Source organism: Camellia sinensis, chromosome 1, assembly GCF_055761805.1.
Source record: "Camellia sinensis isolate YWXY chromosome 1, ASM5576180v1, whole genome shotgun sequence".
Lineage (NCBI taxonomy): Eukaryota > Viridiplantae > Streptophyta > Magnoliopsida > Ericales > Theaceae > Camellia > Camellia sinensis.
The window spans coordinates 126,899,955-127,019,690 of NC_138961.1; the positions used below are offsets into that span (position 1 = coordinate 126,899,955).

Genomic DNA, 119,736 nt, shown 5'->3' on the forward strand with positions numbered 1-119,736 from the left:
GAGGTATTGACACAAGGTCTCATAAGTAACATGGAGATACGTATAGGATCACAAAAATATTCATATGTATATAAGAAAATAATATTTTAGTGTTACAAATTTTTATTACAAAACAAGGTTCCATCATTAGTACAATTCCGATAGAAAATGAAAATATGGATGGACTTATAACAAAGCAACTTCTAACTTTGTCTATGACAGCCAAAAATCTTCGAATGGCTCCGGTACCTCATTGGCTACGAAGGTTTATTTAACACCTGGTATGAAACGCTTTGAGTTTTTAATGCCTAATAAACACACACACACACACACACACACACACACACACACACACACCCGTCCCTTTTTTTCCAGTCCAATACATTTACAAAAATACAGCTAAATAATTAAACATGATGAACAAATAAGCAAGTAATTAATTAGAGAGTCATAAGGTTAGATGTTAGAATCTAGAAATCCCCGAAAGAGATTTCATCATCCAAACCACAAGAATTGGATTCGGATTATTCGGTATGCCCCATTTTTATTGCTTTGCAGACCTTACCTTGGATGCCTAGAACGTTTATGTACTGCATAGCACCAAACGAGGACCTTAAAAGTGACAGTAAAAATATGGGCTTTGCCCATAAACCTCCTCCAACCTTATCCATCATAAATATCTAGGGTCCGAATACAACCGATTCATTCAAGTGTTCTGACACAATTGCTTGTGCAAGACTTTACTTCAAATAGGGAACAGGTATCACCAACCGATTCAATGCAAACACAATATTTCCTCATAATACAATTCAAGTGATTGAAATCCAATTACCACCCCAACTAAGTATAGCAATTTCGATTTTCCCTCTATTGGTTATTGTATTCTAGACTCGGTTTCGTAGATGTTTGTTGTTGTATAGGTTTCATTTCCATCCTTTAATTCTTTGTATTTGAGTTTTGGGATGTGTTGGGCAGGTTTATAACAGGTTGAGTGTGTTGTGAAACAAATGGTTGCTGCCCAGTTTTTGGTGTCTTCACTCGAGCGAGGCTTTTGTCGCTCGAGCGAGATCTGTGTTTTAGTCACTTTGCTTGAGCCAGGGTTCCTTCGCTCGAGCGTGCGTCTGCGTCTAGTTTGAACCTGAAGGTTGTGTTTCGTGGTTCGAGCGAGCTTTCCTTCGCTCGAGCAAGCGAGCTATATGTTTTGGGTTTCTTTGCTCGAGCGAGCATTCTTGCGCTCGAGCGTGCTTCTGGGTTGCAGACCTGAAGCTTCGTGTTTTTGGCTCGAGCGAGGTTTCTTTGTGTCTGGTCGCTCGAGCGACCACTCCTTCGTTCGAGCGAGGCTCGAATATATCAGTTCGCAGCAGCAACTTCTTCTTCACCTTTTCTTCATCTCTTTAACTCAAACCCTAGAACGGCTGCTCCCTCTCTTTCTACATATCTTCTCTCTACAAATCCATCTAGTTCTAGGAGTCTTCTACCCTAGCCTCTTTGTAAGAAGTGTAGAGCTTGGTGTGGGCTACGTTTTGATCTGAAAATCTTTGGATTTGGAGCATCTTGAGTTTCTTCATCTTCTCCTTTGGGTCTCTTTTCTTGAGGTAGGGATACCCTACTCTTTCTTATGGGTTTTGACATAAATTTTAGCCATTTTGATTAATTGGTGAATTATGGTAATTTTGGAATAAAAGTGGGGTTGTGTTGAAATTATAAAAAGGGAGATTTTGTGTTTTAAAGCTCCATATGCATATAAGGCCTTCGGAATGGGGGTTTGTGAGTCGAATTGGTGGGATTTGGTCTTAGGATTAATATTTGAAAAGGGGGGGAAAATGCCATAGTTACATTGAATAATTAATTTGAGAAAGGGTGAATATCAGTTGAAAATCATGAAATTGGGAAATTATGGGATTGAATGGTGTAGTTGGATTAGTTAATCACCCACCTATGAAAATGTTGATATTTTATCTGTTTGATAAATTTATTATCTGTTTAGCGATAACTGCTTTGGGCTATCGGTGGAGGATAGTCTTGATTGTTGTAGACACTGTATATTGATTAGGAAAAACTAAAACTAATCATCTGGAATATGTCATTGACTATGACGGTTAGAATAATACATCGAATACGTGTATTGATTGATCATTGTATATGATAAGTGTTTAAATACATTGTATATGTATATTGTTCGGGAGGAGATAGGGGATGTACTCCATGGTTTTAGAGGAGATAGGGGATGTACTCTCAAACCTGTTTGGAAGGAGATAGGGGATGGACTCCATTGATAACTAAGTTGGCCGGAGTGTGCAGGGTGAAAATCCCGAAATCCCAATTGCGTTTGCATAACGTAGATAATTGAAGTATTGAAGTGCTTTAATATAAGTTGTAGTCTCATTTAAATTGTTTGGCTAGATAATGAGCCATGTTTATGATTTTAATTGGATAAGTAAAGGAAAGTGGACTGAAACACGGATGTATTTGTCATGAAATTGAGAAGTGTTGCAAGTTGGTTTACAAGTGTTACTTATTTTTCGAATGCTAATGTTTTAGTTATTTCTCATATTTGGTTTAGTATATCTCTACTGGGCTTTGGCTCACCCTTTATGGGACATCATTTTTAGGTACATATGCTATGCCACCTCCAAGGACGTAGCTTAGGAGGCTTAGAGGCCGAAAGATCTTTTGTTGTTATCTTTTTGTATTACATGTAAATCAAGCCAAGGGCTTATTTTGTATAAAGAGTTAGAACTCTTCTTTTGTTGAACCCAAGTGTTGACTTGGAAAGTTGTAAGCCCGTAGGGCATTTACTGTTGTTGTCAACATGGAATACTTTTGTACTTAATACTCTGATAAATGGAAGTATGCTTTTTTCTCTTATGTCTATGGATGTCATGAATGTGGGGTTTATATGTATTATTTTGAGGGCATTACACTAAGTTTCCCATTGTGTTAAATATTTTAAGTTAAGGTTAGAACAATTTATCAAAACAATAATTTTCATACAAGCATGAGCATCATCAACGTACCATTTCAAGGAAATGTAGCCACAACATATGTAATTGCCATACTAAAACTCAAACAAGTGATTAGAAGCACATTCATGAAATTAATTAAATGAAATCACCAACAAATATAAATTTTTAGATTAGATACACTTTAAAGATCACAATCTAAGAGACATTTCTAGATTTTCCCTAAACTTGGCCTTGCCATGCATTGTAGATAATTTTATCTAATTTTTAGAACATTTTTTTCAGAAGTGGCATAACTTTGCTAGATTTTTAGATATTTAAGAAATACACCAATGCTGTCCAGATTTGCCGACCATTACGAAAATCGAATTTTCTCTCAAACCACTCACTCTTTTTCAACAATTTTTTTTTTCCCATGAAAGCTAACGCTTAAAGGAAAGTTTTGACATAAAAATGAGATTAAGGAGATTTTTTTGCATTTTTCTAAATTTTTTGCAAGTGGGATATAAAATTGGGTTCTTTGAGCATAAAGCTTGAAATAAAAGAAAAAGTAAGAAAAGAGAGTAACCATGAGTAATTTTTTCACTTCCATTGTGATGAAAACATGCTAAATAATATATATATAGAATTTTAGACTCAAGGTGTTCCTTTGGAAATTATGTGAGATAGGTATAGAAAAAGATAATTTTGCATTGAATAAGAGGAAACATGAGTAAGGGTGGGATAAGGTTCAACTTTTTCATTTTTAACATAAGAACACCATGTATACACATCACAAAATAATTTTTTAAACATCTAATTCCATGTATTTAGAAGAGAAAATAAAAGAATGGATTGTGTTATGGCTTACTTGAAACTTTGTGAAGAGTTGCACAAAATTTTCTCTCTTTTTCCTTCTCCACCTCCAAGGCTCACTCTCTTCCTCTCCACTCTCTCTTTCAGCCAAATGTGTGTGTGAGTGTATAAGATGTGTAAAACGTGAACGGTTGTGGTGTTTTTATAGGAAAAAAATATGGTGCGAATTGTCTAAAATGCCCTTGCTTCAATTTGAATATTTACAACTCTACCAATGTCAAAAACTTTTCCATGATTTAAGCAATTTGTTTCAATTTGTATCATTTTTCAAAAACTTTTCCATTATCCAAAGAAATTTGCCCCAATTTGTACCATTAGTCAAAAACTTGTCCATTAATCAAATTTTTTTCATAAATCATGCTTTGATGTTTGCAAAAGTATACCAAATATAGTATCCTAGAATTTGCCGGCTATGTGCTTGTGATTTGAGGGAATCTTTCAATCCATTTTAGTGTATAAATTCATATATATATGTATGTATGTATGTATGTATGTATGTAGGTATTTTGTGTACTAATTATTTGTTAAGAAAATGTGCAAATATATATATATATATATAATGGCACTAACTTGGGGTCAATTTGCGACTCAAGTAAAATGTGAGGGTTAAGGCCTTAATTTATAAATTGAAACATTTATTTAAGTGTATTATTTAATTGAATTAGGATTTGGGAATTCAATTTAGTTAAAGTTTCTTCGTTTCTAATTAAACGGCGAATTGTAATGAGAATCAGGAACCCAAGGTTTTGAACGGTAAATCTATAATTAGGGCATTAATTAATTATTATTAGAGCTTTGGAAATAATCCCTAAGTTCCTGGGTTCGATTAAGGTTTGCGAATTTTTTATTGGCGCACACTTTTTGACGCTAGAGTTAAAATTTAAATCAAGTAAGGAGTTGAGGGTCTTCATGGAAATAATTCAAAAGTAAGGGTCTTCAAAAGAAATTACAAAAGGTCAGGGGCCTCACAAGGGGGTAAAAGGTAGGAATAAATAGGAATACTCGAAATTATTTTTTGTTGTTGGGCAATATCATGTGGTGCTCTAACTTGGTATTGATTAGTTAAAACAATAAGTTTTAATATTTTTTTTTGTTAGGTTTTGAAGAATAAATTAACAAATGTCAAATGATAAATGATATAGACTTATATTCCAAGACCATCAGCTAATCACTCCCTATAATTTATTCTTTACAAGTTGATTAGCTAAAACTGACACAAGGACAAATCAAAGAGTGATTATTTTATAACCTTAAAGAATTATTCCATATCATTTATCAGTTGACACTATCAAGTTATTTCTCAAAAACTCAGTTGGTTCTAATTTTTGGACTTAAATTTTCAAGCATTGAGTTCTTTTATTTTTCGTATTATTTGTTCTTGGTTAATTTTTTTAATATTGTAAGAGAAGTTTTTTACTTTTTAGATGCACCTCTGCTAAATGTACTTAAAAAATAAAATATTTGTAAAAAAATATTTAAAAATAAATACAAAAAATACAAAAATATACTGATTTTTTGTATTTTTTTATTTTTGGTATTGGGCGAATTTTTTAAAGATTTTTTTTCTTAAATATTATACTTTTTAAGTATATTTATATCAACTGTATTTACAAACCTAAAAAATTCATTTAAAATATTAAAACAATTTAGTGAAAATAAAAAAAAAATACATGAAAAAAAAATAATTTTCAAAAAATAAGATACAATCAAACAAGGTATGGTTTCACTACTTTAGCCAATAAATATCATGTTGAAGCAACCATATAAAATTGTCCCATTGACTAAAAAAAAAAAAAAAAATCTCAAATCAAGGGGTACATGTAATGCCCCAAAATAAATAGACACTCAATATCATTATATTATCAATAAAAATTGTGGAAGCTTACCATTAACATGCATTTATTTATCTTTCCATTTTACAATAGGGATTTCGAGACATGATTAACATGAAATAAGATATGTTTCATACAAGTGAATGCCTTGAAGGTTACAAATTTCCAAGGTCTTGTTCGATTACAACAAATGAATCACAACTCAATACAAAAAAACTCGTGGCTTAAATTACAACAAAATAAACAAAGAAAACAATAAATACAAGCCTTAAGCTCCAAGATACTCCCAAGATATCGCCTTGGTGGAGACACACCCAGTCCACCTGAAAATGGTTTCCCTCATAAGGTGAGCATAAAGCCTCGTAGAAATAAACTTAATAACATGTATGATGCTTAACAATGTCATAAGGTGTATGCATATGAGATGCCATGGTAAAACATGGATTTTTTTTCTTTGAAACAATGCGATGCTTAATTTCCAAAACATTTTCCCCAGTATGTTTTTTCAAAATGATAAAATTAGTAAATAAAACGAATAAATCTCCAGGGCTAGTGATCATAATAAAAAGCTATACATTTATCTATGCCATTTCTCTGGGATTATCCAGATGTAATCGGCACCTACCGTGCGAGTTTCTGATCTTACATCAAGGACACATAGGCCAAATTAATTCCCACACCCCCTTACAGTTGCATCATTTTATTTGCCCTTTCCAATAACACAATACGTGTGTTTCAAAACAATAATACGTTTTCCAAACATAAAATCTCCAATTTACAAATCCATGATATGCTCAATGCGATGTATGATTTGTAAACATTTCCAGTCCCTAATTTACATGCAATTTCTACAGCAATCAACACAATCCTCCACTGGTTGCCAAAACAATTATCTCTAATGCCATTATTAAAAGATAACAATAACAACAACAATATCCAAAATGTTATCAAAACCGGAATCCCAATGATTTATACAAAGTCTCCACGATTCCCAAAAACACATGCACACTCCTTACGAGTCTTGTGAATCTCAACTGAAAATAAACAATTTTCCCAAAACATCCAATTAATTCTTTTTAACAATTACCCCCTTTTTTTCGAAAAGAGTAATCCAAACTCAGTGATTTCCAACGCCCAAAAACGTTTAACAACCAAACTTCTTTTCTCAAAAACCCCACAACAAACCCAATTCCATACCACTTTCCAAAACATCGACCATCCTAGTTTTGTCAAACTTTGGGGATTTCTTTTCAAAATACAATTTTCTACGAAATCTCATTACAGAATGACTACTAGCTTATCAATTTTAAACCACAGCTAAAAACAAAGCTCTTTTCCCCAAATTAATGCATTTATAACCAAAAGCTAACTTTTCACAAACCCTTAACTATCAAAAATATCAAATAATGAAGCTAAGACGCATGCACATCGATAAGGAAATCCTTACCTCAATTCCAGAAGATGAGAAAAGCCTAAAAGCCCCAAAATCAACAACGACGAAAACAAGATCTGACCATATTAAAATAAAGCCCTCTACCTCTTCTACACTAAAGTCTAAGGCACTAAGAGTGAGAGATGATTAAAAAGAGATGAAATCAAGATTTGAAGCTCAAAGAACCCAAAAATGGCGAAACAATAGAGAGAGAGAGAGAGAGAGAGAGAGAAGAGATGAGGCTGAAAACATATGTTTTCAGACACAGCACACGCTTATATAGAAAATAGGTTGCAGGCGCGAACATCAGGTCGCAGGTGTAATTCCCCCATTCGCGGCCGCGGTTAGCCCTACCGCGTGTGACACCCCAAAATCTACACTAAGGGTTATAGTCAAGGGAAAGTCACTAATGAGTCCTATGGTCAATGACCAAGTAAGATCCCAGATCGTTGGAGGTGTCAAATTAGCCTCCCTTCTAAGTCCAGCTTTCTTAGGTAGCACGCTACCCTTTTGACATATTTTAAAAGGCATTGATGCAAGGTCTCATAAGCAATGTCAGGAACTATATTGGTTTTTAAAATGAGAGTCATATAATAATAAGAGAATAGATACAAAATATCCTTAGTTACAAAAATTAGTTCCATCAATATTACATCCAAAAATAAAATTTCAGATGGACTTTACAAAACAACAAAAAAACATTTTAGCTTCTCTAGAACAACCAAAAGTATTTGAAAGTTTCTGGTTCGTCGTTTTCTGCTGCAAGATCCTCTTCGGTACCTAGCATGATATGCCATGAGCTTTGAATGCCCAGTAAACGCACACACACCCCGTCCATTTTTCCCAATCTAAAACACAATAATAATGACAACAATAGGGGAAAGGAACATGATATTCAAGTAAATAACAAAGGTTACAAGGTTAGTTATTAGTAATCTAGAAATTCCCCAAAGAGATTTCATTTTCCCAATCACAAGAATTGGCGGATTACTCAGTATGCCCCATCTTTTGTTACTTTATAGACTTTACCCCAGATGCCTACTGTAGCCCGACCTTTTCGCGCCCACTTTCGGAAATCGAAATAAGCCCTACAGTTCAGACTCCCGCGGTTCTGAGTCTGATTCGACAAGTGCAATGTGAAATAGATAATCACCAAAGAGTCCAAATCCGACAAATCTTTTGGAAAATTGATTTTGAATCAAATTGCCAAAAATGGACTGCTTTGCTAGATACAGAGTCGCCATCTAAATATTTATTTTGGGAAAATTTAGGAAACCCATGACTCGTGTCAAAGGCCATGTGTCCGTCATCACCAAGATTGTCCTGGCTTGGGAAGTTAAGTACGAGAGGGGAAGGTCATGAATACATTCAAGTACCCCCACTCGCCCGATCAAAGATCGGCCCCTACCAATCATAATATGAATCTTATCAACATTATACGCCCTTGTTCTGGCTTATTAAGCTAGCATTTACTATGTGATGTGCACATACACAAGTATAGACTAACTTGCAAGAATTAGAACATTTCGAATCATGTTCGTTTTGAAAATTGTTTCGAATATATATCACTTGAAAAAGTGATCGCATATGAACATTTACTCAAATTTTTCAAATTCAAACAAATAGCCTTCATCTACAAGCATTCAAGCAGTTTTAGCAATTAAGCAATTTAGCCTCATGGCAAGCGTGCTAGACATGACAACAATCATACTCATGCGATATGCTAAAGCAAGTAAAGGCTCACCTACTACTCCAAGCCAAATAAAACATGAGTTAGAAAAAAAGTGCATGATTCCTAACTATGCAATATGACTAATGCAACACATGCGATATGCAACTAATAGGCTCGGCTACTAAACATGGCATATGAAGCAATTAAATAGCATGCGGTCTAAGCACGTACTCAAAGAAGTATTTAAACTAACAATGCGGTTAGAATGATGAATCGAGCCTCGGTGCATACAATACAAATGGATGCAAACATGAATGCTAATTGAAACGTGATGTCCCTAAACTAACCATCATAAGTAGTTAAATAAAAGGGAGAAAGACGTGGGGTTAGAAGACATACACATTATTACAACATTGTGCCCTCGCACAGGAGGGTTCGAATGAACTAAGCTAATTAAAGCTAAGCTAATTATTACAAAAACAAATGAAAAAATAGCTAAACTACTTAACTAATTATTACAAACCGAAGTAATTAATTAACTATTCTAGCTAATTAAATTACAACACTAAATCGAATAACTAGTTAACTAACTAATTAATTACAACATTTTACAAAATTAAGTAGCTACAACTAAGTAATTACAACAAATATTTACACTAAATATTTAAACTAAACAAGCTCAGTATACAAGGAATGCTCATGCACATGCTCGGTTTCCACTCGAAAAGTCACTGTTTTGCTTCTGAAGAGCCTCTGTTGCACAATAGAACACACGCACTATTGCCCACTTCCAGAATAATTCTGCTCTGCTTTAGGAACACATTGCAAAATTTTGCATCAGTGGCTAGCCGGCCAGTGATGAGGACTGCCGGCCACCAGTGATAGCTGGTCGGCCATGGAAAGTGGCCTGCCGGCCACTGCTGCCCAGTTCATCTTGCTGCAATAGAGAGAAAATAGAGTACATATAAGGTATTTTCAAGGGTTTGTTTGCACAACTCACCCATCCTTTTCATGAGCAAATCAAAGGAGTAGTGAACTTGGTTCACAAGCCATCAATAGATGCAATTTTATTGCATGATGACTTGTGAATCAAAGTGTGCAATTTCAATAAATGCAACAAAATAAGACTCTAAAACCACCTCCCTATCATGGATGATCAGGGGAAGTGGTGACCTTGGAGCCTTGAATCATTTCATCACTAATAAGTATGAAATGGTTCAAGTTTCCATGTGTTCAATTAATGTCCAATTGAACACAACCGAATTATTATCTTGCTCATTTTAATTCCAAGTTTTTGTTACTCAATTTTAGTTACCTTTCCATCTTTTAATCCAATTAAGTCCAAGGGTGAAATTAAGTCCTCTAATGGAAAGAGGGCCCAAACCAAAAGTTGTTGTAGGCATGTGAGAGACATCATATCGTTGGTAATGAACCCCCTAAGGAATTAAACTATTAAGCATGACACCTCAATTTCATGCTTTAAGCAAACAAGTTGTTTGAACCACTTTCAAAGCAAAATAAAAGCCAAGAAAGGAGGGAGGTTGCAGAGATGATTAAGTGCTGAAAATGAGTGAGAGAAGCATAAATGAATGCTATCAACTCAAACAAGGTGGTGTCTAAGGCCTAGAACACCAAACTCATGAGGACTATTACACTACAAGCATGCAAAATAAAGCTCAAATGGAACCAACAGCCCAAAATAGTGCTAAAGTAATCTAAAATAAGTCTTAAAATATGCTGGAATTAAGACCAAAAAAGGCTACAGAAATATGCTAAAACATGGCACAAACTAGGCTAGTAAATAAGACATAAGGAGGGGAAGATAACCCCTCCAAATTTGAACTTCAAAACATGATTTTGACCAAGGAAAAAGCTCTGAAAATCAGTGTTTAAAAGCTTGAAAAAAGATAGTAAAAGGATAGGAAACACAAAGACAAAGGCCTTCAAAACAAGGTACAAAGAAAGGCTATCAACCCTTCAACCCTTAATTGCCTTAAACCCATGATTCAGCCCAAAAAAAAAAAAAAAAAAAAAACACAGAGTTTTGACAGCCCAAAACAATGGAAAAATAGTAGATAAAGCAAGCAAATAGGTAAAGCCTTATACCTCTTGAAGAGAAGAAGCAATTCCAAGCAACAAGACCTAGTAAACACACTCTCTAGAGCTCAAACCGAGCTCAAACCAAGCTCAAAAGTATCTCAGCTCAAAGATGAGAAGATTTGGTTAAGGGTGTATAGGCAAAGGTTAAGGAATTGTAGGCAAAAGTGTAGAGAATTGCTAGAGAGAGAGGAAAAAATTTTAGTTCAAAATTTTCTTACCTTGAAAGCAAGAAGAGAGGTCCTCTATATATAGAAAACATGAAATTTCCTTAAGGAGATCCAGCCCTACATGTAGGGATAGATGCATGCATCTGTGCAAACAGTTGGCACAACTGGCATAAAATATTTGTAAAATACACTGGTGGCTGGTCGGTTATCACTGGTGGCCGTAAAGCCACATTAGTAGCCGACAGCCCAAAAGGGGTGGCCGGCAGGCCACCAGAGGCTACAGGCTGGAAAAGCTAGGCTTGGTCCAAAATTGGGATAACAAAAGTACAGGGTTTGAGAGGCACAAAGTTATGGTGTTCCGCTGAGGACTTCGAGCATTTGGCGAGCAAATAAACTCATCATCAAGTGTGCATGCAATGGCATCAAAGTTGTAAAGGTCGTCAAAAATAGGGTGTCTACACCAACCAACGGTTACATATCGCATAGCACTAACCGAGGACCTCAAAATAGATGGTAAAATAAGGGTCTTGCCCATTCCCTCCTCACACCAAAACTACCTATGGTCTGAATACAACCGCTCCGTTCAAGGGTTCTGAAACAACCACTTGCGCAAGACTTTAGCTTTAAAAAGGGAACACGTCCTGCTAACCAATTCAGTTTGAACATAACTTTATCTCATAACAATACTCATGTGATCGAAACCCCATTAGTCAGGTCATTAAGTTTTTCGTTTAGATTAATGTTTTAAGTTAGTTAGCACAAGCAAATTACAAAAGAATAAATTTGCATAAGTATGAGCATCATCGAAGGACCAAAATAAAATGTATATGACCATAATACATGCAATATCATACCAAGACATGATCATATACTAATAAGCATATTCATGAAGACAAGAGCATAAAACACCAATGCAAAATTAAATTTCTAGATTCAGTACTATTTAAAGATTAAAGTTAAAAGGACCATTTCAGATTTTTCCTGAGCCTGGCCTTCCTATGGTTCATAGAGAATTTCATCTATTTTTTAGAATATCTTTCGGAAATGGAATACCTTCTCTAGATTTTTGGTTATTTAAGAAACACTATAGTGTTGTCCAGATTCGTCGACCATTACGAAAATCGGATTTTCTTTCAAACCGCTTACTCTTTTTGAATGAAACCAATTTTCCATGAAAGTTGACTCTTTAAGGAATTTTTTGACATGAAACTGAGGTCCATGAGATTTTTCTACATTTTTCTAGAATTTTTGAAGCTGTAAAACTGGTTTTTCATGCATAATACTCAAAATAAGAAGATTGGTGAGAAAAGAGGCCAACTAAGGGAAATTTTTCACTTCTTTTGTGATGAAAACATACTAAATAATGTATCAATAACTCATATTTTTAGAAAGATGGTGTGCCTTTGGAAATAATGTGAGATATGGGAAGAAAAAGGGAGTTTTGTATGTATTAAGATGAAATATGAATGGAAGAAGGATCAAAGCCCAATTCATTAACTTTGAACACATGAACACTATTACAAAACATCTGAAAATATGATTTTAAATCTCTAATAACATGTATTTGAAAAGGGAAATAGAAGGAGAGATGGTGGTGTTGATTACTTGAGATTTGGTTGGTTAGCTAGCAAGACCTTCTCTTTCTCTCATTTCCTCCACCAAGCTCACTCTCTTGCCATCTCTTCCTCTCAGCCGAATAGGGTGTTTGTGTGTGTGTTCTTGTGTGAAAAATGCTAAGAGAGGGGTTTTATTTGTACTAAAATTGGTGCAAAAGGTCCAAAGTGCCCATTAGTTGGAACTAGATTGGATATTTTGAATCTACTTTGATCTTAATGGAATAGTGGATTATTAGAGGCCTTAATTATGCAATTAATCATGATCTAGTTGGACTTTGATTAGGATGGAACTTGAGGTGGAAACAAAGTTCTTTGTTTTGGGGGTACTAGCAAACTTTTCCATGAATTCATGGATTATGTTTGAAAAAGTTATATATATTTATTTTCCCTAGGGTAGCCGGCCATGTGGGGGTGGATTTGAGGGGATTATTTTATTTTTTTTCTTGTGTACAATTGATGGAAATTTCAAAATATAGTGTATCAAATAGGTTTAAAGGTACAAGTATGTATATATATATATATTATAGTACTAGTTGGGGGTCAATTAGTAATTTAATAAAAATCTGAGGGCTTTGGGTTTAATTTATGAATTGGAACATTTATTTAAGTGTAGAATTAAACTAAATTAGGGTTAGAGAATCTAATTCGATTTAGATTTCTTGTTTCGAATAAAAAGACTATCAATCAATGAACGTGATGAAAACCGAAAAAACCTAGGGTTTTAAGTGGTAATTCCATATTTAGGGAGTCAATTAATCAGTGTTAGGATATTAGAAATGATTCCTAAGTTACCAAAATCGATTAGGGTTTGCGAGTTTTCGTTTCTAGGGCTAAAGTTGAAATCATTTAGGAAATCAAGGGTCTTTATTACAATATTTCAAAAATAAGGGACTTTTAAGAAAATAAAATTTTCAAGGGCCTCACATTGCGAGCGTGACTGCACAGGCCGAGGCCTGCACCGCAGCCCCCTCGCAGGCCATGCACCTTCCTTCCATCCATCCGACCTGAGGACGCATTCTACTAGCGGCCTGGTCGTGGCCCATCGCAAGCACGGCCATCCAGCACCACCAATCGCGAGTGCAACCAATAAGGTCGCCGGCGTAACCTGCTTGACCCAACAACACTAGGCTGTTGCCCAGTAGCTAGCCTGAAACACTTCCAAGGTCCACACCAACCATACAAAACCAAAAACACCAGAAACAACGTGTCCTAACCAAAAACTAAAACGAATAGGGTTTTTCTAACTTGGAACACTACAATCTCCCCCACTTAAAAAATTTCATCCTCAAAATTGGACAACACCGAAACAATCAACAACACATCCACAACCTCAACAGCAACCACAATAGCTACAACACCACAAACCACCCAACCACAATCACCTTTTCCTCAATAATACCACGACAAAATAAAATGAAACTCGAGCTACAACCATGCAATGAAACTCATCAAAATCACTATGACGCTAACTTGTAATAAGGTATAGATAAAATTTCAAGTAAGGAAATTCAAACACACATTGCACCCGGTTATTCTGAACTCAAAATTCTCCAAACACACACTACTCAGACAGTCCCCATACAACTAACTTCCCATAATTACCTTAACCCAATTATGCACTCTTATGTGTGACCTACCATAAGACGCTTATTCACATTAACTCAACTACGCCACTCAAAAACATTGGAAAACACACACACGTAACAAGAGAATAAAATTTCACTCCGCACCCACTGTGAATTCAGGTCACGTCTTTTATTGGTTAAACAAAATTTGTTACAATAGGTTCACCGTAAAACCCTGAAATAGAAAACAATGAAGAACCATATTTTGTTTTTAAAGAAAATAAATAAAATAAGAAAACCCTTAATAAGATTTTGTTTTGTTTGTTTTGTTTGCCACAAAGAACGACACCACTGTTATGCCTTGACCCAAACCATACCATCTACAAGACAACTCACAAGACCAACCTCAGGCAACCCACCTACACATATCAAAACCCCTTTTTTACTTTCGATGTAATTACCAAAAATTAAACTTTCATTTTGAGATCACTAAATTTCCAATAACAAAAATTTTTTATTTTCCACCTCCAATTTGATAACTCTCCCAACCGTCACCTAACCAATGATATAACCATTACAAAAGAAAGAGTATCACCACCCTGGAACTAAATATTAGGAGGAAAAATCAGCTACAACGATAAGAAATCAAACGGCACAAGAAACCAAATTACACTACTAGACCTAGAAAACCTAACCCCGCACCGTTACTATCCCATTCCCAACTACATGCCATCAAACCTTCATCTACAAAACGAGCTACTATGACCACCCCCTATCCTAGAAAATAACAACAAACCCAAAACCCCTATAACATCTTGAACGACCATCACAAGACATATAAAAAGACCAAGAAACAACCGAAGACGACTGTAGACACCCCATTTTGACTGCCTGCAAGACTTAGGCACTTAGTTCGATACACTCAATGATGAAAGTTGAATTGTGTGCTTTGAATTCACAACGATTCGGATTCAGTCAGGCTCTCGAAATAACCTCAAATCGTTAGCATTTACCTTGTTTGAATCTCTGAGTCTCATTTTTTGACCTTTTGCCATCCTGAGCGGGGAGGGCATGCATGCCTAGTCGCGCCTCAGTGAAGTCCGGCCGTGGCTATGAATGGCCGGCCGGGCCTTGGTGGCGAGAAACATTGTACTGGGCGGGAGCCCGCCAGCTGTCCATTTTTGAAGATATTTATCACCTTTTGAGCTTAAATTCTATAAAAACGAGGTCCAGCCTCTCTTTTGCGGGTTAGAAAAAATTCTAGAAAGCTTATATACACCTTGAGAGCTCTTCCTTCCTCTTTTTTCCATGGCAAGCAACCTTTGAGTTAACCTACCTCGTTTGTGTCATCTCCATACACCATACACAACCTTGTCTCACCATCTTAGAGCCATGGTTGATCTTTGAGAAGCCTAATTCAAGCGTGAGGGTGTGTTGATTCTTTGTTTGGATCACAAGCAAGAGCTAACTTCTTTGAGAGGTATAAGCTTGTTCTTCCCTCTTGCTTTCAACTCTTTCATTTGCTGTCTAGCTCTTATCATTTTGTGTTGTTTTGATCCTATTTTAAGGGTTTAAGTTTGGGTTTGGAGAGCTATCAAAAGAGTAGAGAGAGTTTGCTCTTTCTGCATCTTTACCTATAGCTCAAACCCTTACTTTTCCACTCTTTTCCTTTGTTCTCTACGCTGATTTTCAGAGTTAAAAAAAGGGCTAAAATCATGTTTTTGGAGTTTCAAAAATGAAGGGGTTAGCCACCTCTCATTGTTCTTGTTTCCTAGCCTTGTTTCCTCTTTTGTTGATTAGCTTCTTTTAGGCTCCTTTTGTGGGCTTTAAACCTTTTTTTTTTTTAAGTGAGCTTTAAGCCTTTGTTTTTCATTTATTAAGAGTTGTTTTAGGGTTGTCCTAGCCTTTTAAATTGGTTCAAGCTTTGGTTAGTTCCATTGTTGTCTCATGAATTAGCATACATAACTTGTTGCATGTTCCAAACTTTCTTTTACTTACTTTTCATGTTAAGAGTCTCACTCTAACAAATCATCTAACTATTTATCTCTTTCATTCTTGAGAATGATTTCAACCGATTGAGGTTGCTCAAAACATGTAAGAGAGACTTCTACTTAATGGCTTAATCTTTTCGGAGATTCATTGTCAACGGTATAGTCTTTCTCTCATGTTTCAGAAGAAACTCTCGCTTGACGTTACTTCTTGTTTAGCGGACTTTAACGTGACCATGGACAAATGGACTAAGAATGGAAATGACTAAAAGAATTAATTTAAAAGCAACCAACAAACTTAAAAAAAATGAATCATCTTGTTTAGGCTTGGCCGGACGTTATGCCAAGTTAATTGAGTCAAGAACTATCATTTGCTAATTCATGGTTTTGATGATTCTTGAAGCGTCTCTACCACCCTTTTTGAGTTCATTCCATGACAAGAGTGAGGGGTGGTCATATCCATTACATTTCATTGATCTTTGTCCAAAGTTGTATCCGAAATCATTAAGCAATCAATTTGCTCATTGATGGCTTTGGAAGCAATTCTAACCTTCTCTCGAGGCTTTCCCATGATAGAGAAGGAAGAAAGAGACAAACAGAGCTTGAACAACTCTGTTTGCACTGTTTTCAATTCAGAACACAAAACTAAGTTTTGCACAAAACTGAGGTACGACCGGCTTTCTCCATGCCCGACCGGGCTTCATTGCCCTCAAAGTTTGGTCAGCAGTGTATTTTTGCAGAAAATAGAGGGAAATGGCTGAGGTGACATAAGGCAAGCTTGGGATAGACAAAGTTGTTCTTGAGCACCGTGCATGTGCATGCATGCAATTTTGCGCATCCTCGCTTATATTATGATTATTGTAATTAATTAATTTAATATTATTTATTGTAATTAATCTTATCATTAACGTGTTGTAATTATTATTGTCCCTTTTATAATTGCTTGTAGTTACTTAGCTTAGAGAGTTAGTTTATTTATTTCGGTTATCCTTGTTGTAATAATCTTGGTTATCCGTTGTAATAGCATAGATAGCCTAATTAGCTAGTTAATAAGCTTAGCCTTTTCCATTCATTTGGCTTTGTAATAATTAGTCTAATTCGGACTTTCAGACTCTGATTCAGACCCTCCTACGTGAGGGCACAAATGTTGTAATAATGTGTATGTCTTCTAACCTCATGTCTTTCTCTCTTTTATTTACCTGCTTATGTTAGTTAGATTAGAGCATCACGTTTTGTTCGCATCCCTCATGCCTTGCATCCATTTATATTGCATGCACCGAGGCTCGGTTTATTATTCAAACTGGCATTGCCATTTAAATAATTCTTTGAATACGTGCTTAGACCGCATGTTAGAAAATTGATTCACATGTCATAAATTAGTAGCCGAGCCTATTAGTTGCATATTGCATGTATTACATTAGTCATAGTGCATTGATTAGGGATATGCATATTTTCTAATTAGCTTGTTGTTGTTTGGCTTGGAGTACTAGGTGAGCCTTTACCTCGTTTTAGCATATCGCATGAGTGTCTGTGTTGCTATGTCTAACATGCTTGCCATGAGGCTAAGTGCTTAAATGATTAAATGCTTGAATGCCTATGGATGAAGGTTAATTGCTTGAATTAGGATAGTTTGATTAATGTCCATTTTAAGCCCACCTTTTCAAGTGGCATATTCACAAATCCTTTTTGTTCAAAAACAAACATTGAAATCAAATGTTCCAACTTTTGCAAAGTTAGTCTATACTTGTGTGCAACACATAATAATGTAATATTAGTCTAATAATCAAAACAAGAGCATATAATATAAATAAGAATCACAACATGATTAGTAGAGACTGATCTTTGATTGGGTGAGTAGGGTGCTCAATTCATGACCTTCCCCTATTGTACTTAAGTTCCTGAGCCTAGACACTTTGGTGATGACGGACTAATAGCCTTTGGCACGAGTCTCGGGTTTCCTAAATTTTTCAAAAATATTTAGGTGGACACTTTGTAATCTAGCAAAACTGTTCATTTTTGGCATTTGATTCAAACTTTGATTTTTCAAAAAGAATTGCCGGATTTGGACTCCTTTTGTGTTTTCACTATTTCACATTGCACTTGTGAAATCAGATTCAGCACCACAAGTGGAGTCCAAACTGTAGGGCTATTTGTCTCCCGAAAGGAGCACGAAAAGTCGAGCTTCAATGACCTTATCCTGATTCGCGAGAATACAAGAAAGACAAAGCGCTACGCCACTTACCGAATTCTTACCCAAATATCGGTCATTTCATTGACCCCCTCCCAGTTAGCAACATACTTGAAACTCTAATCATCCATTACCTCCATTCACTGCCTTCCCTCATAGAAACTTCACCTCGCGAGTCCAAAACTCACACTTCTTAAACTTAACTACTCACGAAGAATGCTAAACGACTAAAATGCTACCAAACCATTCACATCTGCCTTTATAAAGGAAGGATAACCCAATATAGCTGACAAAGGCAACCGTAACAATCTAAAACTCATGAAAGTCCCCTGCCAACTCAGGACAAAAGGTCACCCCAACACTTAATTGCGTTCTAAAATCCCTCGAAAATTGTTCTTGAATTCTTCTGCCACCTCATCACTATCTAACTCAAAACACATCGACCAGACAAACTATACCCTTACTACCTATCTATCATACCACCCATGTCTAACTAAATAAGCAACCAACACCCTGGGTCCATAACCCTTATTGCATAGACACTGAAACACTCCTATTCCAAGGCCAAAAGCTGCGAGATGAACCCTATTCTCAGTACATGAAACATACAAAAAACCATACCAACACACTCTTGTATACTACCAACCCAAAACAAAAGGGGAATCTATAATTAAGAGCAACCACCACAAAATGAAACTAACTACCCTCAGTAGACTAGGAATAATCTTCCATAAAAGAAACTTAAGTCACCTTCATGCTGACCGCTCTTAACTTCCTAAACACCAACACCGTCAATTCCTAATATTCCAAAATCCCTAAAGGTGTACTAAGGACATCGATTCATCTAGCCCATTTCTTGGTATGAAACCACATCACTTCACCAACACTTACTCATAACCTCTAATACATCACCCCATTCAACTACTCTTTCCACTTAACACCAACACAACCATACCCCAATACCAATCACCCCTATATGGGGGGGGGGGGTTCCACACTTTTTACTCACTCTTTGAGTCCAAAATGGACTTCTCTAGACCAAAACCCACAACTTTCACTCACAAAACAAGACACCATGCGTCATACCCAACGCAACCACATACCGAACACATCCCCATACCGAAGACCGATAAAGTCCATGATAGACTCGCTATCCACTCCAATCTGATACGCACAACTACCACTATAACAACAAGTTATTGGTTGAACCAATAGGGACTTTGGCAGAAGGTACCACCAGACACCACCACTTTCCTCACCACAAACACAACCCTTACTCTCCCTCAAGGAGCCTCCATTTCGATAACCCAAAACTCGCACCACTGACATAAAACCCCAATTGCCAATCCCCACCAAATTGAACATACTAATTTGTATAACTCCACCTTCATAATATTCCAACTAGCCATAATGATCCTCATAGTACCTATCTCCCACAACCAACTCCATTGTCTAATCATTCCAAAATCAATTACAACCAAACCCAAATTATTTAACCCAACAAACAATTCCTAATTCAAAATGAGGCTCACTCCAAACAAAAACACAAGGGTACATACCCATAAATATCATAAATTTTCTTCTACTTCCTAAACCACTTACCATGTTAAGAAAATTTAATAGTCATTACATACCCCAATTCATGAAGGTAAACAAACAAATAAACATATATATACAAAATCAAATAATCATGATGTCTTAACATCTCACAACACTTTGGTTACCAAAATAACAACATAACGATTACAAACAACAATCCACCGGTTACAAAACAAAATAACCCAAAACACAACTACGCCACTGGTCACTACTACCACCATTGTCCCTCACTGGACCACTAAACTTGGTTACTCCTGAACCCCGAGATACCCTAAGAGCTTACACACCAAGGACAAAACTACTGATGTGTCCCAACTGGCCATACTAGAAATAACCTCGAAATTCCCCACTTTAGGATTGAAATTGCAACTCTCCCAAGGCCCTCGAAGTCCAACCTATGCGGTTTAGATAAAAGAATCAGAGTGTCCTTGCCCGGACTATTAAGGCTAAGTTTGACTAGATTTTAGAACATCCAAAAGAGTCCCACGCTGGACACAAAACACCAAGTATGGCCCGACTGGTTATACACATAGCAAATAGGCAATCTTCTATTGTGCAACCAATTCAAAGTCTGAAAAGATAAGGACCCTGGCGACTGCTCCCCCTATAAGCACCTAGCCGCCTTAAATCCCAGTTGACTAAATGATTCTAGTGGTACAAGTGTTGGTTTAGTCAGCAACCTCGCTTTCTTCTTTTAACTCCTACTAGGTCTACCACAACCCAAACTACAGGAGTTGCCAAAATGACCTCCTCCCCACTCTGTCCCAAAGCTAAAATCATGGCTTTTATATGAGTCGCTGTTTCTCCAAGTGCACTATCACATCTATGCCCAGACCCGACTACCTTCTCTGAATAACATCACAACCCCTCTCTTACCATCCAAGCTTCTCTCAACTCTAAAAAATGAAACTCCTTGGTTTCTACCAATTCAGGAGCACACCACGACGAACTAGTAACCCACGCCTCAAACTATGCCAAAGGGGTAGTACCCCGGCACAACTCCACAAATTGTTTCCTCTACTCTTCTCGTGTGGAAGGAAGAAAATCACCACAACCCCACCTAAACCTCCTAAGCAAGACAACGCAACAAACTAAGCACAAAATAAACATGTTCATAACGGAGTCTTATAATTACAATAACAACAAATACAATAGTATTTCATTCCACGAAAGCACTTAATCACATAATCACATACAAATTATAGATATAATTTGTTCCATGAAGCCCTAAGAATTCTTATTAGAACAAACATTGATCAAGTGCCCTTCTAGTTAGACCTCCAAGCATTCAGTAGACACAAAGAACATCTTAAGAATCCAATTCCATACCCACTTAACCATGTAAACATGTTGTCATTTAGCATACCAAGCATACCACATCTCTATTAGGTGAGACAAACCCATTGTGGTAATAACCACTTTCCCACGTACCCAAATATTCAAATCCGGTAAGCTCTAATACCAAGTGTATTGCCCCAAAATAAATAGACACACAACATCATTATATTATCAATAAAAATTTTGAAAACTTACTATTAACATGCGTTTATTTATCTTTCCATTTTACAACAGGGATTCTGAGACATGATTAACATGAAATAAGATTTGTTTCATACAAGTTAATGCCTTAAAGACTACAAATTTCCAAGGCCTTGCCCGATTACAACAAATGAGTCACAACTCAATATAAAGAAGCCCATAGCTTAAATTACAACAAAATAAACAAAGAAAACAATAAATATAAGCCTCAAGCTCTAAGATCCTCCCAAGTCATCGCCTTGGTGGAGGCACATGAGTCCACCTAAAAAAGGTTTCCTTCGTAGGGTGAGCATAAAGCCCAACATAAATAACCTTAATGACATGTATGATGCATAACAATGCATAAGGTGTATGCATATGAGATGCCATGGTAAAACATGCATTTTTCTCTTTGAAACAATTGGATGCAAAATTTCCAAAACATTTTTCCCAGTATTCTTTTTAAAATGATAAAATTGGTAAATAAAACAAATAAATCTCTAGGGCTAGTGATCATAATAGAAAGCTATACAAGCTATTTATACCATTTCTCCAGGATTATTCGGATGTAATCGGCACCTACCGCGCAGGTTTTTAGTCTTACACCAAGGACACATAGGTTAAATTAATTCCCACACCCTCTTACAATTTTATCATTTTATTTACCATTTCTAATAACACAATACATGTGTTTCAAAACAATAATACGTTTTCCAAACATAAAATCTCTAGTTTATAAATCCATGATATGCTTAATGTGATGTATGATTTGTAAACATTTCCAATCCCTAATCCACATGCAATTTGTACAACAATCAACACAACCCTCCATCGGTTGTCAAAACAATTATCTCTAATGCCATTATTAAAAGATAACAATAACGATAACAACAACAATATCCAAAATGATATCAAAATCGAAATCCCAATGATTTATACAAAATCTCTACGATTCCTAAAAACACATGCACACTCCTTACGAGTCTTGTGAATCTCAACCGAAAATATAAAATTTTCCTAAAACATCCAATTAATTCTTTTTAACAATTACCCTTTTTTTTTCTTCCCAAAAAGAGTAATCCATACTCGGTGATTTCCAAAACCCAAAAAACGTTTAACACCCAAACTTCTTTTCTCAAAAACCCCACAACACACCCAATTCCACACCACTTTCCAAAACATCAGCCATCCTAGTTTTGTCAAACTTTGGAGATTTCTTTTCAAAACACAATTTTCTACAAAATCTCATTACACAATGATTACTAGCTTACCAATTTTAAACCACAACTGAAAAGAAAGCTCTTTGCCCCAAATTAATGCATTTATACAATATAACCAAAAGCTAACTTTTCACAGACCCTTAACTATATAAAAAAAAAAAATAGCAAATAACGAAGCTACGTAGCATGCAGATTGATAAGGAAATCCCTACCTCAACTCTAGAAGAGGAGAAAGCCCAAAAGTCCCAAAATTGGCAGTGATGAAAGCACGATTTGACCAGATTAAAATGAAGCCCTCTACCTCATCTACACTAAAGTCTAAGGCACTTAGGGTGAGGGATGATCAAAAAGAGATGAAATCAAGGTTTGAATTTCAAAGAATCCAAAAATTGTGAAACAGTAGAGAGAGAGAGAGAGAAAAAAAAGAGAGAGAATGGATGAGGCTAAAAACAAATATTTTTGAACACAACACCCACTTACATGGAAAATAGGCTGTGGGCGCGAACATTAGGCCCTATTTGCTGCACGACTTGCCTGACCCAGCAATATTAGGCTGCTGCCCAGCAGCCAGCCCGAAGCACTCCCAAGGTCCATACCCACCAGAAAAAACCAAAAATACCAGACAACAACGTGTCCCTACTAGAAACTAAAATAAATAGGGTTTTTCTAACTCGGGCCACTATAGTTCAAGTACAAATAAGAGGATTCAAAGAAAAAGTTAGGGTTCAATTGAAAACTATTACTCACCTCAATACATAAAAAAAAAAGAAAAAAAAAGAGGTAAACTATAAATACATTTTTTAATTTTGTTTAAAATGTGAATCGTTTTCTATAGTTGTGGAAATTATATTTTGTTTCTTGAACTTTCTAACTTTTTAATTAATAAATTTTTTATTAATAAATTATTAAATTAATTAACAGGTTTTAATGATGTCAAAATATATTTTAATTAATAATTTAAATAATTTTATTATTATATAAAAGAGCAATTAAGAATTTTATTTTTGTAATTAATTTTATTAAAAAAAGTTTTGACAATAAAATATTGAGTAAATTACAAATACACCCCTTGAGGTTTGATTAAAATACAGATTAATCTTTGTGATTTGAAAAATTACAAATACCCCCTTATTAGAATTTTTCATTTAACAGAATTAATTGAAAAAATAAAATTCATAATTGTTCTCTTATACAATAATAAAATTACTTAAATTATTAATTAAAATATACTTTTAACATCATTAAAAACTATTAATTAACTTAATAATTTATTAACAAAATGGGTAATTTGTTATGAAATTAGAAACCTCAAGAGTGAAATGTAATTTTCAAAATTATAGGGGGTAATTTGTATTTTAATAAAATCTCAAGAGGTATATTTGTAATATATCCTAAAATATTTCTAATTTTTTAAATTACATGAATAATTTATATTTTATTTTATTTTATTTTTTAATCCCAAATAAAATCCTATATATCTAATATTTTCAATGCTCCGAGGGTTTACCTTTTTTTTTTTTTTTTTTTAAACATGCTCGTGGGGTTTACTTGAACCCCTCATTACAACGCAGCGTCGCCCGTGCTGGAGAGTGACCAAAAAAGCAACGAGAGGAGAGTGACAGCAGGGCCGTGACCGGCGAGCTAGGAGAGCCCGGTGAGTTGTCTCCCTCTCCCTACTTTCTGTCCTTATTTGTTTATAGCATTTTTAAGGATAAACCTACTCATGATGAGTGGCTGGCTGGAACAACCCCCAAACACTTTTGAAAAATCCCTAATTTCTATAATTTCTTTGCCCTTATTTAATTGGTTTTAAGTTTTGGTTTATGTGTTTGTTAGACCGAATTTATTTTCCTTAATTCTTTGCTAATTTTTGTTCCTTAATTTCTGTAAACATATTCTTTGAAAGAATCTAAAGCTAATGTAACTTTGTTTCAATCTGTCTGTATATATATATATATATTTTACATATTTTTGTGGGTTAAATTTCTGTGAATTTTTGTGAGTTGAATTTATGTGGATTCTGAATTTTTGTTGGTTCAATTTTTATTTCCTATTGTAACTTTATATTTTGTTGTTGTAGTTGTTGTTTATTTATTTTCAGTATAAATTGGATTTGACTATAATGCAACAAGACTAGATTTTTGTCTTTTGAATTATTGTAATGATATTCGCTAATAGCTAATAGCTAATAGTTGAGTGGGTCTTGGTGTGATTAACTGTTTCCTGAAAGAGTCGAAATGATTTTATCCATTTAAATTGTGATGCTTATCTTCTTTAAATTCTCCATAGATACATTACCAGACTCTATAGCTGCTTCATGTTGTGGTAAATTAATTTGTGTTCCATTTAGTTACTGTCTGAAACGAATTCAACTTTGAATTTTTATTGTATTGTTTTTGTGCCAGTTTCTAATCTTTCTCATATTCATCTGGTGGTGGAACATTAATAATATTATAATGTACTACTGATCTTATATACTATACAATTGTAGTGTGGTCCCAAATAACTCCAAATGGCTATTCTTAAATTCTCATTATGTTGAAGTTCTCCTATTTGGTGCCCTCTTTGATTGTCTTTCATGTTTCCTTTTTACCCGTTTTCTATTTTTTTTTTGGGATTAAATGCAGGGGAAATTTGAAACTCATTTTATCTTATTTTTACCTTCATTGAACTGAACTCCTTTTCCCTATTCATTTCCCAAGTTCCCATCTTATTCCTCTTCCACTTTGCAGGATAAGGATTGTATCCAACTATTATCCTTTTTTTTTTTTTTATGAAATTTGAATTGGATATTTATGGTATAAGAATTAGAGATGAAATGGGACTTTTGCATGATATAAAAAGACCCTCACACCCATTAAAAACTTGAAAAACTCCCCCACTCTGACACTCCACTCTGACACTCCTCTCTTTCCATCTCCATATTCCGAAGTCCCACTGAAGAACAAAAGCAGATACCTTTGTAACTCATGGACATCATGGTTGATTCATATGTTTGTCACCACCAACGTTGCTATGTTTCCACAATTTTACGCCAACAATTGTCCCCTTAATGTTTGCTTTTGTTATGTTTTCATTGTGATTATTTATGTGCTGGAATTGTTTTGGTGCAAAAATTGGGATCATGGTGTGTGTATTTATTGACTTTTTTTGGTTGATTAGATGTTTGAAGTGAGAATTTTATACGTTGTTTCTTTCATAGTTTAATATTGGCCTCTTTTATTAATTTTTTTCCCCCCTCTTTTGAAATTTTGTGAGCTGTGTTGAAATTTTTGTTCTTAGAGTGTGCTATATGTTGTTGTTCAAATATTTTATTGAATGACTTTTTTTGGGCAATTCTGTTAAAAATTCAATCATATTGTGACACTGATCTATCATCTATCAATTTATGCTTATTTCTTTACCTATCAAAAAATATATGTTTGTTTGATTCTTTTTGTTTTCAATAATTGTGATTGAAATATATGGCATAAATACATGTCATGAATGTGTTCTATTCCATGTTGATCTAGCATTGTTGGTTATTTTTTTTAAAGCTATTCTATAATTTTGTTTGTGGGTATTGTTCATGATATTTTAGAAGACAGTTAATTTGGGGATTACTCAATTGTATAATGATTTAACAAAAATAGTTAATAAAATTAAACTAAGGAAAGAATATGCTTTTCTTAAAATTTCTTCAATCTCTTAACAAAATGTAGCTGTTCTTAAGACCTCGATTAATTCGACTAAAATTTTAATTAAAAAATTGTCATTATCTTTATAATTAGTCAAGTAAATGTAATTTTACACCATAGGGTTATCTCTAAAAATTTAAAGATGTGATGAATATTGTACAATATGAAAATAGGCCGTAGGCTTTGGAGTAAATTTTGAAGAGTTTTTTTTGAATAAATTTGGGTAAGAGAGGATATGGAATAATGAATTGAATTTTATTGACTTTTAGAGATAGAGAGATCATGGTAAAACTGAGTCTCTGATGGGTTTGATCCATTATTTTATGGTGCCAATTTTGACTATAACATAACATGCTTTAGAAAATTGGGAAACTAATTTCACTTGTGTAAAGTTAAGCATTTTTTTTAAAAAAATATTTCAAAAGTAAAATGTGTAGATCAAATGTTTTATTTTAAGCGTGATTTATACCATATTAAGTTTAAATCTACATTATACAATTCATTTTCTGAGTATTTTGTAAAGTAATTTTGAAGATATTTTTTGGGTAACTTTTCTGCACTTTGATCTTGGTTTTGACTCTAAAAGCTTTCATCTTTGCCTGAGGTTAAAATTTTTGGTTACATTATGTCATTATTAGAAGAATTAGGAGTCTATTTTATTAGAATTGGATATTCAAGCTTTTTTCCCAATTAATTATTATTATTATTATTATTATTATTTCCATAAAAGATATGTAACTCAGCAGTAAAAACTTAAATATCACACATAGATGGAGACTTTGCCATACAAAACATTTTCCCTGTTTCTTTGCAGAGTTGAAGGGGTGAAATTGAATTAGTAGTAAAAGTAAAGCCCACAAATTTGTTTCAAAAATTGCTATGGGATTAAGAGTCTTACGAGACTATAAAACTCTTTCAAAGAGGGGATTACCAATATCATGAGGATTTGGGTTTGCTAATCCCTTAGCAAACCCAAAACCTGTCCGCAGCCCGGGCCTAGATCCTAGGCCTAGGCATCTATTTTGAGGCCTGGCTTGTGAGCTTGGCCCACCAGGCCCAACCTGAGCTCAAGCCCGCGGCTCGACCCATTAGGCTCGATATTGTTTTTCCCCCTGTTGGCTTGGAGAATTTTTGGAATGAGAATGGAGATAGGAAAATATTATTCTTACATATAATTTTTATACAAATTTCTTCACTAGAATGACCTAGTAGTAGCATTTTTGTGATTAAATATCATTTTAAGGGTCATTTTATTTTAATGTCATTCTATATAAAATAATCACTCAATTAGTTTATAGGAAGTAATTTTTTACAAGAAAAGTATACAATTTACAATAATATTAACTAGATCGTTAGAGGAAAAATATATTGGGTAAATTACACTTCGCCCTTTAGCTTTCACCTGAATTTCATTTTGGTCCCTCGCCTATTTATTGTAACAACTAATTCTTTAGACTTGAACATGAGTTTCATGTAGTCCCTTTGTTACGTCACCATTTTAAATTTGAGTGAAAGTTGAAAAATGAAAGACCAAAATAGGATTTAAGTGAAAGTTAGAGGTTTTTTTTTTTTACTCAAACAAACACCCCCCCCCCCCTTCCTTAAATGCCCTTAGATGTGCTCACGTTTCTTGACATGAGCACTTCCCCCCCCCCTCCTTATATGCCCTTAGATGTGCTCACGTTTCTTGACATGAGCGCTTTTTGTCAATTTGTTAATAGTAGAGACAGGAGGAATACTTTGAAATTATTTTGTAGTTATTCCACTTCAATGGTTTTTGGCCATTACAGTTACTCTTAAAATTTTCTCTTGTGATCATGATTTAGTTTTGTTGTGATCATGATTTTACTTTATCAAACTTCAAGTCAGATAACTTAAAATTTAGTTTTATTATTTTTTGACAAAGCATTTGACTCAATATTGATAGAATAATTTTTGAGACGTGTAAACAAAACAAATAATTTTGGCAGGGCTAATGCTTTTCCATGGAATTGCTCTGATACACACTGTTTGTAACACTTGAGCTGATCCAAAGCTACAGTCGTGTTTTGGCAGAGAAAAATCAACTCCCTCCTACTGCAACTAACAATTCCCTATCTCAGTTGCTGATCGAAGCTGATACTATGCTCTTGCTCTTAGAGTAGTAACATTGACTATATGGCTAAAGACAAAAGAGAAAATGAAGTTATGAAGGTCAAAATTGTTCTCATATTTAATAATACCAACAATGCGATACCCATATGGGATGAATTTGACAACACTGATTGCATTGTTGCAAGCATGTGCCCAACACAAGAACCTCAGGAAAGGAAAAGAAATCCATGCCTACATTCTCATCAGTGGCTACCTAAGCTCCCCGCTATCAACAACTAGCCTTATCAACATGTACTCCAAGTGTAATAGCATCACCGATGCCTTAACGATTTTTGATACGTCAACCCATCACCAAAACCAAAACCCGTTTGCTTATAATGCGATTGTAGCTGGGCTCATCGCCAATGACATGCCGAGACCTGCATTGGAATCTTACTGGAGAATGCGGTTGGCAGGTATTAGGCCAGACAAGTTTACGTTTCCATGTGTAATTAAGGCATGCTCAGATGTTAAGGAGATTTTAGAAGGTAGGAAGGTTCATGGATTGCTGTTTAAATTTGGGTTGGAGCTGGATATCTTTGTTGGAAGTGCCTTGGTTCATTCTTATTTGAAGTTTGGCTTCACGGATGAGGCACATCAACTGTTTGAGGAATTGCCCATCAGAGATGTTGTGCTATGGAATGCAATGATTAATGGGTTTGCACAAATTGGGCAGCTTGGCAGGGCACTGGAGGCTTGTAAGAAGATGGTTGAAGAAGGGGTTGTTCTGAGTAATTTTACAGTTACTGGGATCTTATCAATTTTTTCTATGATGGGGGACCTTAATAATGGGAGGGCAATTCATGGTTTTGCAATGAAAATGGGTTATGATTCTGGTATTGCAGTTTTAAATGCACTGATTGATTTGTATGGAAAATGCAAATGGGTTGAGGACGCATTGAAGATTTTTGAGATGATGCCAGAGAAGGATATATTTTCATGGAACTCTATATTATGTGTTCAAGAACAGTTTGGTGATCATGGTGGAACTTTGAGGTTTTTCGATAGGATGTTACGAGCTGGGGTTAAACCTGATTTGGTCACAGTCACTACTGTCCTACCGGCTTGCACTCATTTGGCAGCGTTGATGCATGGTAGGGAGATTCATGGTTACATGATTATCAATGAATTGGAGAAAGATGGTGATGATAAAGATGATGATGTGTATGTTAAAAATGCCGTTATGGATATGTATGTAAAATGCGGGAGTATGAGGGAAGCTCGTTTGGTTTTTGATATGATGAACTACAAAGATGTGGCATCATGGAATATCATGATTATGGGGTATGGCATGCATGGGTTTGGAGGTGAGGCGCTAGATATGTTTTATGGCATGTGTGAGGCACAATTGAGGCCTGATGAGGTGACTTTTGTTGGAGTTTTGTCAGCATGCAGCCATGTAGGCCTCGTAAGCCAAGGCCAAGAGTTTCTTGTGCAGATGCAGTCGCAATATGGGGTGGTTCCAACCATTGAACACTACACCTGCGTGATTGACATGCTTGGTAGGGCTGGGCAGCTCGAGGAGGCTTATGAACTGGTGTCGGCTATGCCAATTGAGGCCAATCCAGTGGTATGGAGGTCTTTCCTAGCAGCATGTCGGCTCCATGGGAATGCAACTTTGGCTGAGGTTGCTGCACAGCAGGTGTGTGAGCTTGAACCAGAACACTCTGGAAGTTATGTATTAATGTCAAACATTTATGGTGCAGTTGGTCGATATGAGGAGGTATCAGAAGTGAGATATACAATGAAGCAACAAAATGTGAAAAAGGCGCCAGGGTGTAGTTGGATTGAACTCAGTGATGGAGTCCACATTTTTGTTACTGGTGACCGGACACATCCTGAAGACTACTTGATTTATGCTAGATTAAATTCATTAACTACTCGCATGTATGAGCATGGATCCTAACCACGTTCTAACGCATTATAACGCTCCTGTTGCTTGCTTCCTAACATTTTTCTGCTTGCTGTCTAACGTTTTACAGAGACAAATGGAACCGCTTGGTTGTCTACTAGAAGAATTCTACTCCTACCTCACCGAATAACCTAGGCATCCTCCTAGAATTTTCCAATATCGGTGCTTCCTATCTATTTTTTCGAAGTCAATTTCACGTGCTACAAGTTTAAAACACTGCAAATTTCATCACGATGGCTGCAGTGTGAATTGTCTTCTATGCCATGTGCTTCTGCAACAAGCATTAGATTTCTCACAATATATATATATATATATATATATATATGTCTTTGCTATTAAAATCTTACGATTCGCAATTCGATTCATAATTTGATTTGTAATTTTTGTAAAATCAATATGAATCAATAAGTGAATCTATTTTAGAATTGAATCTTTAATGAGCATGATTCGATTCACTTTTTACGATTCATACAATTCTTGAAATTATTGTGTCTGATGTATTTTCGACTATTTTTTCTCCATTTTTTCTTTGAAAATAATATAATATAACTTCTAATAGCATTTAGTACCAAAATAACAAATATATATATACATGATTTGTTATTATTTTAGTCGTCATGGAGTTTTTAATAAGATCCAATCAGATTTAAGCAGACTTAACATGTTTTTAACATTTCTTTTCATTTTTTTCCTTTTAAAAAAATCATAATACATTTTCTAAAGATGTTTAAAATTAAAGTAACCTACACTATGAATTATCTATTGCTATTTTATTAAATTAAATATAGTTTAATATTACATGGGTGATGTTAGTTGTCCCTTTTAAACTATTTTGAGCTTTAAAAATAAAATATCCTAAATAATTTTTTCTTATTATTTGGTCATTGTTATTTGAAAAAATATGTATGCTTATTGTTTAAATATTAATATTGTTGTTAAATTATTGTTACTTTAGAAATTGAAAGTTGGTCTTTGTTTACTGTATTTATTAAAAATTGTTGACAAGAAATATCTAAAAAAAGGAAAAGGTAAGTTGATGATCTTACCTAGAAAATTTTGTTAACTTCTTACCTATTAAACTATGCAATCATCATTCAAAAAAACATTTTTATTAATTTAAATCTAAATATTTTATGTTCAGAAAAATACATTTAACATCTAAATGTGTAAATATATTTTTCTAAGTAATTTTAAAAAAGTGACCGAATATTTACGATTTACAATTCAAATCCCGAGTTGACACCTATGATATATATATATATATATCTCTTCTTGGTTGAATTGGTATTACACTGTGCAGTAGTGATTTAAACTCCCTCAAATTTCAACCCCCACCACCCCACACACACGTGGTGGATGGTGATTGGAGGAGGAGAAGAAAAAGAAAAAGAAAAAGTGACCAATCAAAAAAGAAAGGGGGTCAAAAGGGGTGGGGGAAAAGGGGTCCCAATCTTTATTCTTACACTGTGCTACTGTCGGCATAGTTGCTCCTGTAACGCTGTTCAAGCCAACGTTCTGGTTCCACCGCTGCAAATCCTGGTAATTATATCCCTATTTTCATATTTATGGTCTGTTGCACAATATCAAACTATGTTATTTGCATGCATGTATTTATGTTTAGTAGATGCATAGTAAGTGTTTGTCAATATGTCTCAATAAAAAAAAAGTTTAACAACATGATTTGGATAATTGGATTTGGCTAATTTGCTTGTCCACCTGCTCTCAGTACCCAAAAGACACTTTCCCCTTTTGTTTTTTTGGGTTGGTTTGGGTTGTTAAAAGATTATCCAAAATCGAGAAAGCAAGAATATTCAGATAGAGGCTTCCTGTTTTAAGTAGTGTATAGGACAGAATATGAACAAGGTGATATCCGACACTGATATGACTAGAACAAACCGACAAAAACCAAGGTAAATGAACATTTCTTAATAATATATATTGGAAAATATTTCTTCCATATTCATTTTTGTACACAAAATTTCCCAGCATATGAAAGTAATAGATCAGACTGTGCTTAATGACATAAACAAATTATTCTTACCAAATCAGATTTCCATGGACTCGAATATCAATGGAACAGATGAAAAGAAATTAAGAAAACTATAAATAGGCTTAACTTTGTTAAGTTATAAGAATACTAGATATTGAATGTAGAGTGATAGTCTTTATAGAAGTAAAATCCTTAATAGAATCTATCATTACATTGACAAATTTGAAATAACTACATGAATATCCTAATTATTTCTCTGTTCGAACCTCCATACACGATCAATCTATTACAATTTATCAAGTTTAACCACAAACCAATTTCAAAAACAACAATTCAAATGGAGCTTTGTGATTTCAGAGCAAACCAACATGTGTGTATATACATTAACCCACAAAAGCAAACTAAAAACCCATCATACCATCAATATAAAGATCAAATTTAACAAAGCACAGAATGAAAAAAGAGCTTACAAACCACCATTTTCAAAACAAGTCTATCAAAACCAAGCACTTAAATATCATCATAACAGATAACCTTTCACACAGACATATTTGCTAGCTGTTAAATATGAGAAATATGTATTTTGATTTTGTTCTAAAAGCACACATGTGCTGCACTAGTGGTAAAAATGTTATTTCCCAGACCGAAGGTCTTGGCTGTAAATCTCATTCACCTCACTATATGATTTTATGTTTTAAATAAGCTATAGTATAGTATAGATAGATAGATTAAAAGTTCATAATTAAAAAATAGAACCCAAAATCACATCTGACTACCATACTGATCAAGTTCCTTGTCATTGTTCTTGCTTAACTGAGGAAAGGGGAGGACATCTTGAGAGACTCAAATTCTCAAACACACCCCCTCTTTTTTTTTTTTTTTTTTTTTTGGTTCTCTGTTTTTGTTTTAGAAAATGACTTTGTAAAATGATGTCTCCATTCTAAGATATCAAAATATTAGTTGGTAAGATTTTCTTCCTTGACAACAATGCTTTTATTTCTTTGTTTCATTAATTGAAATTGGTATTGGGATCATTCTGTTTTAAAGTCACTGCTATGATTGTTGGATTGGCATAAAAATCACTCACATAGAAGTTAGCTAAAGTTGTTATTATTAAAAGATGAATTTGAATTGACAAATATATCCAAACTATTCTTTTGAATATAATGTCTATTTAAATTTTATAGTATCCTTAGCTAGGAAGCACGGGTGTGGGTACGGGTATGGGCACCATACGGGTACATCGATATGGCATATTCAAAAAAAAAAAAGCTACGGGTACGGCTGGGGTACATTAATTTTTTTTTTTAAATTTATAGCTAAACATCCAATATACAAATCAAAGTTTAATATCATAATTAAAAAATCAAAAAATAAATCATTTAACAATACTTGCAGTTACACCTATACTTCCTCATGAACTCATATTCCTATAACCATTATTAATAAAAGAAGTTGTGAATTCTTTCACTTCATTCACTTCTGTAATTTTCAAATAGCAATTTAAAAGCATCAATACTATGATGAAAGCAATTAATTTTTTTTTTTATCTTTTATTTTATATAATTCTAAATGTCTACTACAATACAAGACTACAACAGTAAGAAGAAAGGGCACAAAGTGGGTGATTTGATTTTACATTGCCTAATTTTTTTGAATAAGGTTGTAGCTTGCATCAAATTTCAGTTGCTTTGTGGGAAAAAAATGTAAAATATATATATATATATATGTACATGAAACAAATTGGAAATATGAAAGAAAATCTAAAAAATGAATGAGAAGAAGAAAGAGTAAGAAGAATCTAAAGAAAAAAGAATCGAAGAAAGAGGAAGAATCTAAAAGAATCGAAGAAACAAAAATCTGGAGTGAAAAAAACTCACCAATGAAGAAGAAAGAGGAAGAAGAATCAAAGAAGAAGAAGAGGAACTCGCAGATGGAGAGTAGATTCACTGTCAACTAGCAGTGTCGTCTTCGATGGAGGGTAGATTTTGTTGAGTTTGATACTCTGGTGGACCAAGAAATACAACCTTTATTGATAACACTCTAGTACACAAAACATTTGTACACAATCACTCACTAGTACACTCCACTTATCCACTCACACATGCATTTAAGCACTCACACTTTGTGTCTTCCTCACACAAGACCTTGAGACATTTCACACTAGATAGTACTTGACCACTCACTTTGGACTCATTCTTCTTTCACTCAATTGTCCAATTGTCCAATTTCTTAGTACATGCACTCATCTCATATTTATACTAGTTGAAGAACTTTCTAGAATACACTCATACTTTTCTTACACTCTAGAACAATCTAGATTACTCTAGTATATATTAGAGCTTTCTATTATTGTCTAAAATATTCTAGAATTTTTCAGAACTTTCTAGATTTCTCTAGTTTTCTCCAAATTTCTTTAATGTTCCGGAACCTTCTAGGATATTCTGGAATCTTCTGTATTTTTCTAGGTCTTTCCAGTACCTTCTAGATCTTTCCGGAGTATTCTAGATTCATGTGGAAACTTCTAGAATATTCTAGAAAGTGAGGAGAGTTAGTGATGACTCTCAACACTCCCCCTTAGCACTAACTCTCATTCTAGATTATGTAACCATGCCACATTGTTTTAGAAACTCTTCGTGAGTATTTCTGCACCCTGGTCCTCTACCTCGATAAACTTTGTCTCCATCTGTTCCAATATTTTCTTCTCTCTTTTGAAATGATTTATTCTTCCATGGAACATCACGTCCTTGGCCGAATATACAATCTCGATCCTTGGGCTTAAGTACTAAATGCCAGGTTCGACTCTATCTTTGTCACGCCCCAAGCTCCGTGACAATGCTGCACACTCATTTAAGTGAGCATGCAAGGCTAAGAGTCCAATCACATAACCCACAATGTAAAATACTCAAATTAAATCCTTAATTATCATAATGCTAAATCCCATAAAAATAAATGATTCTTATCATATGAAATTGTCCATCAAGTCAACTAATATAATCCACTAACAAAATAATAATCCAAATACTTAAATCATAGTCCTACTATCGGCACTCCCATAAGTAAAAATCCCGCGCAACTCTACTTCTCAGAATCTAGAAAAAATAAAATAAAATAAGAGTAAGCTAGACAGCCCAGTAAATAACCAACCATCACTGCTAGCTGGATCAAGTATACAAAAAAGAAATAGTGGATAACCAATAAATATATTTGCGCTACCATTCAATAAATGAACAATTATTTTGTAAGATGGTTTCGTAGCTGAAAATAAACAGTGTAGCAATACATTTTAATTGAAAAGACAATGAGGTAATTCGATGAAATTTCGTTGTTCAAAATTGATGGTTCGATATTCAAATGGTTCAATGATGCAATTCACAAAACCCAAGTTTTGGTGACTACGGTCACTAGCCCGTGACAAGGCCCAAAACCACACATAGGCCGGTGGTAAAGCCCCGAAAGAAACTAGTTTCTGTGCCAATAAATAACCCCCATTGGCTAGGGTCCAAATCATAGTCAGACTAGAGTGATGTTCTGCATTCAAACAATACACAACTTTTAAATAAAATATTCGATATTTTCAGAATAAACATTTGGTACAATTTTCAGAATAGTTTCACCAAATATTCAAATAATTTTCATAATAATATTCGATGTTGTTTTATACTTGACCCATATTTTATTTTAAAAGAACATGAAGGCTATAAATAAATATTTATGATTTTAAACGATTCGATAGGAATAAAAATGAACCAACAGTGATAGAGGGTTACTTACACCAAATGCTTAGAAACAATATTCCAACACCAACTCCAAACACCCAGCTCCACCACTTTAATCACACAAACCTAATAAACAAAACCTAATAAACAAAACCTCAAATAAATTAATATTTTTACGAGTTACATACACCCACAAAAGCCTCACTATATTAGATTAATGTATTGCTTTAATATCCAAGTGATCAAACCATTCAACCCAACTTTATAGCCAAACACACCCTTACCCATGATACAAAACTTGATGCAATACCTTCCTCTTTCATTATCTTCCTCTAATTGTTAAATTTTGTTGTTTCCTGAAATGTTATTGACTCCTTTATATCATCCATCTTAGCAAAGGTTGCATCAGCACACCTTGGATTGTGTTGACATTGCCTTGCAAATATTGATTGTTGTAGCTTTATCACTTCTTCAACTTCTTCTTCTTCTGTTTGCTCCTCCAACTTCTCTGGTAGGTGAGCTTCTGGATCTTTAAATGTTGAAGACTGAGACTCAATTGCAAGAATCGACTCATCTGTGATAGAGTGTGCCTCCATGTCCTTGGTAACTGCATTGCACTGCTCATGTACGCCTTCATCGAAGTCTAGCCCCTCTTCTGAATCTGCTTGAGTAGCCACAAACATTGTAGGAGATGCTTCAAAATCCCATTCTTCTTCAAATTCTGGTTGTTTTTCTAAGTAACGTGGTTCCAAGGTCTTGAACATTGCACATGAAGCTTGGAAATCTCATTCTTCTTCACTGTTGTCTTGGTGACTTTTAAATGTCACCAATTACCTTCTTCTTGCCTTCTCTTTGAACGACAATCTTTTGCGTAATGACCTCTCTTTCCACATTTGTAGCACTCTATGTTATGTTGCCAGGGTGCTGAGGATCGTCGATCATGGTTGTTACTGCCAGATTAAGCTCCCCCTATTTGAGAGCTCCCATCCTGCTGCTGTGATTTGGCGTGTTCTTCATTTTCTTTGGCCTTGTAGAGTTAGGCCGTCTTGGTCCACCATGTCTTGGTCCACCCCTTCTATCATTATTACTGAAGAGTGCCTCCTTTCTTCAATGAGACCCCAACCATTTGTTTGCATAGGCTTTCTTGATTGGCCAATAAATTCTTCAACTCTATAAGAGATGGTTGAATTGGCCAACCCCTTATAGCTGTGATGAATGCATTATACTCGGACCTTAACCCATGTATAATGATCCTCCTCTTTCTTTCCTCATTAATATTTTCTTTAGAATCTAGATCTGAAATTTCATGGCATCGATCCTTAATTTTTGTGAAATATTCACTTATGTACTTATTTCCTTGAGTGGTAGACATTAACTCATTTTCTAGAAATTGGAGCTAGGCATCATTTGTTTTTGAAAACAATAATGCAAAGGTGTCCCATGCTGCCTTGGGTGTGTCATCATTCCTGATACGCCCGAGCAACTCATCCTCTATGGTTGTCTTAAGCACATACATTGCCTTTCCGGCCTTGATCTTCCATTTGCGGAGTGCCTCGGCATTTTCCGTGAAAGGTGGTGCAGTCTCATTTCCATTAACAACCTCCCACAAATCCTGCCCTTCAAGGTAGGACTTGATACGACTCTGCCAACTCTGGTAGTTGTTGTTGTTGAGTCTTGTGACTCCACTCGTTGTGTTCACAAGATCTACCATCGTGACTTGGTGTGATCCTCCTGCACTTTCACCAAGTAAGTGTGGTCACTAATCCACAAGCTCCACGGTCTTAAGTTGTGCACGATCAACTCAAGAAAATGGTCCTTGACCGCCTTGCTCTGATACCAAATTGTTGGGTTAGAACACAACGGCTATACAAAAGTGAATCTTTATTTAGATGCAAAGATACACTCAAGTATACAAGAAGACTCTCAAGGACACCTCACATTTGGAATCACTCACACTCAAGCACTTGACTCCACTTTTGATTGTTGTGTCTTATATCTTCGAAATGAGGTCACTTCTCTTTATATAGTCATCCACTTCCTCAATGGATGGCTAGGATCATTTTGATCCAAGGGCTATTATTAACCCTCTAGAATATTCTAGCATATACTCATACTTTCCTATATTCTAGAACTCTCTAAACTATTCTAGTATATAATAGTACTTTCTAAAATACATTTTTTTTTCTTTTTTCTTTTTTTTTTCTTTTTGTGAGTTTGACACACTGGTGGACCCAGAAACACAACCTTTATTGATAACACTCTAGTACACAAAACACTTGTATACAATCACTCACTAGTACACTCCATTTATCCACTCACACATACATTCAAGCACTCACACTTTGTGTCTTTCTCACACAAGACCTTGAGACACTTTACACTAGATAGTGCTTGACCACTCACTTTGGACTCACTCTTCTTTCACTCAATTGTCCAATTGTCCAATTTCTTAGTACATGCACTCATCTCATTTTTATACTAGTTGAAGAACTTTCTAGAATACACTCATACTTTTCTTACACTCTAGAACAATCTAGATTACTCTAGTATATATTAGAGCTTTCTATTATTGTCTAAAATATTCTAGAACTTTCCGGAACTTTTCGGAACTTTCTAAATTTCTCTAGTTTTCTCCAAACTTCTTTAATGTTCCGGAACCTTCTAGGATATTCTGGAATCTTCTAGATTTCTCTAGGTCTTTCCAGTACCTTCTAGATCTTTCCGAAGTATTCTAGATTCATGTGGAAACTTCTAGAATATTCTAGAGAGAAGATTCTAGAGAGTGAGGAGAGTTAGTGATGACTCTCAACAGATTCAACCACTCTATTCTTCAAATGGAAGTCGACTTCACTAGTTCTTCGAATGGTTTGGGGTTTTAACTCAAAATGATAGAAATAATCCGTTCTATGTTTTTCATTATTACTAAACACCCCTATATTTATTTAATTTTTCAAAATGGGCAAAAATTAATTGCTCCGGTGCCCCTAAAATATTATGAAAATTTTGTTGACCCCGACGTACCCAACCGCATGCCCATGGTGTACCCACAACGTACCGGTTGTATAAAACATACTTGGTATGTTGTTGCCGTACCCGATACATGTGCAGTCGTACCGGTACGCGTACCTGTACCCAGTACTTGTACAACAACATTTTTGAAGTACCTGTGCTTCATAGACCCTTAGTGGATAGTGTAGTGATAGGGAACTGAATAGTTTTATTTTTATTTTATTATTATTATGATTTTTCCGCGAAATTTTGAACTTTGCCCCTAGTGTAGTTATTGTTATTAAGAGATGAATTCAAATTTATAAATATATAGGTGTAAGTTTAACTTGATGCTTTTAATAGGTGATCGTTTTTGTTCCTTCAGTTTTTGGAGATGCATGCCATTTTGCATTTTCTTTGTATTAATATTATCTTTTAAATTTGTTGAAATTCCATGGGGGGTGTAGCTACTAGCTACTAAGATCATGCAATCAATTATGTCTTTATAAATGTAACTGGTTTATGTCAACTCATGTATTGACTATGGATAATTTTTTTTTCATTTTATATCATGGCAGATTCTTAGAGCAAATATTCATTATTTTCTTGCGTTGTATTTCTGCACCAGATATGCTACATTTGCAGGAAGAGATCATCATGAATTGAGCTTTGGTGATGACCTATTAAGCAGCCCTTTCGAATAACTCTGACGAAGGAATTTTCCGAGTAATGTACTTGCAATTCTTCCTCTTAAAAAAGAAATCATTTGAGCTGAAGTACATAGGGTGGCCAAATTTCCTGAACACGAGTAGTCTCGACTTTCCAGAATTGTGGCTCTAATTTCAATAACTTGTTCAACTCAAATGTGCTACTTCTTCTTGTTACAAAACATAATACCGTTCTTAGTTGAGACTGTTATAAACACGTATAAATGGATGAGTTAAAACAAAAAAAAGAAAGGACTTTGCTGTTTGTAGTTGGCACTGCCACCGTTCAGAGGTGGTTGGTTGTTGCATGTGCTTTTATTTCTCATGCATTACTAATTTCTTTTGTGCATTGTTGAATACTGATTTGTCTTGTGCTTACCTTGCCTTGTTCCTTCTTTTTCTTTATTATTCTTAGATCTTGCATGAAATTTGTAGGCAAGACTTGAAAACCACAATGTGTTTTATGGACATATCTATTTAATTTCCAAAGCTTGTGCTGTGTGTAATGTGTTTTATGTACACATTACACACAGCACAATTTGGACAGATTGACACGAGAATTTTGTCTTTTATGCATATAGGTCTTCTAAATAAGCATTGTAATTGCGACATGACCCCCACACGGTAATAAGCATTGCAACTGCGACACAATCCCTATGTACGTAGCGAGTGCGGATCTAGGATCCAACTAGTAAGTATAAAATTGTTCAATTATTTAAGCACTCCAGTTCATACTTCTTGTCCCCGCAGTTTTCTGGATTGCCTTTCAATCTAGAGGGGTGGGTGATATTATGAATATTTTCACATGAAGAATAATAAGATTGGTCACAGTGGTAGTGACTTCTTAGCATGGCCATTTGCAAAAAACAGGACAAGAACAAGGGCTGTCTACCTCGCCAAGAGAAGCATCCCCCCCCCCCTCCGGAAAACATGGAGTGACTCATAGCGAGAGAGAAAAAGAGAGATTCCACTTATGAGTATACATTGGGGAAATTCTATAATACACCCCTCTTTTTCAGGTGTGTACCATATAAAGATGGTTGTGATCTTTGGATATGATTTATTGTGTTATTGGTTATGACTTGGTTATAACTCATTGTCGTGTTAGTTATGACCTAATTATGATATTTTGTGATTTTTATTTTTGTTATGACCGGAAAGATTTTTAGTTATACTTCCAAGTAGTGTTTTGTTATGACTCGTAGTTATGATTTGGTTATGACATTATGACCTATTATGGTTATTATTTTGGTTATGACCAAATCAGATTTGGTTATGCGATGTTTGATTATGACCTATCGTATTTTTTTTAGTTATGTGACTTGAAAGTAATTTAGTTATGATATTTGTGGTATTATTAGTTGTATATGATATACCTTAAGTGATTTAATTACGACATTTGTGTATGTCTATGCCCGAGTAAACATAGGACACAACGTTATCATCATATGCTGATTTTGGATTTGCAGTAGTATGTTACATTGTTGGGTTAATAAGGGATAAGAATTGTTCACTTAATATATTTGTGACTTTTTATTGATTGGTGACATTATGTAAGGTAATGTTATTGTTATATTATTTCTTTCCATAGTTGATGGAGCTAGCAAGATGTTATTGTGAGGTCTAATTTGGGAACATGCTATTTTAGTAACTTTTTGACTTTTTGGTTAAAATATAAGGTAAAAAAAAAATTTATATGTTTGGAATGACTTTTTGGGTTTTTACGAAAAGATGTGCAAAAAATAGAGAGAAAATGGAATCTTTGACTTTTTGGTATAGGTTATAGTCTTTTCGGCTTTTTTAGTAATTTTTTAACTTTTAGACTAAAACTATTACTTTCCAAACGAGACCTAAGTTATGTGTAGGGATAGCAATGGGACGCCCTGCCCTTACCAATATCATATTGGGGCGGGATAAATCAAGGAGGTGATGACAGCGGGGTGGGATGGAAGTGGGTTAATTTCATAACTTTAATAATGAAAATATTAATAAAAATTAAAAATAACATAATATATTACGGATAATAATTTATAATTAATGAGTATTAAATGATATGCAATGATAGATAAATAAGTAAAAATAAATGTTAAGTGTGATATTTTTGTATTTTAATATTGTTATATTGAAAAACATTAAATTATATAAACATTGTATAAATATAATTGGGGTGGAGAGCAAAACTCATCCCCATCCCATTTTGTCATCAAGGCAAGGAAAATCTACAGGAGGGGAGAGAAAGTTATCATCCCTTGTAATGCTCATGTAGAAAAGAAGATTTCTAATTCGAATTTAAATTTGGGCAACTTAAAAAAATTACAAACTTTGTTAGCAGGGGAGTATTGAAGTTGTCCAAATTGATATTGGAATTGGAATTGGAATTGGAGTTCTTCTCTTTGTTGTGATTGAAATTGGATTGCGGCAAATGAAATTTAATACAACACTGATACCACATCATCAGTGACACATGATAATACTTTGACAAGCCCAAGGAAGGTGTAGATTGTTTCCGCTGACTTACTTTTACTTGTGACTTTTACACCTCCCAGCAACAGAAGTTCATAGTGGCCACACTCGAGCACAAGGCTTACAATTTCTTTTGCCTTCTATCAAACTTAGAAAATGATTTTCTCAATTCATTTGTATATGAATTCCTATTAACACAGCAACAACAAATTCATTCTTAACTGAAAATGTCTTATTGAATATTGATTCCATTCCACAATCACCAGGTCACAAAGAGCCAAGCCTCCAAGATACTTATCCTAGGATTCATGGATTTGGAGAAGCCAAGTTCCTCGCTAATACTGATTAAACTTGTGTTGAACTTTATGATCATCTTTTGTGCCTATCCACAAAACAAATAACTTCATATATTTCTCAATATATATATATATATATATATTTCTGGGGGATGATGAATTTGAATAGAGATTTAGAAAGGGAAAGAAAAAGTAAGATAAATATGAATGAAATATAAGTTAAATTTTTTTTCTCAATTGTCCTCACTTTTTTCTTTTCTTTTTCAAATTATTGTCCAAATTCATTATTCAAACATAACTTTAATAATCAAGAAAGAAAATCTCTATCTTCAGAAGCATTGAAAATGAAGAAAAACATAAAATAAAAAAAAAAAACTACAAATGACAATTCAAAATTTTCACTAACACTCCCTTTATTTAGGCAAAAAACATTTTTTGCACTAAAATTTTATCAATACCACTACATTTCTGCCACTACCACCACCGTCATTGCCGTTACTGCCACCATCTCTACCACCACCCATTGGCGGACACAGGTTGTAGTGGGCGATGGCCATCGGCCCCCAAACGTTTGAAAAATTACACTTTCACCATGCAATTTAGAATTTTTATAAAAGAAGTTTGCATTTTGGCCACTTCAAAATATATATAATTTTACTCTAACCCCTCCAAAATCTAAATAATTTTACTTTTGCTATCCTAAATTTTGAAATTTTTTGTTATTTTCATGCAATTTTTAGTAATTATAAAATAAATTAGTATTTTAGTCACTCTAAACCTTTGAAAAATCTCATTACTTTCATGTCATTTTGAGTTTTTGTAAAATAAATTGATATTTTGATTTCAAAAATCTGTATAATCTCATTTCAATTCCTCTAAAATCTAAATAATTTTCCTTTAGCCCCCCATTTGCACAATTTATGTGTTTACCACTGCTGCCACCACCTCCACCCCATCACTACTACTACCACCGTTGCCACTACCACACCACTACTCCCGCCGCCGCCACCACCATCGCCACCGCCACCAGCTCAACACCTCCACCTCCACATCCACCCCATGGTCGCCACCACTAATACCACCACTAATGCAACTATTAGTACATTAGTTTAAAGAACGTAACCAAACATAGGAAAACGTTTTCTATAGAAAATATTTTTTGCAAAAAAATTTTTTGTATTAAATGTTTTCGAAACAGAGCGTAAAAGATAATAGTCAATAAATAGCTGGACAAATACCATCCTAGTCCCAAAACTGAGGATCCTAAAGGTATTCAAACAAAGGCTATAAATGAAGTACCAGTAAGGCTCTTGAAAATTTTGATATTTCAATCATTAGATATATGTTAGCTGTATATTATTATAAATATATCTTATCTATTTGTATTGTATCTCTCTCTATCTTTATCTCCTTCTAGTCTTATCTCTATCTTTTTTTGTACCTATCTAGGTTTTCTTTCTGTCTATATATACAGGCTTCTCCTATTGTATTATTTATTCAATTCAATATAGAGTTTCTCTTTTCTTTTCTCTCTCTACTTTCATAACATGGTATCAGAGCCTAGGGTTCTCTCCTAGCCTCAATTTTTTTTTTCTTTTTTGGTTCTGTCCTCGATTGGCTTCTGCTGGCTTCTGCATATTTAGTCCATCCTTGTTTCCATGGTTCCGGGCTACCTCCGTTCCTTCCATCAACCTTCAATTTGGACACTTTCAGGAACGTTATCAGACCACTGCCTCTCCTGCCAAAGCAATTTGGGATTTCTTAAAGGAACGTTATCAGACCACTAGACATGCTCATCAGTATCAACTGTTGTAGACTCTTCATCACATGCGCCAAGCACCCGGTCAGTCTCTCAATGACTTTCTATTCCAGATGTCGTCTGTTTGGGATCAACTCGCTCTTTCTGAACCTCTATGGGCTCATTCTGATGATGCACAACTTTTTATTACTTATCAAAATCATCAGCGACTATTACAGTTTCTTATAGCTCTTCATAGCACTTTTGAGCCTGTACGTGCTTCCTTGCTCCATCGTTTTCCCTTGCCCACTTTAGAGCAAGCCATTACTAAACTCCTCTCAGAGAAGACTCGTTTTAGGAGTCTCAAATCTCAAGACATGGATTTTGTTCTTGCTACACCACCTTCTCAGAGTTCCTTATCTTCACAGCCAATCATATGCAGTTATTGTTGTAATTGAGGCCTGCCAGCCAATCGTTCTCTTGTTCACTGCTAGGTTCGCGAATGCTTGACTTGTCACAAGACTGCTCCAGGCTATCTCCAAAGCAATTGTCCTCGAGCTCCCTCCACTATTTCATCTAAGAAAAGGGTTTCTCGTTCTGGGTCTCAGTCTAAATCTGGTCACGGTTCTCGTTCTGCTGCTGTTGCCTCTGAGGGTTCTTCTGCTCCTTCCTTCTCTATGGATGATGTTGAGTCCATTATCCACTAGGTGCTCCACAAATTTGTTACTCCTCCCTCTACTGCCCTTTTCGTAACCTCAGGTAACTCTTCATGGTATTTTGATTGTTGTAATTGAGGCTTGCCAGCAAATCGTTCTCTTGTTCACTATTAGGTTCGCGAATGCTTGACTTGTCACAAGACTGCTCCAGGCTATCTCCAAAGCAATTGTCCTCGAGCTCCCTCCACTATTTCATCTAAGAAAGGGGTTTCTCGTTCTGGGTCTCAGTCTAAATCTGGTCACGGTTCTCGTTCTGCTGCTGTTGCCTCTGAGGGTTCTTCTGCTCCTTCCTTCTCTATGGATGATGTTGAGTCCATTATCCACTAGGTGCTCCACAAATTTGGTACTCCTCCCTCTACTGCTCTTTCCGTAACCTGAGGTAACTCTTCATGGTATTTTGATTCCGCTTGCTATAATCACATGACTTTTGACTCCACTCTATTTTTTTCTTTGTCATCATCCTCTTCTGCTCCCACTATACATACTGCTGATGGTTCTCATATGCCTGTTAGTTATATGGGCCAAATCTCTACTTCCACTGTGTCTTTTCTGATGCTTACCATATTCCTTCTCTTAAAATGAACCTTATCTCTGTTGGTTAGTTGTGTGAACTTGGTCTAACTATTACCTTCTCTGCTAACGGTTGTTTGGTGCAGGACCCTCAGACGAGACAAATCCTTGGGATAGGCCGTAAGCATGGACGTCTATTCGAGCTTATACATCTTCGCAGTCCGCGCAAATCCTCTATTGTTGCTCCTGCTGCATCTACTATGCCTTCTTTTCAACTTTGGCATTATCGCTTAGGACATGTCTCTTTTAGTTGTTTGAAAATTTTAATTTCTAGTGGTCAGTTAGGTTGTGTCTGTCTTAAAGATGTCGATTGCTTATCTTGTCAAATTGCTAAACAACCTGCATTACCTTTTAATAAAAGTAATTCTATTTCTACTGCTCATTTTGATCTTGTGCATTCTGATATTTAGGGACCTTCCCCCATACCTACCATGAGGGGGTCCAGATATTTTGTGATTTTTGTTGATGATTTTTTTCGCTATACTTGGCTTTTTCTTCTCAAAAATCGCTCTGAACTTAAACAAATTTACTATGATTTCTCTGCTATGGTCCGTACTCAGTTTTCTCGTACTATTAAGCTTTTTCGTTCTGATAATGCTAAGAAGTACTTGGATTTTGATTTTCTTTCTTTTCTTCGGGCTCATGGTACTCTCCTTCATCGATCTTGTGTAGGCACTTCCCAACAAAATGGACGAGCTGAAAGAAAGCGCCGTCATATTCTAGACACTACTCGAGCTCTTCTGCTCTCTTATTTTTGTCCTGAAAAATTTTGGGGGGAAGCTACCCTCACTGCCATCCACACCATCAATCGTGTCCCCACCCCTGTAATAGCTAACACTTCTCCTTCTGAGCGCTTGTATGGTTCTCCTCCTGACTATACCACTCTTAAAGTTTTTGGTTCTTCTTGTTTTGTTCTACTTCAGTCTCATGAACACACTAAACCCGAACCTTGTTCTCGTCTTTGTTGTTTTCTGGGGTATGGTATCGAACATAAAGGGTATCATTGTTGGGATCCTATCTCCAAGCGTCTTCATATTTCCCGTCATGTAGTCTTCTGGGAACACAAAATGTTCTCTACGCTTTCCAAGTTTCATCTACCACAGTCCACCCACTTACCGGTCTTCACTAATATTTCTATAGATCTGTTTTCTGATGACTTTGATGTAGATTCTGGCCCCATGCTTCCACAGCTGCCTACGTCTATCGTCCATCCTAAGGATCTTGTGTCAGCTGATGGCCCTACGCCTTCTCCATCTCCAGTGGAGGTTCCTCTGGAACCTATTTCCATTGAGGTTCCTCCTCTACCTGAGCGTCATTCTACACGGGTAAGGCAACCTTCTGTTCTTCTCCGTGATTATATTGTTGGTTCCACTGCCTTTTGCTCTCATGAACCTATTTCTTATCAAGAAGTTTCTTCTAACCCTCTTTGGCAACAAGCTATGACTGATGAACTGCAGGCTTTCGATCAAACTCATACCTGGCATGTGGTTGATCTTCCTCCTGGAAAGCGTACTGCTAGTTGCAAATGGGTTTACAAGATCAAAACTCATTCTGATGGTTCCATTGAGCGTTACAAAGCTCGCATTGTCGCCCGGGGATTTAGTCAAGAATATGGGATTGACTATGAGGAAACATTTGCTCATGTTGCCCGTCTTACTTCAGTTCGCAGCTTACTTGCCGTTGCTGCTGCTCGCCACTGGCACCTTTCTCAGATGGATGTCAAGAATGCATTTCTCAATGGTGATCTCACTGAGGAAGTTTATATGCAACCTCCTCCTGGTTTTTCTATTCCCTCAAACAAGGTTTGCAAACTCTGCCATGCTTTGTATGGTTTGAAACAAGATCCACTGGTTTGCCAAGTTCAGCTCTACCATTCGTGACTTTGGTTTTTCTTCCAGTGCCCGTGATTCTGCCTTGTTTATCCGTAAGATAGAGTGCAGTACTATTCTCCTTCTCCTCTATGTGGATGATCTGATTATCACTGGAGATGACATAGTGGGTATTTCTAGTCTCAAATAGTTTCTTTATCGCCAGTTTGAGATGAAAGATTTGGGTGCACTTAGCTAATTCCTTGGCTTGGAAATTTCTCAAGATTCCTCTGGTTATTTTCTTACCCAGGCCAAGTATAGTTCTGATCTCTTGGCTCGTGCTAGCCTTACCGATTGCAAGACTGTCACTACTCCAGTTGATCCTCAGACTCGTCTTACACCTCTTGACGGCCCCCTATTGTCAGATGCCACTTTATATCGTCAGCTAGTTGGTAGTCTTGTCTATCTCATAGTTACTCATCCAGATATTGCTTATGCTGTTCACATTGTTAGTCAAATTATGACTGCTCCTTACTCTCCACACTATGTTGCTCTAGTTCGCATTTTGTGCTATCTCAAAGGAACTCTGTTTCATGGTCTTCACTACTCCCCTCACTCTTCTCTACAGCTACATGCCTTTTCTAATGCCGATTGGGCAGGGGATCATACTGATTGTCGTTCCACTATTGGGTTCTATTTCTTTTTGGGCAACTCTCTCATTTCCTGGCGTAGCAAGAAGCAAACCCTTGTTGCTCGTTCTAGTACCGAGGCTGAGTATCGTGCTCTTGCTGACACTACTCAGGAGCTTATGTGGCTTCGTTGGCTTCTTTTTGACATGGGTGTTTCTCATTCAGCTGCCACCAACCTTTATTGTGACAATCAAAGTGCTATTCAGATTGCCCATAACGATGTCTTCCATGATCGCACCAAGCATATTGAGATTGATTGCTACTTCATACGACAGCATGTTACCAGTGGCCATATTCGTCTTCTCTTTGTTACCTCTGCTGATCAGACTGTCGACCTCTTCACCAAAGCTCATCTTCCAGGCCGCTTCTCTGATCTCCTCTCTAAGCTCAAGTTGATATCTGACTTACCATCTTGAGCTTGAGGGGGGATGTTAGCTGTATATTATTAAAAATATATCTTATCTATTTGTATTGTATCTCTCTCTATCTTTATCTCCTTCTAGTCTTATCTCTATCTTTTTTTGTACCTATCTAGGTTTCCTTTCTACCTATATATACAGGCTTCTCCTATTGTATTATTCATTCAATTCAATGTAGAGTTTCTCTTTTCTCTTCTCTCTCTACTTTCATAACAATATAGAATCAATCTCATAATATCACAAATTATGAAATCTTAACATTTAGGCATCTTTTTAAAATCTGATATATATACTCTCTCTTGCTGGTTACTATGGTGGGAGAGAAAGCATGACATTCAATCAAAAGAAGAATAAGATGGCAATCATAATCAAGTTGATTGAAGATTTTAACGCTAGAGTCAACTCTTGGAAACATGTTAAAAATAGTTTTGATAATTGGCGTAGATCATCATGTTGTTCTGTTCGATTGCTAGTAGATGGTTAGGGTGTCTAGGGGCTTGGCCCTTATGTTTCGTACATAATTTATTGTCTCTTCAATGAATTATTTTACTTGGAAAAAAATAAAATAGAATTCAGATCTCTTAGGTGCTTGATTTCCACTCAAGCGACTTTGAAAAATAAATGCCAGTAATTGCATATTTTCTTAACAACACCACAAGCGTCAAGAGGACAAGAAGTTAATAATTTCATTATCTTTTGCAGATGTATCAAAGAAACTAGACGTCGTAGGTAAAGACATATGTTAAGCCTTCACTTGACGCTAGCAATGCAATAGTAAGCTAAGGATTCTTCACTCTGTACATTATATATACGCAGATGCAGTTGTAGGTTTTTTTCTAGTTGAATTTTTTTTGGAGGATTACACATCTCAGTGGCCCACAAGATATTCATATGCTGATATTAAACGGATCACAAATCAATTTATGAAAAAATTAGGCCAAGGAGGTTATGGAACCATGTACAAAGGAACTCTTTCACATGAAATCTTTGTTGCTGTTAAGGTCCTCAACAATTCCAAGGGAAATGGGGAAGACATCATCAATGAACTTGGAACAATTGGGAAAATCTGCCATGTGAATATTGTATACTTGGTTGGGTTTTGTGCTGATGGGTTTGCCCGAGCTCTTGTCTACAAGTTCCTACCAAACGATTCACTAGAAAAGTACATTTTTTTCCTGAGAACCCCAAGAACCACCTCCTTGGTTGGGAAAGGATTTAGATATTGCTCTAGGCATAGCTAAAGCGATTGAATATCTTCACAAAGGGTGTGATCAGTGAATCCTCCATTTCGACATTAAACCTTGTTAGACCAAAACTTTCATCCGAAGATCTTTGATTTTGGCCTAGCCAAATTGTGTTCCAAGGAGCAAAGTGTTGTATCCATGACTGCTACTAAGGGGACCATGGGTTATACCCAAAGTGTTATGTAGGAACCTTGGGAAAGTACCCTACAAGGCTACAAGTCAGATGTTTATAGTTATGGAACGTTGTTGCTTGAGATGGTTGGAGGGAGAAAGAATGATGTTACAATTGAAAACACTAGCCAAATGTACTTTCCAGAGTGGATCTATTAACAGTTTGGAACAAGGACAGAAGCTGTGGATCCAGGTTGACAAAGATGGAGATGCTAAAATAGCGAAAAAGCTAACAATCATGGGGTTTGGTGCATTCAATGGAATCCAATAAATCGTCCTTCATGTAATATGTGATTCAAATGCTGGCAGGAGAAACAAACAACATGAACATGTTTCCTAATTCTTTTGCGACTACAAATGCCATGAGGCATGGAAGACAGATTGAACAACAATTGGCAGTTATCGTAGAACTAGAGAGAAAGGCCTAGTTGGTTAAATGTTAAAGTCAGGCTTAGAAGCCTCTCAAAAATCAAGAATTCTCTATTGCTCTGCTCATAACTAGATACAATGGAGAAACAATCGACTCCTCAGTAAACGCTATTTGACTATTTTAAACTCCTCATCACAGTTTAGTTACAAACCCATCAAAAGTGAATTCCATAATATAATGTGAGCATGATGGTCTCTGCACTATTTCTAGAAAATCGAAGGTTTCATATTCAACAATAATTTGATGGGGGAAAAAAAAAAATGAGAAAAGATGTAGATGTTGAAGAATTTGATTCTATCAAGTTTCCAAAATTTTATATCTTTCAATTCAAAACAATTGCTGGAAACGTCAAATTAATTGGTCCAAGATATAGATGTTGAAGAATTTGAGGTAGACAATGACCAAAAAAAAGTTCCCCTGTACCAAGATGTTAAAATTCTCAAGCCAACCACCTCCCTCAAATCCTCTAGTCTATTATTTGACTTCCCTAGTCTCTAACAATTTAATAATGGCATGGTGTGATGAAACTAATCCAATTAACATGACATCACTGATATAATTATATATATATATATATATATATATATATATATTCAGGGACACAACCATGATTCTATCCTTGGGGGCTAAAATGTAAAATAAAAACATTCATTTAATGTAGATGTGTTTATATTTTAAATTAAAATTTTATATACCTACCAAATTGCATTTTTTATTTTGAAAAACCACTCACGTAAGCACTAAGCACTATACAAGAAATAAAAAAAAAAAAAAAAATTTTACGAAAAAGAAAAAGAGAATATAAGATTTTATCATATTTTGTCTATCAAATAAAATAATATTATTGCATTAGCAACAAATATGAATTATAGAACTCATTATATTAATGTATAATATTATTATAAAAATTACGTATAAAAATATAATCATCATAATATAATTGTTTTGCTATGGAGTTGGAAAAGAGAATAAAACACAAGAAGAAAAGAAAAAAAAGAAAAGAGAGAGTAACAACAAGAGACATCAAACAAAAGAATTTAGAAACATGAAAGTGGATTATACTAAGGTTGTGGCTGTGTTTGATTCATGAATCTGAGTAGGGATTTAGAAAGAGAAAGAAAAAATGTGTGTGAAATGTGGTTATTGTATATTTTATTAGGAGAACTATATATAGGTGGGAGAAGGAAAAAATAATTACCAATACATGAAGGGGTGTAAGCATTTCCATAGTCTTTCATTTGGACCCTATCACAGACACACTTGTATCCCTCATACATTGATAATTTTTTTCAACTCCCTATTTGCAAATAGTTCCCCCTATTTTATTTATATTTCACATACTTTTTTTCTTTCCATTTTTAAATCTCTATCCAAATCCATTAATCATGTTAAATATAGTAATTATACTTATATCATAGTGAGTATGGTTATACTAAGTATGATAATGAATATAATATGATATGTATGATATACAAAATATATAATTATTATATTTAACAAATCAAAACACAGCATAAATACTTTATCACATAGAATGTACATGGAATTATTATTCGAGTGAAAAGCAGAATAAAAAAAATAAGAAAGTGGGGTGAAAATATAACATTCATCAACTTGGGGGCCAATACACATGCACATATGGAAATGGATATAAAGAAGTAGTAGTATACACAAAGCAATTGAGCCAAGGCAGGGGAGCCATGGCCGCTTGAAGTATGACTTATAGGATGAGGTGGGCACTAGTTCTATATAAAACAAGGCACCCACGTGGGTGAAATATATGTTTTTATTTATGTGTTAATTGCTTGCTGGAGTTGATACTTAGTGATTATCTGAGAGATACTGACTTGATCGTCGAAGTGCCCTCCCGATTGAGAACAACCAGATAAGTTATTATGTTCCTTGTTTCAGGTTGTGGATTCCATCTAGTGTATATGCTCTTCGGCTTTGTTCATAGAATCTTTGGAGGAGGATTCGATTTGGTTGTGTGATCAAATTTTGACACACACAATATTGTTATTTTTTTCCAGAAACTTACTACTTCGGATTAAAGTGTAGTTGATAATTTAGTTATCTTTTACATGAGCCTAATTCAAGCTACTTCGAGTAAATGGCATTGCAGGTTAAGCTGTTTGCTTATCTTATACATTGTCTATACACATTTGAAATAAGAGTTTGAGAAACTATATCCAAAGCTCATGTGCTGTCATATGGTGTCAAAGCAATATCCCTACAAAATAACAATTAATAAAACATAAAAAACCCATATGTATCACAGAATAGAAATGGAAAAGCCCCATTCTTACCTAATTTGTATGTACAATCTTTCACGAGAATCATGTGGCAGTGATTTTTATTATTATCTTTCATAATTAAAATGTCTCTTCATGAGTTCTTTGTTTTAAAGTGATTGGGACAACATATCAATCATATCATTCTATATAAAATATGCTTTTTTTTTTTAGGGGGGGGGTGTGAACATTATAACTCATAGAATATCTTTGCAAAAATGTGACGAATGTAAATTTAACTAAGAAAGTCTTCAAGCAATTGAAATGCAACACATGGAGAGACATCTCAACCATATAAAAAGTTTTCACACAAATTTATTTCAATGAGGCATAGTTGTCCAATCATGTGTTGGAATAAGACTACCTCAATTATACGAGGGAGATGTTAGAATTCCCTGCTAACACATAATTTTTTATATGAAACAACTTGAGGTGCAACACATCCACAGTGATGGAATTTATGCGATCACAAGGAGGATAGCATAGGCAACTCTGCAAGATCCATGTCCATTTCATGATCTTCAACTGGCATCGCTTGTGGACACAAAGAAGGCTTGGGAGGCATTTGCAAGAGTTCAACATTCCCTTCAAGCATCTCTACAACTTTGTTCATTGAAGGACGGTCACTGGGATTCATTTGTATGCACCATAAAGCGACTATTATCATTTTCTTTACCATCACTCTTTCCTCCTCGGTGGTCTCACCCATTTCTATGTCCCTCCCTTCTCTAGATTGGTCGTAGACCCACGAAGGAAAGTAAATTTGGCTTGTATGATCTGCAAAGACATTCAAATTTCTCCTCCTGCCAGCCATTTCCATCAGTAACATTCCAAAACTATAAACATCAGCTTTATATGAAATGCCTCCAATGTTCTTATAGAATAACTCCGGAGCCATGTAGCCCATTGTTCCTCTTGCTGCAGTCAGTGACACAATGCTATCATTTATTGGATACAGTTTTGCGAGCCCAAAATCAGAAAGTTTTGGAGTGAAATTCTCGTCAAGAAGAATGTTATGAGGCTTGATGTCAAAATGTAAGATCTGGATGTCACAACCTCGATGCAAATATTCAATCCCACGAGCCACTCCAAGAGAAATCTCGTACATTTGCGTGCAAGTTAAGTGGACATTTCCTTTTTGAGAAAAAATGTATTTTTCAAGAGACCCATTAGGCATGAACTCATATACTAAAGCGCGCTTAGATCTCTCTACACAAAAACCAATTAGCCTGACCACATTAATGTGATGAATCCTTCCGATAGTGGCAACTTCATTGATAAAGTCTTGCCCATTAGCTTTGGATTTATCCAATATCTTTATTGCTACAGGATGGCCACTTCGAAGCATTCCTTTATACACACAACCATAGCCTCCTTCACCCAATTTATCCCTGAAACCTTTAGTCATCTTTTTAATGTCTGAGTAAGAGTACATAATCGGCATGAGATTGTTCTGACTTCGAAGAAAATCCTCAATGTTGTCGAACATAGACAAATGCCTTCTCCTAAACTTATAGATTAAAAACACAAACATAAATAGCATCCCAAAGAAAGCTCTTCCTGCGAGGCCTAGTTCTGTATGAGAAAATTGGAAGTTAGAACCTGCTTTAGGTTGGATGAAGGAGGCCATATTGAATTTGGCGTAAGTTCTTTATACGAAGGAATAATTAATGTTCATTTGAACACAGAAAGAAGTGAGTGAATCCCAAAAAGTGACAAAAGTTACCTGTTTCCTTTTATTTAAGAATTGTACATTAATTTCTTACTAATTTGGGTAAATTACAAATACAACTCTTCAAATTTTTTTAAAATATAAATTACTTCTTATAATTTTGAAAACTACATCTCGTTTTTTCAAATTTCTAATTGCATTTCCGTTTGATCAAGTCAATTAACAATTTTTAATGAAAACATAAATATATTTCAATTAACAATTCTGATAATTTTATTGTTCTATAGAAAAATAATTAAAAATTTTATTTTATTATTAATTTTATTGATATTTATAATTTCTAAAATCACAAGGCAATCTGCCCATTATTTTGTGTCTAGTGGTCTCTCCTATTGTTCAAGATAAAGTTAGAAAGATTTACAGTAAGCTAAATTATCTTCTGTTAATTTCATGTATTTTATTTAGATAGATTTATAATATTTTTATTCATTTTTATTTTTTTTTTCATCATAAATAAATTTTGAGAGAGAGTGATATAGATCTTCGTACCTGTGAACAAAAGCAACGAGTGTAGATCTGCAAGATAAAAAGAAAAATGCTAGCAACATCAAGAGATTTATAAATATTTTTACCAAATATCTCTCAGGTGTGAATCCTATCATTACTCACATAAAAATAATGATATTTATATGAAGATTTGAGTTATCAGAGAGTGGCAAAAAGAAATGAAAGAGTGCGCAATATAATTAACAAGGGTTGGGCTAATTTGAGGGGCCGTGGGGCTTCTTACATCCCATTGCGATAATATCAATAGTTTATTTTGTAAGATTATTCGTATATATTATTTATATTAAAAAAATTAAATTAATGTGAAAATTGTAACATTTTATTTTATTGTAATTGTCACTACAAAAAATAAATAGTCTATTTTAAAAAGCATATTTGTCGTTTATTTTTTTTAGACAAATTTAATAAAATAAAAAAATTATAATTATAGGACTAATTTAATTTTTTCACGAATGATATAAACCTTATAAAATAAACAGTTCAAGCCATTAAAATGAAACTCGTAATTAGTCCTATGGCCCCTCAAGTCAAGTTTCAATTTGAAACTTGAGAAAAAATGAAACCTAATTTACAAAGTGTGTTTATATATTAATGCAATGAAACCTGCTTGAACTTTTAGAAAAATGTTAACAACATCAAGAGATTTATAAATATTTTTAGGGCAAATTACAAACACCCCCTTGAGGTTTGATAAAAATACAGATTCCCCCCTGAGGTTTGAGAAATTACATCCCACCCCCTGAGGTTTATATTTTCATAACAAATTGCCCTCTGAGGTTTTTATTTTCATACAGATTCCCCCCTAATTTCTCCTAATTTGTTATGAAAATTTGACTCTCAGGAGGCAATTTGTAATTTCTCAAACCTCAGGGGGGAATCTGTATTTTTACCAAACCTTGAGGGGGTGTTTGTAATTTGCCCATATTTTTACCAAATATTTATTATGTGTGAATTCTATCATTACTCACATAAAAATAATGATATTTATATGAAGATTTGAGATATCATAGGCAGTGAATGAAAGAGTGCCCAATATAATATAACAAGGATTGGGCTAATTTGAGGGGCCGTGGGGCTTCTTATGGTCCCATTTCGATAATATCAATAGTTTATTTTGTAAGATTATTCGTATATATAATTTATAAAAAAAAATTAAGTTAATATGAAAATTGTATCTTTTTTATTTTATTGTATTTGTCTCTACAAAAAATAAATAGTCTATTTTAAAAAACATATTTGTCGTTTATTTTTTTTAGACAAATTTAATAAAATAAAAAAATTATAATTATAGGATCAACTTAATTTTTTCACGAATGATATACATCTTATAAAATAAACAGTTCAAATTAAAATGAAACTCGTAATTAGTCCCATGGCCCCTCAAGTCGTTTCAATTTGAAACTTGAGAAATGCAATGAAACCTGCTTGAACTTTTAGAAAATAAATTGCCATTTCTTTTATCTTTAAATTTCAGCATCGCACTTACTTTTCGTAGGAGTAGATTAAAGTAACTCTTGTATTTTCATAATTTGACCTTCAATGTTGCCCTTACTAAAGGTAACATTTTGTAATTGCATTATTCAATTAATCAATTACATTTTTTGTCTAGTCTCTTCCTCTCATTCTGTTTCGAATTCAAGTTGCATTGGTTCTTAATAAAACACAAACAATAACTTCCTCTTCATTAAGGCTAAAAGAACCTAATCACAATTGCCTGATGAATAAATTGACTTATAAATTCTATAAGGATTTTTCATATCCTTACTGGCACGAGAAAATTATATTTTTATCTTTCTAAGTGTCAAAATAGCCAACATATAGTTTTTTTGCACATCCAATGAGACACTTTTTATGTTGAGATATGGTAAGAACATGACGCCAAGAAGAAGAACATCTAGATAATGATGTTGACGTTGATGTTAAGATACAAGAAGAGGGTTTTTTTGCCTCGAAGAGAAGTAGCAGACCCTCCCTCTACTTCTAGCCAACAAGCAAATGGCCAAATACAAGTAGAAGAGAATCCTTATCCAAGGATTAAGACACAACCTCAACATATTGGCCAACCACAAGGTCAATCTTTTAAAAAAACACCTTTCCAAGGCCAAACACTTGGTCAAAGTAGTAGAATCAGAAGTGAACCATTATTATTTAGTCCTACCATGTCAAATGAACAATGGATTGGAATAGTGTCCATGGTAAGTCAAGTAATGGCTACAACCTTTAGGAATTGGTCTCATTCTTTTGGTGTATCAATCATTCAAAAGATTGATAACAGGTAAGAAAATGTAGGTCTTATTCCAAATGATGGACATAAGAATCCTGTTCAAGTAATAACCCAACCTAGGCCATCTTTTACCAACAACTAAAGCAATGGTGACAGTAAGGAAAGAACCACACAATCTTTTTATCAGCCTATTAGACCAGCTCCACCAACTGGTTCAGGGACTTATCGTAGATTGTCTACTACTAAAGAGACAAATGTTGTGCATGTAGAGCCTCAGGTTATACCTTCGAGTGCACCTAGTAATCCTACCTATGGATATACACAAGCACAAATGAATAATACTACTAGAATGGTGTCACATCTAGTTTTTGAACCTACACTCGGGGGGGAGGGGGGGTTGGCAGAGCCTTTTAGACCACCACCTATTGCTCTTAGGGAAGAAGATGTAATAGGATATGAACAACCACCAAACCCTACTGTGTACCCTATGGATCAAATGACTACATCTTTTGTTCAGCCAGTGCCAAATATGTAACCCCCATGCTCATAGATAACAAATCTATCAAGGGTATGAACAATAACAGGTCCTAGTACCCAAGTGGTGGCCCAATCTACTATTCCAAATGCCATTCCTAGAGAACAATTGTTGAACATGGTGTAAGAAATATGTGGTCCTATGGCTCGGGGGGTGCAAACACTAGTATACAGAAAGCCTTATCCTGATTGGATGGATAGGTTGCATGAGTTCCCAAAGGGCTATAAAGTCCCAGATTTCACTTTGTTTCGAGGGGGTGGGAATCGATCAACCATAGAACATATTGCTAGGTTCACAAGGAAAAGTGGGAAATATAGAAATCATGATTACATGAAGCTTCAATTATTCCCTAGTTCATTAATTGGTCTAGTACTTGCTTGGTATATTGTCCTACTTCCTGGTACTATCCAAACTTGGCAACAAATGGAAGAAATGTTCCATGCCCAGTTCTTCCAAACTAAACCAAAAGTCTCAATAGACGACCTACCAAGATTGAGCCAAAGACTAGTGGAGAAGGCTGCCCAATTCATAGTTAGATTTATAAGGGCTAAGAATAGGTGCAGGGTAGTCCTTCCAGAGCCTGAATTTGTTAGATTGGCTCAGAATGGTCTAAAATTCACATATAAGTTTGATGCAACGGACTTCAGAGACCTAGTTGATTTATTGTATAAAGTGACTAGGTATGAAACTCTATGAATAACTCTTCACATTGGACTTATTATAAAGATCCTAATTTGGAAATTAATGTTGCAAAGATTGTAGGCAAATAACCTTATACATGTGACACCTTAATTAAGAAGGAAACTACAATTGATTATCAGTTTAAAAACAAAAAATTTAATACAAAATATTTTTGAGATATATCTAAAGTTGATGAAATATTTGATCATTTGTTGGCAACACAATTTTTAAAACTATTGAAAGGAGTGGTTATGCCCCTTTTAGATGAATTGAAGGGTAAAATATATTGTAAATGACATAACACTTGGTCTCATTTAACTAAAAACTATATTTATTTCAAGACAGGATTTAGGAGCGGATCTGGAAGGGCAAGGTTGAGAAGGCAATAGGGATTGACAAAGATCTCTTTCCAGAGGTGCATGAAGTGTAAGCCAATGTTGCGGTTCCAAATTCTATCATCCAGGCATTGGAGAGAGGTTTAGATGAATGAAATAAAGCAGGAGATAGCTTTGAAGGAACATAATCCATCTCAGAAATCAAAACATGTTGGCATTTCACATGGCCAAAAACAGTTTTATTACTCAGTAACTGCATGTTCTTTAGAGACATCAATTGTACAAAGAATTAGCCCCAAATGCATAGTCAGCTACAATGGATGACTGGAGTCCCTGAGAAGGTTGAGAATATGAGTAATAATTCAAGTCATGTGGTTCAAACATTTAGTGGCATGTAGGAACGAAACTATGCTCCATATGATCCAGTGTCCTTTTATGAAAAGACATCTTGGACCAGAGGTAAGGGCACTAGAGGCTCATTCAGGAGTAGGAGTCACCGAGATTCACAAGCAGACTTACTTTTCTAGTCTCATAGGGAAAGGAGGTTTAAGAGAAGTCTAGAAGTTGGACCCTTGAAGGCTAGCACTTCTAGCCCTCCTCACAGGCAAGTATACTATTGGGTTCAAGGGTTGTCTGATTGGTTTGTTATGTAGACCAGACCCTAGGTCATTCCAGTGGAAGCTAAGGAAGATCAGAAACCAAAAATGGTAAGGTAACCTTCTGTTGTGCCTGACCAATGGGTGATGTTGAAGAACCCAAAGAGCAAGCAACCAGATTTGGTGCCTATCCTCTCCAGATCTCAAAGGAGGAAAATTCATACCAAGTGCTAGAAAGAACTCCAAGACTCTATCAAGGTAATACCCAGAAGAAGGGTTGGTAGAGAAAGAAGAATTAATAAGGAGCATGTAAAATATAATCGTGCTCGAAAGAAAAGAGAACAATCGGCTAGAGTTTATGCTGAATTTAACAACCAAAGAAAATGCCAGTCTTGCAAAAGTGATTATGAGTTTGAAGATTCAGTAAGCCAAGTAGATGGTTTAGTTGGAATGGAAGAAGGGTTGTTCAAAACGATGATAGCAGAATAGACCAAGCCAACGAAAATTAAGTTGGCTGCTCCCATGGAAATAAAGAGGGGCCAAATTTTTTAAAGCAGTTCAGAACCTTTGAAGAGGTCAGAATCTCAGAATGAGCTAGTCTTGATCCAATTTGGCTCATTACCTAATGTGAACATAAACATGGTTTATGTCTTACCTCATAGGCTCGAGGTTGTTCTAAGATAACGAAGAAGCTCGTCTATCGAGGAATGGGTGGACACAGATGGTGATTCTTCTACTACATAGACTGAAATGGTGGAAGAGAAAAATTTTAATGACTTAAGAGAGATAGAGGTCCAGGAAGCTACACCATGCTACTCTTTTGAGTACCCCACTCTAAGCATGACTCAACACATCAAACCTTTGTACATCAAGGCACATTTCGATGGTGTGTTGATGATCAAGGTGCTAATAGACAATGGAGCAGTAGTTAATTTGTTGCCCAAAGCCTCCTTGAAGAAATTGGGTTTGAAGACTCCAAAATTAATTCCAACCAGTACATCTATAACAGGCTTCACAAGGGACAAACATATGGCGCAAGGTATCCTACCAGTTAACCTTAGCGTGGGATTTAGACACTGTATGGCAACCTTTTTTGTGATTGATAGCAAGGCAAAATACAATGCTTTACTAGGAAAAGATTGGATTCACACCGATAAATGTGGGCCATCATCCTTGCGGCAAAAGATCATAATAACTTTAGGTGATGGGGAAGTAGAAATAGGTTTGATGAAGACTCATGAAGGGAGAATAGATAATGGGCTTGATAAAGAAATGGCTTATCTCAAACAGAGGATTTGGGATGATTTGGATGAGCCAGCATGCAACAAATATGAGTCTAATGACTAGCTCTAAATCAGAAACAATGCAAAAGGCCATAACATTGGCCTCGAATAATGTATTAGCTTAGATATTGAAGCCAGAATCCAAGAAGATGAGATTTTTGGGCATATTTTGTCCATGAGGATGAGGAAAGACAATTAGAAATTGAGATGTTTGAAGCATTGAAGGACCCTGAAATAATGGAAAACTTGGAGATCAAGACTCAGGACCCCTTATAGAAAGTAAATCTAGGGATGGAATTCACTTCGAATCCAACTTTTATTAGTGCTTGGTTGGACCTTATCTCTAAAGCTAGATTAATGGCTTTATTAAGGGAATATGAAGATTTCTTTGCTTGGGATTATAGTAAGTTACCTGGTCTAGATAGGCAGTTATTGATACTTATTATATGTATTATTTATAGCAGTTAGTGGAACATAGGCTTTCTATTAAGCCTAACTTTAAACTAGATAAGTAGAAACCTCGAAGAATGAGCCCATAAGTGACTCGTAAAGTCAAAGAGGAAATTTCTAGATTGCTAAAAGCTGGATTCATCAGGACAACCAAGTATGTAAAATAGTTGTCTAATATTGTTCCAGTGGTAAAAAAGAATGAAAAGATGAGGGTTTGCATTGACTTTCGAAACTTGAATTTGGCAACTCCTAAAGATAAGTATCTAATGCCAGTGGTGGATTTACTTGTGGATAGATCAACTGGTTATACTATTTTTTCTATGATGGATAGCCATTCTGGGTATAATCAAATCTGCATAGCTAAAGAAGATGTCCACAAAATAGTTTTCAGGTGTCCAAGGAATTTGGAACCTTCGAATGGATAAAAATACCTTTTAGGTTGAAGAATGCTAGTGCAACTTATCAAAGGGCCATGAATACATTCTTTCATGATCTAGTGGGGTGGTTTATGGAGTGTTATATTGATGACATCATTCCTAGTCATTCAAAGATCATTTAACTCATTTGGAAGTATCATTCAAAAGAATGACACATAACCGACACAAGCTTAACCCTCTGAAACATGCTTTTGGAGTGTCAGCTGGTAATTTTCTAGGATATATGGTCAATAGAAGAGGAATCCAGATTGATATGGATAAAGCCAAGGCCATAATTGAAGCAAAACCACCAAGAAGTAAGAAAGAATTGTAATAATTCCTTGGACAAGTTAATTTTCTTAGAAGATTTATTTCTAATATTGCAAAGAAAACTAAAGTTTTTTCTTCTTTGTTGAAGCTTAAAGATTATGAGAGTTTTAGGTGGAATGCAAAGCACCAGGCAGTATTCGATGCCATTGCGAGTTATTTGGCTAAGCCTCTTGTGTGGATGCCTCCAATGGAAGACAAGCCCCTGAAGTTGTACATTACAATAGAAGAAGAATCAATTGGAGTCTTATTAGCCCAAGATAATGAAGATGGAAAGGAGCAAGCAATTTATTACCTTAGTTTTTGAATTCTTGTAAATGTAAATACTCAGCCATTGAGAAATTATGTTTAATCTTGTATTTTGCTGCAATAAAATTGAGATACTATCTTTTAACAAGAGTTGCGCATGTTATAACATCTACTGATTTGATTAAATCCACGTTAATAAGACCTATCTTAAATGGTAATATTGGTAAATGAGTCTGAGCTTTATGAGAATTTTGCCTCGAATATGTTCCCCATAAATCCATAAAAGGGTAAACTTTGACAAATTTTCTAATTGACCGTCTATGCCAAAAAGAACAGAAAAGCTCAAATGATTCAAATATGGCTAACATTGTGCCTTGGAAATTGTGGTTTGATGGTTCCAAAAACAATGGCTTGGTTGGGGTTGGAATTTTAATTGAATCTCCAACAGGAGTACAAACCAAGCATGGTTTTAGAATAGATGAGCCAAATTGTTCTAATTACCAAATTAAGTATGAAACTTTGGTTGTGGAGTTACAACTTTTAGCAGGCTTAAAAGCTGAAACATTGGAGGTATTTGGGCATTCCTAGTTGGTTGTAAACCAATTAAATGGTATTTTTAAATGCTAAAACCATGGTCTATTACCTTATTATGTAGCAACTATATACTTAAGTTTTCATTTCAAGGACATGGTGATATCACACATTCCTAGATTTATGAACGAACAAGCTAATGAAGTGGCTCAAATAGTATCGAATTACAGGAAGCGAGATGAACATGAATTCGATACATCTCAGACTTCTTTTAAAAAGAGGCTCTTGTCCTTAGAAGATAGAGGGATGGTAGTAGAAGAAACTTATTCAATTGATGTACCAGAAAATGATTGGAGACATCCAGTTATCTAGTATTTGACAAGTCTAGATGCAGAGGCAAGTAGATCTGTCAAACTAAGGTCAGTAAATTTCATCTTATATGATAACAACTTTTACAAAAGGGGAGCAGATGGACTATTATTAGAATGTTTGGGGCCTAAGGAGGCTAGAATAGTAATGGTTGAGGTTCATGAGGGTATTTGTGGAGTTCACCAGTCAGGAGTCAAAATGAGATGGTTACTAAGAAGACATTTGTACTACTATCGAAGTATACTCAAAGATTGTATTGAGTATGCAAAAGGTTGTCAAGCATGCCAAAACCATGGGATCAAAAGACATGTGCTAATAGATGAAATGCATTCAGTGATCAAGCCTTGGCCTTTTAGAGGTCGGGCAATGAATATAATTGGAAAGATTCATCCTCCATTTTTGAAGCATCATTGCTTCATTCTAGTGGCCACATATTATTTTATTAAGTGGGTCGAAGTAAAGCCATATAAATCCATAGATCAAACTGAGGCAATCAGTTTCATTAAAGATCTAATGTATAAGTTTGGCATTCCCCAAACTATTACTATTGATAATGGAACAATATTCGAGTGTTGCTTAGTGAAGGCTTTTGCTGGAGAATTTGGTATAAGCATAATTAAATCAACCCCTTATTACACTTAGTCTAATGGACAAGCTTAGTCATCAAACAAGACAATCAAAAAAGGAATTTAGAAGATGGTAGAAGACAATCCCAGAGAGTGTCATAATATACTCTTAGAAGTCTTGTGGGCATATAGAACATCTAAAAGGTCTAGCACTGGGGTTAATCCATTTTCCTTAGTATATGGACATGATGTTGTGCTCCCAATGGATATTAATGTCAAATTTTTAAGAGTTAAAGAACAAGATTGTTTTGACAAGGATCTTTATTGTCAAAACATGTGCTTGAAATTAGAAGATCTTGATGAAGCCAACATTTTTGGCTTTGAACAAAATCCTAATCCAAAGTTAAAGCATACAAGATGCTATCACAAGAGGGTATATCATCAAAGCTTCGATGAGGGAGACCTAGTATGGAAAACCATATAACCTCTTGGCATAAAAAATCACAAATTTGGTAAATGATCACCTAATTGGAAAAGACCACTTTAGATTCATAAAGTACTTCCAAATGAGACTTATCATTTAAGGAACCTTAATGGTTTTATACACCAGAGAAAAATCAATGGCGAATTCTTGAAATTATATTTTCCAACTATTTGGGAAACCTCATGTGATAAAGAATCAAATCTTAACAAAGGATAAGCACAAAGCAAGCATAACAGAGACCAAAATTGCTAAAAGTAAAATTTTCATTAACTAGATGAAGATTTTATAGAGGCCATAGTTGGGTTCAATAGGAAGTGCATTGCTTGAGTTGTTTCTGTACAATCATCTTCCTACTATCAAAAGAAGGAAGTAGCTCAAGCGCCTTATACATATCAGTCCTAAGGAGCCCTAGATTGGTGCTAAAGGCCTATATTTTCTCATAGGTTGTGGCCAATGCTACATTGACCTCTGCCAGCTCTTTCTCTAGGGCCTTTTTCCTCATAAGAAGTGCCTTTTGCTAGGTAGATGCATCTGCATATTCAGATATGAGAGAAATAACTCTGGTTTGAGTAGCGCTGACAAGAGTTTGGTCTTGTGTAAGTTGTTGTTGAGAATTCAAAGCTAACTCTTGCAACTGAGGATAAAAGTCTAAGGAGATCATGGACTTCAAGAGCACATTATGCATAGAGAATTTATGGTAAAGCAAGGACTGGCAACATAAATTAAACCCTTGTTTGAAGATTGGATTTTTTAAAGCTAGCAAGGGAAGTCTTGAGAAGCGTTCCACTTTAATGCTCAAGTGTTGGGAGGATGGGGCATTATCAGGAATAAAATGGCTGATGAAAGAGTCTGCCAGTAGGAGAGGGTTAGTTTCAACAGACAATAACAAAGAAACAGGTGTAGCTATCATGATTTGTTGAAGCTCTTGCTCAAATGCCATTAACTCCGACCCTGACATTTCCATAGCTTCACTGGTGCTAGCTTGAGATTTTATGCTCTCCTCCATTGTTGTTTGATCCTGTGCTTGAGGTGTAGGAGTGTTGTTAAAAGGTATGGAACTTGGTAAGATTTTTGACTGAGAAATCTCAACCACAGCAGCCTCTGAGAAAAGGATGCTCTCCACTATTCTTTGAACTAGGGAATCAAGTGAAGAAGAATTGAAAGGTTCAGTCTGGCTCAAGGTATCAACAACACGTGGAAGAATTATTAGGGTAGAGGTTTGAAAAACAATAGGAGATGAGACAGGAAAGATTACTTGCAGATGTGTGATTGGGGCACGTTGTTTAGTAGTATCCTTTGGTAAGTCCTCTTCAGCTTCCTCTTCACTAATAATCTGAGGTTTGTAGGGATACACAACCCTACTTTAGTGAGTGAAAGGGATAGTGCAAGGATGAACCCGTTCCAAGAGATGATGATGAATCTTAAAACAAATACAAGGTGTTGAACATGACTCTCAAAGTGTCCCAACTAGTAGCAATGCTGGTTGAGGAAGAAGAAGTGGGTGTGTCCCATCCCAAAGAAGAGGATTGCAAAGTAAGAGGAAAAAAAGAGCAGTTTGTGTTTGGATAGTATAATGTTTTGGCTGAAAGATAGGAGAAGGATAGCCAAAATGAACAACCTTGAGATGCAAACCCAACTCTGGAGACGCTGGATAGTTAGAAAGAATAGTTGCATTAGCACTGCAAAATCCTACATCTTCCTGAACCTTATTAGACATTTGACTAAGACCAGCAATAGTTCAAAGCCTCTGAAGATAAATGTTTTAGGCAAAGATCGATAGTCAAAGGCTGATGATTCTAAGTCTCTACGATTATTTGCTCTTAAATACAAAAATTTAGAAGTGCAAGCCAAAAGATCATGATGGAAAAGAACATTGATAAAGGTAGCTAAACTTAAGGAAGTGGAGGTTGTGGAGAAAACGAAGCACTAGAAGTTAGAACCACTAGTGTAACCCATATTGCTTACACTAGTGCAGAAGGTATTGTTGGTGCCATAATTTAATCATCATGTTAGAAGGTGACACTTGGCAAGCAAGGGTAATTATGCAGATGCCCAAGTCATTAACGAAACCCACCTTCAAAGCAACTCACGTGAGTAGTTGATGTGAGTTTGTGCAATTGAGAGGTAGTTATTCAACACTTGAAGAGCACAAGGGAAATAAGTTATCAAGACGACAGTTATTAGTGGTTTTGCACGCATAAAGAGAAGAAGTGACCCTAAGAAATAGCTACAAAAAAGGAGATTATGGTAAGGAAAAGCAACTTAACTACTTTGCAGGCCAAGAGAAGGATATAAATAGATGTAAGCAAAGATGAAAAGGTACTCGGAATAAATCCAAACTCTACGTCTTTATCATTTCATATATCTTTAAATTTCAGCATTGCACTTACTTTTCATAGAAGTAGATTAAAGTAACTCTTGTATTCAAAGTTATCCTTACTAAAGGTAACATTTTATTCAATTAATCAATTACATTTTTTGTTTAGTCTCTTCCTACCATTCTATTTCAAATTCAAGTTATATTGCATTTTTTCTTACTAAAATACAACCTGTAAAGGCTCTTGATTGAGGCTAAAAGAACCTAATCACAATCGCCTGACAAGTAAATTAAATTGCCTTATAAATTCTGTAAGGAATTTTTTGATCATTGCTGGTACGCGACAATTACATTTTTATCCTTTGAAGTATCAAAATAGCCAACAGGGTTAGAGCCAACAAGAAGAATATGGAGAGCTATAGATAGATGAAATATGAAGGGGAGCTAATTCCAACATAGGATTTGGGTACTAGATTTAGGGTTTAAAGGGAAGCACCAAGCTATGACGGATAGTGGGCGTTGTAAGATGACATGGTGGGATCTAAAGGGATTAAATTATAAATAGTTAAGAATAAAATGGATGAAGAAGGTACTTGGGATTTGGAAGATGATGCTAACACTATGTGGAACTCGATGACCAATTATATAAGGAGAATCTCAAGGGAAGTCCTTAGAGAGTAAAAAGAAAGGGACCCAACTCTAAAGAAACTTAATGGTGGAGGAATGAGATTCAAGCGGTAGTAAAGACGAAAAAAGAGTGCTTTAAAAAGTGGCAGAAGGATAGAACTGAAGAAATCTTAAGAGCTACAGATTGGCTAAGAAAGAGATCTAAAAAGTAGTGAGAGAGGCTAAATTGAAAGCCTATGATGATCTATACACTAGACTTGATAATAAGTAGGGAGAGAAAAGAATATACAAACTTGCTAAGAGAAAAGAGAGGAAAACATGATATTTTAATCAGGTTAAGTACATCAAGAGTGAGGAGTCTAAGGTGTTGGTGAAGGATGAAGAGATTAAAGAGAGGTGGAAGAACTATGTTGACAAGTTGTTAAATGAGGAACATAGAGAAATGTCAAAGAGGGAGGAAGTAACCGGTAATAAGGAAAACCAAAACTATATGTTCTATTGCAGGATTAGGTATTTTGAAATGGAGATTGTACTTAAGAAGATGAAATCGAATAAGGCTCTAGGACTCGATGATATCCTTATTGAAGCTTGGAAATGTTTGGGTAAGAAGAGGTTGCTTGGTTGACTAGGTTATTTAGCAATATTTTGTTGACTAGGAAAATGCTAGAGGAGTGGATGACGAGTATTTTAGTGCCAATCTATAAAAATAAAGGAGATGTCCAGAATTGCAACAACTATAGAGGAATCAAGCTAATATGTCATATAATGAAAGTGTAGGAGATTGATGGAATGCCAATTGCGAGATATAACAAAAGTGTTAGAGAATCAATTTAGATTTATGCCCGATAGGTCAACAATGGAAGTGATCTATCTTTTGAAAAGAGTAACAGATAAGTATAGAAAGAAGAAAAGAGGTATTCATATGGTTTTTATTGATCTTGAGAAAGCATATGATAGGGTGCTTTGGGATATAATCTAGTGAGTGTTAGAGAAGAAATGGGTGACAAAAGGCCACATTGATGTTATTAGGGACATGTATAAGGTGTCATGAAAACTATTAGATCATCAGTTACAATTTTCAATTACTGTGGGGTTACACCAAGAATCAATCTTAAATCCTTATCTTTTTGCTTTAGTTACGGGTGAGTTGACAAAAAATATTCAGAATGATGTACCATAGTGTATGCTTTTTGTAGATGATATTATGTTAGTGGATGAGACTAGAAAATGTGTTTAACAAGACTTGGAGAGAAACACTTGAATCTAAAGTATTTAGGATAAACAGAACTAAGACAAAGTACATGAACTGTAATTTTAGTAATAGTAATAATGGAAACAGAGGAGAAGTGAAGATTGAGAACTTTCGTTATTTATGATTGATTACCAAAACAGCTAGGGAGATTAAGAGTAGATGTGGTCCATTAAATTAAGATGAGGTGGTTTAAGTGGAGGAGTGTGTCTGGGGTACTGTGCGATAAATAAGTACCCACTAGATTAGAAGGAAAGTTCTATAGAATGGCTATTAGATTAGCGATATTGTATGTGATAAAATGTTGGGAAACCAAGAAACAATGTGTAGATAAGATAAATGTGGCTGAGATGAGGATGCTAAGGTGGATGTGTGGCAAGACTAGAAAAGACAGAATTAGGAATGAGTATATTCATGAATGAGCAGGAATAGCAGCGATAGAAGATAAGCTAAGAGAGAATAGATTGAAATGGTTCGGTCATGTACAACGGAGACCAACAGAGACAATAATGAAGAGGTGCGATGCAGTGACGGTAGAGGGAAGTATTAGGAGAAGGACAAACCTAAATTGACATGCACTAGTGTAGTAAATAAAGATATGAATCTCCTTAGTTTGGCTAACCAAATGGCTTTTGATAGAGTCGAGTAGAGAAGAAAGATTCATATAGCCGACCCCATTTCATGGGACTTAAGGCTTGGTTTGGTATTGGTATAAAGAGCTCTATCTTAAAGGTTGGTTATGGTGAAAAAAATAGGTTATCGCTTTCTGAGATTTGCTTAAAATACGAATTGTTTTTTGTGGGTTTGAAAATTACATTCCGCTCTTTCAAATTATAATTCATAACGAGTGACTCTTTTTATTAATAAATTATTAAATCAATTAATAGTTTTTAATAAAAAAATATTTTTTAATTAACAATTTTAGTAATTTTATTGTTGTATAGGAGAGTAGTTAGAAATTTTATTTTTTCTATTATTTATGTTAAATAATTTTTTTTGATAATGATGTATTTGTAATTTCAAAACTGTAGGAATATTCTATACTTTAAGTAAATCTTATGAAGTGTTTGTAATTTCAAAAATGTTTGATATATTGAATTTTCCTTTGTCAAAATTGCTCAAATGAATCAACCAGGTAAAAATGAATATCCTACATGTAAGATATTCATTGGGTAATTCGGGCAGAGGAAAATTCAGTGGATGTAGCGGTACTGTTGTAATTTATCCTAAAAAAACTAATACTCTATGTGGTTCATTGGGATGAGAGAAAATTGTAAGAAATGGTGATTCTTTAAGTTTTTTTGGAGGAATTACTTAACAGTGGAACAGAGGGGGAAAAAAAAAAGATACAAAGACATAGAACATGCAAGTGATTTTGTGATGAGGTGCAAATGAAAAGTTGCACCCCTCCACGTTTGTGTAATTTCTTTTTTTTTTTCTTTTTTTTATGTCCAATGACAAGTAATTTTTCCAAGGTTTTTTATGGAATGACAATTCCTTTAAAATGATATAAAATGATTCTATTTGTAATATTTCTCATTATTATTTTATTCAACTCAAACATATCAATAATTATTTTAATAAAATCATCATTATATTCCAATTCATTTAAGTAAACCAAACCCTAGCTAAGAGCTAAGAACGTTTCTGATATGAATGGATGAAGGAAGAAAACTTACAAAAAGGGATCTTCCACATGAGGCCTGCATTATTTTAAAGGGAAAAAAAATTATGTCAGCCAACAAAAAGCATTACTCTTGGCAGTCATTTGTATCTTAAAACATCTTTAATAATTAATGTTAGGGTAAATTAACCGATCGCTCGTCAAATTTAGAGAAAATATAATAAATTTCACAATTTTAATAAAATTATAGTGTTTTTTTAAAATTTTAATTTATATAACACTTAATTTCATTTTCATTAATAATTTGTTAGTTATATAGATGAAAAAAACGTAACATTGTCTTCTATTTTACATAAAACATATATTTTAAGTTATTTATTTTTATATTTTTGAACTATTGCATTAGTTTTGTTTCATTTAACCTTATTAAAAGGGAGTCAATATAATTATATCAAAACTGTAAGACTTATTTTATTTTTATCAAACATCAAGGGAGGTTCGTGTAATTTACCCTAAATGTTAAAATTAATTTTAACATGTTATATAGCTAAATGTTTTATCTTGGAAAGTGTTTTTTAATGGTGGAATTATCGTATATTATATTTTCTTATAAAATAACAAATATAAATATTATTTTGTAAGTTGTATTATGAAAGGTGTAAAAAGAAAGAATTTTACAAATTTTTAGTAATTGTCAAAAACTTGTGCTAAATGTGTCATAACATTTGACAATAATATAATTTGACAAGAAGAATGACAAACTAATGGAGATGATTTTTTTAAGAGATTTCGCTAAATTCTAATTTCAACAATTACTTTAGGACATTTTTAAAAATTAATGAATTAAACTTCATGCCCCACATATTATAATAATGAAACAGGGTGGAATCAGAAAATTATTGACAAATTATAAAATAAACCCCAAGCTCTGATTATTGTTACAAATAAGACACCATGGTTTTCATTTATTCAAATTACAGTTTGAATCTTAAAAACTTTTAAATTGGTCCAATTCAAACCATCCATCTATCTTGATTTAGAGGCAATAACAAAGAAGGATGATTTTGTCAATTTATTCACCACAAACATATATAGTATGCATATATTATGGGTGCTTCTATTTTCACATCCCATTTTTTCTTTGTTCACACATTTAATGATATTTTATTTAATTACAATTTTGTCCTAAAATAAAATTAACAAAATATCATTATCTTCTCCACCAAAATCCCAATTTCCTTCTAAACCTAACCCTAGCTGTCGCCGCGACGAACCACCATTGCTGCAACTTTGTCTCCGTAAAATCCCTATTGCCATGAGTTTCCTACCATTGCAAACTTTGTAGCCCCTCTCTGGTACCCTCCAACCACCACTCTTCATTTTGTCAAAATCATAGTTGCAACTTCTCTCTCTATGAAACCCTAGTTACTGGCTATCACTCTTTATTTCAAAACCCTAGTCGTGCGATCTCTCTTTGTGAATCTCTCTATATCGTGGTCGCTAGAGTGTGGGTAGGATTGGTGTGTTGCAGGTGAAGGAGTTACAAGCGGCAAGGGTTGTAGGAAGCGTATCGAAGAGGATTTGGTAGGAGAGGAGGTGCAAAGAGGGTCGTTGGGAAGGATTGAGGAGGGCCACCGGAGATGGTAGTAGCAGCGGAAGTGAGATAGGATGCTCGCGATGGTGGCCAGAGTTCACCGTGGTTCATGGTGGTAGCGAGTGGTAGCTAGGGTTAGGTTCGGTTGAAGGAGTTAGAGGTATTTTTTTACAAGAAAGGATATCTATTGAGCAAAATTTGATATTTGAAAATCATTAATTGTGTGCCTTGTAAAGAGATGTGTAATGAAAGGGTTTAGTATGTGGAAATAGAATTACCCATATATTATACTAACAGTTGGCATATGTAATACTTGTGCAATTCAAATAAATAACATAAAAATAAATTACTTATTATATGTTGTGTGTTAGTCAATTGGTAAGAATCTTCTTCATCAAACATTAGGTCTAAGGGTTCAAGTCTCACTTCTTCCTTTTATCTATTTTTTTTTTAATTGGAAAAATGGCCACTTGATAAAAGGAGATAAGAAACTTCAAGAAACAAAGTGATTTGTTCACTAATATAACTAGCGGGTGGCACACGGAATGAATATGTAATTCAAATAAGAATAAAAATAAATGATAACAAACTAATATTATAAAACAAATGTTGCCTAAGTGGTAAGAATCTTTTTAGTTAAACATAAGGTCTTGGGTTTATTCTTTGCCCATCTCTTTGAATAATCTTTTTGTTTTAAAATAGAAAAATCAGTCACGTAGTATGAGGAGAAGAAAAGGCTTTACGATACCACTAAGGCCGTTGCTTTAGATATATTGTATAGATTATAGGAAAAATCCAATGGTGTCATATGCACCTTACCACAAATAAACATAACTTTATTAAAAAAATTTGTAACATCAATCATAGAATATATAATCTAGCCACAAATTGACGTAACAAAAATGTCGTAATCAAACCACAAGCTTCTGTAATATCAACTATAAAATTGTGAATATTTTGTTATATTATTTATGGTGAAGTTATGCATTTTATAATTGATGTTACAAAATTTTATAATAAAACTACGTCAATTTATAATAGAATACGTATAGTATGCACTCTTGAAGGGGTTGCACACCATAGCCTTTCCCTAGATATAGATATCCACCATCACCTCCTTTATCGCTCTTAACGCGATCTCACACTAGGAGAGACAACTCAAACTATCCCCACCGTCTCCCATCGCCTTTGCCATACCCAATATCTTTTCCATTTCCCTACCTTTCTTGCCGCCACCAATGCCTCCCCTATCATTCCCCACCTACACCCCTAGTTTTGATTCTAGAAATAGTTCTCTATTAGGTGGATTTGGAGCATAGTTTGTTTTAATTCAGAATGTCGAATCCATGTTGAGTTGCTAGATACCGATAGACTATCTGTGATTTGAATATGAAGATCTTAGAAGAGGAATAAGTTGAATCAGCACAACATACAATTTACCACTCTTACATATCGGTTTATTGATGCACTGACGCCGTGTTTGATTGGGGAATTTGGAGAAAAAAAGAGAAAAAGTGTGTGAAATTAGGTGAAATGTAATTATATTTTATTTAAATTTCACTTATATTTTCTCTTTCTCTTTCTCTTTCTAAATCCATCTCAAAATCTCCCAACCAAACACAATATGAGTGTATGTAAATATGGGTTAAGATGTGTAGTAGATGGCAGTGGGGGAATGAGAAGATCTTAGAAAAGGAAGAAATTGAATCAGTACAATAAATTGTTTACAACTCTTAAATATCGGCTTATTATATGCAAATGTGATGGATAATATGTGGCTGTGGAGGAAGGGAAATGGAAGAGGGTTGTCGGTAAAGGGAAGGAAAGGGAGGAACTAATACAGTTTAGTCTAAGTGTATGGTGGCACTGAGATGGATGGTTGAGGTGGTTATTAAGGAGTGACGGTTATTTGGTATCGTTAGGGTTAAATTCTGATTCGCATTAATATTGTATTTAAATTATAAATTTGGTTAGAAATTTAAAAATAAAAAAAGAAAGAGGTGAGAGAAAATAAAATATAACCTGATTTTTTTCATTTTTCTCGCTTTTTCTCTTTACTTTTAAATTTTTATCCACATCTATCAATAAAAAAACAACTTAAGTTGAAATAAAAAATGAGAGAATGCCACATGCTTTGCGAAAAAATTCCTGTGTTAGACAAGTTAGCAGGTTCGATGAATGGCTGAGATTAAGAGTAATTTAACACATCAAAGTTTAAATAGAAAAAAATTAAAGAATCATGAAAAAGCCACATGCTTTTGCCACAACATGCCTTGCAAAAGCCTTTTTTTTTTTTTTTTTTCGAGGTCAAACTAAATAAAGGATTTTTAATTGGACAAAAACAGGTTTCCTAATTCCTGCCCTCTAATAGTTAGGGGGTTAGATTCATATGAAAATACTCTTATACAATAATGTAACATAGATGAGAAATCCTATGTTGTGTATCTCTTTAGGGTACGTACCATATGTATTTTATCATAAAAATATATAATTTTATTATAAAATTTCATAATATTAATTATAAAATGTGCAATCTTATTACAAATTGACAGAACAAAATATCTAAAATTTTATAATTAATGTTGCAAAAATTTATGATTGATTATGACACTTTTTGTTACATTAATTTGTAGTGAGATTATATATTTTATAGTTAATATTATAAAATTTTGTAATAAAATTACATATTTTGTCGGAGGTGCGTATAGTGTGATAGCATTTCCCAGCATAAATATATCACTGTTTTTAGTTTTTGAATTGTTTAACAACTTAGAATTTTTTTCTGCTTGGTTTTGAGTTTTTAAAAATAATTTTTTGAGTTTTCAATTAGTATCTTTATATTTTTAATAATTTTTTAATATTTTAATCATTTTTTTAAATTTTTTAGATCCACTTAATCTTAATATACTTAAAAAGTAAAAAATTTATATAAAAATCTTTAAAATTTTTTATTGAATACAACAAAATACAAAAATGTATTGTGTTTAGTAAATTTTTTATTTTGAAAAAAATCACAAATATTATAATTTTTAAGCATTTTTAGATTAGTTATATTTAAAAAATAAAAAAACATTGATAAAATATTAAAAAAATTCATTAAAAACAAAAAAATAAAAAAAAAACTCAATTTTATAAAAAGCGGACTCAATTTTCTAAAACCAAGCATAACTTTAACATATATCCTCGCTTTTGTTTTTTACTTTTAAATGTAGATTAGGATCCCCTCAAGTTTGGTGGAGGGCGTTGTTTGAGCCCGTGTGATCCACTACGAGTCTTATTTTGATGATCTGAGCTGTTTATTTTGTCAGACACTTTGTCTATTTCATTGACATAAAAAATTAGATTGATCCGATAACTATAACTTGTTATATTTTTTTAGTGAAAAATTAAACAAGTTATAATTATCAGATCGACCTGATTTCTTTTTGTAGATGAAATACACGAAGTGTCCAACAAAATAAATTATTCAAATCATCAAAACAGAACCTATTATGAGCCTTATGAAACCAAACAACACCGTCTAATCCAAAATCTAGACTGAAAGGATTCTCCTCCTTTAAATTTCTATCCACATCTATGAATAGAAAACAACTTAAGTCGAAAGAACAAATAAGAGAATGTCACATGCTTTGCAAAAAAATTCTTCTGTTAGACAAGTTAGCAGGTTCGACTGATGGTTGAGATTGAGGGTAATTTAAAACATGATAGCTTAAATAGGAAAAAAATTAAAGAAAAATTTTTTTTTTTCCCGAGGTCAAACGAAATAAAGGATTTTTTATTTGGACAAAAACAGGTTTCCTAATTCCTGTCCTCTAATAGTTAGGGGGCTTGATTTATATAAAAATACTCTTATACAATAATGCAACATAGATGGGAAATTCTATGCTGTGCATCTCTTTAAAGTGCATATCATATGCATTCTATTATAAAAATATATAATTTTACTATAAAATTTTAAAATATTAATTATAAAATGCATAATATCGCTATAAATTGACATAATAAAATATTTAAAATTTTATGATTGGTGTTGTAAAAGTTTGTAATTTGATTACGACATTTTTTATTATATTAATTTGTGACGAGATTATGCATTTTATAATTAATATTTCAAAATTTTATAATAAAATTACATATTTTGTCATACCACGCATATGGTGTCATAGCATTTCCCAGCATAAATGTAGCACTGTTTTTCGTTTCTGAATTGTTTAACAACTTGGAATTTTATTCCGTTTGGTTTTGAGTTTTCAAAAATAATTTTTTAAATTTTCAATTCATATTTTTATATTTTTAATAATATTTTAAAATATTTTAATCATTTTTAAAAAAAATTAGATTCACTTAATCTTAATATACTTAAAAAGTAAAAAAATTGTATAGAAATTTTTTAAAAATTCATTGAATACAACAAAATAGAAAAATGTATTGTATTTAGTGAATTTTTTTTATATAAAAATATCACAAATATTATAGTTTTTAAGCATATTTAGATTAGGTGTATTTAAAAAATAAAAAATTTGTGTAAAATATTTTTAAAAAATTCACTAAAAACAGACCTAGTTTTCTGAAAAGTGGACTCAATTTTGGAACCAAATATAACTTTCATGTATATCTTCGTTTTTGATAAAATTGAATTTTTGGAATTCTCTCTTTGAGATCTTTTGTTTTCTAATAAATACTAAAAAAAAAATTGATGAATATTCACTGTACTCACTATTACCCAAAACAGTAAAATTTCTCTTTTTTCAAATATTAAAAGTTTTCACTTGAGGCTAAAAATCGCAAAATAGAAAGCTAATCCTAAAAAGTAAAAGAGTTATGCTATGAGTTTTTTTTTGTGAAATATTTCATAAAATTAAATTATTTATGTAAATAACTAACTTTTTATATTATTTATCAAACTAATTCACTTTTTAAAATCGCAATTTCAAATTACGATTTCGTGGTGTAATCACGTTTTGAACATGTAATTTCATATTAGCATGGCCCACATTTATATATTAGTAAGTTAAATCAATATGAAATCGTATTATAAAATTACATTTTGAATATGCGATTTCATAACGGACTCGCATTTTGAACTTGCGTTTTTAAAAAATAGGTTAATTAAATAGTGTAAAAAGTGGGTTTTTTTGTTAAATAGTTTGATTTTTTTAAAATATTTAAAAAAAATAGTTTAAAATTTTCAAGTTGAGGCCTGCAAAATGACAAAATTGAAAATTGATGTTTTCAAACAAGTAAAATTTTCTTTTCCAAAAGATGATGGTCCTGAAGCTATTTAGAGAAATATTTTCCTATTTTACAATGAAAAAAAAAAAAGAAAAAGAAAAAGAAAAAGGAATATTTTTATTTGTTCATATTATTAGCGAATGAAGAAATTGAATTAGAATTGAGGAAAGCATTAAGAAGAAAAAAATTTTACGCACAATGGAAGGAAGACCAATTCGGTGGACAGAAAGCGTAGTAGTAGTAGTTGTAGTAGTAGCTGTCAAAGTAAAGCTCAAATCCATCAGCCATGGCATTGTGGACGTCCAAGAAGGAAATGGAAATGTTCCCACGATTTTCACCACTCATCAACAACGGCGGCTGTGCAATCGGAACCATCATCTCCACCGTACACAAATCCGCCACATCTGACACCTTCAAGTCACCCCCCACCACAACGTACAAATATTGCCCTTTTACAGAGCCCGAAGAATTTCCTCCTCCTTTGCTACAAATATTGTGTATGTAGAGGGGAGACTTCACTGGCTTCTCACAATTCATGAACACTACTAGACTACTTTCATATTCGTACCTCAAATAAAATGGAATCAAATGATATGGATAGTCACGGTAATGGTGGTACTTATTAAAGTTGTTTTGTGTCAAAGAGTGAAGAGGAAGAGAGAAGCAATCGTCCTTGTGTATGCCCACATCCACAACTCTGATTGTATGGTTGTGGTAGTTGATCTCCTCCACGTAGTATTTTCCAGAGAATAACTGTAAAACTGTGCGATTATTCTCGCACTCCAATTCATACTTCTTGACTCCGCAGTTTTTTGGATCGCCTTTCAATCTAAAGGGAAGGGTGATTTTATCAATATTTCCACACGAAGAAGGGTCACAGTGGTGGTGACTTTTCCTAGCATAGCAATTTACAGAAGACAGGACAAGAACAACAAGGGTTGTGTACCCTGCCAAGAGAATTTTTTGTTGGAACAATCTTCTGTGTAAATAAAAACTAGAAATAAATTCAAACAAAACAAATAAATAACATACCGGATTTATTTTGTCGAACCAAATAAAATTACAAGACCAAGTCGAGTGTGTGACACTCTGTCCTTAAGACAGATTCGCCCCGCTAAGGTACTTACGGTTGAGTGGCGTCTATCTCCCAGGATACAATGATCTTCACAAATTGTAGTAGTACTCCAAACAATTTGTTCGGCGAACCAAACCTGTGTTCTAACTCTCTGAATATTTTTCCTAAAACTAAATATGAAGAATAATGCACTAAAAGAAATGAACAGCAAAGGGACCAAATATCAGACTGAATTCCCGGATTGAACTTTTATATCTCAGACTGATTTTTTGGGATCTTTTAAACTGCTAGAATAAGCTCTATTTATAGGCAAAAAAATACACAATCCGAACAGGTACTGATAGACAGAACCGGTGCAACAGTTTTCGAATTCAAAAAAGAGATTCTAACTGAAGCACATTTGAATACAAATATTCAAACCAATTGTCCGCTAGTGGAAATTTTGTCCGTTAGTGCAACTGATACAAACTATTGCATCTTTTATTTATATAAACTATTTTGAACAAATTGAATAGTTTACTAAATAAATAAAGAGGTACAAACTTTAAGAAATCACTTAAGAACTTAAAATTTGAATTTAGAATTAAATTAAATTCTCATAATTACAATTTTTTAAGAAACCACTCAGGAATCCAAAATTTGAATTTTTAGAATTAAATTAAATTCCCACAATAATTTGTATTGAAAAAATTCAAATGAATTTTATCTAAAAAATTAATGTAAAACCCGAAAACGACGTCAACTTCCCATTCACTCATAAATGGTTTTGACGTACCGTCTTCACCGTGTGACTTGCCACGCGGCAAGGAACACGTCACCTCTTCGGACCCACCCCAAAAGACATTTGGGGCCCACCCAAAATGGGCTCAAAATTATGCCTATATAAAACCATTTTCCAACAATCCCCCACATGAATGGAATTTGACGGAGAGAAAATGCAACAACATGATCTAATTACAGAGAGTACAGAAATTGGAAATATTCTGCAAAGGATAGGTAGCTTTTGGCTTTGAACCTTCCCTTGTGAGACACTATCGGATTTACTAGCTAACCAGTGAACATGATGTCTTGAACTGTTCAGCCGTTTGTGTAAACCAAGACAATAGAACTCACACAGTATATCTCCAGACACAGTTTAGTTCTCACTATTGTGTTCATTTTGGCCCTGAACAACCTGGTCTTCATGAGTGCTTTAGAGAATTGTAGCCCTTCACAAATCTCATAGAACCGGCCCAGTTCATACTCATATAGGTAATTCTTATGAAAAGTATCCTGCCATACTCCACTAGGTTTACCTAGATATAAGAATTATTAAAAGTATTACTTATCCTAAATCGCTGCAGACATCACTTTTTCATCATAGAAATGGGTAGGAGTTGGACTCCACAGTGATCCTTCTGAGTCAATCACAACTCGGTTGTCCCTTTGAACCTAGATCTTGGGATCTCCAGTCAACTAGGTTGGGTTGCCGTTGTGGTAACTCTTATTAAATAGGCTTGAGTCCCATTCCCCTCGATGAATTCTCAACTAACTCTCTTGCTAACCCTTTGGTTAGTGGATCCGCTATGTTGTCTTTAGACTTAACATATTCTATGGAAATAATTCCATTAGAGAGTAGTTGTCTTACGGTATTATGTCGACGACGAATGTGTCGAGACTTACCGTTATACATATGACTCTGTGCTCTACCTATTGCTGATTGACTATCACAATGTATGCATATAGCAGGCACCGGTTTTGGCCAAATTGGAATATCTTCAAGGAAGTGGCGAAGCCATTCTGCCTCTTCCCCTGCTTTGTCTAAAGCTATGAATTCAGATTCCATAGTAGACCTAGCAATACAAGTCTGTTTTGAAGATTTCCAAGATACAGCCGCCCCACCAAGAGTAAAGACATACCCACTGGTGGACTTCGAGTCTCTTGTATCCGATATCCAATTTGCATCACAGTATCCTTCAAGTACTGCTGGATATCTAGTATAATTCAGCCCAATGTTACGAGTAAATCGGAGATATCTTAGAACCCTTATAATTGCTTTCCAGTGTTCTACTCCCGGATTACTCGTATATCTACTTAATTTACTTACTGCATAAGCTATATCTGGGCGAGTGCAGTTCATCAAGTACATTAAGCTTCCAATAATTTGGGCATACTCTAATTGAGAAATACTTTCCTGTACATTTTTAGAAAGATACAAATTAACATCTACAGGAGTTCTAGCAAGATGATCATCATCTTTGCTGAATTTGTCAAGTATTTTCTCAATGTAATGAGATTGTGACAAAGCATATCCTTCTGATGTTTTGGTAATTTTCATACCAAGTATTACATCAGCAATGCCCATGTCCTTCATGTCAAAATGTTTATTCAACATTTTCTTGGTAGTTTTAATCATGTCATTATTACTACCAATGATGAGCATATCATCTACATAAAGACATACAATGACATAACCTTTATCTGTGTTTTTAATATAAACACATTTGTCACACTCATTAATTTTAAATCCATTTGACATCATTGCCTTGTCAAATTTCTCATGCCATTGCTTTGGCGCTTGTTTTAAACCATATAATGATTTAACCAATTTACACACTTTCTTTTCTTTCCCTGGAACAGAAAACCCTTCTGGTTGTTCCATGTAAATTTCTTCATTTAACTCACCATTTAAGAAAGCGGTTTTAACATCCATTTGATGAATTTCTAGATTGTATAGAGATGCAATGGCAATTAGCATTCTAATGGATGTGATTCTAGTAACCGGTGAGTATGTGTCAAAGTAATCTAGACCTTCTTTCTGTCTAAAACCTTTGACTACAAGTCTTGCCTTGTATTTATCTATTGATCCATCCGCTTTCAATTTTCTTTTGAAAATCCACTTGTACCCAAGAGGTTTACAACCTGGTGGCAAGTCCACTAATTCCCAAGTGTGATTTTGCAAGATGGATTCAACTTCACTGTTGACAGCTTCTTTCCATAAAGGAGCTTCAGGACTGGACATAGCCTCTTTAAAAGTTAAAGGCTCATTTTCTAACAAATATGTTAGAAAATCTGGACCAAAAGATTTTGAGGTTCTAGCACGTTTACTACGCCTAAGTTCCTCTTCCTCATTTTGATCTAACTCTTGTTCTTGATCATGTTCTTGATCCTGACTAGTAATAGCATCAAAAGATCTTTTATTAGTACTAGTCTCTTGTCCAATCTTCTTTGGAAATACATGTTCAAAGAAAGATGCATTCCGAGATTCAATAATAGTATTTACATGCATTTCGGAATGTTCTGATTTATGAATCAAAAACCGATATGCACTACTATTCTTAGCATAACCAATGAAAATGCAATCAATGGTCTTAGGACCTATCTTAGTCTTTTTAGGACTAGGAATAGCCACTTTAGCCAAACACCCCCACACTTTTAAATATTTGTAGGATGGTACTCTTCCATGCCACAATTCGTAAGGTGTTTGATTCACTTTCTTTCGGGGTACTTTATTTAAAATATAATTAGCAGAAAGTATTGCTTCCCCCCACAAGTTCTGAGGTAATCCAGAACTTATTAACATGACATTCATCATTTCTTTTAAAGTCCTATTTTTCCTTTCAGCAATTCCATTTTGCTGAGGTGAATAAGGAGCAGTGGTTTGATGAATTATTCCATGTTCTTTACAAAACTCACCAAAAGGTGATTCATATTCACCACCTCTATCACTTCTAAGTTTCTTGATTTTCTTACCAAGTTGATTTTCTACTTCATTCTTATATTGAATGAAAGTTTCCAAAGCTTCATCCTTGGTTCGAATTAAATAAATATAACTATATCTAGTATAGTCATCTATAAAAGTGATTACATACTTTTTTCCACCTCTGGTTTGAATTGATTTAAAATCACAAATGTCACTATGAATTAATTCAAGTGGTTCCGTACTTCTTTCAATTGAATGAAAAGGAGTTTTAGATAATTTTGCCTCAACACAAATTTCACATTTATGATTTGAATCAATGTCAAATTTAGGTAAACATTCCATATTAATTAATCTACGCAAAGATCCATAATTAACATGTCCTAGTCTACCATGCCATAAATTTGAAGACTCAAGCAAGTAAGAAGAAGATGTAGTTTTATTAATAACTGAGGGTACAACGGTCATTACATTTAATTTGAAAAGGCCATCAGACATGTAACCTTTTCCTACATACATCCCATTCTTAGTAAGTACAAATTTATCACTCTCAAATACTAGCCTAAACCCATTCTTACTCAACAAAGATCCGGAAACAAGATTCTTGCGAATGTCCGGTACATGCAGCACATTGTTGAGAGTGAGTTCCTTTCCAGATGTCATCTTGAGTACAATATTTCCTTGTCCTTCAACTTTGGAAGTTGAGGAGTTGCCCATAAAAAGTTGTTCACCATTATCCACTGTAGAATAAGATGTGAACATCTTTTTGTCGGCACAGATATGGCGAGTAGCACCAGTGTCCACCCACCATTCTTTAGGATTTCCGACAAGATTTGCCTCGGAAACAACTGCAGAAAGATTGATGTCATCGACACCATTGGAAATACTATCCACTTCGGTCATGTGGGCTTGAGCAGGCTTCTTGCTTGTTCTTCTTTTGTTTTTGCCTTTGCTACGGCAATCTTTGGCCCGATGTCCCTCTTTGTCACAGATGTAACATTTGCCATTAAACTTGTACTTTTTATTATCCCCCCCTTTAGAGCCTTGTGATGAACTTTCTCCAGAAGACTTTCGTTTCTTGGTTTTTGCAACATGTTCCACCACATTTGCCTTAGACTCCATAGGAAGCTTACCAGCCCGCTTTTCAGAATTGCGGTTGTCCTCCTCAATCCTCAAACGCACAATCAACTCGTCCATAGAAATTTCTTTGCGCTTATGTTTGAGGTAGTTCTTGAATTCCTTCCAGCCTTTTGGTAATTTTTCAATTAAGGCTGCAACTTGAAAGGATTCACTGAGAGACATACCTTCTGCGTGAATGTCATGCAGAATGAGTTGGAAATCTTGAGCTTGGCTGATCACAGTTTTGGAATCAACCATTACAAAATCTAAGAATCTGCCAACTACAAATTTCTTTGAGCCGGCATCTTCCGTTTTGTACTTTTTCTCCAACGATTCCCAAAGTTCCTTTGCAGTCTTGATTGGACTATAGACGTTGTATAATGTGTTGTCAAGTCCGTTCAAGACGTAATTCCGGCAAAGGAAATCGGCATGTTTCCAAGCATCAACCGCAACAACCACTTGCCGGTCGGTTTCATCCTCTTTCAGGATAGGAGCATCTTCACGAAGAAAACGAGCCAGGTTCAGAGTTGTAAGATAGAACAACATTTTCTGTTGCCATCTTTTAAAGCCAGTTCCTAAGAACTTCTCTGGCTTTTCACCGTGATTTACCGGTACTGTTACAACAGGAGAGGGGGTTGGCGTCATTGCAGCCACCACAGTAGTACTTGTTTGGGCATTTGTTTCAGTAGCCATCAATTCTAATATATAAAACAAAATTATAATTAGAATTTACACTACACAGAAAATTAAACCAAATTCACAGAATTAAATTCCGTAAAAATAAAAGAAACAAGAATGTAACTTTTATTTTCCAATTAATTTGAAAATAAAATAAAATTTTATTTAAACAAATTAATTCCACAGAATATTAAATTCTGTAAAATAAAATAAATAAAAACTATAACTTTTATTTATCAATTAATTTGGAAAAAAAATAAAATTTTATTTAACCAAAATAATTCCACACAAGAAATTAAATTCTGTAAAAATAAAAGAAATAAAAACTATAACTTTTATTTTTCAATTAATTTGGAAATAAAATAAAATTTTATTTAACCAAATTAATTCCACACAGAAAATTAAATTTCTGTAACACTTCAATAATTAAAATACTGAAACAGAATTTTAATTAAAGAAAACTCAGAAAATAATTTCTAAAAACCAAAATTAATTTCTGAAAAAATTCCACAAAAATATATTCTGAATTGTTAATGACACCAGTATCGTACTACTAGTTGTTGTCAAAGAAAAGAGACAGTATATTACTACTATCTGTCAAATAGCATATAATCACTATTTGTTTTTCCAACCAGAATATTATTTTGTAAATTCACAGAAAATAATTTTCTTCCGAAATTATTTACGAAGAATGAAAAAGGAAAACAAACGAAAAATTCTGTAAACAGAATAATTCGAATCTGTCTTAAGATTGTTGGAACAATCTTCTGTGTAAATAAAAACTAGAAATAAATTCAAACAAAACAAATAAATAACATACCGGATTTATTTTGTCGAACCAAATAAAATTACAAGACCAAGTCGAGTGTGTGACACTCTGTCCTTAAGACAGATTCGCCCCGCTAAGGTACTTACGGTTGAGTGGCGTCTATCTCCCAGGATACAATGATCTTCACAAATTGTAGTAGTACTCCAAACAATTTGTTCGGCGAACCAAACCTGTGTTCTAACTCTCTGAATATTTTTCCTAAAACTAAATATGAAGAATAATGCACTAAAAGAAATGAACAGCAAAGGGACCAAATATCAGACTGAATTCCCGGATTGAACTTTTATATCTCAGACTGATTTTTTGGGATCTTTTAAACTGCTAGAATAAGCTCTATTTATAGGCAAAAAAATACACAATCCGAACAGGTACTGATAGACAGAACCGGTGCAACAGTTTTCGAATTCAAAAAAGAGATTCTAACTGAAGCACATTTGAATACAAATATTCAAACCAATTGTCCGCTAGTGGAAATTTTGTCCGTTAGTGCAACTGATACAAACTATTGCATCTTTTATTTATATAAACTATTTTGAACAAATTGAATAGTTTACTAAATAAATAAAGAGGTACAAACTTTAAGAAATCACTTAAGAACTTAAAATTTGAATTTAGAATTAAATTAAATTCTCATAATTACAATTTTTTAAGAAACCACTCAGGAATCCAAAATTTGAATTTTTAGAATTAAATTAAATTCCCACAATAATTTGTATTGAAAAAATTCAAATGAATTTTATCTAAAAAATTAATGTAAAACCCGAAAACGACGTCAACTTCCCATTCACTCATAAATGGTTTTGACGTACCGTCTTCACCGTGTGACTTGCCACGCGGCAAGGAACACGTCACCTCTTCGGACCCACCCCAAAAGACATTTGGGGCCCACCCAAAATGGGCTCAAAATTATGCCTATATAAAACCATTTTCCAACATTTTTCCCCCAAACATGGAGAGGCTCTGAGAGAGAAATAGAGAGAGAGAGAGAGAGATTCCACTTAATAGTACGCAGTATACGTAGACATCAAATTATATAAAGGAAAATGTCCCGTAACTCAAATTTTGTGGTTTAAAAGTGGCTCAAATGGCCAAAACGACGTCGTTTTGGCCATTTTTATGTTGTTCTGTACTCAAAACGACGTCGTTTTGGCCATTTGAACCACTTTTGAGCCACAAAATTTGAACTACGTAGCATTGTCGTTATATAAATCACACGCGTTCCATGACAATTAAGCCAAGTTTGATTGTGCCATCTCGATTAGATTAGATTGTCTTAATATTTTTAAGATTGTTAGTTTTAATTCTTTTAGATTATGTCTATTATGCATTTATTTGGGATGTGAGTTGATTTTTTAATTTTTTAAGTTTTTGGTTATTTTAACTTAGGGCCAAAAATTTTTATTTGTGATAGATTTTTTTGACTTTTTTGATTTTTCTGATAGAAAAAAATAAAATAATTATGATTTGAATGTGACATTTTATCTTATGAATTTTTTAATCTATTTTATCCTTTTGTGGCTAAAATAGCCAAAAAAAAAAATTATCCCAAACATAGCCTATATTTTATGTTTGGATTTAATCAACATTAGGATGACAGATAGACAATCTTACCCATTTTGCAGTTTTAGTCTAAATTTCTTTTTGTAGTTCTTCATTTCGTATCACACATTTTCTTGAAATTCAATAATTCATCACATAAGGAATATAATGTACACAACTCTCATATTCTAATTTTCTTAGTCAAATATTACTCATGTATTGTTGAAGGGTTCTGTTAAAAGTCCATTAAATAATATTAAATATCTCTACTATCATAAAATTTTTTTGATAAATTTTCTTTGTAAATGTTTTATTTCATCTAACTCACAATCTTTTTAAGTATTCCATTAAGTCCTGTTTAATGTAATATGACCAAATCATCTTTTCTAATTTTTTGTACATGTTTCTATTTTAAAACAAATACACATAACAATAGTTCCTTATTTTATGAAGAAAATATCTCCCTCATTCTAAAGACAACATATTTCACTTATTCTATGGAGAAAATCTTTTCATTATTCTGAGGAGAAAATCTCTCTCACATTCCCTAGAGAAAATATCAAATTATGAACTTTGAACCTTTTATAATTTGAAAATTTTAAAAGTAATGCAACAAAAAATATGAATGAAAATCAAAATACAATATGAATGTTCACAGTAAACAACAAATGTACAACTAACTTTTGAAAAAACAAAACACATACTAAAGTACAATATGAATGTTCACAATAAATAACATACATACAACTAACCTTCGAAAAAATAAAATTTATACCAAAATACAATATGAATGCTCACAATTTATAATTAATATACAACTAGCCTTAAAAAAAATAGCTCATACCAATGTAAACATTTACACTGCAACGTGAAAACATAAAACAAAATTAAAAAAAGTGAAAATTCAATTGTTCAATGGTAACAAAAATAATTGTTCAACTAAAAACAATGACAAAAACAACAAACATATAATTGACTTTCGAAAAAACAAAATTTATACTAAAATACAATGTGAATGTTCACAATTTACAATTAATATACAACTAGTTAAAAAAAAAAAAAATCATACAAATGTGAACATTCACACTTCAGCGTGAAAACATAAAATAAAATTGAAAAAAATGAAAATCGACTATTTTAATTATTCAATGGTAATAAAAATGATTGTCCAACCAACAATTACCAAAAAAAAAAAAACAACAACAACAACAAAATACAACTAACTTTCGAAAAAAAATTCAAAAAAAAAAAAAAACTCGTACTAAAATACAATGTGAATGTTGACAATTTACAATTAACATATAACTAACCTTAGAAAAACTAAATTCATACCAATGTGAACATTCACACTGCAGCATGAAATAAAATTGAAAGGAAAAAAATGACTATTTCAATTGTTTAATGGTAATAAAAAGTAATTGTTCAAACAATAAGTATAGTAACAAATAACTAATGATGTGAACATTCATATCTTGCAAAATATATAATTATATCCATATCTCAAAACGACGAAACGATGTTTTAAATTCAGAGAATTCGAGAAAGGGAGGATTCGAGTTACGTAAAATAACTGTTCAATAATTTTACAACTAGCTGATTTTTATGAGCCTTCAAATGAAACGCAGACATTTCAAAGACGGGTCCAACTATGGTATCCAAAAAGTGGTGTTTAGATGTCATACAGGGAAATAATTTTCAACCATAAGATTGGAATCTTAAATCTTAGCCTTTCAAAATCAAAACAGCTAACTAGTTACCACCAGTCAAATCCCTCATTTAACAGTAAACTCTCTCTACTGTTCATCTCTCTCTCTCTCCCCTCTACAAAACACTTCCAACACCTTACATCCCAAGACCCATGACCACACCATCACCCATCTGTCAACATAAACGCAAACAACACCATAGCTTCCAAATAATTTTTCTTTTCTCTTTTTCTGGCCACACCATGGATTTCGGTGACTTTTTTTTTTTTAATCCCTTTTCTTTCTTTCTTCTTCTTCTCCTCCATTACAATGGTGTCACAACCCAAACCCGCCCATAGGGGTTTAGCATCGCAACCGGCCAGTAATCCGTGATTACCGAAGGCCTTCTTGACAGTAATGACAGAAATACAGAGTAAAGAGGCTGGTGGAAGCCAAAACAGTAAACAAAAGATGTCCAATGAGCTATGACAGTCTGAATGCAAAAAGAATTTTATAAACAAACCACATTCATAAACAAAACATATATACATGCGACATATACACAAACACCCATGTCAGGGACCAAATCCCTAACCAACTGTACAGTTAAGTCTTATTCGTCTATTACAAAACAGAAACAGAAGGGTGAATCTGAACACCCCAAAACAGCCATGGCTTGAACGGACTTGGAACCTCGAGGCGAGGCGCAAAGGTTGGCTTGACAAAATAAGAGCTAACCCGACGCTCCTAGCTCCGATCCGGTGCCTGGACACCTACATATATATATATATATATATATAAACAGTGAGCTAAAGCTAGTGAATAACAGCAGTGTAAAGAGGTTAAGAATGAATGTCCTTTCAGTAATTAAACAGTCAATTGCATCAGTAAATCAGTCATTAAGGGCCATAGTAGTCACATGTGGTACATTCCATAGCAAAACAGTACAGTAGGTCTTAACAGACTGAACAGTCAGTTGATGGCCATCATAACAGTAAACAGTAGTAGTTCCGAACATGGGAACCGACAGAGATCTCTGTGACAGTAGCAGTAACAGTACAGTAATAGTAAATTGCTATAGATGCCACAGATACAGTTTACAAATAGGACAAACATTCATTCATTAAACAATAACGTTTCAGTAAGCAGAACAGTCGATCATTCAAAAAATAATCATAATTGAACATATTTTTACAACATTGTTACTCACAGAGCACTGGGCTATAGACAAGCTAACGAGCGTCCTCGGATGCCAACCTTACAGTTGCAGAACGAACACACACTCGGGATTAATAACTTAGCCCCTAATTATACTTGGTGTGGTTCTATGACATTATCCTCATTAAGATGCCTTAAACTAGGCCTAGGAATGCGTAGGATGGAATGAGGATGCAAAAATGCACTTTAAAACACTTTTCAAATTTTTGCTGAAACAGGGGTCTCACTCGAGCATGGCATTCTTCGCTCGAGCGAGCGTGCCAAAACAGTGGGATTGCTCGAGCATGGACTTCCTCGCTCGAGCGGTCTGTAAAAATGCAAAAAGTGCTGGATGTTGAAAATCTCCGCTCGATGCTCGCTCGAGCGTGAGACACATCCTTCGCTCGAGTGTAGGTCTCGTCGCTTGAGCGTGCGTCTGCGTGTACCAAACATCTGAGAGCTTGCAATCTACGCTTGAGCCAGCATTCCTTCGCTCGAGCGGAGCTCTGAACAAAAGATGGTCGCTCGAGCGTGGAAGCCAAAATCTAGAATTTCTAAATTTGCCTCCCAAGCTCAAACCAAGCATTCAACACATCAAAACTCAACCATTTGGGCCAATTTACTGGAAAACACTTGAAAACTCATAGTATAACATGTCTTTGAAGATTAATTTGTAAAATCAAGCCCAAAGGTAAGCCAATTGAACACAATTTCAACCCAAATTTCAAGAACATGATGTAAATGCACCATGCAAGTGTTTATTTGAAAACAAAGCTTCTAACACCTGATCAAATGAACCATTGACTCCAAAAACAAGATGAATTCTTAGATTATGACCATAATCTAGACATGCATGGAAGAATTTCGTGGAAAACAACCGTAAACTTCATGATAGGTACAAGTATGCACACATAGCTACTCAATACAACACTTTGAGCCAATTCTAGACTCTAATCACCAACTTCCATGAACCATGCAAGAAATGACTTAAATTCACAAATGAGAGGATGAAAACTCTACCTTAGGTCTTGAATTCAAAGTATACAAGCTCAATTTTGCAAATTCCATTCAAGTCTTCTAAGTCTCCAAGCTAAATTTCTTGTTGAACTCAATTTCTCCCAATTTCCCTCTCTCACTCGATTTGCTCAAGAAGATGAGTGAGGAAATGATGCTAAACAATGTAAAGGGTGAGAGAAGTGGTGGCCTAGCATAATCCACTCAATGGCAAATTCATAATAACTCAATCTAATGTAATTTAACATTATTTAATCTAATTTAATCATTCCAAATTGAATTTTAATTAAATTTACCATAAAATCACATAAACTCTAATTAGCATAAAATACAAATCAATTTCGGATTCGGTCGCCGATAAGGCCTTCAATTTACAGTTCAAAACTTAAAACATGAACAGATCAATTAATGGCAAACAGATAGAGATGCAATTAAAGCAACATACACATGCAATCAGTTCGGAATTTCAGTTTAATCAATTGCTTATCATGCTCAGTCACAGTTTAACACTAATCAGAGGTGAGGGTTGTCACAGTCTTTCCTCCTTAAAAAGAGTTTGGTCCTCCAAACTCGGATTACCTTCGTTACGGAAGAATACTGGATTCAGGGGAAACAGTTCAGGGTATCTTTTCATCATATCGTCTTCCCTTTCCCAAGTGGCATAAATGCCACCATGGTTTTGCCAGTCCACTTTCACTAACAGAATTTCTTTATTCCTTAACTTCTTGATTCGTCAGTTCACAATCTGAATAGGCCGTTCTTCATAAGTGTAGTCATCACTTAGCACTACACGGGTAGGCTCAATAACATGGAAGGGATCCCAAAGATAATCCCTCAACATTGAAATGTGGAAGACATTATGCATATGCTCTATTTCAGGAGGAAGCACTACTTGATACACCACCGGATTAATCTTTTCAATGATTTCATACGGTCTAACATACCTCGGCGCTAGCTTACCCTTGACTCCAAAACGAGTCTGACCCTTCATTGGTGTCACTTTGACAAAAACATGATCACCCACTTCATATTCCCTGTCTCGTCTTCGGACATCCGCATAACTTTTCTGTCGGCTTTGTGCAGTTTTCAATCTCTGTTGAATCAGTTTCACTTTTTCAGTGGTTTCTTGTGCAATCTCGGGCCCAAGCAAAGACCCATCTCCAACTTCTGCCCAGCAAATAGGAGATCGACATTTGCCCAGCAAATAGGAGATCGACATTTTCTGTCATATAAAGCCTCGAAAGGCGCCATACCAATGCTCAAGGGAAAACTGTTGTTGTAGGCAAACTCAGCTAAAGGTAAATGGCTTTCCCAATTTCCTTGGAAATCAAGAACACACATCCGCAGTAAATCCTCTAGGGTCTGGATGGTTCTCTCTGATTGGCCATCTGTCTGAGGATGGTATGCACTACTCAGTTTCAATTCAGTACCCAATGCTGTTTGAAAACTTTGCCAAAATCTCGATGTAAACTTCGAATCCCTGTTAGAAACAATAGATACAGGCACTCTATGCAATCTAACAATCTCATCAATATAAATTGTAGCCAATTTGTCTGCATTATAGATTGTTTTGACAGGTAAAAAGTGAGCAAATTTAGTCAATCTATCAACAATGACCCAAATTGAGTCCATACTTTTACTGGAGCGAGACAGTCCAACAATAAAATCCATAATAATATGTTCCTATTTCCACTCCGGTATTAGTAAGGGCTGAAGTAAACCTGCGGGTCGTTGATGTACGGCTTTGACTTGTTGGCAATGTAGACATTTCGACATGAAGTCGGCAATCTCTTTCTTCATTCCCGGCCACCAGAAATTCAGTTTCAAGTCTTGGTACATTTTTGTATTTCCTGGATGGATGGAAAGTTTCAAATTGTGGCCTTCCTATAAAATTCGCCTTTTCAGTTCAGAATCATTCGGTACACACAACCTTCCCTGAAATTTCAACACATTGTTCTCAAATTTAAAGTCTGGCTTTGGTTTGGATTCTCGTTCATCAATAATTTTCTTCAAAAGGTCATCCTGCTGTTGTTTCTCTTTAATCTCCTCAATAAGTACCGGTTGAGCAGAAATAGCAGCCAATGTCCTACCTTGCTCACGCAAAACAATCTCAACTTCAAATTTGTCAAGATCACACAGTAGTTCTTTCTGTCCGGTAAGTAAACAGGCTAAATTCCCAATTGATTTTCGGCTAAGTGCATCAGCAACGGTGTTAGCTTTCCCTGGATGGTACAAAATTTGCAAATCATAGTCTTTTATCAGTTCTAACCATCTCCGCTGCCTCATGTTCAACTCTTTCTGTGTAAAGAAATATTTCAAGCTCTTGTGATCTGTGTACACTTCACATGTTGCCCCATAAAGGTAGTGGCGCCAAATTTTCAATGTAAAAACCATTGCGGCAAGTTATAGGTCATGGGTAGGGTAGTTCTTTTCATGTGGCCTCAGTTGTCGGGAAGCATACGCAATAACTTTACTATTCTGCATTAACACACATCCCAAATCCTTGTAAAAAGCATCACTAAAAATAGTAAATCCATTCTTACTTGAGGGTAAGGTGAGAATCGGTACAGTTACAAGTCGAGTTTTCAATTCCTGGAAAGTTAATTCTCTCTGATCGGTCCAGTCAAATGATATTCCCTTTTGAGTCAACTGGGTCAACGGTAGGGCAATTTTGGAGAAATCTTTTACAAACTTTCTGTAGTACCCGGCTAAGCCTAAGAAACTTCAGACTTCAGTAACATTAGTCGGTCTAGGCCAATTCACTACTGCTTCAATTTTCTGTGGATCAACTAAAATGCTATCCTTATTAATCACATGTCTCAAAAACATAACATTATCAAGCCAAAATTCACATTTTGTCACTTTTGCATCTAGTTTCTATTCTCTTAGGGTCTGTAAGGCAATTCTCAAATGATGTTCATGTTCCTCTTTACTCTTGGAATAAATCAGAATGTCATCTATAAAAACAACTACGAATTCGTCGAGGAATGGTTTAAAAATTATGTTCATAAGGTCCATAAATGCAGCAGGTGCATTAATAACTCCGAAAGGCATAACAAGAAATTCATAATGTCCGTACCTAGTTCGAAAAACAGTCTTTTCAATGTCCTCTGGTTTGACTTTCAACTGGTGGTATTTGGATCTAAGGTCAATTTTAGAAAAAACCTAGGCACCCTGTAACTGGTCAAACAAATCATCAATTCGAGGCAATGGATATTTGTTTTTCACTGTTACCTTGTTCAGTTCACAGTAGTCAATGCAAAGCCTCAGTAAGCCGTCTTTCTTTTTCACAAATAAAATCGATGTGCCCCACGGTGAAGTACTGGGCCTAATGAACTTCTTATCCAACAGTTCTTGTAGCTGAATTTTCAATTCTTTTAATTCGGTAGGTGTCATTCTGTAAGGAGCTTTAGAAACTGGCTGTGTACCCGGTAATACTTCGATGGTGAACTCAATCTCCCTATCAATCAAATCCCCTGGCAAGTCATCTGGAAAAACATCTGGGAATTCTCTAACTATAGGAATACTGTCCACATTAGCTTTAGTATCAGTAGGTACAGTCAATATACAACATAGATACCCTTTACACCCCTTTCTAATCAATTTAAACGCTTTCATGAAAGAAATCAGATATGGGGGAGGTACTACACCAACTCCGTTAAACACAAATTCAGGTAGACTAGGTGGACGAAAAACAACTTGTTTCGTTACACAGTCTATGGTAGCATGATATTTTTTTAACTAGTTCATTCCCAAAATTACATCAAAGTGGTCAATATTCAATGGCAGCAAATCAATATATAAAAGTACATCCCCAATAACAATCTCACATACAGGATATACGTAAGCACAAGTCATGGATCCCCTAGCGGGTGAAGATACAGCTAACAAATAGTTCATGGGTTCCAGTGGTCTATTCAATTTTCGTGAAAAAGCATGCGAGACAAATGAATGTGTAGACCCCGAATCAATCAGAATGTATGCATTTTGAGCACAAATTGAGAGTGTACCTGACACAACTGTCTCGGTATTCTGCACATCTACCGGTATGAGTGCAAATTCCTGGCCTTGCCTTAAAGGCTCCTTTCCAGTAGCTTTGGGGTTGGGTTTAGGTGCAACAGTCGATGCTACGGCGTTAGTTGCAGCTTTACTATTGCCTTGAGAAGTGGAAGGGCAATCTTTGACCATGTGGCCACCTTGCCACACCTGTAACAAGCACCAGGAATTTTATAACAAACTCCTTTAGGCCTTTTCCCACATTCGGAACAGGGCGATATGGAATTGTTTCCTTGACTAGAGCTGGTCGTTGACCCTGTAGTTTGCTTCTTATTCGATGGGTTATTTTGGCCTTTCTTAAACTTAAAGCCCCATCTCTTACCGCACTACTCGGTTGCTGGTGTTTCAGTCTGTTTCAATACCTCGATATTCGACTCAGCTATTATTGCTCGATCAAGAATATCCACATATTTAAGTAACTTCAGAATGTTGATTCGGTCAAGTATTTCTACATTGAGCCTGCCTTCAAACTTCCGGGCCTTTTTATAGTCAGTGTCCACCATGTGTGGTGCATATCTGGCGAGTTCAGTGAATTTAGATTCATATTCTGTTACCGACATGGTGCCCTGTTTCAACTGTTCAAACTCAGTCACTTTGCGGTCTCGGACACACTGGGGAAAGTATTTTTCAAAGAAGGACTCCTTAAAGCCCAAGTCATGACAAAATTTGCATCACGGACAAGCATCCACCACCGTCTAGCTTCTTCTTGTAAAGTAAAGGTAGCCAGTAACACCTTGTGTGCCTCCGAACACAGAAACACTTTAAATAATTTCTCAGTTTTGAGAACCCATACTTTGGTCTTTAGTGGTTCAAGGCCTCCTTGGAATGATGGGGGTTTCATTTTGCTGAACTTCTGTGTCAAAGCAATTATGTCATCATTAACATTCTGTTCGAGTTGTACTGGAGGAGGTGGGGGCTGTTGGTTCTGCTGTTGCCTTAGGGCCTCGGTCAATAGTTCAACTGTTCTTTCTAACCTTGTCATTCTTGCCTCAGATGATTCAGATTCATCAGCATGCCTTGCATTGTCCATTTCACTATAGGCATTATGGTAATAATAAACATAGGAAGTTGTTGACTTACGCATATTAGCACATTAGCACATATATTCATATCATGGCCACACACACTTTCTCATGCTCATGCAATGCCCTAATTACTTTTCTAGGACATCCTATAGCTCATTTGGACACGTGTGTGCGGTATAACTCGTACTTTAGTATCGCTCTGATACCACTCTGTCACGACCCAAACCCGCCCCTATGGGTTTAGAATCGCAATCGGCTAGTAATCCGTGATTACCGAAGGCCTGCTTGACAGTAATGACAGAAATACAGAGTAAAGGGGCTGACGGAAGCCAAACAGAAAATAAGAGATGTCCAATGAGCTATGACAGTCTGAATGCAAAAAGACTTTTATAAACAAACCACGTTCATAAACAAAACATATATACATGCGACATATACACAAACACCCATGTCAGGGACCAAATCCCTAACCAACTGTACAGTCAAGTCTTATTCGTCTATTACAAAACAGAAACAGAAGGGTGAATCTGAACACCCCAAAACAGCCATGGCTTGAACGGACTTGGAACCTCGAGGCGAGGAGCAAAGGTTGGCTTGACAAAACAAGAGCTAACCCGACGTTCCTAGCTTCGATCCGGTGCCTGGACACCTACATATATATATATAAACAGTGAGCTAAAGCCAGTGAATAACAGCAGTGTAAAGAGGTTAAGAATGAATGTCCTTTCAGTAATTAAACAGTCAATTGCATCTGTAAATAAGTCATTTAGGACCATAGTAGTCACATGTGGTACATCACATAGCAAAACAGTACAGTAGGTCTTAACAGACTAACCAATCAGTTGATGGCCATCATAACAGTAAACAGTAGTAGTTCCAAACATGAGAACCGACAGAGATCTCTGTGACAGTAGCAGTAACAGTACAGTAATAGTAAATTGCTATGGATGCCACGGATACAGTTTACAAATATGAAAAACATTCATTCATTAAACAATAATGTTTCAGTAAGCAGAACAGTCGATCATTCAAAAAATAATCATAATTGAACATATTTTTACAATATTATTACTCACAGAGCACTGGGCTATAGACAAGCTAACGAGCGTCCTCGGATGCCAACCCTACAGTTGCAGAACGAACACACACTCGGGATTCATAACTTAGCCCCTAATTATACTTGGTGTGGTTCTATGACATTATCCTCATTAAGATGCCTTAAACTAGGCCTAGGAATGCGTAAGATGGAATGAGGATGCAAAAATACACTTTAAAACACTTTTCAAATTTTTACTGAAATAGGGGTCTCGCTCGAGCGTGGCTTTCTTCGCTCGAGCGAGCGTGCCAAAATAGTGGGGTCGCTCGAGCGTGGATTTCCTCGCTCGAGCGGTCTGTAAAAATGCAAAAAGTGCTGGATGTTGAAAATCTCCGCTCGATGCTCGCTCGAGCATGAGACACATCCTTCGCTCGAGTGTAGGTCTCGTCGCTCGAGTGTGCATCTGTGTGCACCAAACATCTGAGAGCTTGCAATCTACGCTCGAGCCAGCCTTCCTTCGCTTGAGCGGAGCTCTGAACAAAAGATGGTCGCTCGAGCGTGGAATCCTTCGCTCGAGCGTGGAAGCCAAAATCTGGAATTTCCAGATTTGCCTCCCAAGCTCAAACCAAGCATTCAATGCATCAAAACTCAATCTTTAGGCCAATTTTATGGAAAACACTTGAAAACTCATAGTATAACATGTCTTTGAAGATCAATTTGTAAAATCAAGCCCAAAGGTAAGTCAATTAAACACAATTTCAACCCAAATTTCAAGAACATGATGTAAATGCACCATGCAAGTGTTTATTTGAAAACAAAGCTTCTAACACATGATCAAATGAACCATTGACTCCAAAAACAAGATGAATTCTTAGATTACAACCATAATCTAGACATGCATGGAAGAATTTCATGGAAAACAACCGTAAACTTCATGATAGGTACATGTATGTACACATAGCTACTCAATACAACACTTTGAGCCAATTCTAGACTCTAATCACCAACTTCAATGAACCATGCAAGAAATGACTTAAATTCACAAATGAAAGAATGAAAACTCTACCTTAGGTCTTGAATTCAAAGTATACAAGCTCAATTTTGCAAATTCCCTTCAAGTCTTCTAAGTCTCCAAGCTAAATTTCTTGTTGAACTCAATTTCTCCAAATTTCCCTCTCTCACTCGGTTTGCTCAAGAAGATGAATGAGGAAATGATGCTAAACATTGTAAAGGGTGAGAAAAGTGGTGGCCTAGCATAATCCACTCAATGGCAAATTCATAATAACTCAATCTAATGTAATTTAACATTATTTAATCTAATTTAATCATTCCAAATTGAATTTTAATTAAATCTACCATAAAATCACATAAACTCTAATTAGTATAAAATACAAATCAATTTCGGATTCGGTCGCCGATAAATCCTTCAATTTACAGTTCAAAACTTAAAACATGAACAGATCAATTAATGGCAAACAGATAGAGATGCAATTAAAGCAACATACACATGCAATCAGTTCGGAATTTCAGTTTAATCAATTACTTATCATGCTCAGTCACAATTTAACACTAATCAGAGGTGAGAGTTGTCACAAATGGACTCCGACGACGCCATTGATTCCGGTGAACTATTTTTTTAATCTCTCTTTTCTTTTTTTTCTTCTTTTTTTTTTTTTAACCATAAAATCTGCAAACAACAAAGAACAGTCCAAACTCAACAAATCTATGAGAGCAGACGGGGGATTCCAGACCCAATCTAAGGGCGAAGAGCCTTTCGAAAAGAAAGTGGCCAGCCAATTGGCAACACTATTAGCCATTCTAGGAACCCAAGAAAAAAAACATGAAGAAGAAGATTACAACACTATATTTTGTTGATTGATGGTTTCTGAAATTGGAATTACAACTTCTCTATAAAGAATTCATAACCATGGGATTTTTATTTTTTTAAATTAAAGAATTAGGAGGCTACTACTGCCTAAATAGATACATATATTGCACCCTCAAGAATATATGAACATGTACTTTTTTTTGTTTTTGTTTTGGTGCTAGAAAATTGTAAATGGAGGGATGAACATGTACTTAATGACTCTTGTAATCTGAAAATATAATTTCGGAGCAATAAACATTTATCTATAATGGTTGAGTGGGATCAAATTTAATGATAAGTAAGGTTAAGTGTAATTACATTGTTGAGTATTTTCTCAATGAATGGTGATGAGAGTCGTAATATATGGGAACTATGATGGCATTCAATGGTAAGTTGAGTAAAATAAACAAAGAATTATGTGTATGGTCACATTTAATGGTAAATAAACTCACAATGTGTGATAAGTAGAAACAGATTAACAAATAGTAAATCTTCTTATCAGTAAATAATTCAATCCGACATTTTTATCGGTTAATGATTCTCAATTTATAACAAATGTGGATAAACTTCAAATTATATATGACATTTTTACCAGTCAATGATTCTCACTTACTATTTTATCAGACTTGACTTAGGCCAAGTTTGGCAAGTTAAAAAAAAGTTAAAAAGTCAAAAAATTACTCAAAAAGTTAAAAAGTTATCACTATTTATCCAAAGTTAAAAATTACGGCTGCACAACTCTCAATCCTAATTTTCCCCTACACACTAATTTATATAATTTTTTAATACACATTTTTTCATAAAAAGTCAACAAGTTAACCCAAACATCCATATTTTTTTCCTCAATTTTTTTAGTCCAAAAAGACAAAAAGTACACTTATTTAGGATACCCCAAACAATCCCTTACTACTCAATAAGACTTGACTTATTACTCCATCAAACTTAATTTATTACTCAATCAAATACCATTTACTACTCAATAAGACTCTAATTATTATTCCATCAGACCAATTAAACACCTCTCACTACTCAATGTGATTCAATTTATTACTCAATCAAACTCCACTTACTAATCAAACATGACTTATTATTTAACAAGATACCACTGAATTGAACTTCACTTACTATTCATTTAAATCTCACTTACTAATTTATGATACTCTACTTATTATTTCGTTCGATTTTACTTACTATTCAATTAAATTTCACTTACTAGTCAATGAGATGAGACTCAGTTTATTACCCATTGATACTCCATTTAATACTCTATCAAACTTGACTCATAACTCAATCAAACATAACTACTACTCAGTAAGACTCTATTACTATTAACTGGCAAATATAATTAGAACAAATTGTAAGTAGAGTTATTAAACAAGAAATATGAAGTTTAAACAAAATGTAAAAATTTATTAGACTCTATTTCATTTGATTTGATTAACTAATAATTAAATTTCACTTACTACTTAATGATTGAGTTTGACTTACTACTCAATTAAATTTCACTTACTACTTAATGAGACTTTACTTATTATTTCATTAGACTTTATTTACTACTAAATTAAACTTCACTTATTACTTAATGAGACTTTACTTACTATTTGCTGATACTTTACTTATCAAATTTGACTTACAACTCAATTAACTATGAGTACTACTCGATAAGACTCTCAAACTATTGATTGGTAAGTAAAATGAGAATAAATTGTAAGTAAAGCCACAATGGCTAGTAAATAATAAATTAGAAATATGAATTTTAAAGTATTAAACAAAATGTAAAAATTTATTAGATTTCATCTAGTATTGGAAAAAAAATACCATTTCATTTAAATGACCATGGAATGATTGTGCTATTTGAAAAATTCATGAATTGATTGTACTCTTATAAAAATTCATTTACTTCATATTTGAAAGTATTTCGATTGAATTTGATACAGAAAGAAGCATGACAACCTACTTTAGTTAATTGTTTTGGTTATCTTTTACGTCCTTCAACTTCAAGGTATTTGGATTGTCTATATCCTTCTTTTGAGTAAACCCACTTCCTTGATAAGACCATATTACTCATCCTTGTACAATTAATCTCTTCGAATACTAAAACCTTTCACCTTTGCATACGTATTATAAAATCTTTTTTCATTTTCTTTTGAATCAAATGTCATTTTAAACAAATCTTTTTTAGTTAATTTATCAAGACACTTAACATCTCTTTCAGCTGGGAGATCATTAGAATTGAAGGTGGCCTGTTTAGCAACAGGTAATATTTTAAATAGTAAGTTTATTCATAACAAATAGTAAGTGGGTGAATATCAAATAGTTTAAGCCTCGTTTGGCAAGTTAATATTTTAGTCAAAAAGTCAAAAAATTACTAAAAAAGTCAAAAAGCCTACAAAAAGTCAAAGATTTTCTTTTCTTTCTACTTTTTGCACATTTATTAGTAAAAAGTCAAAAAGACACCCCAAACATACTAGTTTTTTTACTTCATATTTTAACCAAAAAATTAAAAAATTACTAAAATAGTCCGTTCTCAAATGAGACCTAAGTATGTTTGTAGCAAATAATAAGTCAGCATGATTTTTTTTAGAAAAATGCTTTGGAAATCTAATTTTTTAGCTCTAAAGTTAACTCTAATGAGTTGGCAATGGGCATTACCCATTGTGACGTGATGTTTATTTGTTTATTTTTTTCTCCTTGTCATATCATTAGTACTTTATTAGAGTATCAAAATTAATATTCTAAATCATTACTATTTTTTTTATTTCAAAATTAACCAAAATTACTTTACTTTTTAAAAAATCACCTTACTTTTTATATTTAATTTTACTATTCATTTATCTAATAGCTAACATTTATATCATTTAAATCTAATAATCTTGTTGGCTTATTTTTCCTACGAAGGAAAATATCATAAATGCAAGCGTGCCAGTAAGGATTGAAAAATCCTTACAGATTAAATTCAAACCAATTATCAAGCGATTGCGTTGACGGTTCTTTTGCCTCAACGAAGAGGATTTCAAAATTGCCAAGTGTAGAGAAAAGAAAAATTAAAAGAAGAATGAGGGAGACGGAGAAAAACGATTGAGTGAACAATCAAAGTAATAATTACTTACCTCTACTCCTATGCTTCGAAAAGAAAGTGCATAAAATGCTTTGAAAAGGAAATGCTAAAAATAAATGTTTCGAAATATAAATATATGTTAAACTACTCCTAAGATAAGTAAAATGACAAGAAATATTGAAATCAATTGTCTTTGATTATGAATTCTAGATCATTACAATGTAGCCATTAATGGCTATTTATAGAGAAAAAAATACAGCAATAACTACTTAGTGACTACCCATTTCTTCCATCTTCAGTCTTGTCTTGCCATGTGTCCTTCCACTCATCCACTTTGTCCTTCATATTCTCCATCATCTCCATAACTTCTTTTAACTTCCAAATGAATAAGAGGATGCCACGTGTCCTACAATTATATAAAAAATAAATAATAATAAAATTACAGATTTATGGTGCTAACATTACCCCGCGCGGCCCTTAAAAATGATGTTTACTTAAATTTTTGAAGGGCCGAACCAAGCACATGACTAACCTAAGCAGCAAAGTGCTTTGAATGACGTAACAACACCAATAAAGTGCTTCGAATGAGTATGAAATTATGACTAGATGACTCGAATTATGACTAATAACAAGCTTTGAAAGTGGTATAAAGGACCAAAATCATTCTTCAAAGGTCGATGGAGCCGACAAAGGATGAATTACATCCTCAAAAATACTCGGCAAAGCTTCGAAGGTTCACAACCACCATTATTATTTCTTCGAAGCTGTTGTTGATGCAAGATAGAGTGCTTCGAAGCTTACAAAATTATGGCAAAACGGCTTTCGAAGCAACTTATGGCAAAACGGTTTTCGAAGCAACTTATGGAAAAACGGCTTTCGAAGCTGTTTTTGGCCAATATTGTGGTTATTCAAATCTTATATGTTCTGGTTCACACATAATTAATGACAATATTAATTTTGTGCTTCGAACCAATTATTAATTCTTTGAAAACACCAAAATCGTTGTTCTTCAAACTAATTTTTGTAGAACGCTAGTTACATTTTCATGTAACAAATGGCTATAAAAATGTTTATCAGTAAAGCCACTAATTATCATACCAAAAATAGGCATTATTTGACAATTAGTTAATTGCCATTTTACATATATTTGCAGAGAGGTACACATTTCGAAAGCTTTCTTTTCTCATGTTGCAATTCGAAAATGTTTATTGATGACAAAACTACCATTCGAAAGTCACATATATTACTAAAGGATCAAAATCGTTCTTCGAAAGTGCTCATGACATCTCTTCGAACTAAATCCAAAGAGTTGGACTATAAGTTTGACATTTTAACCAGCCATTGATGGCTATAAAATGATATTTCGATGAATAACATGCTTCGAAGTGTCTTGGGACATGCTTTGAAGGTAACCACAAAACCAAATGGTGATGGTTTTATGGATCAACTAATAATCGTATTTTTGGCCCAATATATTGCAATGACAAAATATTATTTGTTAGCCATTCCATCAAAGTCAACATTTGATGTGATCCACAAATCCAAAATGGATTTCGGACAACAAAAGTCTTGGTATAGTGTGACCATGAAAATTCATACTTTTTGACATTTTGAAAAATATCAAAAAATTTGAATTCATGAACATTGGCTTGTTCATTATTTTTGACCATGTTTGTTTTAAAAACATAACTTTTGCCGAATAGATTTTCATAATTATTTGGCAAAGTGGGTTGTTTTTCCATGTTAGCCATTAATGGCTTATGAAAATCACCTATAGATATGTTATTTTCATGACTTGACTCTCTAAAAATTAGTTTTGAGACCCCCCAAGCCATGCATGGAACATCATTTTTAGCCAAATTTGGCTCAAGAACATGCTCTTTCGTTATGTTAATTTCATAATTTAGCTTTTTAAAAACGGATTCTTAAACCCCCGAGCCATTGATGAAATCAACTCTTTACTTTTGCTATTTTTAACCATGGAAAAATTTTGAAAAAATTCACCAATTTCGGCTATTAAGGCCTCAGTTAAAGACTTGGTAGTGAGAGTTGATAACTCATCATTCCATTGGCGAATTTCCATATCAAGTTGATGAATTTCTCCAATTAAATGGTGTCCTTTTTCTTCCACCAAATAATATTATAACGGATGAAAATTTATTTCATCAAGAAAATGGATCTCTTCTTGAAGATCCAAATTTCTTGTTTACGCCAATAAATTTCATCTATGCTATTTGAAATGGATAAATCCAATTCATTTTTCATTTATTACACTTGACGTCCCACTGGGCGTGTCAAAAATTGTTGGCTTATTTTTCCTACGAAGGAAAATATCATAAATGCGAACGTGCCAGTAAGGATTGAAAAATCCTTATAGATTAAATTCAAGACAATTATCAAGCGATTGCGTTGACGGTTCTTTTGCCTCAACAAAGAGGACTTCAAAATTGCCAAGTGTAGAGAAAAGAAAAATTAAAAGAAGAATGAGGGAGACGGAAAGAGACGATTGAATAAACAATCAAAGTAATAATTACTTATCTCTACTCCCATGCTTCGAAAAGAAAGTGCATAAAATGCTTTGAAAAGAAAATGCTAAAAATAAATACTTCGAAATATAAATGTATGTCAAACTACTCCTAAGATAAGTAAAATGACAAGAAATATTGAAATTAATTGTCTTTGATTATGAATTATGGATCATTACAATGTAGCCATTAATGACTATTTATAGAGGAAAAAATACAGTAATAACTACTTAGTAACTACTCATTTCTTTCATTTTCATTCTTGTCTTGCCATGTGTCCTTCCACTCATCCACTTTGTCCTTCATATTCTCTATCATCTCCATAACTTCTTTTAACTTCCAAATGAATAAGAGAATGACACATATCTTACAATTATATAAAAAATAAATAATAATAAAATTATAAATTTATAATGCTAACAAATTTATATTTTTTTTTATGTACCATACATAAAAATCACTTTAATTTTTCTTCAATGATAGGGGTCTACATTGAGTTGCGTGGAAATGTAGTCGACTGCTAATTGGGTGGTCGCTTTTCTACAATCAAAATCCGCGGAAAGTAAAGTCAACCAAGTCAAGTCGGTGCAGTACTATTAGAAAATGATGTGGTAAGTTTCTTACCAATTATTTAGCATAAATTAAATAAATAAATACATTTATTTCAATTATATCATTTTTTATATCTTTTTATAAAAAATTAAAAAATATATTTATTTCAATTATTTTAAATAATTTTTTAAAAGTAATGGTTTTAATTTTAAAATAAAATTAATTCACCTATTTTGTATTCAAAATTTGTTAACGTGCAAATCTTTAAATATATATATATATATATATGCTTCTTAGAATTTATTAAAAATATAATTTTTCTTTTCATATTAGAAAAATTAAATTTAACATTTTCAATCACATAATAAATTATTAATTATTAATGTCAAACTAGTATGACGTAAGTAATAGAATTTTTTTTTCAAATATATTAACCTTCATGAAGTTAATTATTTTATTTTTTCTTATTTCACATTATTTATTATTTATTTTCTCTCAATTAGTAACATCACATTGCCCAACTATCAGACTACTCTATCCCACTTTTGATTAGTACTACCATTATTAATATTTACAAGCATTTGGTGCATTGTGGAGAAGGGTTAGAAAATATTGTAATAGTGTAGAGAGAGAGTGGTGGGTGGATGAAAGTGTGTAAAAGATAATTTTATTTTAATATTAGAATATATTTGGGTAACTTTATTTTTTTCTATTAGGCTAGTTGTAGAAAAATTTTAACAATAAAATATTTATAATTCTTAAAAAATGACGAGGGAATTTGTACTTTTGACAAATTTCAGTGAGTATTTCTAATTACCCAAAAAATTATGCATTTTTTTTATTGCACTTACGTTTTAAGATTATTGATACGATGTAAGAAGTTCAATAAAACAGTAACATATAACATTTCTTTTTACTTTTTATAAAATGTACATTTTTTTTTACAATTTCTAAACAGGTTCCTCAAGAGCATACTTTAAAAAAAAATTAATTTTTAAATTTGATTATTTTGCATCTCATGTGTGGGAGAAATGATTACTAGGCCAACATGAACTTATCAGGCTATCGGGTAATTTTTTTTTTTTTAGGTACATCGGAATAGAAAGAAAAACAAACAGAGATTAGGCCCTAGCTCTCTCCTCGGAGAGGTGGACAATATCCGCAACTAACAGACGACAAAGCTCTTAAGGAGGTTCAGAAACTATTAGCAGTTCAGCTGGTTGGTTTTCCCCAAACTTTGCCATTGCGTCAGCACATATGTTGGCGTCCCTCTTGATATGTTGAATGGAGCATTCACAGCCTCTCAAGATGATGCGAGCATCTTCCACAATGCCTCTAAATGGGCATCTTTCGCCCGGTTCTTCGCTCAAAAGATGAACCACTTGCTCCGCATCAGTTTCAATGATAACTTGATTGAAACCCCATTGAAGGATAATTGTAAGCCCTTTATAGACAGCCCACAATTCCGCTTCCAAACTGGTACATATCTCTAGCCTTCCATAGTAACCGCTAATCCATGATCCACGTTCATCCCGAAATAGCCCACCGAATCCACCCCCTCCTCCATTCCGGCGAGTGCTACCGTCCGTATTTAGCTTAATTTTTCCTGCACTAGGACAAGACCACACTGTTAGGCTCTTGAGTTTGAGTGGTTTTGTAATGTCTAAGTTGAAAGCTTGGGCTATTGCCTTAGTAAAATTAGTTATACTATTCACACTCTCAAAAATAGGAGTATTTTTATGTTCAAAAACCCATTTGTTCCGATTTTTCCAAATATTCCAAGTTGTGACAAGAAACAAAAAATGGAGTTTGTTTTTCCCTTTTATGTTCCGGGTGAACCAGTCTTTCCAAGACAGGTGAAGCATATTGGAAGACCAAGCTTGGCCAAAAACTGCACACCAAACCTGCATAGCTTTGGGACAAGACCTTAATAAATGTTCAATATCCTCTATACTCCCACAAAACGGGCAACTCGGGTCATTAGTCAGACCCCTCAGATTTCTCATGTGGTTTATGAGAATCTTTTCATGTAGTACAAGCCACACGAAGCTCTTAAGCTTCTGAGGAGTCTTAAGCTTCCAAACCCAACTCCAATCCCCCTCCAGGTTTAGGTGCTCAACAATCAATGCATAAGCACTAGATGTAGAGAATTCTCCATCTGGGGATTTAACCCATCTGGGGTAATCCTCTATATTCCTAGTGTGAGGAGGTTGGATTTTCAGGATACTAGTCACCAAAGGTAAGGAAAGAGGGTATGCAACAAATTTACATTTCATTCACCAAAGTCATCCATAAATGAATCCACAGTGATAAGTTCAGGGGGACGATTTTGGATATTGGATAAACACAATTCCTTATCCAGGACCCCCTCACCACACCACCAGTCTTGCCAAACCCGCACTTTGGATCCACTACCAAGCTTCCATCTCACTCCTTTCACCAGGAGATCCCTGGTATTTAGAATGCCTTTCCATACATGAGATATACTCTTTCATTTCCTCATGTTAAGGAAGGAATGTTGCCCCAAGTATTTATTCTTGAGAACTTCCACCCATAAGCAATTTTCCCCCTTTAACATTTTCCAACCCAACTTGGATAGAAGGGCTAAATTCTGATCTCTGGCCTTCCGAATTCCAAGGCCACCATCTTTTTTCAACTTACACACTTGATTCTAGTTCACAAGATGAACTTTCCTTTTCTCAAGGGTATCACCCCAGAGAAAATTCCTGTTAATTTTGTCAATGTCATCACAAACTTTTCTCGGGATCTCCAAGGTTTGCATGGCATAGGCAGGCATAGCACTAGTAACAGATTGAATTAAGGTTGCTCTCCCTGCCAATGATAACATTCCCGATTTCCACCCAGCAAGTTTAGTCTTAAGTTTTTCCAGAATATAATTAAAATTTTCTTTACTCACTCTGGAATGGAGGGTTGGGACCCCAAGGTATTTCCCTAAATTTTGTGTTAAGGGAATTCTACTCAAAGTACTCAGGTTTCTAGCTCTGCTCCTAGAAATATTAGGGGACACAAACATATGAGATTTTTGGAAATTAATTTTCAACCCCGAAATAGCACTAAACTCACCCAAAACTTTCAAGATGGTGCTGCAATTGTGTTCATTGGCTTTCGCAAACAGAATCAGGTCATTCGCAAAAAACAAATGAGATAAATTGGGATCATTCTTAGACAATCTAAGGCCAGTCCATTTTTTCCCATGTACCATTTTACTAATCATGACAGAAAGCCGTTCCATGCACAAAACAAAATGGTAGGGCGATAAAGGATCCCCTTGTCGAAGACCCTTAGTTGGTTGGAACGCATCAAGAGGTTCCCCATTCCACAAGATAGCAGCGTTAACATTAGTAACACAACTCATAATCATATCAACAAAGCGCCCATCAAATTGAAACTCTTGCATAGTGTGTTTAAGGAAATTCCATGATATATTATCATAAGCCTTTTCAAGATCAACTTTGAAAATCATGTACCCCACCTTACCTTTTTTCTTCCTAAGGGTGTGAATAGCTTCCTGAGTAATGATGATGTTATCATGAGTGGATCTACCCGGGATGAAACTACTTTGATTAGGGCTGATGAGAGAGTCCAGGAGTGGCTGAGGCGGTTAACCAGAATTTTGGAAATGATTTTATAAGTGACGTTGCACAAACTAATTGGACGGAATTGTGTCACATTTTCAGGGTTGGTGACCTTCGGAATAAGGGCTATATGAGTTCTGTTTATTACAGAAGGAATGGAGTAGTGGGCAAAACAATCTTGAACAAAATCAATCACAGATAGTCCCACAACATCCCAAAAGGTATGATAGAATATGGCTTGGTACCCATCAGGACCCGGGGCTTTGAAAGCTTTGATATTTTTAATAGCCCTCCAAATTTCAGTCCCAAAAACAAACCTACACATCTCAGCCTTATCCTCCAGACTAATGTGTTTAGTTAAGTCATTCCAGTGATCAAAACAAATAGTAGGAGTAAAGGCAAACAGGTTTTGAAAGTGAGTGTTAACTAAGCTTTTCAAAGCAGTGGGGTTATCAACCCAAACGCCCTCATTATTTTTCAAAACTTCAATTTTAACCTTGCGTCTCTTAACGAGAGTGCACAGGTGAAAAAACTTAGTGTTTTGCTCCCCTTGGGTAAGCCACTGAACCCGAGACTTTTGAAACTAAAGCAATTCTTCTTGGTAGAGCACTTTATTAAATTCATCAATAAGATCATTTTCAAGCTGATGGAGATTGTGGAAATAGTGGTTAGCTTGGGAAGTTTGAATTCCATTTATCCTACCAGGCAGCCAACGTTTATGTCTAAAGATGTTGCCAAAAACATTTTTATTCCAATTATTAGCCACAGTTTTCATGCACTCCAAGTTTCCCAACAGGTTATGAGTGTTGTGAGGTGGCCAGCAATTTTCAACAACTGTCCGAAAACCCTCATGGGTAATCCAGGCAGCTTGGAACTTAAACGACTTGCAAGAAGGCTGATAAGAATTCGTACCTTGAGTGTGGACAATGAGAGGTGAATGATCTGAATAAGTACGAGGCAAATTTCGAACATAACCTCCAGGAAATAAAGTTCTCCATTCTGCATTACAAAGAGCTCGATCCAATCGCACCATAGTATTAGGCCACCCTTTTCAGTTATTCGTCCAAGTGAGCCGAGGTCCGACACAACCCAAGTCCATAAGATTACAACTGTTTACCCTGTCTGTGAATTTCTGGCTTCTTCTGTGACTTTGAATGGAGGTGTGACCTTGCTGACATAATAGACTTCTTTTATTAGTTGAGCTGGAGTAGTCATTGAAATCCCTTGCTACCATCCATGGAGCTTGGATATTTTGCGCAATGGTGTCCAATTCCTTCCATAATTCATCACGCATTCTGGGGTTCGGACTGGCATAGATGGCGGAGAGGATCCACTCAGGATACTCCTGTCTAGAAATTGTAGCAGTTATCATCTGGGAGCTTGCTTCATTAACCCGGACATTAATTAGGCTAGGAATCCATAACAGCCATATTCCACCACTCCTTCCTATCGGGTCTACATAGGTTTATGCTGTGTACCCAAGATTATTAAAAAACATCCCCATTGAGTTCAATTCCACTTTGGTCTCCATGAGAATAAGCATGTCAGGTTTGTGCATTTGCACTAGTTCACGCAGATTCCTACGGAATCGGTCATTACCCGCGCCCCTACAGTTCCAAATCAGCAAATCCATGGACGACAGCTGAAGGGTTGGCCAGCTCTCTGTCTCAAGCAGCCCCAGGATGCTTCTCACACACTTTTGATTGGCCTCCATTGCTTTTGCGGGTTTCACTAACACCATGTGTCGCACATTGTGCGAGTTTATCTCCCACCATGGTTGGATTAGGAGCTTCACTTCTTCTAACCACCAATCTATTCCGACGTGGTGAAAAACTTCTTTCCCGAGTTCCATAAACAGCAGCGTTCGAAACTGATTCACTCGATGTTCGGTTATCATGATGTTCTCGGCGGTTTCTTCCATTTCCCTTGGCCTTGTGTATTTTGAGATGACCCAGTGCTTTCCCCCCTCTAGCTTTCGATCGATGAGCTGAGGGTTAACCTCCTACCGAAACAGCTGAACCAAGTGGGGTATGATCAACAAGGAAAGGTTTGAGGCTAGTGAGAGAGTTAGGTTTTGTTTGTTTGTTATTTCCATCTGAGCTAATAGCTGATCCCTTATTTTGGATGGTAGCCTGCGTTATCTGCAGGATCTCTCCATTGGCACTAGGCCCATATCCTATACCCATATCCTATACCCAGCCCTGAAGCTGGCCCTAGAGCTGGCCCCATGTCCTCCACCAATTGGGTTTGGTCCACATCCATGCCAGGTGAGCTCTGTGTATTAGTTGGCAACGATCTTTGATTTGGACCATAAGAAATACTGTTTGTGGCAATGTTGTGGCCCAAATCTAGATCTATATAATGTTCCTGGGCTCTACTGCTTTCCCCATATACAGTAGTCGAATTTAGGACTACAAATCTGTTACCTTTATATTGTTGGGCCTTAGACTTATGTTTTCCTTGCTGGAATTTCCGTCGACTTGGGGCAATGGTCCATGGGCCATATCCACTTTTCTCCTTCTTTGTGCAAGCTTCCTTATTCTTGTTCCCAGTGGGCCTTGATGAACCCGGCCCAGAATCTAACCCTGGTGTTTTAACAGTAACATTTTGCATCATCTTCTCTAACGAAATCACCGGATATTCAGGGCACTTTTCTTTCCGGTGAACCACACGGCCACAAGAAAAACACAACGTATGTAGATGTTCATACTCTACCACGTAGTGGTATCTTCCAATAGTTAGGTGCGAGATAAGCGGTTTGCGCAGATCCATTTCTACACATACTCGTGCATACTTCCCGCGAGCCGCCATAGCCGTGTTAATATCGATCTTTAGGGGGGTGCCAAGAACCTTCGATATATGATATAGAACTTTTTCATCATAGTATTCGATGGGGAGGTTAGGAAACCTGACCCAGATTGCCGTTGTATCCTCCTCTGCCTCATCCGATTTAAAATCGGGTTGCCATTTGCGGACTGTTACATATCGATCCAGAACTACCCATGGCCCCCCAGTGAAAACTTTGGTATAGTCCTCCATCATTTCAAATTTTACGATGAAAAAACCATTGCCTATATCCAGAGTTTCAAAATCCGCTTGCAAATTCCACACCTTTCTCATTCTGCTTACAAAGAGATTATATCCGACCTGCCGTCCCAACAATCTTACAATTAAACATTGCTTCCATGGCTCTCTTACTTTCTTGAGTAGCCCAGCAGGAAGTTTCACAACTGGGTGCGAGGTGTTCCCTTCCCCTTCCATAGCTTCCTCTGTGTCCTTCTCATTTTCCATCTCTTCATCTGAAGAGAGATATGCCGCTTCGCAATCAAAACTGCGTTCTGTTTCAGTTTCATTGAAACGAGATCTGAGGAGAGCTTGTTTGAAAGACCTATGCATGCTCTTATCCTTACCAGTTTCTCCGATGGTGCCCATTTGATCTGCAGTTTCCTCCACAGTTCGGTCATAGTGCGTGTCCGTGAATTCAACATCAGGATTTTCATTATTTTTAACCTTTTTCTTGCTCCGATCAAGGTAATCTTGTTCTTCTATTGATGTTCCATGGTTGCCAGTTTCTCCTCCAACGTAATTAGTTGGGCCTGTAATAGGCATGATCTATAACTCATTACAATGGCCTAGTTGAATGATTGGGTAGTCTAGTAAGGTGCTTTGTGTAATTTGGGATTTTTTTGGTTGTGGGTGTGTTGGGAGAGAGAAAGTAGTTGGTGGTGGGAGGTTGGAAAATGAGGTGGCGGATGGCAAATTGGTGGGGTTGAAAAAGGAGATTGTGTATGGTGGTGGGAGGTTGATTTGAAAATTTTTTGTGAGAGTGATGAGAGAAATTGAAGAAGGCAATTGTAGTGTGTTATAATTTGAGGGTCAAAAAATAATTTGATTTTTTTCTGTTAATGGTGTTAAGTGTATTTGTAATTTCAATAGTTGAAGGGGGTTAAATTTTACCTTTTAAACATTAACGAGACAACTTAAAAAGAGTGGTGTTATTAGTACATATTTATTATTTTGGATTCCTTATTTCTTTGGACTCTCACTTATAAATTTTGAAATTTTAAAATTTCTTTTCTCCTCCTAAATAATACCAAAATTATCCTTGTGAAAACACTCCTCTCATTCAATTGAATGCACACTCCAACAAAATATCTATTTCAAAAACCATAACAAAACCCACAAAGAAGAAGAAGAAGAGGCAAGTGTGATTACTATTTCTGCCGCCTCATCTTTTTCTTCGGTTTAACCATTGTCATAATTGGTATGCGTGCTCTCTGTCTCTCTCTGTGCACAAGCGTGTGCGCGCGCGCGCGCGTATGTGTGTTGCCTTACCTGTTTCCAAACAAATATTAAATGTTCAGTTGCCAATTCCTAAACAAATAAACAATGTTCGGGTCTGTATTTTCGAATTTCAGTTATATGTTCGGGAGTTCAGTCCCGAAAAAATAACGAGCACATTTTATTATTTTTGCCATTTTTTTTTTTAAGAAACTTATCCGTACAAGGCCAATCTTCTCTGAGCTAAGAATATCATCAAAATTATGACCCTTTTCTGAACTTTTATTGTTGCACTCCACTCATCTCATGGAGTTGTAGTTGGCGAAAAAACTTCTACTCGTTGTCATTACCGGAGAAGTGTAGGTAATCAAATAATTGTTACCGTTACTGCAGGAATATTACTACTAAAAGATTTTCTTGGTTTTGAGGGTGGATAAGTTTTGATGGAGGGACTTGGCAATGATGGATGAGTAGTGATGGAGATGGATACTCTCATAAACCCTAATTTATGATGTACGAAGTGTGTGAGTTTAATTGTGAGATAAGATATCTCAAAATTAATGATTTTTTTTAATAATTTTATTTAAAATTATTATTATGATAAAAAAATTATAAATTAAAAGATTCAAAATAATTTACAAAAGTGGTGTTTGGAAAGTTTGTGTGATGGGTTTTTTTTTGATTTTTTATACTAAAAGACACTTTTTGGAAAACCAAAAAAAAATAAATCCAAACAAAATATCATATTCAATCCCATAATCATTTTATTTTTTCTCTCATAAATATCACATCTAATCACAAAAAAATTAAACTATTTTTTTAAATATCAAAATTTTTTTATCTAATAATATTTTATAATGAAAAAAATCTATATAAAAATTCAATTTCCAAACACCGACGAAAGGTTAATAACATCACTTATTAAAAATGAGTTATAAGAGTATCTCCAACGGTGAATCAGATTTTTCACTAAATTTGAGTAAAAAATGATCAATTTTACCAAATTTGATACCACTCGCTCCAACGGTGCACTTTCATCAAATTTGTGCCGGGGACAACCGGTTGGTCGAACGGTTAAGCGAAATTTTTTTTTTTGAACTTTTTGAACTTTTTAGTGGTCGACCGGCTGGTCAACCGGTTAGGCAAAAAAAAAAATTTTTTTTTTTTTTTTTTTACTGTTTGAACCTTTTCTTCGAACCGGTTGAATCTTTAGGCGGTCGACCGGTTGGTCAACCGGCCGGGCAACCGGCTGGTTGACCGGTTGGTCTCTCCCAACGGTCAGGAACAGTGATTTGGTGAAATGATTCGCCTGTTCTCATTTTGGTAAAAGATTTGCTGAATTCTCGATTTGATATCGATTTGGTGAAATCATTAGAGCTCAAAAAAGTAATTTTTTTATCAAATTTTAAATTTGATACCAAATTTAATGAACAGTTGGAGATGGTATAAATGGAGGAAGTTTGATGTAATTCACCTTTTCAATAATTTTACAGCTAGTTGATGCAGACATTTCAAAGATGGGACTGCAGTCCCCACCAAACACCAATTGGGTGGTTGCTTCTAATATCAAAGTCCGCCGAAAGTAAAGTCAAAGTCTACCATGTCAAGTCGGTTCAGAATTATTAGAAAATGAATGTGCAAAGTTTCTTACGCGTAGGTAGAGATGTGAAACACACACTTAAAAAGTAATTTTTAACCCCGTATTTATTTATTTTTTAGATCAAGTTTGAAAAGTTAAAAATAATTCATCTTTTTATTTTTTTTATTATATTATTTTTTTTATTTTTTTATATATTTTTTTTATAAAAAGATAAAAAATACACTTATTTAGGTCATCTCAAATAACTCCTTAATTCACTTATTTTGTATTCAAATTTTGTTCACGTGCGAATTGTTAAAAAAAATGGGCAATTTATCCTAACAATCTTTATAGTTTGGGGCTTATGTCACTTTACTTCCTAACTTTTCAATTGTGACACATTTGATTTTGAATTTTGAATCTTATTCTAAATAAGAACAATTGAAAATACCATTACTCAATTTTAAAAGTAAGGTGGTCAATTTAATAAAATATAATTTAATTTGACAAAAATAAATATCAAAACAATTTTGTAAAATAAATAAATGTGTAAAAAATTTATGAATTTTACATAATTTTATCTTTGATGGGTAGAAATAATTTTTAAAAATTCAAAAAATACCTTTTTGATATTTATTTTTGTCAAATTAGTTTATATTTTATGAAATTGACAATTTTATCCCTGAAATTAAGTAATGGTATTTTCAATTGTCCTTATTTGGAACCAAATTAAAAATTCAGGATCACATGTGTCATAATTGAAAAAGTAAGGAACTAAAATGACACAAGCTCCAAACTATAAGGACCATTAGTGTAATTTGCCTAAATTGTAAATGATCAAAATCTAAGACAAAACCCCATTTTCTTACAAAATCAATTTTAAGAAAAGATTTCTATCTCTCCAACACAACTCACCCATAATCACATCCCCACAACTTTTTTTCAAGAATCAATTTGAAAAATCCTTCTTTTGATTTCAAACTAAACCCAAGGTTTTCTCAAAAATTTCCAAATCAGTAACCAAACCCACCGCTCGAGTGACCAAACCCATCGCTCGAGCGAACAATGACCTCCTCCATGAAATTCAAACCTACAAAAAGACTGCTTGAGTGCAACAAAGACCGCTCGAGTGAAGATGTCAAACTTTGAGCAGTTTGTAGACTGTAAAAGACGGCTTGAGTGCAGGAATAGTCGCTTGAGCGAACAAGTTAAATTTTGGGCAACAATTCTTTGAAAAATTAACTTCCTAACCTATTTCAAACACAACAAGAACTCCCAATAGCCAAACCTAACAATAATAGGATGGAAAATGAGCTGAACAACAATAAAATACATACAGATTCTCAGATCCAAAAAAAACAAATGAATCGAGTCTAAATCAAAATCGTTATAACTGATTTAGCTAGCCCAATTGGGTGACTCGACTAATTACAGTGGTTGATGCATGTACAATAAGCATTATCTATGTGAGTAAGAGTTATTGATGAACATGAATCCCCACGTTAAGCCAAACAGGTGATGAAATCTATAAAAAAAGATAGAAGTGACAGAGGATTTGACCTAATTCCACACGTATGTAATATCCTTCAGCCCTTCTAGTTCTTTTCCATAAATTGATCCTAGCATTAATTTAGGCATTAGAGGGACTTTTTCAATGCACCACTTGCCGAATAGTTCACTATTCTTGTTTTGCACGAGCAAACCATCAGAGGAGGCTTCAAGAGGGATTTTGGTCGCATATTGTGCACGTGCGGAAAAATCTGTATTCGTACATCATAATACACTTTCAAAACATAATTTTAATTAATTTACTGGAAAAAATTAAAAATTAAATTGTATTTTAGAAATATTACTTTAAATTTGAAGTCATGTTGTTAAAGTACAATTTCAAGAAATAACCCTATAGTTTAGAAAACATAATAAGTATAACTTGCATTCAAAAACAATTAAACAATTAGACTTTAATAAATAATTCACTACAGCATATAAAAGTTTTAGACACCAAATTTTTTAAATTTTAAAAGTGAATTTTTTTTTGTAAAAGATATTTATAAACCAGTTTCTATTGTCGTAGGGATAGTCGCTAAAAAGTTGCCCGAAAAGTAGAAAACAATGCTTTTAGCAACAAAATTTTGAAAGTGTCACTAATAAATAGACTTTTAGGGACAAAATAATTTGGTTTCAAAATGGTTTATTTTTTGAAACAAAAAATTTGGTTCCCAAAGGGTAATAATTCATCACTAATGTCTAATTTTCGTTGCTAAAAATATAATGACGATACTTTTCGCAACAAAAATATTTGGTCCCTAAAAAATAAATTTTTCCTAAATTTTAGTCTGTAAAACCTTAATTTTTTGTAGTAACTTGAGACTAGAAATAATTCCAATTTAGAAAGTAGATTTAGAATAGTTTGCATTTAAAAAATGAAAATTCACACATAAATCCTATCTTGAGGAATGGTAATCCGTTTAGTCCCAAGAATTTTTTTATAGACTAATTAATTCCATTGATTTTGAAAATGTGTATTCAATATATTCTTTGCAAATTGGATTTACGGTTATACCCTTATTTCTATTATGTTTCCTTTTTTTATTCTTTTTTTTTTTTTTTGAAATGTTTGAAATGTGAGATTTTTCAAACATTTTAGAAGGAGTATTAAATTCCCTTAGTAAACTTTGGGCAATGTATTATTTCAAATTATGAGATTTTAATTTGGACTGTCGAAATGTGGGATTTTTCAAAGGATAATTCTACTTACACTACATATTTATCTCCTTACACCACATTTTTCATTACACCACCTTTTATCTCATTACACTTTTCATAATTCCCAATATATCCTCATATTTACCAATTCATCCTCTTTTTACACCCATTCACATTTCAAACCCTAATTTCATCCCTCCACTTTCCACCACCCTCTCCTCTACCTTCAGTCACCACCGTTGCCACTCAGCCCCTATTATCGCCTCTCACCGTTGCCACGACAATTACAACCACCAGCCATCACCATCTATCGTAAACCCAATCCAACGACAACCTACTAGCACCCGCGAACGTAACCTTTGCAACCGCCACCATCGCGAACCCACCCCTACAACCTAGAGAGAAAGTTTCAGATCTAGGGTTTTGGAAAGAAAAAGAAGAATAAAAAGGAAGATGTGCGGCTACTTAATTGTTTTATTTTTGTCGTCAAAGCAGGTAGGCATAAATACATATAAGCATTGATCGAATAATTTATCTCATCAAGCAACCATGAAATCATTGGATTTGGTCAATTAACATTGTATATGCACATTAGGCAACCAATGAATTCATTTGTTGATATCATTACATTCTTTGTTGTATATACACAGATCTAATAACCATTATTCCAATGATAAGAATTTTGGAGAGAGTTTCTGGTGGCCAAAAGTGTGGCATCCTGAGCAAGTTGGCGTTGGTCAAAATCATAGTCGATGTAGGGAGGACAGATAGATGGTGGGCTGTATAAGTTGAAATCGCCGCGGGGGGCTGTCAGAGGTAGGAAAAAGAGTGTTGGAGGTTGGGAGAGAGCTACCGAAAGTGGAAAACGGTAAAGGAAAGACTGTTGGAGATTGGCAAACAGTGGAGGAGGGTGCTGGAGGTGAGAGCAGAATAGAGAGTGAGAGTGAAGGGTTGGGTGGAATGCGAAATTGGTGGTTCAACTTTTAGGATTTTGGGATCAATTAGTAATTTTATACAAAAGGATAAAATTGTGATAAAAAAATAAAAATTAAAGGGTGTAATGAGTTTTTTTTATGGTGTAAGTAGAATTACTCTTTTTCAAACATTTCAAAAAGAGTACAAAAACCTCCTAGTAAGTTTTGGGTAAATGTATAATTTCAAACTGTGGAGTTTGGAGTGGTTTGAAATGTGGGATTTTTCAAATATTTTAAAAAGAGTACAAAAATGCCTTAAGCAAATGTGTAATTTGAAATTATAGGTTTTTGAATAGGAGTGGCTTAAAATGTGGGATTTTTCAAATACTCTAAAACAAAGTACAAAAATCCCTTTGTAAGTTTTGGGTAAATGTGTTATTTCAAATTGTGGGATTTTGATTTCCAATGGCTTGAAATGTGAAAATTTTCAAACATTCCAAAAGGAATACCAAAACTCCTTAGTAAAGTTTGAGCAAATGTGTAATTAATTTTTGTTATTTATGAATATTAATTAACATCCACAAGTGTAAATTGTAGGGTTATACTATCAATTCTACACAAAGAGGACTATTGGATTTATTAAATTATTTGGAAGACTCGTTGGTTACTGATGAAATTTATTGATGCTTCCGCTTTAAAAAGTAGATTTTTAAACAACTTTACTTTAATAAGTAACTCTTCCAATCTTTAATTTTCAATATTTATGGATTCAAATTTCAATCGCAGTATACATACCTAACACAATCACATAAGCAGTAAATTACCCTTTGCCCCTTTTTATTTGATTACTTTCTCACTTTAATCCTTAAAATTTATTTTGTTTATATATATATATATATTTCATTTTAACCCTTCATGTTTCAAATTTTTTCTAATTTATTCTTAAAATTAACTTCTGCTATAAAATAACACATTGACAGTCACGTGATATAAAAATATTTTATTATATATAACTCACATATCTGACACACTCAATTTCAATATAATAATATATTTTTTATGCCACATGATTGTCAATTTGTCATTTTTCGTCTAATTTTTAATATAAAATTTTAAGAATAAACTAAGAAAAACTTAAAACATGAAGGATCAAAGTAAGAAAAACTAAATTTTAAGGGTCAAAGTAGAAAAGTGGCCAAATATAAAAATGGCAAAATGATAGTCTTTAAAGTTACAAATCCGCCCTTGAAATTTCTAATTTAATAACAAATGACACATTCTCTTAATAAATTATCAAATAAATTAATAATTTTTAATGATATCAGAAATATATTTTAGTTAATAATGTAAGTGATTTTATTGTTATATAGGAGGGCAATTGAAAATTTTATTTTTTTAAAACTAATTTTATTTGATTAAAAAATTCAGACAAAGGGATATTTATAATTTTTCTATTCACAGGAGACAACATGTATTTAAAATAAATCTCAAGGTGTGTATTTGTAATTTACTCTTTTATTAAAAAGTGACATATATATATATCAAAAGTTATGTTAAATTACTCATTAAGCATATTTTGGTAATAGTGATGTCTACTAGACTTTTCAAGAATTTTTTTTGGGCAAAATCCATTTTGCCTCCATGTGGTATGACTTAGTAGTTCTTTACCTCCTATCTTCTAAAAATAGCCATATGCCCCCATGTAGTTTTAGATTAAAATGCAACCATTAACTGTAGATGTGAAATGACTATGATACCCTCAAACCCCATATTTCTGATTATTTTATTTCTCTTTCATCTCTCATACACATAATTTTAAAATTTTAATTCTTAAATTCCTTTTTTTATTTTTTGTAAATCTTAAAATTTTATTATAATTATAATTTAATTATATTTATGGATCACAATTAATCCTAAATTCTTAATTATTTCTTGTAATTTCTAACATGTTAATCTAATTTTTAATTTAATTATAATTTGGATCACAATTAATCATAAATTCTTAATTTATTATTATAATTTCTAACACGCTAATCTAATTTTAATTTAATTACATTTTAGATCAAATTTTAATTATTTTTTATTTTATTTAATTATATTTTAAATCATTTCTTTATTATATTTTATATCAATTCTTAATTCTATTATATTATATTTATTTTATTTTAATTAATATACTAATCTAATTTTATGTTTGAAGAAAATGATAGTAAGGTTGTCCTTTTGTTGTATTAATTTCATTCTAATTTTTCAGAAAACAAAATCCATTTTAGAAAATGGTGTGTGTAATACACCTATTATTAATTTAGATGGAAAAACTAATGGTAACACTTTAATCCAAAATCAGATGATTTTTTTTTTTTTGTTGCTATATTTGAATAATAAGCAGCAAAGTATTACAATTTCAAACCACAAGGAGGTAATATAACCCCTTGAGATTGAACATTATAAACTCGCCATTCCAATTTTAATCATTTGTAACCGGAGAGACGGTTAGCAAGAGATCAAATGGCTATCTTACTAATCCTGCTTTTGTTTCTCGACCTCTCGGCAAGACTCGGAGCATCAACAGCAGCAGGGCGTGACGATTGCAAGCCAACAAGGTGCTATAGCGACGGCCCAAATATCCGGTACCCGTTCCGGCTGAAGGACGACCCGCAGCAGCAGCAGCAGCAGCAGCAGCAGCCAGATCACTGCGGCTACCCTGGCTTCGATCTTTCTTGTGATCATGAAAACCACACCATGCTTGAGCTTCCATTCTCTGTTAAAGCAGCAGTCAAAGAAATCGACTACCACTACAAGAATTAACACTTTTGGCAACAAAAAAATTAGTCGCTAAAAGTCTATTTTTGGTCGGCAAAAATTATCCGCGACCAATTTTTTTGGTCGCTACTTTGGTCGCCAATTGAGGGTCGGCAAAAGTAATTCGCGACCAAAATTGTGGTTGGTTGGCAAAAGTTAGATTTGCCGACTAAATTTTTGGTCGCTAAATATTTAATTACCGCGACTAATTTATTTTGTCGCCAAAACACTTTGGTCGCGAAAAGTGAAATTTTCCCGACCAAATTTCTTAGTCGCCAATTGTCACATTTCGCGACCAAAAAGTTTGGTCGCCAATTATTACATTTCGCGACCAAATTTTT

At 34.5% G+C, this 119,736-nt stretch overlaps 3 protein-coding genes and 1 long non-coding RNA gene across 4 annotated transcripts; 1 reads left to right on the forward strand and 3 right to left on the reverse strand.

The window, feature by feature from the left end:
• The first annotated feature begins 24,193 nt into the window (after positions 1-24,193).
• LOC114257216 (pentatricopeptide repeat-containing protein At3g14730-like) lies at positions 24,194-30,899 on the forward strand. Its single transcript, XM_082883876.1, has 3 exons — positions 24,194-24,348; positions 28,342-30,391; positions 30,487-30,899. Exons 2-3 carry the CDS (start codon positions 28,599-28,601, stop codon positions 30,515-30,517), a joined length of 1,824 nt encoding a protein of 607 aa, XP_082740002.1. The 5' UTR covers positions 24,194-24,348; positions 28,342-28,598; the 3' UTR covers positions 30,518-30,899.
• A 610-nt stretch (positions 30,900-31,509) lies between these two features.
• Positions 31,510-34,638, reverse strand: LOC145797232 (uncharacterized). The gene is made up of 2 exons (XR_014338503.1): positions 34,287-34,638; positions 31,510-31,986 (listed from the first exon to the last, which is right to left on the reverse strand). It is a non-coding gene; the product is annotated as an uncharacterized LOC145797232 (long non-coding RNA).
• An 18,310-nt stretch (positions 34,639-52,948) lies between these two features.
• On the reverse strand, positions 52,949-94,014 carry LOC114257187 (LEAF RUST 10 DISEASE-RESISTANCE LOCUS RECEPTOR-LIKE PROTEIN KINASE-like 2.1). The gene is made up of 6 exons (XM_028196965.2): positions 93,817-94,014; positions 87,349-87,380; positions 76,781-77,562; positions 69,813-69,836; positions 54,877-54,903; positions 52,949-54,230 (listed from the first exon to the last, which is right to left on the reverse strand). Exons 1-6 carry the CDS (start codon positions 94,012-94,014, stop codon positions 53,122-53,124), a joined length of 2,172 nt encoding a protein of 723 aa, XP_028052766.2. The 3' UTR covers positions 52,949-53,121.
• Positions 94,015-107,696: 13,682 nt separating this feature from the next.
• LOC145819896 (uncharacterized) lies at positions 107,697-108,146 on the reverse strand. Its single transcript, XM_082913862.1, has one exon. The coding sequence runs from the start codon at positions 108,144-108,146 to the stop codon at positions 107,697-107,699; it is 450 nt and encodes a 149-aa protein (XP_082769988.1).
• Between the last annotated feature and the right edge of the window lie 11,590 nt (positions 108,147-119,736).

Excerpts from the sequence above, each read along its gene's own strand:
- LOC114257216 (XM_082883876.1), top strand. The coding sequence starts at position 28,599 with ATGCGATACCCATATGGGATGAATTTGACAACACTGATTGCATTGTTG. Across the intron at positions 30,392-30,486 it reads AATTCATTAACTACTCGCAT|AGACAAATGGAACCGCTTGG; the intron begins GTATGAGCATGG and ends AACGTTTTACAG.
- LOC145819896 (XM_082913862.1), bottom strand. The coding sequence starts at position 108,146 with ATGGTGCGATTGGATCGAGCTCTTTGTAATGCAGAATGGAGAACTTTA.
- LOC114257187 (XM_028196965.2), bottom strand. The coding sequence starts at position 94,014 with ATGTCGGTAACAGAATATGAATCTAAATTCACTGAACTCGCCAGATAT. Across the intron at positions 77,563-87,348 it reads GTGGTCATGGGTCTTGGGAT|AAGATTGTTCCAACAAAAAA; the intron begins GTAAGGTGTTGG and ends TTATTTACACAG. Across the intron at positions 69,837-76,780 it reads GAATTGGTCTTCCTTCCATT|GCCTCATGTGGAAGATCCCT; the intron begins GTGCGTAAAATT and ends AAAATAATGCAG.